We start from the raw sequence: 144,179 nt of genomic DNA, 5'->3' as shown, positions 1-144,179 counted from the left end.
TTTGATCATAACTGCATAGTAATGTGTAATTTAGAACTGCATAATTCTAACTGGCTATGCATATTAATTTTAAGTGCGTAGTTATAGTGAAACTTAGCTTTGAGCAAGGCCTGAACATGAAGATACACCTGTAAGCTTGCTACAAGTTAAGATCTTAAGATAAGATAGATGATTTTGGTAGGATGATTGGGGGCTTGTCCGGACCCGAAATATAATAGTTTGTATTTAAGACTGCTTTTGTAATCTATCACACACATAGGAACCTACATTTGGTCTAACTGTGTTTCTTCTGATTTCTGATTTATTTATTTAGAAAATATCTCACTATCACAGCACATGTGATGTCTATCAGGCAAATATTCAAATATAGCTAGGTCAGTATATAGCTATGCTTTTCAATGGGCAATAATGGAGTTATTTATTAAATAAGAAAAATAGATACCAGTATATTTTGTACATTGAATAAATAACTCTATAAAATAAGCCTGAACAATCATATCCAATAAATATTTTATCTTAGAAACAAAGCATTCAAAATCTGTTTCATTGTTTAAATAACTCTATAATGAAAATCATTTTTAGTGAGCAATTACGAATGGACCATTTTGAATGTCAATGTGAAGGTTAGATTTAATGGGCTTTTGGATTGGGGGGTCTATCCAAATAAGGGGCACTTTCCATCTAAAGATGTACCCCATTATAAATGACACGGAAAGGTTGCTGTGCTGTGCTGTTATGTGTGTTGCTGTAAATTGATGCTTTCTATTTTAAATGATCCTTTTCACCGGAGAAACTGTTAAAGTGGTTTGTTTTTAAACATCACTTAATGAATAATGAATTGATTTCTTCTTGCCAAGCTAGCATAAGCAGCAATTACCACTTGAATGTATAATTACCAGACTAAAGGTATTCTGCTAAGACACCCACGATCACATTTAAACAATTATGGTGATGGTCATTGTTTAAAAAAAGCCTGCTAAGAGCATGTAACACTTAAAGACAATAAAGTCACCCAGGCCATTCTATCTCAATGAAGTGGTCTTGGTGTAGTGGCCCTGTCCTTTTAACTATGCAATGTAAAACATTGCAGTTTTCCTAAGAGTGCAATGTTTATATTGCAGTGTTGAATCCACTAGAGGTGCTTCCAGCACTGATGGAGTAATACTCAGTCACATGATGTGGACGCCCATAGGAAAGTGGTGAATTCAATGCTTTCCTACCAGGAAGCTGTGCATGCGCATCAGGTCCCGAATGCTCCTCAGTGGTGTTGATGCAAGTGGAGGGATGAGCCAAGTCGAGAGAGCTTTGGTGTTAAAAAAGGGTAAGTAAACCTTTTATGTTTTTCAATTTTATTTAGCACGGGTGAGGGGACCTGTAAATGCCAAGGGACATGGGCACTGTAACTTTAACAATACTCACTTGTACAACTTGGTATTCCACAGTGTAGGCAAAATGTGTGGCTGTTGTGCTTGATAATGTAGAATTCTTGAGATACCCACAAAAAGTACAGAATAGATAGGAATCCTTTAGTAAGAAACTATAAAAAATGAAGAATAGTTTAAAACATAGACTTATTACCATAAACAAAGGCATAGGCATATTTTAAAGATTGGTATGACAAATCTACAAATGCATATGTAGTCTGTTGACAGGTTATGTAAATCTGTAGTGATGCATCCCCAGCACTTATAGCTTATAGCTCTTTGTTTACTACTGTAATTTTATTGCCTATAAGCTTTTATTTCTATATCTTTGGCTATAATTTTTGTATTTCACTAAACTATTTTTCCATTATTAAATCTGGAAATAATTGCAGAATCTTCTTATTTTTAATTCTAATCCCTGCCTTTTTATGTTTTTAAGGTTTTTTTTGTTTTGTTTTTCAAGCTACTCGCTATATAAAAAAAGTTGAAGAAAAAGAGAAAAGTCGGGTGTCTGATATGACTTAATATGCAGTGCTTGATTTGCTAACATCTTTGATATTTAGCTAGATGGTATTATTATTTATTTTTGGTAAACCCCCCAAAAACGAATCCCATAAAATTCTAGCTTTTTGTGGGCAGGAGGGTCTGATTCTGCATTTAGCATTTATTTATTTTACTGTGATTTGCTGTTTATTGTACTCTGTGTACTCACATAAAGGTATATTTCCTGAACTGAATGTTATGGAAAACTGACAAGAGAATTGCAAAAAAGCCAACCTGTTTTCATTCAGTTTTCCTTACCTTATGCTCTTTGTATCTTTATGACTATTCTCCACTTATTGCCACTTTATTTATCATCCTTATTTATTCCTTATTTATGGTCTGGGTCACAATATCTGGGCACCGCCATTTTGTACTTCTCTGTCCACAGGCATTGTTAGGGGGAGCGTTAAGGGCTGAAGCACAGAATGTGATGCTGTTCAGCCTCCGATCTCTACAGATGAGGCTATGCTTTCATTGAGATGATGGAGAGCATCATCAGCATGTTCATGGTTAGAGAGAGACTTAATGTAAAAACTTGGAAATATGTCACTGTAAGTGTATGGGCCATCAAATTTCCCTTTTGGATTAAGCCCCAGATGTTTCTAGAATATAGGAATGCCCCTGTCTCTGTCCATGATGTCCACAGTTTGTCCTTCTATGTTGTTCTTTTCATTGGTGGAAAGTGGGTTAATTGGCTTAGCATTTCAACTAGAACTTTGATTAAAGGGTTACTCCAACCACCATGACCACTTCTGCTTGTAGAAGTGGTCATGATGGTAGAAGTCTGGATGCGCTGTGTTTCAGCTTGAAACACTATACATCCAGAGTTATTGGCATTTGTGTGCTGGTGGCAAGTTGTAACCCCGGCACAGGTGACTTAGGCAGCCTAGAATTCAGTTCCGGGCAGCCTAATCTCAGTGCTGTGCACATTTTACATCAGTCAGCAGAACACTCAACACTGGCAACAGATGTATTCTTCTTCGCCCTTACAGGCAGAACCTGCAAGGAACGCTTGTGTCTCCACTTCTCCCCTTCTTCGTTCCATCCTTGTTTGCAGTTCTCCCCGCCCTTGCTCCTCTTTCTCTCCCTCCCTTTCCCCCACCTATTGCTGGCTCAGAGTGTGCAGATGCACTCTGAGCCAGTTAAATGGTGCAATAAAATGCTTCTCCTTGAGAAGTCTTTAATGGATGTATAGACGGTGTGCTAAGCAGCGTTGGGAGCTTCAGCTGGCACTGCATTAAGGTAAATAAAACTTTTTTTATATTCCTCTTTGAAATATTTTTGTTGATGTTGGGGTGGGCTTAAATAATAATGCCAGTAGGACATTGTTCAAGGAAAAACAAAAAAGACTTGGAGAAACCCTTTAAGCTGCTCCCATTGCAAACAAATTACCACCATAAGTAGTTATTGCTTTATATATATATATATATATATATATATATAAATAATAATCTGTGGTGAATTAAAAATAAATAGATGAAAAAAAAAAATATAGAGGAACAAAAATAATTAATTTAAAAAACAAAACCTCTATGTGACAGAACCACTTTATGCTAATTTTTTATGTTCATCTATTTGGGCATAAAATTGATAATACTGAGTTTCCATCATTTTCATGTTGGTGAATTAACTCCAGCAATTGGATAAAAAAAGAAAATAAAAAAAAAATAATGGGACTGGAGGTTGTATATTCTTTTTATTTTGTTTTATTTCTAATTGTCAAATACTTTTGTTAGTCAAAATAAGTATGGGAAAAATCTATATCTAAATCAGATGAAAAAGGGGCGTAGCTGTATTCAAAACAAACAATCATGATAGTTTTCTTATAAACAAACATACAATACCTGATTCATGAACCAGTTATATACCCAGGCATTATTAGTAACAGTTCATATCAGACAACTTTTCAACACCTCATCTTGGAATATATTTCTTCTGTTTATAGCTCAATAAAAGCTGTCTAAATCTCAGCCTCATCTTGAATTCCATACAGAATAGAGTCGTTGGCTGTTGTTCTACATGCAACAAAAATTGGACACATAAAACATAGAATGGTTCATACCAGCTGGAGTGGGCCAGGGGTTCAGATGTTGAAATGCCAGAGCTTGCCCATGTCTGAGTGAGTTAAATGTAACAATATTTTTGTTACCATTTACACAAACTCCCTTGCTTTTAGTATGTTTACTTTCTGCTCATGAGATTTAATATCTGTTTATTTCATATCGACTGGTTACATATTTGGCCCACTGGGACACTGATACATCTGCTTCATGTTATGAATGCTGCTGTGTGATATATAGTGGGTAAAAATATCTATCTATATCAAAATATGTAACTTAGTCACGATGTACTATGGGATGTATTCACTGAACTGGTAACTGGGAGCTGACAAAAGGAATTACTGCTTTTAGTTGGGACATTTTTGAGTTGGGAAATTACCTTGTCACAATTCCTGACTTCATATATTTTTGTGAACAAATACAAAAGTATATAAAAAAAAAAAAACAGGTTTGAGATGGCTGTTCTTTTAAAAATAAATACATAAATAAATAAAATAAATAAATAATATATATCTTTGTTTTATTTTAGATATCAATCAAAAAATTATAAAGATTTTCCCCTTTCAGGATTTTTGCGTTCGCTGCTGGCTTGATCGAAAATCTGATCAATCCATGATTAGGAATATGCAATACAGCATTCTGTCGCTGTTTCATTCAGTAGAACTGTGATGTCAAAGGAACAATTAATCAAAACATGCTATTATGAGTTGCTGTAGACATCACTACACATCCAAGCAGGAATGTCAAAACATTTCGTTGACTGGTCTATGCTCCCACACTGTTGCGAGAGGGCTTGTGGACTGCAGCCCCGACACTCATTTCACCTTCTATGGTACTTCAAGGGTAAATAGGTTCAGGTACCTATGTGTTTTAAATATAGTGCTTCCATCTGTGATTGGCTTCTAGGTCTGAGCCAATCAAATATCACAAACTACAGATTGAGAGGAGAAAAAGAGTGCCAGTATCGATGATGAAAGTGGCGGGATACAAGTATACGATAAAAAAAAAAGGAAAGAACAAAAAATTACTCCCACATATATATCCAATAGGTTTATAATGGGAGGAGAAATAAAGTAACGGTCCTTCCATGTGTTTAAGATTAGACACAAGGAGAAATGTGCATCACATAAGGGAAGAACCTACTGCAAGGTACATTCAATTGTAGATCAGTTGCATGGCTAAGCCCAGGTCCAAATATGTAATATACTCCAACAATAAATGCCCTTGTACAAAGGAGCAAATGTAACCAGAATAAACTCTACAATGATTACAATCATCCTACCGTTGCTAAATTGCTAGGCATATTTAATTAACCTAGGACCCAAAAATATTTATGGTATATATCCAATAAAAAAATAAGTGCTATTGCTACAGCCCTTCTTATAAATGGATCACTGAAAAAATTAGTACACTTGGCACTCACCTTCACATATAACAAAGTAATAATAATACCCTGGTGCAAAGCACGTAGTATAAACAGAAAAAGAAATGAAGGTGCACTTGAGGGAATTTCAAATAGTAGATATTTACTTAGGTGTCTTCTTTACATAACGAACAAACTGTCCTGATCGACGTTTCGACCCTCACAGGGTCTTTCTCAAGATTAAAGTGCAGTGTGAGTGATAGCAAGAAAAAGATCAAGTGACTTACCAATTACCAATATATATATATATATCACAATGATCTCTAAGTGCTTTTTTGTGATTTACAAAATTTCCTGTTTCCAATTGTATTTTTTATATTTTTCTTTTATATCTTACCTTGTAATTTACTTCATGTGATTTCATATCCTGTGATGTCATGCATATAATGACATCATTATTATTACATAATAATTATTGCATAATAATTATTGAATAATAATTATTATTATTGCAAACCCATATAGCCAGAGTAAACAGGTAGGTGTGGTTTACAATAGGATATTAGTAACCTATGATTTATCTGAACAATCAAGGATGTTTTGGATTCGAAGCATCTAAGACATTAGACCACACACAGATTAGGGTGTTCCCTATAAATCTGGATAGAAAACGGATTTAATATCGGTTTTGTTACATCTGAAAATTTCATACATCCAATATTATTTTAAAATCTATTAAACAAAGTAGAAGTCAGTTTAAAAAAAAAAAAAAAAAAAAACCCTTTAAGAGATAACAAATCATTACCCCAAGCCTCAAGTAATTGGAAGATGAGACTAACGTCCCTTGTTTTATTATATCTGGGACGGGGAGGTCTCCAGAGATGGATAACTCTCACCAATTTCCAAACTAAAGAATGTTTGTCTATTCTTAGATTATCAATAGGATCATGACCTTCTCTATGGCTGAACTGTACATATTATTAGTCCAATATGCCGTACCCAATGTGAAAGATTTTGATTGAAAATGTAGACATGAGGGATAGAAGCAGATACAGGATCTAAATCCCATTCCAACAACCAAAGAACTCAACGTTGCTATGCTGATCTGTAATTAGATTTGTTTCCGGGTGCCCAGGCATCTGACTAAAAGGTTGTTAGTGATGTTTGAAATTTTGCTATCCATCTCGGACAGCCCAAAATTAAACAGGTCACCAATTAAAGTTGCTGGAACAGAATTCGAAGATAAGGATTCACATAGGGATCCATTACAACTGTCAAATATAGGGAGAAGTCTGGTAATATCTATCAACATTCCCAGAAGTTGTGAGAACCCTGGTTAAGTTATCCATGGGATTATCAAAATAATAATGGATCTCTCTCTGAGTGTTTGGGATAAAACTCAAGGAGTCTTGTAGGAATGCATCTAAGCCAGAAACCTCTGGAATGGACGCCAACTGAAGAACCAAGGTAGACATCGACTGAGACATGAAACAAAGATATCAAATTAGAGAGGACCCCAAAGATGATTAAGACAGAGAAAAAATCTGCTAATACAGTTTTCAATCTCTGTAATTGGACAAGAATCCAGAGTTCAAGTCCACAACCACATTGTCAGGCAAGGAAGATAATACAGTTTTCAATCTCTGTAATTGGGCAAGAACCCAGAGTCCACAACCACATTGGCAGGCCATGAAGAGGGTAATTCCACGATCTTAACAAAAGTGGCAAAACATTAGCGTCCTGACGGTGACCACAATACACCCAAATATGTTTCGCTCTGGGAAGCAGACCTGCAGTAAACACTGTAAAGCGGGGAATGGCAGGACATATGGGAGGCCGCCACAAAGGCCTCTATATGTGTAACACACCAAGAACAATGCTACAAAACGCTTATGAGGTGGTACTCCACACCAGTTAAACAATTTAGAATTGGAAAGACTACCACAGACACTTGCTGGAAGGGGTGTAGGGAAAAGGGAACATACCTCCATATGTGGTGGACATGTCCAAAGGCAGAGAGGTTTTGGTCTATGACCACAAAGCTCCTGACTAAAGTAATGCAAAGCCAAATAACTAAAAAAAACCTGGACCTTAGTTTTAGAAAAACCCATAGATGGACTGACCAACTGTAAGCAAAATCTGGTTAACAAAATCAACCTAGCAGCTAGGAGAGCAATGGCACAAACATGGCTGAACGTAGACATTCTATTGATAGACAATGTTATCCAAAAAATTAAATGGACAAACTCACTGCCCAAGTGTGAGTTTTTTACCCCGACTTCACTAAAACTTCGCAACCATTGGAGGACTATGCTGACTGCTGAGAACTGGAGATGCGTTGGGCTGGAAGGATTTCACCCCCACGGCTGGAGATGAGATCCCTTCCTACACCCCTCCGTGCCTACTCTTTAAATGTATAAATGTATCCCTTCCATTTTGAAATGTTGACTTTAATAAAAATAATTTAGAAGACGTACATTTATTAATGGTCTGATTCCGGAATCTTTCTTTTAAACCAGAAAAAAATTACTGAGAAAACCTGGAACATCTAAAGGAACTCAGATTATGACTTATTTTAGAGATAACCTTCTTAAAACTGTTTTTATATGCCATACTGAAAGGAAAAAATAAGTACATTTACTGATGAAATAATGAAAATATTAAAATGTAATGAACTAACAAGTAAAACAGTGAATGGGAAGCAAAGCTGTAAAGAAAACTGTGAAAAACAATGAATAAATTACTGTGAGTAAAAACCGATGAATAAAAGTGCAGGAGAGAACTGAAACAGCTGTTGAGAGGACTTTCTGACTCCTGTCAGAAAGTCCTCTCAACAGCTGTTTCAGTTCTCTCCTGCACTTTTATTCATCGGTTTGGCGTCCATTCCAGAGGTTTCTGGCTTAGATGCATTCCTACAAGACTCCTTGAGTTTTATCCCAAACACTCAGAGAGAGATCCATGGACATTACTAACTGAGGGGGATGAACAAATCCTGACAGAGTTTTTGACAGCATTTTGGGCGGTAAAAATTCAGATTAAGTGAATACTCGTGAGACGTGAATTTGTATAAGCCAGGAAAGGAGAGAATAATGGTGCCCGAATGCTCACCCCTAAACCAAAAATCACATTTGGCAAAAATTGGGGGACCAAAATTGCAAATGAAAAAGCGCGAACTTGGGGAGTATAAAATCTGCTTCCGGCGGCAAAAAAATATATATGAAACATAGGGAGAAACTATGTCCAAAATATAATATATACAATGTAATGGGAGAAAAGGGTAATAGAAAATAAATCAAGGTTATAGGCAAAGAATCAGTATATATCTAATTGCAATATATTTAGAGAGTAAAAAAACAGTCACTGTATTGAATACTTATCTGTAGTGTGAAGCAACAAAGACAGAGGATTAACTGCTTGGGATTTATATTCCCTATACTGCATGCTGATTGGTTACCTGTATTCTATGTTTGGTTGTACCTGTAATTTTTTCTAGTGCATTTAAACTTCTTAATTTACTCTTTCATTGCTGCTGCTTGGAGTAGTAAAGCGAATAAACCATAATAGGAGCCTCCTGTCTGCAATAAAATCAGGTCAAACTAGATATTATTTAAACCTGCTCTTTAGTAATTTATTCATATCTGGCTCTGATGGTAATCAGCTGTGTAGTTTATCCTAGAACTAATATAACAAAATACATTATACCTGATTATTGGAACTTAGAGGCTAACACTGGATGACACAAGCAGACACAAATATACAAAAATAGCATGCAAATCAAGAAAATATTCCTTTTATTTTTGGCCTTTTGCCCTCGTTTAGACAATAAACAACTCATAAAAGCGACAGCTTCTCTTCCCGTGGAAGGGAAAGCGTTCTTCCTTTTAGATAGTCTAATATAAGAAGCTGATATACAGGAGTGGCCCAATAGCCTGCAACCTCTTCTCATTGTGAATACATTTTGTTGTATAAAAAATCCCACACTCTCATGTCCTTTACTATATCGCAATGGCCTTGTTACAGGCAAAGGATGTACTATAACAGTTATCTTTAACAACCCCTCCTCCCAGTACATTTTGAGGTCAAAAATAGAATTGCAGTTGTTCTCTATTACCAAGAACAAGAAACCACATAAAGCACACCCGTTAGAGCATATCACATTTGTTAATTATGAATTTAGAAAAATGCAGATAAAGACTATAATATTATATAGATAGATTATCTTATAGTGTCTTCTTTTTCTGTATGTAGGTCATGTTAGTTAGAATTTAATTAGGGGAATTGGTGATTTGTTTGCCCTGTATGCAAATGTGTAACAAGATATTTAAACCATTTCTATAACTGCTGTCTGCTTCTCCTGAACCGGTACCTATTTTCAAACCACTTTAGTCCTCAATTGTTCCCAGAACAACATATCCTTGCTACCTTCCCTGACCTATAAAATGGATTTGGTTGTACTATACTTCTTCCTCCATGTACAGTATCTGCTCTGATAATTCAAGGACTTGGGCTTCCTGAAATTGTTTTTTATGACTTAATTTTATTTTCCACTGTTATGATTTTGAATTGTATTTACTTGTGTTGAATCTGTCTTACTTCAGGCCTCTGATAGTGGTATATGCAAGGTTTTGTACCTTCCTGTGCTTAAATTTAGGAGCATCCAATGGCAATAATCCTAAGACATACACTAATCAGCCACAACATGAAAACCACCAGCCTAATATCGAGTGGGTCATCCTCATGATGCCAAAACAGCTCTGATGCATTGATGCATGGACTCCTCAAGACTGCTGAACATGTCCTATTGTATCTGGCACCAAGACATTAGCAGTAGATCTTTTAAGTCCTGCAAGTCGTGAGGTGTGGCCTTAATAAATAGGAATTGTTGTTTCAGCAAATCCCACATATGCTCAATCAAATTGAGACCTGGGGAATTTAGAGGCCAAGGCAACACCTTGAACTCTTTGTTTCTCAAACCATTCCTGAACATTTTTTGCAGTGTGGCAGAGTGCATTATCCTGCTGAAAGTGGCCACTGTCATCAGGGAACATCACTGCCATGAAGGGGTGTACATGGTCTGGAACAATGATGATAATGATGATGATGATGATGATGATGTTGATGATGATGTTGATGATGGTGATATGTGTCAAAGTAATTTCCACATCAATGCCAGGACACACATTTTCACATCAGAGCATTGCAAAGAGCATGATACTAAAGAAAAACAAGTTACCTGCACTCTCTCCTTAACTATATATTGGGGCTGATGTGTACTGTAGTGATTTGCAGCCGCCCAGTGATGGGCGTGAGTGCAGGACTTATCTTTCTACAAAGAGCATAATACTGCCTGTGCCTATTTCCCATAGTGCATCCTGCTGCCATTTCTACCCCAGGTACCGAAACACACGCATCCAGCCATCATTCCGAATAAGAAAAACGTGATTCATCAGAGCAGGCAACCATTATTCATTATTCATAGTCCAGTTCTCACACTCACGTGCCCATTGAAGGTACTTTTGGCAGTGGACAGGGGTCATCATGGGCACTCTTAGCAGTCTTCAGCTACACAGTCCCATATGCAGAAAATTGGTGTGTTCTGAAACCTTTCTATTATGGCCAGCATTATGTTTTTCAGAATTTTGAGCTATAGTAGCTCTTCTTTGTGATCAGATCAGACAGACTAGCCTGTGCTCCCCACATGCATCAATGAGCCTTGGGCATCCATAACTCCCCCATTGTGCAAGAAATAACAATCAGTGAACCAGTTTCTTTCTTGCACCACTTTTGCTTTGTACTAACCACTGCATACTGTAAACACCCCACAAGCTGTTTTGGAGATGCTCTGACCCAGTCGTCAAGCCATCACTATTTGGCCCTTGTCAATGTCAAAGATCTTTTCACTTGCCCATTTATCATGATTATAACAAGTGAAATCCAAGAAGTGACTGTTCACTTGCTGTCTAAAATATCTCACCCCTTTGCAGGTGCCGTTGTAATTATATAAGTGTTATTCACTTCACCTGTCAGTGGTTTTAATATTGTGGCTTATCAGTGCACAGTAAGTCACAAACACAAATCGATAAAATGTGCTTACAAAATCAGGGGAACTGAAGTTCTTTAAAAAGTTCCTGTGCATGACAAGGGAGTATATCATTGTTTCTTTCAAAGCAATGTAAAACTACTAAAGTTCTGCTTCCCCAATGTATGTTGCAAGGAAAACAAAATGAAGGAGATAATAATGAAAAAGTACTCTCAATGGAATTAAATGTGTAAACTTATGGATGGTCCTATGCAAATAAATAGTGATGTACCGAACTGTCCGGCGGCGAACAGTTCCTGGCGAAATTAGCGTGTTCGCGTTCGCTGCGGCGGGCGGACACATGCGCAGTTCGATCCGCCCCCTATTCGTCATCATTGGGCAAACTTTGACCCTGTGCCTCTCGGTCAGCAGACACATTACAGCCAATCAGCAGCACTCCCTCCCTTCCACACCCTCCAACCTCCCTCCCAGCATCCATTTTCGATTCATTCGGAAGATGCATGCTTAGTGAGAGGAGGGAAAGTTTAGCTGCTGCTGATTACATAGGGAAATTGATAGCTAGGCTAGGGTATTCAGTGTCCACTACAATCCTGAAGGACTCATCTGATCTCTGCTGTAAGGACAGCACCCCAAAAAGCCCTTTTTAGGGCTATAACATCAGGCTGCTTTTTTTTTTTTCCTGTGTAATGTAATTGCAGGTGCCTGCCTGCCAGCTTCTGTGTGAGGTTCACATTGGATACTGTGCCTATTTGCCCAGTGCCACCACTCATATCTGTTTTAACAATAGGTTAAGCTTTACATTTAAAATAAATATTTTTTTTCACTGTAATAGAAGAGCAGTTGCCTGCCTGCCAGCTTCTGTGTGAGGTTCACATTGGATACTGTGCCTATTTGCCCAGTGCCACCACTCATATCTGTTTTAACAATAGGTTAAGCTTTACATTTAAAATATATATATTTTTTTCACTGTAATAGAAGAGCAGTTAGTTGTCTGCAAGCGTCTGTGTTTCAGGCCTACTTCAGCGTGTGCTCTGCAGACCTGTGCCAGCGTGCTTTGACAGTTGCCAATCATATCTGGTGTCTCTATAGCGTGCTTTTACAACCAAAATTTTGTTTCCACTGTAATAGAAGAGCAGTTGCCTGCCTGCCAGCTTCTGTGTGAGGTTCACATTGGATACTGTGCCTATTTGCCCAGTGCCACCACTCATATCTGTTTTAACAATAGGTTAAGCTTTACATTTAAAATAAATATTTTTTTTTCACTGTAACAGAAGAGCAGTTAGTTGTCTGCAAGCGTCTGTGTTTCAGGCCTACTTCAGCGTGTGCTCTGCAGACCTGTGCCAGCGTGCTTTGACAGTTGCCAATCATATCTGGTGTCTCTTTAGCGTGAGTTTACAACCAAAATTTTGTTTCCACTGTAATAGAAGAGCAGTTGCCTGCCTGCCAGCTTCTGTGTGAGGTTCACATTGGATACTGTGCCTATTTGCCCAGTGCCACCACTCATATCTGTTTTAACAATTGGTTAAGCTTTCGATTTAAAAGAAATAATTTTTTTTCACTGTAATAGAAGAGCAGTTAGTTGTCTGCAAGCGTCTGTGTTTCAGGCCTACTTCAGCGTGTGCTCTGCATACCTGTGCCAGCGTGCTTTGACAGTTGCCAATCATATCTGGTGTCTCTATAGCATGCTCTTACAACCAAAATTTTGTTTCCACTGTAATAGAAGAGCAGTTGCCTGCCTGCCTGCCAGCTTCTGTGTGAGGTTCACATTGGATACTGTGCCTATTTGCCCAGTGCCACCACTCATATCTGTTTTAACAATTGGTTAAGCTTTAGATTTAAAAGAAAGAATTTTTTTTCACTGTGTCAGGATCGGGTCAGGGATCCAACACGCAGAGTACAAAGAGTAGCTGATACGTATACCGGTCCTTAGAATGGCCGGACTAACGTAGAACTACAATAGAATGGTCAGAGACAAGCCGAGGTCGAGGATAACAGAGGACAGGTAAGCGAGAGACAAGCCGGGTCAAGGATAACAGAAAGGCAGGAGAGTAAACAACAAAGCCGGGTCAGAACCAAAAGACAAGTGAATCACAAAGCACTGTGTGACTAGGCGGACTAGAACCACGACAGGGCAATGAGTGAATGAGAGAACCACCGTTAAGTATCCTGGCTAGGGAGAGGGGACACGCCTCCGGCGAGTCCTGATTCGTCTCCCGAGATTTGAGTGGCAGGATGTTTCGGGTTAGCGTCATGACGTCTACCTCCGGTCCTTCTGTTATAAAAGGAAGTGACTCCCTCGCGGCCGGCGTTAGCAAGACCGAGTGAACCGCGGGAGACCGAGGAGACATGGCGTCCGGACGGATAACCTTCTAAGTCTCTACCTCTCTCAGAGGTAGAGACTCCAGGTACCCTGACAGTACCCCCCCCCCCCTCAGATACGCCCACCGGGCGGAAGGAGCCGGGGCGAGATGGAAAGCGGGAGTGAAATGCCCTGCGAAGACGAGGAGCATGAACATCCTCTTGTGGTACCCAACTCCTCTCCTCAGGACCATATCCCTTCCAGTCAACTAAATATTGTACTCGTCCCCGGGAGACACGAGAATCAATAATGGAGTTAACCTCATATTCCTCCTGACCCTCCACCTGAACAGGGCGCGGAGGGGCGATTGTGGAGGAGAATCTGTTACAGATTAGAGGTTTCAACAATGACACGTGAAAGGAGTTCGGGATGCGTAAAGTAGCTGGAAGAGCTAGACGATATGCCACTGGGTTAATTCGAGTCAAGATCCTGTAGGGACCAATATAACGAGGAGCGAATTTCATGGAAGGAACTTTAAGACGAATATTCCTAGTGCTCAACCACACTCTATCGCCCGGAACAAAATTCGGAGCCGCCCTTCTACGTTTGTCAGCATGTTTCTTTACCAGTACAGAATTGTGTAGAAGAATCTGTCGAGTCTGATCCCACAACTTCCTCAAATTGGCCACATGGACATCAACCGACGGCACTCCTTGGGAAGGAGAAACCGGGGGAAGAATGGATGGATGAAAGCCATAGTTCATGAAGAAGGGACTTGAATGCGTGGAGTCACAAACGAGATTGTTGTGCGCAAACTCTGCCCAAGGAATCAAACCGACCCAATCGTCCTGGTGTTCGGAAACAAAACAACGTAAGTATTGCTCAATCTTCTGGTTAGTTCGTTCAGCAGCTCCGTTAGACTGAGGATGATAGGCGGACGAAAAATTCAATTTGATGCCTAATTGAGAACAGAACGACCTCCAAAAACGTGAAACAAATTGGGAGCCTCTATCAGAAGTGATCTCCGAAGGAATCCCATGCAAACGAAAAATCTCTTTAGCAAAGACCTCCGCCAATTCAGGAGAAGTCGGGAGTTTAGGCAAAGGTACGAAATGTGCCATCTTGGTAAACCTATCGACTACGGTGAGGATAACAGTGTGCTTTTTAGAAACCGGCAGATCCACAATAAAGTCCATTGCCACACAGGACCAAGGTTTGTCAGGAATCTCCAGCGGTTGTAGAAGGCCACAAGGAAGCGTATGCGGTAGTTTGGTTTTAGTACAGACCACACAAACCCCGATAAAATCCTTAATATCCTTCCGTAACGACGGCCACCAGAAATCCTTGGAGATCAAAGAATACGTCTTGCGAACACCCGGATGACCAGCCACCTTACTCTCGTGAAGACACTGTAAGAGCTCCAATTGAAGTTCAGGGGGAACGAAAAGTCTGGAAGCCGGAGTCAGTCTAGGTGCCAGATGCTGCAAGTTCCTTATCTGATCAAGTAGCGGGGAATGAACTTTGAGAGTAGTGTTAGCGATAATGTTACACTTGGGTACTATAGAGGACAAAACCGGCTCAGATACGGCAGCAGGTTCATATTGGCGAGATAAGGCGTCGGCTTTAGAATTCTTAGAACCTGGCCTATATGTGAGTACGTAGTTGAAGTGAGTGAGAAATATGGACCAACGAACCTGTCTAGATGATAGTCGTTTAGCCTCCCCAATATAGGATAAGTTTTTATGATCTGTCAAAATAGTAACAGGATGCAAAGTACCCTCCAATAAATGTCTCCACTCCTTCAAGGCCATTATAACCGCTAGTAGTTCCCTGTCACCAATGTCATATCTGCTTTCAGTACCGGACAATTTTTTGGAAAAGTATCCACAAGGATGTAATGGTTTATCTACCCCCAACCTTTGGGACAGAACAGCACCTATACCTGTCTCAGAAGCGTCAACTTCGAGTAGGAAAGGTAGAGTAGTATCAGGGTGAACTAAAATTGGTGCGGAAGCAAACAGCTCTTTGAGTGTCTCAAAAGCCCGAAGAGCTTCAGTAGACCAATTCTTAGTCTCAGCCCCTTGTTTGGTCATGTTGGTGATGGGAGCAATGATAGAGGAGTATCCCTTAATGAAACGTCTGTAGTAATTAGAGAAACTAATGAATCTCTGGATAGCCCTGAGACCCTGAGGTAAAGGCCAGTCTAATATGGATTGGAGCTTCTCCGGATCCATTTCAAACCCTTCCCCAGAAATCACATAACCAAGAAACGTAGTTTGGGATTGGTCAAAGCTGCATTTCTCTAGTTTGCAGTACAAGCCATGCTGAAGAAGTTTGTGTAAAACCCTCCTGACTTGTCTGTGGTGAGTCTCAATATCCCTGGAATGTATAAGAATATCATCAAGGTATACAATTACACAGTCATCTTGAAACTCCCTAAGAACCTCATTAATAAGGTCCTGAAATACTGCCGGAGCATTGCAGAGACCAAAAGGCATTACAGTATACTCATAGTGCCCATATCGAGTATTGAATGCAGTTTTCCACTCGTCACCGTCGTGGATTCTCACCAAGTTATAAGCACCTCTAAGGTCTAACTTAGTGAAAATTTTAGAACTTTTTAATCGGTCAAAAAGCTCGGTGATCAAGGGAATCGGATAAACATTTCTGATGGTTATCTTGTTAAGACCCCGGTAGTCAATGCAAGGTCTTAAAGAACCATCCTTCTTTTTAACAAAAAAGAATCCAGCCCCAGCAGGGGAGGAGGATCTTCTAATGAACCCCTTGTCTAGGTTTTCACGAATATACTCTTCTAGAACTAAGTTTTCATTCGTGGACAAAGGGTATACATGACCCCTGGGGGGCATGGTACCAGAAAGTAAATTAATTTTGCAATCAAAAGGCCTATGTGGTGGTAAGGTATCAGCCTTTCTTTTGTCAAAAACTGCCTTTAAATCTTGATACAAGGACGGTATCTGTACTTTGGTAGAGTCAGTAGCGTTATTAAGTGAGTTGACACTACAAAGAGGTGACACTTTCTTTAAACAACTCTCTTGACAATTCTGGCCCCATGAAACTATTTCCCCTGATTTCCAATCTATAACGGGGTTATGTTTCTTAAGCCAGGAGTATCCCAGGACTATGGGAACAGAAGGGGATGAAATGAGTAGTAGGGATATTTCCTCCTTGTGTAGAATACCAGTAGTTAAATAAAGAGGTGTGGTCTCCCGGGAAATCACAGGCTCAACTAAAGGTCTACCATCAATGGCTTCAACAGCCAAGGGTGTCTTCCTTAACTGGGATGGGATAGTGTGTTTGGTGAGAAACTTTTGGTCGATAAAACTCTCAGCAGCGCCGGAGTCTATCAATGCCATAGTTTCTAAAGTTCCCTTCTCCCAAGTTAAAGAGACCGGTAATAGGAGTCTATGTTCTTTGTAGTTATGAGTAGAGGACAAAATCGAAACACCCAAGGTCTGTCCTCTAGAGAAACTTAGGTGCGAGCGTTTCCCGGACGGCTGGGACAGCTCAAACGTACATGACCTCTGAACCCACAATACATACAAAGTCCCTCTCTTCTCCTGTACTGTCTCTCCTCCTCTGAGAGACGAGTAAGGCCCAACTGCATAGGTTCTGAAACCTGTGGATCTTTGGTTTCAGAAACTTGAAATGATGGTACTAGTCTAGAGAAAGATTTAGCGGTTCTATCTCGAGTATTCTGTCTCTCCCTTAGACGTTCGTCAATACGAGAGATAAAGGAAATTAAGTCCTCCAGATTCTCGGGAAGTTCTCTTGTCGCTACCTCATCAAGTATTACATCAGATAATCCATTTAAGAATACGTCTATATAGGCCTGTTCATTCCATTTTACCTCTGCCGCCAAAGACCTGAACTCTAGTGCATAATCCACAAGTGTTTGGTTGTCTTGTCTAAGGCGCAACAGTAATCTGGCTGCATTGGCCTTCCTGCCAGGAGGGTCAAAAGTTCTTTTAAAAGCAGCTACAAAGGAATTATAGTTATAGACTAATGGATTATCATTCTCCCACAACGGATTCGCCCATCTCAGAGCTTTCTCAATGAGTAAGGTAATAATAAATCCCACCTTTGCCCTATCAGTAGGGTATGAACGGGGCTGTAGCTCGAAATGAATACTGATCTGGTTCAAAAAGCCACGACACCTCTCAGGAGAACCAGCATAACGTACAGGTGGGGTAACTTGGGAAGAAGCACCTACAGTAGCTACCTCTAACCCCGAACCCACAGAAGAAGCAGAAGTGTTACGGCTCTCCTCAGGTGGATTAATAGGGCGAGACAGCAGCGCCTGTAGTGCTAGAGCCATCTGATCCATCCTATGATCCATGGCGTCAAACCTAGGATCAGGAGAACCAAGCTGACAATTTGTACCTGCAGAATCCATGGCCCTGTCGTAATGTCAGGATCGGGTCAGGGATCCAACACGCAGAGTACAAAGAGTAGCTGATACGTATACCGGTCCTTAGAATGGCCGGACTAACGTAGAACTACAATAGAATGGTCAGAGACAAGCCGAGGTCGAGGATAACAGAGGACAGGTAAGCGAGAGACAAGCCGGGTCAAGGATAACAGAAAGGCAGGAGAGTAAACAACAAAGCCGGGTCAGAACCAAAAGACAAGTGAATCACAAAGCACTGTGTGACTAGGCGGACTAGAACCACGACAGGGCAATGAGTGAATGAGAGAACCACCGTTAAGTATCCTGGCTAGGGAGAGGGGACACGCCTCCGGCGAGTCCTGATTCGTCTCCCGAGATTTGAGTGGCAGGATGTTTCGGGTTAGCGTCATGACGTCTACCTCCGGTCCTTCTGTTATAAAAGGAAGTGACTCCCTCGCGGCCGGCGTTAGCAAGACCGAGTGAACCGCGGGAGACCGAGGAGACATGGCGTCCGGACGGATAACCTTCTAAGTCTCTACCTCTCTCAGAGGTAGAGACTCCAGGTACCCTGACACACTGTAATAGAAGATCAGTTAGTTGTCTGCAAGCATCTTGGTGTCAGGCCTACTTCAGCGTGTGCTCTGCAGACCTGTGCCAGCGTGCTTTGACAGTTGCCACTCATATCTTGTGTCTCTATAGCGTGCTTTTACAACCAAAATTTGTTTTTCACTGTTATAGATTGAATAGCAGTTACTTGTCTTCAAGCGGGTGTCTCAGGCCTACTGTGTGTGCTCTGCAGCACTGTTCCAGTGCACATTGCCAATCATATCTGGTGTCTCTATAGCATGCTTTTAAAAACAAAATTTGTTTTTCACTGTTATAGATTGAATAGCAGTTACTTGTCTTCAAGCGGGTGTCTCAGGCCTACAGTGTGTGCTCTGCAGAACTGTTCCAGTGCACATTGCCAATCATATCTGGTCTCACAGTAGCTTGCACGCATAGTACCACAAATCCCCCAAAAAATGACAGGCAGAGGCAGGCCACCCCGCAGGGGCCATCGTGGTCGTGGTGCTGTGATTCCCTTTTGCCCTAGAATAATGCCCAGTTTTCAGAAGCCACGTACCCTGAACTTGAAAAGTTCTGAGGACTTAGTTGACTGGCTAACACAGGACACCCAATCTTGTACAGCCTCCGCTCGGAACCTTGACGCACCATCCTCCTCCAGCTTAGCTTCAGGCACCTCTCAAGATAGCACTCACCCGCCTGCCGCCACCACCAAAACTAGCACCACAGCCGCTTTACTTGGTATGTCAGAGGAGTTATTCACACACCCGTTTGAAGAAATGAGTGATGCGCAACCATTATTGCTAGAGGATGTAGATAACAGGGATATGTCTCAGGCAGGCAGCATTAAACACATGGAGGTACGGTGTGATGATGATGATGTTGTACCCGCTGCTGCTTCCTTTTCTGAGTTGTCAGATACAAGCGAAGCGGTTGATGATGACGATGCGTCCATGGATGTCACGTGGGTGCCCGCTAGAAGAGAAGAAGAACAGGGCGAAAGTTCAGATGGGGAGACAGAGAGGAGGAGGAGGAGACCAGTTGGAAGCAGGGGGGGGGTCGTCGCAAGGAGCTAGTGGCACAGTCAGACAGCATGCATCGGCACCCGGGGTCAGCCCGACAGCACGCCAATCAACGCATGCTGTGTCCACCACCAGAATGCCGTCATTGCAGAGCTCAGCAGTGTGGCATTTTTTTGTGTGTCTGCCTCTGACAACAGCGATGCCATTTGCAACCTGTGCCAAAGGAAACTGAGTCGTGGGTGGTCCAACACCCACCTAGGTACAACTGCTTTGCGTAGGCACATGATCTCACATCACAAACGCCTATGGGATCAACACATGAGTACAAGCAGCACGCCTACTCTAAGCCGCCATCCTCCTCCTGGTCCAGCATCTTCAGCCACGTCAACCACTGCTGTCCTTCTTGCCCCCTCTCAACCATCCGCCACTCCGTCTCCCGCCTTGAGCAGTTCCCGCTCATCTGCCCACAGTCATGTGTCTGTCAAGGACATGTTTGAGCGTAAGAAGCCAATGTCACCAAGTCACCCCCTTGCCCAGCGTCTGACAGCTGGCTTGTCCGAACTATTAGCCCGCCAGCTTTTACCATAAATCTGGTTGAGTCTGAGGCGTTCAAAAAATTTGTAGCTATTGGGACACCGCAGTGGAAGGTACCCGGCCGGAATTTCTTTTCACAAAAGGCAATCCCCAACTTGTACTCGATTGTGCAAAAGGAAGTCATGGCATGTCTGGCACACAGTGTTGGGGCAAGGGTCCATCTGACCACTGATACCTGGTCTGCAAAGCATGGTCACGGCAGGTATATCACCTACACTGCGCATTGGGTAAACCTGCTGACGGCTGACAAGCAAGGAATGCGTGGCATTGCAGAGGAGTTGGTGACACCGCCACGAATTGCAGGCAGTCCTGCTGCCACCTCCTCTACTCCTCCTACTCCATCCTCTTCCATAACCTCCTCGGCTGAGTCCTCTTGTGCCGCTGCTTCTTGCTCCACATCAACGGCACCACCCCAGCTCCCCAGGTACTATTCCACATCCCGGATACGGCAGTGTCACGCCGTCTTGGGTTTGACTTGCTTGAAAGCAGAGAGTCACACCGGACAAGCACTCCTGTCCGCCCTGAACGCACAGGTGGAAAAGTGGCTGACTCCGCAGCAACTGGATATCGGCAAAGTGGTGTGTGACAATGGAAAAAATTTGATAGCGGCATTGAAGTTGGGCAAGTTGACACATGTGCCGTGCATGGCACATGTGTGTAATCTGATCGTACAACGCTTTGTGCATAAGTACACAGGCTTACAGGATGTCCTGAAGCAGGCCAGGAAGGTGTGTGGCCATTTCAGGCGTTCCTACACGGCCATGGCTCACTTTGCCGATATCCAGCGCGCGAAACAACATGCCAGTGAGGCGCTTGATTTGCGACAGCCCTACACGTTGGAATTCAACACTCCTAATGTTTGACCGCCTGCTCCAACAATAAAAAGCTGTTAATGAATATTTGTATGACCGGGGTGCTAGGACAGTCTCTGGGGAGCTGGGAATTTTTTTGCCACGTTACTGGACGCTCATGCGCAATGCCTGTAGGCTCATGCGTCCTTTTGAGGAGGTGACAAACCTAGTCAGTCGCAACGAAGGCACCATCAGCGACATCTACCATTTGTTTTCTTCATGGAGCGTGCCCTGCGAAGAGTGCTGGATCAGGCTGTAGATGAGCGTGAAGAGGAAGAGTTGTGGTCACCATCACCACCAGAAACAGCCTTATCAGCATCGCTTGCTGGACCTGCGGCAACGCTGGAAGAGGATTGTGAGGAAGAGGAGTCAGAGGAGGATTGTAGCTTTGAGGAGGAGGAGGAGGAGCAAGACCAAACACAACAGGCATCCCAGGGTGCTCGTTGTCACCTATCTGGTACCCGTGGTGTTGTACGTGGCTGGGGGAAAGAACATACCTTCAATGACATCAGTGAGGAGGAGGAACGGGAAATGAGTAGCTCGGCATCCAACCTTGTGCAAATGGGGTCTTTCATGCTGTCCTGCCTGTTGAGGGACCCTTGTATAAAAAGGCTGAAGGAGAACGACCTGTACTGGGTGTCCACGCTACTAGACCCCCGGTATAAGCAGAAAGTGGTGGAAATGTTACCGAATTACAACAAGTCGGAAAGGATGCAGCATTTGCTAAATAAATTAAAAAGTATGCTTTACACAGCGTATAAGGGTGATGTCACAGCACAACGGGAATCTAACAGGGGGAGAGGTGGAAGTCATCCTCCTCCTCCCACGACCACGCCGGCAAGGACAGGACGCTTTAAAGACGTGTTGTTGATGGAGGACATGCGGACCTTTTTAAGTCCTATGCATCGCCACAGCCCTTCGGGATCCACCCTCAGAGAGCGACTCGACCGACAGGTAGCAGACTACCTCGCCTTAACTGCAGATATCGACACTCTGAGGAGCGATGAACCCCTTGACTACTGGGTGTGCAGGCTTGACCTGTGGCCTGAGCTATCCCAATTTGCGATAGAACTTCTGGCCTGCCCCGCTTCAAGTGTCCTGTCAGAAAGGACCTTCAGTGCAGCAGGAGGTATTGTCACTGAGAAGAGAAGTCGCCTAGGTCAAAAAAGTCTAGATTACCTCACCTTTATTAAGATGAATGAGGGATGGATCCCGAAGGGACTGACACTGGGCGATACATTCGCTTAAAAAAGGCCTGATGAGATGAGCTGCCTTGGGCTAAAAATGGTCCACTGCTGTATTTTAGCTCTGAATGACGTTTGACTTGCGTGACTTATCCGCCACCAACTAGGGTTCAAGCCGCCATGTTTTAGGGCACTTTCTGCCTGTGAAACAAACATCAATTTTTCTGGCCGCTGCTACAGCAGCGGCTGCAACAATACCAAATTTTTCAGGCATTTGTACATGCCTAATTTTTAGCCCCACTGGTGCAAGTGGACTGATTACAATTACAGGGCCTCTAAAGAGTCCTGTATTGTTATTTGTCGTCACTACCTTCCCGCGTCGGGAAGATTTCTTGCACAGGGCGCCCAAAGGCCTAAGGCTGGCCCTGCGCATGGGTCAGTGGCTCTGCACCAGACTTCCCTCCAATTGATCAAAGTTAAAGGATTTCAAGCGGACTGATTACAATTACAGGGCCTCTAAAGAGTCCTGTATTGTTATTTGTCGTCACTACCTTCCCGCGTCGGGAGTGGGTCATTTGCGCCCCTGCTGCCTTCCTTGCATGTGGTAGCTGTTTGTCAGGGATTTGTCAATCCATATCTGCCAAGTGACCCTATGTAGGGGGAACAGTCTCTATTCTGCTCTGTGTCAGTGTGTATCAGGGATCATTAGGATAGGTGTCAATCCATATCTGCCAAGTGACCCTATGTAGGGGGAACAGTCTCTATTCTGCTCTGTGTCAGTGTGTATCAGGGGTTTTCAGGACAGGTGTCAATCCATATCTGCCAAGTGACCCTATGTAGGGGGAACAGTCTCTATTCTGCTCTGTGTCAGTGTGTATCAGGGATCATTAGGATAGGTGTCAATCCATATCTGCCAAGTGACCCTATGTAGGGGGAACAGTCTCTATTCTGCTCTGTGTCAGTGTGTATCAGGGATCATTAGGATAGGTGTCAATCCATATCTGCCAAGTGACCCTATGTAGGAGGAACAGTCCCTATTCTGCTCTGTGTCACTGTGTATCAGGGATCATTAGGATAGGTGTCAATCCATATCTGCCAAGTGACCCTATGTAGGGGGAACAGTCTCTATTCTGCTCTGTGTCAGTGTGTATCAGGGGTTTTGAGGACAGGTGTCAATCCATATCTGCCAAGTGACCCTATGTAGGGGGAACAGTCTCTATTCTGCTCTGTGTCAGTGTGTATCAGGGGTTTTGAGGACAGGTGTCAATCCATATCTGCCAAGTGACCCTATGTAGGGGGAACAGTCTCTATTCTGCTCTGTGTCAGTGTGTATCAGGGATCATTAGGATAGGTGTCAATCCATATCTGCCAAGTGACCCTATGTAGGGGGAACAGTCTCTATTCTGCTCTGTGTCAGTGTGTATCATGGTCTCTGTGGACGGTGAACAGTCTCTATTCTGCTCTGTGTCAGTGTGTATCATGGTCTCTGTGGACAGGGAACAGTCTCTATTCTGCTCTGTGTCAGTGTGTATCAGGGGTTTTGAGGACAGGTGTCAATCCATATCTGCCAAGTGACCCTATGTAGGGGGAACAGTCTCTATTCTGCTCTGTGTCAGTGTGTATCAGGGATCATTAGGATAGGTGTCAATCCATATCTGCCAAGTGACCCTATGTAGGGGGAACAGTCCCTATTCTGCTCTGTGTCAGTGTGTATCAGGGGTTTTGAGGACAGGTGTCAATCCATATCTGCCAAGTGACCCTATGTAGGGGGAACAGTCTCTATTCTGCTCTGTGTCAGTGTGTATCAGGGGTTTTGAGGACAGGTGTCAATCCATATCTGCCAAGTGACCCTATGTAGGGGGAACAGTCTCTATTCTGCTCTGTGTCAGTGTGTATCAGGGCTGGGCTTTGAGGACAGGTGTCAATGTTAGGTGATTTCTGCCCTTTATGGATTAAAAGCAGACTCTGCATCAACTGTGCAATTTTCCATGGGAGTTTTGCCATGGATCCCCCTCTAGCATGCCACAGTCCAGGTGTTAGTCCCCTTGAAACAACTTTTCCATCACTATTGTGGCCAGAAAGAGTCCCTGTTGTTTTTAAAATTTGCCTGCCCATTGAAGTCAATGGCGGTTCGCGCGGTTCGCCGGTTCGTGAACATTTGCGGAAGTTCGCGTTCGCCGTTCGCGAACCGAAAATTCCGGGTTCGCGACAACACTACAAATAAACCATGTTCCAACGAAATTCCAAATAAATGAAAATAAGGGATAATTGCACTCTTGAGAATCTTCAAAGTAATGTACAGAGACAATCATTGCAGTTGAATATTTATTGTGGAAAAGGATGATAGAGTTACACCAGGCAGTAATCAAAATAATGTACAAGGAAAATACATCCAAATACAGCAAGAAAGTATGTGTATCACGTGTAACAGGAATTGGACATCAGAGATCTCTGTCCAGAATATCTGTCTGTCTGTCTATTCATCTACAGTGTCTTGCAAAAGTATTCACCCCCCTTGACATTTTACCTATTTTGTTACATTACAGTCTTAAGTTCAATGTTTTATTAATCTGAATTTTATGTGATGGATCAGAACACAATAGTCTAAGTTGGTGAAGTGAAAAAAAAGTGGAAAGCATTGGATTGACTGAGATTGCCCATTCTCATTACCTCAGCCAAGGAGGTGGGACAGAGGGCGAAGGCAAAATCCTCTCTGGCCAATCAGCATCGCATTGATCAATTGGCTGAGGTAATGAGAATGGGCAATCTCAGCCAATCCAATGCTTTCCACTTCTGATGATGTCAGCCAAGTAGGCAGATCAAGGGCAGAGCCAACACCAGCATACTGGAAAAAAGGTTAAGGGTCAAGGTGGAGAATGGGGGGGGGGGGGTGGTGGAGAAGGGCAGAGAGGCTAGAGAGTGTTTAACACTATATGTTCAGGAATACATGTTTGGGTTCCTGACCCTATGAGATTGCATTTTTGAAGTCTGAGATTCGTAAATTATCTGGTAAACAAACTCAGGCTGGAACTGCTGCAAAGCCACTGCCGCAGAGACATACTAGGAATGGCAGATGAAGCACTGTAGGATCTGGTAGACTTGTGGATAAAAGGCATATTGCACAGTCTATTGCTCTACATAATTCATTTTCTGCACTTTCAGAGTGTAATGGTGTTATGGAGACAGGCACTGAGGCTAGTGGTGTTGTGGAGAGAGGCATTGAGGCTAGTGGTGTTGTGGGGAGTGGCACTGAGGCTAGTGATGTTGTGGAGAGAAGCATTGAGGCTAGTGGTGTTGTGGAGAGAGGCATTGAGGCTAGTGGTGTTGTGGAGAGAGGCATTGAGGCTAGTGGTGTTGTGGAGAGAGGCACTGAGGCTAGTGATGTTTTGGAGAGAGGCACTGAGGGTAGTGGTGGTGTTGTGGAGAGAGGCATTGAGGCTACTGGTGTTGTGGAGAGAGGCTTGGAGACTATGGTGAGGCCTAATAGAAAGCAGTTGTTGGTGGGGGATTCCATCATAAGAGGTGTGGAGATGGACAATGGTGGTCTTGTGAGGTGTCTTCCCGGAGCTACTGCTCACAGAGACAGGAGATGTATCTGTAATATTGTTAATCGAGCAAAGCAGGAAGGCGAATTGGATGTACCTGTCCATCTAGGGACAAATGACTTGGCTTGCAATGAGGTTCCAGAGGTTAAGGAAGTTTTTAGTGTTTTTGCCAATGATATACGGCAGGTTGCTTCCACACTGTCATTCTCTGAAGTTCTGCCTGTGCATAACACTCAGAACGACAGGCGGATGCGTATTAGGGACTTTAACTTGTAGCTTGGTGAATGGTGTCGGGAGCAAGGATTTGGCTTTATTTCTCATGGTAGCTCTGTTTGGAATGGAAATAAACTGTACAAAAAAGATGGTTTGCATCTTTCTCAAAAGGGAACAAATGTTCTCAGTGAGCAGTAAAGAGGTTTTGCTAGGATGTATTTAAACTAGGAGAGGGGGGCAAAAGGGTGATAAAACAATCCAATTGTCCCCCAAAACAAGGACAGAAGGTGCCTGTAGCAAGTGTGTTAAAAAATGATAAGCTTAGAGTCATGTCTACAAATGCTCACAGTTTATGGAATAAGATCCATGAACTTGTGGCAATAATGGCAACTGATAGTGTAGATTTAGTCGCTGTTACTGAGACATGGTATAATGAGAAAAATGACTGGGACATAGCAATACCAGGGTACTCATTATATAGAAAAGACAGGGAAGGCAGGAAAGGGCAAGGGGTGGCCCTGTATGTGAAGGATAGCATAAAATCTAGCCTAATAAAAGTTAGTGAGGCAAACATAGAGTCCGTTTGGGTTACGTTAGAATTTGGTAATCACACAGTAACTCGTGTAGGTGTGATTTATAGGCCCCCAGGACAAATTGAAGAGTTATTTAATCTACTAATTGAGGAAATAGCTAAAATGACATTGAAGGGGGAAGTTATCATCATGGGTGACTTTAATCTTCCTGATGTGAATTGGAAAACAAAAATAGCTGCTTGTGCCACATTCTAAACTCCCTACTGGGATTGTCTCTAAAACAAGTCGTTGAGGAGCCAACTCGTAAAGAAGCCATACTAGATTTAGTGTTAACAAATGGAGATTTGGTATCCGATATTACTGTAGGTGAAAGTTTAGGATCCAATGATCATCAGTCAGTGTGGTTTAATATAAGAACAGTGACTGAGTCACACCACACAAAAACAAAAGTTTTAGACTTTAGAAAAACAGACTTTTCTAAAATTAGAATATGTGTAAGGAGTCATTATCAGGCTGGAGCAATTTAAATGGAGTCCAAGAGAAATGGGATTATTTAAAAGTTGCACTACTGAAGGCAACAGAAAATTGCATTAGGCTTGTCAGTAAAAGCAAAAAATTCAAGAAACCACTGTGGTACTCCGCATATGTGGCCAAAATAGTAAAAAACAAAAAGTTAGCATTTAGTAATTATAAAAAAACCAGAGTGAGGAAGAAGGAATGATCTATAAGATTAGGCAGAAAGAGGCTAAGCAAGTTAAAAGAGCTTCCAAATCACACACAGAAGAGAAAATAGCACAGTCGGTAAAAAAGGGGGACAGAACTTTTTTTAGATACATAAATGAGAAATGAAAAGTAAAACAAGGATTAGTTAGATTAAAAACAATCAAGAAAAAGGTAATGAGGTAAGCTCCTCGTAGATACGGGATACTCCACCTCACAACCACTACCCCCAAGATAGATATCAAGCAGTTGTAACTAAAAAATAACAAAACTTTAATGAAACATAATTATATTCTATATACACAAGACATACACTGTCACCCCAAATCGTGAGGGTTAAAAAGGAAAAAAAAAGACTATAGATTAAGCTGGCAAAGCGGCAAGGCATGATCTATATATAGAGGATTCTGCAACAGTATATCACACAGATGCACTTACTGTATGGTTCATATGAAACATCTGACCATAGTTGCAAGTGTTACAAAAAGTGATTGCAGAGAGAAAAAAATCCCCCAAACAGATCCAGCCTATCCTTTAAAGCCAAAAGGCAGCAACATGCCTTCCCCTAATAGGCAATCCAGGGAAAAACGAAATCCAAGTTGCCTATAGCAAGTACAGAAGTTCCTATGGTAATTTCAATTAACAATATTCAGTTGTGAAAAAGCTAATATTTCTAGTATGACCAAAAGGAATTAAATCGAAAGGATAGAAAGATAAGGGGTAGAAGAAACAAAGCAGTGTGGAAAAACTAAATCTAGACAGAGTTAAGGAAAGAGCTCTGTCAGCACACCAGCTCCTTTGTCATTAATCCTATACCTTCCTCCCTATAGTATGCAGCGAGATCATAAGTTCTAAGATCTCTAAATACGGGGTATCCAGCAGGCCGCCAATTCAGTCAGTTGAGAAAATAATTAAGTGACAAAACCATCAAATCATATTTGTGTGTGTAAAAAACAAATCGCCCAACGCGCGTTTCGGCGGTCTAACCGCCTTTCTCAAGGGCAGATGGTGCAAATCTATCCCTCTCTCCATGCCTTAAATACCATAAAGTATCCTTTGAACACAGGGCGGAGTTCAAAACAGACCGCCAGTCGAGTGCTCTTGATTACAGCTGGACGGCACGGCGAGTATGTAATTGGAACTCATAACTGCGCATGTCCGTATTCGATCACGGACGCATGCGCGGGAACATTACAGTCACAAATGCGCATGTCCGCATCCATTCCTAGGCGCATGCGCCAAAACTCAATAGTCGGACAGGGCAAACAGAGTGGAGAATGATCCTCTTATTTAGAATAGAGGACGCTCTGCATCTATATCGTGCAAGAAGTTAAATATACCGTCATTCAACCGATTAGGTGCAGGATTACAATTCCTAATAAGGAATTCTTCTCGAGGCAGTTCATGTCTCCTACCAAGAGTTATGGACCAGTCTCCAACACAAATAGACAAACCCTTATATATAAATATTCATATCTGTCTTCCCTAAATTGTGTTCTTGGAAGGGAGGATAGCCCTTATTCATTCGAGTATGATGGATCCAGATAGATTTATTCTTAACTATACTATCTACACCCATATCACGTAGTGGCATATATACAAAAGGGACAAGGAGAGAAAAGTTATCAAAAATTTAAAATGTTCAATCAAAAAGTTATAGATAAAGTTTTTATGTACAAAGATAACGTGGTAAGTATATGAAGAGTAGGCATGGTTCAAGAAAGGACCTCAAAGCCGGGTCCATATCAATGGGTAAGTGGATATATAGATAAATAGATGTGGCCATTGGTCAAATAAATGGGGCGAAAGAGAAACCCTCATTCAGGCCTAGGGGTTGGAGTGTCTTTAATCTATATATCCATTTAGATTCTCTCTGTCTCAGGGTCCTATCAAAGTCTCCACGTCTTTGGTTCCTCCTTACTAATTCTAAGCCGCAGAACCAGAGATTATTGGAGTTCTAGATTAAAAACAAAAGAAGGAAGGTATGTAGAAGAGGATAAAGGTCTAGCTGACTACTTGTTTACAGATGAAAATGAAGGAAAGGGACCTCAGTTAAGAAAAAGGATAAATGAGTCATTTATTACACGTGAGTTTACAGAGGAAGAGGTTCTATTTCAACTGTCAAAAGTAAAGACAAGTAAGTCAATGGGACCTGATGGAATACACCCAAAGCTATTAAAAGAGCTTAGTGGTGTACTAGCAAAACCATTAACAGATTTATTTAACCAATCATTGATAACAGGAGTAGTCCCAGAAGATTGGAAGTTAGCGAATGTTGTGCCCATTCACAAGAAAGGTAATCGGGATGAGTCGGGCAACTATAGGCCTGTAAGCCTTACTTCAGTAGTGGGGAAAGTGATGGAAACCATGTTAAAGGATAGGATTGTTGAACATCTAAAAACACATGGATTCCAAGATCAGAGACAACATGGGTTTACTTCAGGGAGATCATGCCAAACTAATCTTATTGATTTTTTTGATTGGGTAACTAAAATTATAGATCAGGGTGGTGCAGTAGACATTGCTTACCTAGATTTCAGTAAGGCTTTTGACACTGTTGCACATAGAAGGCTTATCAATAAACTGCAATCTTCAAGATTGCAATATTGTTGAATGGGTAAGGCAGTGGCTGAGTGACAGGCAACAGAGGGTTGTAGTCAATTGAGTATATTTCGAAGCTTGGGCTTATCACCAGTGGGGTACCTCAGGGATCTGTACTTGGACCCATTCTCTTTAATATATAGGGAGAGGTATTCGCAGTAGAAAGAGGAAAGTGCTCATGCCATTATACAGAACACTGGTGAGACCTCACTTGGAGTAATGTACGCAGTACTGGAGACCGTATCTTCAGAAGGATATTGATACCTTAGAGAGAGTTCAGAGAAGGGCTACTAAACTGGTTCATGGATTGCAGGATAAAACTTACCAGGAAAGGTTAAAGGATCTTAACATGTATAGCTTGGAGGAAAGATGAGACAGGCGGGATTTGATAGAAACATTTAAATACATAAAGGGAATCAACACAGTAAAGGAGGAGACTATATTTAAAAGAAGAAAAACTACCACAACAAGAGGACATAGTCTTAAATTAGAGAGACAAAGGTTTAAAAATAATATCAGGAAGTATTACTTTACTGAGAGGGTAGTGGATGAATGGAATAGCCTTCCAGCTGATGTGGTAGAGGTTAACACAGTAAAGGAGTTTAAGCATGCGTGGGATAGGCATAAGGCTATCCTAACTATAAGATAAGGACAGGGACTAATGAAAGTATTTAGAAAATTGGACAGACTAGATGGGCGAATGGTTCTTATCTGCTGTCACATTCTATGTTTCTATGTTTCTACGTATCTCTATGAGGAAAGTTCAGTGTCTCCATGCAGCAGGGTGGAGGCCCTAAATATCCGTGCTGCACATTGTGCCGCTCTGCCCCAGGAAGCACCTCTAGTCACCATCTGAGGAGTGACCACTAGAGGTATCCCTAGGCTGCAATGTAAACACTGCCTTTTCTCTGCAAAAACTGTGTTTTACTGCCAAAGGCCTACAGGGAATGATTAAACTCACCAGAACAAAAACATTAAGCTGTAGTTGTTCTGGTGACTACAGTGTCCCTTTAACCCCTTAAGGACCAAACTTCTGGAATAAAAGGGAATCATGACATGTCAGACATGTCATGTGTCCTTAAGGGGTTAAGAATGAAAGCAACCTGATACTCACTGTATCCCTTTGTCAGTACAGTCTGAGTTGAGCTCTTCTTTTCCTCACTCAAAACCTTTCTTTCCCACTCTTTGTCATGGTCAATAGTTATTTTTTTTTCCTATTACTTTTGAAGTACTACTAGCACTGTTTTTGCCATCCAGCTGACTCTATTGCAAGAGGATAGTGCTGACCACTGCAGCAAATTTTATACTTTTCTCATTAAATACAATTTTGTTTGAGGTGATTACCTAGTCAGTACCTCATTAAATAGAATGAGGTGTGCCTGTGTTGTAATCTAACAGATGCTGGAATGGAATGGCTGCCATGCATTTATTAGAGAAGCTGTTTTAAGAAAAAATTGTAATGGTCTCTTAATTTTTTCCAGAGTTTTGTTAATTTCTGTATCTCTTAGCTCTTACTGCTGACCTAAGACATTTACCGAGTTTTCAAAAATGTATTAAAAATTATTTTAAAAGGATACAGTGATAATAATTTACCCATCGCATTTTGCGCTCCTGTCCACTTCCAAGTTGGCAACAGTCTGTTTACAAATATCTAAACAATATCTAAAAGAAAGATGCAATCATGCCAAGCTTCTTATCCTACGTTTTCTGTGAACAAGATAACCAGACATTCTCAAAACAAAATATGTCTAAGTCAAATTTATTTAGCCAATGGCAAATTAAAAAATGTAAGAAATTCTGATGCATTTTTAATTGACATAACTTTTAATATGAATATCATTCCATATTAGCTAATAGTGAAGAGATTGAAGTGAAAAGTTTGATGATGTTGCTTTAGTGACTTTTTTAACTTCCAATTAAATTATATTAACCATATCTAACTATTTAATATATGATATCAGTTATGCTGGAACATAACAAAAAATAGCTTAGTTAAGATGCTCCAGGCAAAATGTAAATAAAATAGACAAAAAAATGCAGATTAATTCTAAAGTAGAGTTTGATTAAATGTTGCTACGGCGCTGAATGCTACCTTATTTCACTATATTATTTTTACTTTCTGTATTGATTTTTGTAATAACTTTTATGCTGTCTATGTTTACTATTTGTTAAAACCTAAATTGATATAAACAAATAAATATATAATATCTGATAATGTGTCCATCAGTACAAACAAATCAGTTATTATCCATATATTTTACTCACTATCAATGAAAGAATTTAAAGTATTTTCATAATATATCCATCTTGCGCCTTTTCAGCTCCCTCCATGTCATTGTTTCCCTATCAGCTTCTATATTTCATTACATTCTTTCAAAAATAATAGTAATACTAATATTGATAATAATAAAGTTAGAACCCAAGTAGCTACATAGTTTTCCGTCTTGTTCATTGTCCATAACAGCTGTCATAAATCCCATCACCCTTATCATCTTATAAATTCCATTGTCCTAAGTTATCATCCTATAAATCTCATATCCCTTGTCAATACCCATGTGTCCAAATATTTTCCATCTCATGCTTGCTTTGAGCTGTGTTGACCTTGTTATGAGTTTAAGGTGAGTTTGCTGATTTGTCGTGAAATGCACGTTGTTGTCAGTGTTCTCACAGCAAGCAGCCTATTATTTTAATTGGCCTTATTAAGTGAGCACATTTTGGTCTGAAGCACTTTTGAGATGGCATTGAAAGACCTCTTATCATTGATTTTATGAAAATGACACAATATGGAACACAGTGCAATTTCAGGTTAGATGTCATGGAGTCAGTACTTACATTTTAAAGGAGTTTTAAAGTTCAGTGGTATTGAACTCTTTAATTTGCTACTTATATAGGATTTATATAAGGCACAGTGTTATTATGGTTATAGTGAAGCTCCCTGTACCCTGGCTGGGTACCTCTGCCAATGATGGCTTCCTAGCTGGAACGAGGGAAAACTTCAGGGCTTTTGCCCCCATTGCTGTTCCCTGTGAAATCCTCCACGAGCTAGAGCAAGTTGCTGAACAGTGATTAAAGCCCTTTCCCTCCCAGTAACAGGACGACATAGTTCTGGGAATACATTAGATTTTAATGAGCCAAGCTAGGCATTTTATGCACAGACCCCAGCAGGGTGTCTCTCTTGTAGGAATCACTGGGCCTGGGAGATAATTGCGTTAAAGACCAGTAAGCTAATTATCTCCCAGGAACAGAGGGCCAAACACAAAAATATAAAAACATAAAAGTACCCCCAAACATACTAAAAACATAAAATAACCCCACAAATAATACATGCCTAAATAGCCCTGATCTGAGCATCCAAGTTCTCCAAATAGCACTCAGATCCATGCAGTGTACAGGAAACGTTAAGTTCTGACCGGCCGCACACGTGGTCTTATGCCCAAAATAGTTCCAGGACGTTTGGTGCTTCTGCTGGTCAACATTCGGGAGCTCCTGGGGTGCTCCATCTGGCTCATAGGTAGCTTTTATTCCCATTAGTCTCAGGCAACTTGATTCCAAAAAGCACTCTTCTGGCAAATTTCAAAGTGGTTCAATACCGCGAACCAAGTTGTCCTGGAACTGCACGGTTACCTCATGCTGAAAACAGTTTCATAACAATCACGGATAAGTCCTGCTGAGGTGACCGGGAACCCACGACGTCCTCATGCTAGTTCCATAGCAGTTGCAGCAAAGTACCGTTTAGGACTATTCATGGGTTTGGTTCATGCGAACGGCCACCAGAGAGCTAGCGTTCAGTTCTGTTCGCATGTAGGGAAAGTGCCAAACGAGGGGCACCTAGGGAAAGCTACTAATGGTGGCTGGGCAGGGTAGCTCCCAAACGGTGTCCCAGACTTGGACCATAGTCGGTGGGCAGGAGGCTGGTTTCCACAATCCTCCACGGCAAACGTACATACGAGCGTTTGTCACAAAGGTATTATAAAACATATATCTGACATAATTATGACATTTTTTTGGATATACTAATAATCATGATACTTTATTGCACCTTGACGTTTTATTGTCATCTAGAACTGAAGAGTTCAAAAGAAAGTTAAAATGTTTATATTTTTATAGATTTTGTTCATCGTCATGAAAATAAAACACTGTGAAATAACAGTGAATTCTTATCAATTATGATTATGCAATTAAATTACCTGTCTGTCTGTCTATCTATCACATTTAAATAAATGGATGAAATCAGCATATGTTATGTTTGCCTTTATAATTTAATACATGTATGCCATTTTACACAAGTTACAGTGGTTTAATTAAAGTGGTTTTTGAGAACTGGAGAGGAGTTTTATGTAAATGCTATTAACGTACTTCCTAATTCTTTTTAATCTTTTTGGCAATTATCTGGATGAGAGCACAAAAATCAATATCTCAGTGTTTTTAGCTGATGCAATATTATGTAAGATAATCAAATTAAGATCTTATTTCTAGGATGAGACAAGCTCCCTGGAAGTCTATAGTCAGGCTGAGGTCAGAAATCCATAACTCAGAATGTTAAATGCAAAAATGAAAGCCGTTAATAAATAAGAAACTTTGTTCAACTGCCAGAGTGAGAAGGCTTGGTCTTTAAAAAGCACCACTTTATCTCAGAATTGTTTTTTGTTTTTTATTTTGTTGATGTCCTGTGAGGTGAAGAGTACCAATTGCAGAAACATTGCTTGTGTGAGAAGGACATTTCTATCAGTGCTGAAGAGAAATAGGTGTACATTTATGAGCACAGTAAACATGTGATAATTCTTCCACTTCTACACAGTAATGGCATAATTGAATAAAAACAAGTCTTTAGGTCGTACATATTCCCTTTGGGCACATACTGCACTCAAGTACTATGACCAAAACTTAAAAAATTAAGTTGTATATTTACTGTGATGGGATTTCAGCTAGGCCCAAAATGTAGTAGGCCTAAAATCTCCATGTGGCATATACAAGTACAGGTATCTGTTAGTTACACGTAGCAAAGATACTGTCATCAATGTACTGAGCATGTGCTGGATTTGAAAAAACACATTCCATTCTCCTCAAGTGCCATACTGCCTATCCATATAAGGTAATTCTGTAAATACTGTTTGCTGATTGGTGTAAGGGTATAGTAGGGGGATGCATACTGTATAAAAAGCCTGTACTCCATGTGCTCAGGGCTCAGACATTTTGGACATGAGTTTAGCTGAGACCCGATCGGTGAGAATAAAGACCTTTGCTTCCTGTACTGACCTGTATCCGGACTCTATGTGCATGGTTTCTTCAGAGTTCCCCTATAACATCACCACGTTCAAATATTTGGTAACCACCATCCCACCCTATCTTCCCATGTTTTGTTTATTTATCTGGTTGGCAAAATGTACCCTCTAACCCCCACCCATTTATGCTGGTTTGGAACCATCCATATGGAAGGAAGGCAGTTCCTTCCATTCCATTTGCAGACATTTTTTATGCACTTATGCCAATAAAATATAAAATCATAAAACAAATGCAGGATAGGAGGTGTCTGGGCAAGCTCAAGTCTTTGGACTCCATCTCTGATGTTAAAGTCTATGGATACCCACAGTGTCCCACAGACAGATGCTGTGCTTTCATGTTTACTCCTCTCTCCTGCCAGACGTGCGTCTGATGTCCTACACAACACGTTTGATCCCCTTCTCTTGGGACCTTCAGAAACATTTTACCTTGCTGGTCCAACTAAAATGTACCCTGTGTAGGTTCTTTCATGTCTTTCCATGACTGGTTACTGGTCATTGCTTAGTTTTAAAATTATTTGTGCTTAAAGTATTGTCCATTGCTAAAGGTTCCTGCAGAATTGCATGATAATGCATAACAGTAAATTCTCTATTTGCACTGTGGGGAGTTTTATTCAACTTCGTCTCACCACAATCTCTCTGGCACTGAGCTATATGCCCTCACAGAGATTTCAACTTCTAGATCAGAAATGGCGCTGATGAGACCAAAAAGTTTAACACTGTAAAGTCCATGGCTGGTTACTGGTCACTAATTATTTTTGGATCTAAACTCATGTTATGGTTTATAAAAGGTGTGTTTAAAACACTGTCCATTGCTAAGGCTACCTGAAGGAATGCCAAATGAAGTCTGGAACACAATTCCTGTCTGTGTTCATTTGCATATCAAGTAGGGAACACTGGGATAGTTGTGAAACATGATTTCTTGAGTTTCTGTGCTGAAAGAGACCTTTCCAAAGTCCAACTTGAGATATGTGGGTGATGCATAACAGTAATGTCTCTAAAATGCAGTCATAAAAAAGTGTGGTCGCTTGTATTCATGACAAATCACAAATGAAGCTACTGAATTAATCAAAATAAACCCTCACATTTTTTTTCAATATAAAGAATGCACTTGATGTGTGTTTTTTATTTTATTTTTTATTACCAAATATGGTTACATTTAAAGGCTGAAACTGGTAGAGTATATTTTTTTCGACCTATTCACATGTATAAAACCATTACATTAAGAGCAATCTCACAGTTCTTTGAAGCCCTGGATGGTTGTCAAGACTGCTTGAAACTGTTGACGTCAAATACTCAACAAGGTGATGTTAATTATCTAAGAGCTGGAATGGTTGCATATAGAATAATGTATCTTTTGTTGATAATCTCTACAGAAGCCTCTTTAGTCCTTCATTTGTGAAACAATTAACCCCTTTGTTACTGAATTAGCTTCAGATAAAAAGTAAAAAGTCTTTCAAACATGGAATATAAAGCTGGCACATAACATTTAGAAAACGGTAAGCAATTTTACATAGAGGCCATTGTCCAGGAACATCTAAAAAAATGGACGATCATGTTTTTTTCCAATGGATTTCAACTTCGACAGGGTTATTTCCTTAAGTTTATCTAAATAATTCAAAGTTTATCCAAAGCAAATTTCAAAGTCAAGGTCAAAACTGGAAACATTCTCTAAGTCAGCTATGCTTTCAGCTTAGCTACTCTGTCCTTAAATTTGATCATCACTGTCACCCAGTGAACTGCCTTAAATTAAAGGTGAATAGTACCTCTCATGCAGCGTTCTGGGAGTTCTTGAGAATTTAATCACAAAATATTTTTTCATACCATGAATGGTAAATGTATGAGCAGTCCAGCTACTTTATGCACAATAAGCAAGCATTGAAAGTAGAAACAATGAAAGAGATATGCTGTATGATATAAAAAGAGGGGCATAGTTTTAGAAGTGGGGAAATCACTATGTAAACTAGGCAATTCATCAGGCAAAATCCACATTACATTAATCCACATTTATAACTGTTCACCCTTGTCAGATCATCATTCTTCAGTACATTTCCTCCAAACTTTTCACAGTTTGAATTGTGAAATATAATAGTATTAATAATAATATTAATAATTAGTATTAGTAGTAGTATTGTTAGCATTTAAATAGTGATAGCTAGACTTTTGCACAGCATAAAATGTAGTTTTGTTTTTTATCTAGCTGAACTGCCTTGCCCCAAAATAAATATGTAATGAATGAATGAGTGTTCTGCAAAATATATACATAATATAAATATTATGTATACATTATACATTACAATGATAGGTAAATATTTCTGCTATTTGGCTCACAGATCAAGTGAAAAAAACTAACCAATGGAATGAAAAAGAGGAGGCGCATTACAAAATATATAGTTTTATATATTTACTGTGTGTGCGTGTGTGTGTGTGACTGCCCGTCTCTGTGTATTTGACAGGCAGGCCTGTATGTGACTGTAACTGTGTGTGTGTGTGTCTGTGTGTGACTGTGTCTGCTTCTGTGTGTGTTTGACTGTCTGCCTGTATGTGACTGTAACGGTGTGTGTGTGTGTGTGACTGTCTGTCTCTGTGAGTTTGACTTCTGCCTGTGTGTGACTGTAAATGTGTGTGTGTGAGAGACTGTGAGACTGTGAGACTGTCTGCCTCTGTGTGTGTGGCTGTGTGAATATCTATGACTGTAATTGTGTGTGTGACTGTCTGCCTCTGTGTATGTGGCTTTGTGCCTATGTGTGACTGTCAATGTGTGTGTGTAACTGTCTGCCTTTGTCTGTGTGGTTGTGTGCCTATGTGTGACTGTAACTGTGTGTGTGTGACTATCTGCCTCTGTGTGGGTGGCTGTGTGCCTATGTGTGACTGTAACTGTGTGTGTGTGTGTGTGACTGTCTGCCTCTGTGTGAATGTAACTGTGTGCATCACACTCTTCCTGTGTGTGAGTGTAAGCCTGTGTGTGTGTGATTTTTCACATAGGGAGCCTAAAGGTCAAGGCCGGCCCTGGCTCTATCTATCCCAAAGTGCTCACATCGACGTCCCCAGTGCTTACTCCTGTTTTGGAGGAAGCAGCTTGTGGACCCCCAAGGCGGGCAGCTGTGAGCACATCAAAGGCAGCGAGGGAGCTGTAATCCTCCTGCTCTGCTCCCTCGCTAGCCATCTAATGATGCCGGGACTCCCTGCTTTGGTAGGTATCCCACAAGGGGACAGAGCAGGAGGATTACAGCTCCCTCAATGCCTCTGATGTGCTCACGGCTGCCCACCTCACAGCAGCCCCACTGGACCCCAGGTACAGATCTACTCCAGCTCTCCTTTAAGGTAGGCAGGCTAGGTGGACAAATTAAAATAATAATATTAGTAATTTGTGAGTGTGTGTGAGAGAATGTGTGTGTGTGTCTGCCAGTGAATGTGTGAGTGTGTGTGTATGCCTGTCAGTGAATGTGTGTGTTTCTGTCAGTGAGTGTGTATGTGCCTGTCTGTGAGTGTCTGTCACATCAGTGAGAATCTGTGTTTGTTGAGTGTTTGTGTGCCTGTCAGTGAATGTGTGTGTGTTTCAGTGAGTGTATCTGTGTCTGCCAGTGTGTATGTCAAATCAGTGAGAGTCTTTGTCTGTTAGTGACATCTGTTTGTTTGTCATTGAATGTGTGTGTGACTATCAGTGTGTATCTGCCAGTATGTGTGTGTCTGTCAGTGAGTGTGTCAGTGAATGTGTGTGTGTGTCTGTAAGTGAGTGTGTGTATGTCAGTGAGTGCATGTGTCTCTGAGAGTGTGTTCGTGTCAGTGTTTGTCTGTCAGTGAACGTGTGTGTTAGATAAACAGTGTGTGAGACAATGACTGTCAGTGAGTGTGTATCAGTGAGGGCAGGTTGTATGTTAGTCTGCCCATCCAACACTGTCATCCCCACACCCTGCCCCCCACACTGTCACTTTCTTACACCCTGCCCCCCACACTGTCACCATCCACCACACTGCCTCCCCACACTGTCACCTTCATACACACTGCACCTCATACTGTCACCTTCCTACACACTACATCCCTATTCTGTCACCTTCCTACACACTGCACCCCATACTGTCACCTTCCTACACACTGCACCCCATACTGTCACCTTCCTACACACTGCCCCCCTATACTGTGACCTTCCTACACACTGCCTCCCCACACTGTCACCTTCCTACACACTGCACCCCTATACTGTCACCTTCCTACACACTGCACCCTATACTGTCACCTTCCTACACACTGCCTCCCCACACTGTCACCTTCCTACACACTGCACCCCTATACTGTCACCTTCCTAAACATTGTCCCTCCCCTGTCAGCCCACAGGTAAGAGACAGGGAGGGGGTTAAACCCAATTTTATTTAAACGGCTCGACCCCCAGCACTTATCCAAAACTACATGCATTACACAGACACTACATGCAGATACACTACATCCACTACACATATACTGCATCCATTAGCCCCACTGCATCCACCACACAAACACTAGTTACACTACACAAACACAGACACTGCATCCACTACACACACACAATATATTCAATACACACACTGCATACAACAGAAATGACATCCACGATATGGAAGAAGGGGGGAGAAAAGAAATGAAAGGGAGGGGAACAGAGACATGGATGGTAGGGGGGGCAAAAAATACATGGATTCTTCAATCCATGGGGTAGATGCGTGCTGAACGGACAGTGTGGCTACATCTAAGGTGTGACACATTACCTACCTGGTTGAGACTGCAGTTTGCAGGGGGATAAAGGGAGCATGTGAATATACATACATACATAAATACATGTTTTATAACTGCCCTCCTACTTTTTTTTTTGAAATTGGTAGTTTTTAATTTCCATAAAGTCAATGGAAGAGGAGGTGGAAAACAGTCCGGCCAAACTGAGATGTCTTCAATGAGAGGTCTATTCAATTTATCATCTTATACCCTGGATGAGGGAGAAATCTCCCTACTAAATAAGGGATTAAAATATGCTCCAGATAGACTACCCAACATAATCGATTTTTTTAACCCCTTAACCCCTTAAGGACCAAACTTCTGGAATAAAAGGGAATCATGACATGTCACACATGTCATGTGTCCTTAAGGGGTTAAGGACCAAACTTCTGGAATAAAAGGGAATCATGACATGTCACACATGTCATGTGTCCTTAAGGGGTTAAAGACCTCAATCATTTTGTCAGGAAACTCACGGTGGTACGATCCTTTAACCTTAGGGGATCAAAAGATTTTGAAGATTGTCCTAAATTTCTAAATACTCCACAAGACAAAATCATTTTTTATAATTTGATCTCCCTTCTGGAGGAACAAGAAGTCCCAGATCCCAAGGAAGATTTGCTAAGCATTCTGGATTCGAATATTCCGTCTGGATTAAAACCACCTTCTGTGTTCTATCCTCAGGCGGATAAAGGCCCTTATATCCAAATGTTCTATGAGTTGGTCCTAAAAGAACTGAGAGTCCTCTGCAATGATCTCAAAAAGAAAAAAGAAAAAGTCTGTAACAACTTGGAGAAAATTGAGCTAACAGCAATGTCCTCCTTGAAAAACAACGATAATTTGATCATTAAAGGAGCGGATAAAGGAGGGGGTATCGTCCTGCTGGATAAAGTGGACTATCTAGAGGAAGCACACCGAATTTTGGATAATGTGGATTACTATAAGGTTCTAACCGGTGATCCTACTTCATCTTACAAAAAAGAGTTGAAAGAACTTATAGAACAGGCTCATCTGAATGGAGCTATTGACAAAAGAGAAAGGAGTTTTTTCATCTCAGCCAAAGGGGAGATTCCTATTTTTTACTACCTCCCCAAGGTGCATAAATCCCTCACTAATCCACCGGGGCGCCCCATAATATCGGGTTTGGGCTCATTGATATCACCCATATCCAAATGGGTAGATTTTCATTTGCAGAGATATGTACCACACTTGCCCTCATACTTAAAGGACACAGGACATGTGCTCACGATTGTCAAGGATATTAAATGGCGAGAACACTACTGCTGGCTGACCATTGATGTGGCAGCACTCTATTCGAACATCGACCACACCTTGGGTTTAGAAGCCATTTCATCATATCTAAGATCTGACCCTCTACTTCCAACCAACCAGTCCCACTATATTGTCAGGTTTACCGAGTTTATGTTAACCCACAATTATTTTGAATTTGATGATGAGTTTTTTGTGCAAACCAGGGGTACCGCGATGGGGGCGAGTTTCGCTCCATCCTATGCCAACTTATTTATGGGTCACTGGGAACAGTCGATGATACTCAGTGATCTGTATTGGATGGAGCGACTCGCCCTCTATCGTAGGTTTATTGACGATATTCTTATTGTCTGGAGGGGTGAGTGGAATGAGGTGGAAGAGTTCATGTCCTATATCAACAACAACCGCTGGGGTCTTTCCTTTACATATAAGAAACATAAGTCGACTATAGATTTTTTGGACTTATCCCTCACGGGGTCTGAAGGGCGGATCACCACCAAAGCATACCTGAAAAATGTAGACGTGAATGGTTATCTGCATGCCAATAGCGGCCATCATCCAACATGGATCCAAAATATTCCCATGGGGCAGTTTACCAGAATCAAGCGAAATTGCACACTAAAGTCGGATTATGAGAGAGAGTCGCTGAAGCTTTGCCAGCGGTTTATAGAAAAATCCTATCCACCAAATAAGATTTTGAAGGCTTATATGAGAGGACTTAGTTCCAATCAGATATTGGAGCCTGGGTCTCAAGGTCCGAGCCCATCTGAACATGGAAGTCATACGAATGAGCACTATATCATTCTGGATTTACTTGAACATACTCAAGTCCCTAAGTTAAAAAGAGCAAAATATAATATCAGCACCAAAGAGGTTGGAAAAAGTTCAACACCAATATTCACAACCACGTTCAATAAAGGCTTTGACGAGATCATTAATATTTTTTATACATACTGGCCCATTCTAACCAAGGACCCATGGTTATCATTCTGTATCTCAGAAACCCCAAAGGTTACTTTTAGAAAGGCCCCAAATTTAAAGAACATTCTGGCACCCTCTAAATTACATCACTCTAATGAAAAGAGCAAAGAAACAACAACCCACAAAGAGGGGATACCGAACAAAGGTTGTGGCCGCAATATATGTCTTACATGCAACTTTATCTGCGTTCAGAGCTCCACCTTTAGTCCATTCAATAACTCCGATGTTACTTTTCCAATTCTATCAGAAATAACGTGTAACACTTCATTTGTAGTGTATCTAATAACTTGCCCATGTGGGCGGCAATATGTGGGTCAAACCACAAGACCCCTCAAATGTAGATTCCGGGAGCATAGAACAGCCATCATCCGTAATGACACTAGGTCTGCAGTAGCCCGTCATTTCTCAATTTTTCATGACAAAAATCCATCGGGAATACAGCTTATGGGGATAGCCCAGATCCCCCCTTACCAGGATGAGGCAAGGAGAAGAAGAGAACTGATTAAGTCAGAGTCAGTCTGGATCTTTAAGCTTAATACCATGACACCTAATGGTTTAAATGAAGAGCTGGAACTCTTCTGATTTGTTCAGTTTTCCAATCTCTCTTTTGCCTTAAGGGGCATCTGTAGGGATATCTGGTTGGAGGGGGGTAGGATATGTTGAGTTCTGCTCGGGGCCTGTTATATCCCCATCTATTGCTTCATTATATTATATAGATAGGTTTGGGCCACTGATAGTGCCTGTTCAATATTATTTGGTCCATTATTGATTTTATTTTGTTGTAATATGAGGATCAGGCATACTACTCTGCTTGATCTACACCTATACTTAGGTCTAGAGTATTCAATCATTTCCCTATCTATAAAGCCCAAGGGTATTATCCTTAGATTATATATACCTTTTTAATAATATTTGCTTTAGTTGGAATTTATTATCCATCAATACTAGATCTGCCCCTTTAAATAGGGATATGTCTGATTATTATGTTTCTCTCGCGTTTCAAGGGGGATCTATATTGGTATCGGGTGGAGACTGGTGTGGTCTGTGGAGTTCTGTTTGGGGCCTCTTATAGTTCCATCTATTGGTTCATTATATAGATATGTTGTTTGTCACGGATAGTTATAGTTTAAAATTACTTGGTTCATTATTTACTTTATTATTATTTTTTATATTATGATGATTAGGCATAACATTTTGCCTGATCTACATTTATATCCATGTCTAGAAGATTTAATCATTCCCCTATCTATTATGCTTAAGTGTACCATTCTTAGACTATACATATGTTTTAAACAAAATTGTTTCTGTCTGAAACTACAATCTGTAAAAATTAAATCTGCCCCTTTAAATAGGGATGTGTCTCATTATTTGTGCAATGGGTATATATATATATTGTGTAGGGTTTTGCTTATTATTTTGTAGATTTATTTTTATTATTTATTTATTATTCTTTATACAGAGTTTCTAGTCTAACTGTTATTTATCTATTTATGTTTGAGTAATGTGTATGTTCATTTCCCATTCATATTTATTAATAGTATTTTGTGTTATTTATTTCAATTGATTTAGAATTAATTGTTTGAGTGTAAGGGGTGGGTGTTTTCCTCCCTCACCTGTTTAATTACTCCAGCATCTTGGAGGTATTTAAATCAAATTATCTTGCAGCTTTTTCAGTCTTGAGAAAGTCCCGTGGACGGGACGAAACGCGTAGACGTGACTGCATGTGTGGCTGGTTCCACCGGATCCTTTTTCGACTGCCTTTATTTGTTTTCTTATTATTATTTTCTATCAATTATTTTTTATATATTTTTTGTGTATAGATTTTTTAATTTTTTTGTTTTTCCTTAATCCCCTGTTTTTTGTTTAGTCATTTTCCCCTTCTACCAACTATTTTTGTCAAGGGAAGTGAGGGTTACTATACCTCCGGACACAGTGAAGCCGGGGACTGACGGCTATATATTCAAGGCTGCTCCATTTCAACTATACCGCGGTCTTTTGAGAAGACACCGACCGCGGTATATTTATATATAGTCATATTGTGAGTGACTCACCAGGTGCCTGTGTGAGTGGTCTGCTACAGCGTTCACCGCGGTCTTTTTCGAAGATCCCGACCGCGGTGCATCTCACCGTTCCTCGACGGACCCCTTTTGAAGTGGGTCGGATACCGGCGGCATAGAATCCTCTTCAATACCCTTCCTTTTTTCTGGGTTTTTTTTTCCTCTATTACCTCGGTGGGGGGCCCACACCGAGGCAGGTACTTTTTATTATTGTTTATGCATTAGAGTTTTATTTTTTATATATAGGTTTTTTATTTGTGTTTTTTTTTTTTTTTTTTGGCAGCTGCTTCTGATACCGTATGTGATACTTTTTACTCTCTACACAGAGTTAGGTGACAGATTAGCATCTGTATTACACTTTGTATTGTGTTACATATTCTATAGAGAAAGTTGATTGATACATTGTTCACTAAAGTGGATCCGTGCACACATTGTGACTTTTTATTTGATTCAATGTTTTGTTTGATTTTTTAAATAAATATATCTATTTATTGTATAAGTGCTAAATTACAGTAAATACAATAGTCCTTTTTTGACATATTCATTCCTGAGCGCACATACTTCTTTATACTTTTTTGAGCTACCACTCAATTTTAGACGCTTGTGTATGTATGTAGCTGCCAGTCCCAAATATTTGTTACTTAATACACCTGATATCTATCTTTTCCATAAAGTCAATGGGGTACAGAAAGAAGAAGGGGAGGGTAATAGGTTGTTAGGTTGTACATCATTTTTCACCAAGCACAACATGTCTCTAGAGTAAAGATACAAAAAAAAAGAAAGCAAACAATGACAAATACTTGCATTTAGTCCTGTCCACGTAACTGGGACTCCCAGTATATATTGAGAGTACCTAGTTTATAGCTTATAGTGCACTAAGGCCTTATGAATTTGCTCTCCATGTTTAACACATTGTGTCTTGAGTTTACCGAGTCTTACCAGACTCAGATTGGCCTATGCATAACCTCTCATTCTTGGTAGAGGACATTGCAGCTTGGGTTTGGGCTTTTCAACTGGGAATGAACAATGGGGGGGGGGTATAGGAAGAGAAAAGGGAGGGGAGAGGGAAGGGTGTTGGGAGTGTGTTTGTTACTTCAGTATAGCCCTAGGTCATAATACGTATTAATGCTCGGGTGTGTTCTAGGGTTGGGATACACACCACAGTAGGTTCGAATTCTAGGTGGGTTTATCAATCTGTGCGTGGAAGCGTCAGTCACATCTGATGGTGGATTGAATCTCTTCCGTGTATAGGACTCTGTGGGCGTGGTATTGATGGTATATATCGTATTAGTGCCCTTGACATTCCCTTGTCAAAACCACTTTGTTTGTGTTATGTTGCCTAGATAGCATTCCCCTTGTCCCAAAAATCCGCCCATGGTGCCCAGGCCGCCTGAAAGGCCTTTCTTTGTGGGGCCGTTTTGGCCGTCAAGCCTTCATATATGTGGTAATGATGGATTGTAGCTAACAGTTGGGCTTTAGAAGGACATTCCTGTCTTTTCCAGTGGGTTGCTATAAGATTCCGTACTGCTAATGCCGTGATTGCTAATATGCATTTAACCGACTTTGGGGTCGAGTGCGGGTATGAAAGAAATAACCCTGTATGTACATCTAGTGGTGGTGTCGTGACGCCAATGGTCCGCTGTGTGGACTGTGCTTCTTCCCATAGGGGGCGTATGTGTTGGCAAGCCCACCAAATGGGGAACATTGTGCCCTTTTTTTCCCCACATCTCCAACAGAGCGGTGATATAGAGGCATATATGGTATGGAGCCTATGGGGTGTTAAATACCACCTGTAAACCAACTTCCTGTGTGCCTCTATGTGTGAGTAGCATTGTGTGAGACCTTTGAGGGCATTGGGGGACGCCAACACCACTTCATCAGTTATCAGCCCATTGCAGTCAGTGAGCCACTGGTCCACAAAGGGTGGAGAGTAGTGTGGTGCTGTTTTCAAAACTACTTGGTAACATAGAGCAAGTGTTTTCGGTTTGTTTGGGGTTTGCCAGCATCTGTCATATAATGTGTCTATTACCTTTGTGTCTCGGCTAGTATCCGTAGTTGGTTGTGCCACATGAGTAGGTATGATACTTTTAAGTTGCATGTAGGGGAATATTGAGGAGTTGGTTAGTTTAAAGTCACGCTGTAGTTCTGGGAAGGGCCTGACAAGGTTGTGGTGCATGACTTGGTCTAAGTGGTGAATACCTAGTTTGGCCCAAGAGTTCAGGGAGAGCCATGGCGAGATTGCTCGTAAGGCCGACAGTGGTGTCCGCGGGTGAAATTTGTAGGTGGCGTTTTGCCTGTGTCTTAGTACATCCCAGTGATGCAAGGTGAGCGATGTGGTTGGGAACAGGGTTCCGTCTTTGGGGCAAAGTGTTTTGGGAGTCCATAGGGTATCCACCAGGGGTGTCGCGGCAGATTTTACTGTCTCCATATCCACCCACTGGTATACACCCTTAGGGGTATGCAGTTTTACTGCAGCTTCTAAGTTGGCTGCCTTATAGTAGGTATATATATCCAGGAGGCCTACACCGCCCTCTATTGTGCGTTGTTGCAATAAGCGGTGGGATAACCTGGGTTTACGCGAGTCCCATATGTATGATGACAGAATTTGTTGGAGCTGCTTAAAGAGAGTGGGTGGAGCATGTATGTGGAGGAGGCAGAATGCATACAGCAACTTTGGCAGAAGAACCATTTTAATGGTATTAAACTGCCCGCCTACTTTTGTCCCTGGCCCACCATGTGACCCCTAAAAATGAATCCTATAGACACCACTGTCTACCAGATTAAATATGGGAAGTTTTCTGTAGTTTAGGATCACTGATTTTTTTTTTTTGAGGTGGGGGCCCCATTCATTTTTATTATTTTTGCTTTTATCTGGGAACACAGTTAAAATCTCCTCCCACAATTAAGTTTCCACACTTAACCTTACCAATTCTGGAGATACAATCCTCTAGGAAACTCATTAAAAAATAGTTTGGGGCATATATATTCAACAGAGTGAAGATCTTATAGTTTATCCTGGCAATTAGAATAAGAAATCTACTATTAGGATCACTGTCAGAGTGCATAAATTCCAATTTTTCGATTATTTAGACAAAACAATGGCTACTCCCCTTTTTTTTACGTTTTCCTTCAAGGTTGGAGTAGTAGACTTAAGGGGAAGTTATTAAAATGCCATAATTTAGTAGGAGAAGTTATCCAATCAGTTTTCTGGATAAAAGCTATAACCAGCTTACTCTCTTTTAAACATTTGCATAATGCCCCCTTTTTTGGGGGTGAATTAAGCCCTTGGATATTCCACGAAACACAGAGAGGTTCCCTTAGCATCACCTACAGGATGGCTCTACCACAAAACAATTTCAGCATCGGGAAAACTGACCCTCATCGCGGATCTTTAACAACCACTTTGCCACCGGTGCTCTCGACTAATATTAGGAAGTGAGAAAACCTGTCGATCTCCCAATGAGTTCTCCTAGCTCAATCCCAGGTTGATTGTTCAGTAGATTAACGGAGATCAGCTCGGCTATGTTCAACTCAAAGTGTGCTCATAATCAGCATTCAGCGTTCAGCATACGGCATTCGGCTTTCTCCAACATGCTCACCGGCAAAACCCACGCCTCGTCCTAGCTTCCCAACACCTCACATCCGGTGGAGACGTGCGTGCTACGTCATACCTCCACTCGGTGTGACCTCCACATCCACTAAGGTGTGACACATTACCCACCTGGCTGAGAATGCAGTTTGCAGAGGGATTAAGGGAGCGTGTGTATATATACACACACACACACATACATGCATGTTTTATAACTGCCCCCTACTTTCGTCGCTGGCCCACCATGTGCCCCCCCCTAAAAATGAATCCTAGAGATGCCACCGTCTAATAGATTTAATATGAGAAATTTTCTGTAGTTTAGGATTACTATGATTTTTTTTCCTTGTGTTTAAGCTAAAAATGTGTGAAAAAAGCAGAACAGCCATAAAATAAATAAATAGTAATAATGAAAAAAGAAATGTTGTCTCTTTAATTATGCAATAGTTTTTAGTACTGTAGGGCCCCTCCCTCTAATTGGTGACTGTCTGGAGAAGTTTTCTAGGCATGTAAAAATATTTGAAATCTGTCCTATTTCAGGAACTTTTGCACATGCCTAGTCTCCTTTATGGAAGAATTCCACTGATCTTACATTAAGTTGCCATTCAGGCAGTAAAGTTAGCTGCCCATGAGTGGAGGCATGAGTTCAGGCCTCTCGATTCTGGGGTCATTATTAGCTCATAGTTCCAGGGAGAGGGGTTACCATGCCCACAGGAGATAGAAGCAAGAAACCATCATGGAAATAGCAGAGAGAAAGCACAGCGTCAGCCCCTCACCCATGTCAAATGCATAATAAATTAATACATATAATATTTTTCTCTCCCCCAATGGCCTCGGAGCCCAAGCAAGGACATTTACAAAAATATATATTGTTTATAGATATAAAACCAGGGAAGCCCAGGAAGGACAATGGAAGGGAGGGGAAATTGCAGAAATTTCTGACAGTATTGTGCAGCCTGTCACTAATAGTTTTAATACATCCTACTGCAGATGCATACTGTAGGCTCAGCTGCCCAATGACCACCATCTTCTTTAAAGTGCTCATTCACTCTGAGCTGAGACCTGAGACACTTATGCTGTGACTAATTGAAACGTTGTGGAGCTCCTCACTGGAGGACATGGGCTGATTCTGATTAGTTTTAAACTGTAATGATTGTTGCTTCTTTTAACAAAGCCAGCTACTTATTGACTCCATATTACCACTGCATATTGGTCATATCGACAGCTGCAAATGTATTAAGGAGTCTATCAGTATCCTGCTGCTTTAACGCTCTGAACAATGTGTGCTGAGCTCTAATAGTGAAATAGAATCCCCCTGGAACAATAAGGAAGGGGGAACATGACTGCTGCCCAAGATGGTGGGCAGGGTCAAGGAGGATACAATGTTGGGGGGGTTCTTAAAGAAAGGGAGAGGGAGGGGACTTACCAGTTGGCAGGATCAGTTGAGGGCTCCTGACTGTTTTCCACCCTCCCTCCCTGTTCCTGGTGTTGTGGCTTGTGTCTTGTGTTGTTGTTGTTTTGTGTTGTCACAGCTTGGCGGTTTCCCTGGACAGCGCAGAGGAAGAAAGGAACATTGGGGAGACGACAGCCGGCACGGAGCTGATGGCGAGGAGCTAGCTGTCGAGGCTCATGGTACCAAATGTGAGTGAGAACTGCCTGTTTGGCAAACACCCAACAGCTGGCAGATTTGGAATGAGTTAAATTGTTAATTTAAATAAAGCTGTGGTCGTTGCCCTTATCCACAAGAATGAGGTGTCCCGTGTATCATTGTGGGGCAACGGGTTGTTGGTGGAGACTGGTTGGGTCAGCAGTTAAGGAATAGCTGACATGTTTCATAGCAGCAGACTCAATATTTACTAGAAAATTGAAGTTGTCATAGCAGGAGCTTTAGGAAGCAGTTTGATTAGCACAGCAAAGCCAGATGGTGTGAAACCATTATATTTTTATTTTATGGTACATATTTTAAGTTTGAAAGCATTCTACTCTCTGTGTGTGATAAACCACTTAAAGGGACATTCCAGGCACCAGACCACTGCTGCCCATTGGAGAGGTCTGGGTGCCAACTACCATCACCCTTACCCTTGCAAGTGTAATTATTGCAGTTTTTTTAAACTGCAATAATTACCTTGCAGGGTTTAGTCCTCCTCTAGTGTTTTACATGACGCTGGACATCCTCACACTATGCATGAGGACCTCCAGTGTCACCGGAATCCCAATAGGAAAGCATTTAATAATATACAAGAAAAAGAGAGCGCTAGTACTAAATTGGTGACTGGCTAACGTAATAACCAATGAATAATATCGATAAAATATATAAAAATAATATGATGACAATATCTTAAGTAGATAAGCTGCTAAAACAAAAGAAAATCCCAATTTCTATTTAAAAATACATATATGAATTTCAGCGCTTAATAGATAATCCCCTTATTAATAATAAGGGTCTAAAAATAAGAAACAGTAAAAAAACAGTAAAAAACATATAAAACAATAAACCATATATGGAACAAAATATAAAAAGAAAAGAAAAGAAAAAATAATAAAATCCAGAAAATAATCGTCCAGAATCAATTGTGGGAAAATACCACTATAGAAAATCCAAAGTACACTAAATAGGAGTGTGAGTCCTGCACAAAAAATTCCAATGTGTAATGGAAGGTAGGGGTCCAAATATACGAGAATACCTTGGATAAAAGGGAAACAGAAACGGTATATAGTGTAAATCCGTTACAAAATGTATTCCAGATATAAAAATCCCCCCCTACATAAATACTCTTACACGAAAAAAGAGATACTCATCATAAAGCAGAACACTTCCATGCCCAGTCGTTTGTGTGTTCGGATGAAGCTGCAATTTCTCCAAGAAGACAGGAGCTGCCCGGTGCACTCGGGAAAACTGTCTGTGATGCTGGCAGGAAAAAACTAACTTGCGGCAAATGCGGCTTTAGTTGGAAGCCGGTAAAGCAGGATATGCTGCAGACAAGATCTCGGTGGACACCTGATCAACGCGTTTCGCCCTTTCTCCGAGGGCTTTCTCAAGATAGGTGTCTCATGCCTGGCTTGGCAGTTAAATACTTTGCCGGGCAAAAATCATTTAAATTCTTAAAGGTATAGACCTTTCTATGACTTCAAACGAATAAAACTTTTTCAACCAACATAAATATCAACATTTCAATTCAATTAAAAGGCTGTGACATAAAATGTACAAATAATTGTGACAATAATTAAAATTGTGATGTCTATGCATCTTAACATATAAGATCTGAAATACATAATAGTAACAATAAATAAAGTTACAAATGCTACATCTGTGTATCTTTCTCTGATGTAGCAACATCTTAGTGAATTTTCCATATAGTTGCTACATATTTCTACTATATTAAATAAAACAATTAAATTTGTATATACAAAATACCAAAATTAGCCAATCTTATTTCAGAAGTTATCTTATTAATAGAAATGCAAGTATAGATTAACCAGAAATCCCCCTTTTTCCCCTTACTTAAAGAACAACAATTTGTTCATACTCTTAAGGGGTGACTGTTGAATGTTGTGCCCTGGTCGCACCAACACTATAAGATGTCTTATCAAAAATATATAAAAAATATATAAAAACTATATAAAATGTCTTGTCCTGTATCAGAGCTGGGACCTGTGTCACTATATTTTGGACATAGCAGTAGCAGATGTTGTATAAATCACAACATCTATTGGGCCATATTTTTCCACCTAACCCAAATGGATCATATATTTAATAATCCCAACGGTAATAGGGGTATATCTGCTAACCCTTTTATGACCCAAATAAATTATAAAACTGTGTGTAATCAAAAAAAAATAAAAATATGTGTAATGAGAAAGTGGAGCCCACAAATCGATAACTATAGTATATTCACTAGTTCTAGTTCTGCATTCAGGCCCGAGGGGACAAGGGTTTTCAGATTGTAGATCCAGAACATTTCTCGATATGTTAAAATTTTGCTTAGTTCTCCTCCCCTCCATGGTACTTCTATTTTTTCAATACCACAATATGATAGGAGTGTGGGATCGCGGTTGTGATGTACATTAAAGTGATTTGAGAGTGTATGCTTTTCAAATCCTCTTTTTATATTGTATACATGTTCCCTGAGCCTAGTTTTAAGTGTTCTTTTAGTTTGACCTATATATTGGAGGCCACACGGGCACTCCAACTTATATATGACCTGTTTTGTGTTACACGTGATACAGTCCTTGATCTGGAATGTTTGTTTAGTTATTGAGGACTGGAAGGTGGTACAGTTTTTTTCCTATAGTGCTTAATTTGCATTTATGGCAATTGCCACATGTGTAGTACCCCTTTTGGCCACTCAAAAAGTGATTTGATCTAGTTGGCTTATTATAACTATGTACTAGTCTGTTGCGTAGCGTGGGAGCCCCCCTAAAGATAACTCTAGGTTTAACTGGTAAAAGCGTAGCTAAAGCCGCATCTTGGCGGAGTAGGTGCCAATGTTTCTGTATGCTGTTTTTTATATTATATGCTTGGGTGCTATAGTTAAACACTAAAGGGCATAAATCATCAGTATTCATGTTTGACTCGGCTCTTTTTTGCTTCTTGTGTAGGATATTTACACGTTCTATACTTGTCACTTTTTCGAGAGCTGTATCTAATGCTTTCTCGTCATATCTTTTTTCTATAAACTGCTGTTTTACTTTCTGAAGTTGTTGGTTACATATTTCGGGGTCAGAGCAGTTTTTCTTGACCCTTAGAAATTGCCCAAAAGGGACACCTGAGAGCCAAGAAGGGTAATGGCAGCTGGAGGTTAAAATGTAACTGTTAACGTCTACACTCTTAAAGAAGGTTTTGGACTTAAGAGTGCTATGTTGATCTGTGTATAGGACCAAGTCCAAGAAATCTATGCTAGTAGAACTATACTTATATGTAAAGGATAGATTGTATTCATTCCTGTTGATGTATGCTAGAAACTCTAAAAGTTCTGTTTCCCCCCCTCTCCAAACAAAAAAATAGTCGTCAATGTACCGTCTATAGAAGACCAGGTTCGCCCCCCACTGGTGTCCTTGCCAAACTATGCATGAGGACCTCCAGTGTCACCGGAATCCCCATAGGAAAGCATTTAATAATGCTTTCCTATGGGGAGGTCTAATGCGCGTGCACGGTCATTGCCGCACATGTGCATTAGGTCTCCACGCTTGCTGACGTCGGCGGGAGAGGAGCATGTGCGGAGCCTGACCCTGCACTGAAGAACATCGGCGCTGGATTCAAGTAAGTCACTGAAGGGGTTTTAATCCCTTCAGTAACATGGGATAGGGGGTGGAAAGGAGGGGGGCACTGCAGGAACCTGCAGTGCCAAGAAAACGGATATGTTTTCCTGGCACTGGAGAGTCCCTTTAAGCCTTTAAATGGGATACAGCGTGCTGTAAATGTGTTGTTTTTTTTATGAAAATGTTTGAGTTATTTTAATTTTGTTGCATTGTATATTTTTCCAGAAATTGTTGAATCAGTTTAGAAAATAGTAATGTGTGTTACAGCGCTCCAGTAGAGAACTGTGCTTTGCTGCAGCACTAAAAGTGTTAAGTAAGTGCTCATTAGACAGGTAGAGAATGCTCAATTAGATTTTACAACCTCTAAAATGTGTCTAACTGGATATTTAATTGGAGCATGTTAGTGTCAAGCCTCAACACCCCAACATGAACAATGGACTACAGGTATCCTATACTATAAGATATATGTATTACTGGTCTTTAGAGTGTCCGGGCTTAACTTACAAAAGTATAGAATACAGTCGGCAAGCAGATAAGAATAAACAGACATGCCAAAGTGAAGGATTGGAGAAAAGCAACAGAATAAATAATCAAAGTCAAGGATTCCAGAGATTCCAAGTCAAAATAAACTCTTGAGTAACATAGACCATGACAGAGCATAGGCAAGTGGTCAGCATGACCTTACATAGCCCCAGGTTATATTTAATTGGCCTACGTCAATAATGGCATCAAAATGTGCATTATATGCTTTGTTTGATCAACGCAGTTGGCTCAACATAAAAATATGATGCAGGTCTCGGGGCATATAAATAGACAGTGGAAGGGAGAGTCCTTATCAGTGTCATTGCCAGAATAATGCTTTCCCTGTCCAGAAAACAGTATAACTATACTGATATGGGATAGATTTTATTTTTTCTATTATTTTTATTAGATTTACCATGCTATTGACCTAAAGACATTAATTACATTTGCTGTTCACACGTGTTGGCTTACAATCATATAACGCTCCCCCTCTCCCCCCATTTTTTTAATGACCTGGATGGAATTAGTATATAGACTAAATCTTTAGCTCAGGTGTTAGTCTCCACTATGGCAGTTATTTTACTGCCTATAGTACTCAGAATTCAAGAAGAGCTCAGGGTCTGCAGAAAATAGCACACGTGTACTTCAGTAAATCTCCTTCTAAGAATTTCAATAAAATATTATAGTCACTTTATAAATCTTTCACATGAAATGATTGCATTTCTCAAATATGAAAAATGAGATATTTGCCAGTTTTTTCAATGTGGTATTGGTTTTCCTTTCCATGGCTTTGCAAATGTGACTTGTTTATCTCTTGTACATCTGAATGCACTTAGTACAGTTAATTGGATAATTGTGTTTAATTTTAGATTTATCTAAAATATCTATATGATATATTGTGCTTTGTGTGTTACTATTCTCAACTTATTCTTCTGTGTGGCAATACATTTATATAAAAAATATGTAATAGACTAAGTAATGTGATCACGTAACATTCCTGGTTTTGGCAGGATAGTCTTTATTTTAGGTAATGATAAAGAAAAATAGACCAGGTACATAGAGATGATGTTGGAAAAGGTCCCTCCTGGACTCGAGACACTACAGAGAGGAAATTTAGCAACTGCCACACTATTGTGTATACATTAAATAGGAGTACCTGCTGTCTCCACATTATGATTTTGTTCCCAGGTGTCCCACCTTTCCTGTCAGGTCAACTAATTATAGGTATCATCCAGTGTCTTCCCACCTTGTTCCACTCAGCATAGCCCTCAATGTTGGGAGGTAAGGTTAGATCATTGACAGGGTTTGTCACTAAAGTTTGAATTGTAAGAATTCCAAAGAGAATTGAAAGCATTTTTTTTTTTTTTGCCAACATGGCAAAACTGGTAAAAATGGAAGACACTTAGAATTCCTGACACACTTTAATGAATTAGCAGTCTGAGTTTTTCAATCACCCTGACTGGGTTGCTGTTATTTTAGGAAGTTAGCACTTATATTATGAAGTTTTAAATTTAGAGATATAGTGTCCCACTAGGGGAGACTAAAAACAGGGATCCACTAGCGTAAGAAAGAGGGGGAGATAGGAAAGGGAACCCCACCTTTAATAAATCTAAGGATATGTAAAAAATGCCTTAGACAAAAAATGGGTAACAAAATGGAGATAGACTAAACGGTGCTCTAAGGCACAGGGTCCCCAGTTCCCCTAGCATCAGACCAAATGGATAAGTAGATATATGTCAGGTAAGAGGGGAAGAAAAATAAGAGGTACGAAAGAGAAGACCCGAGGATCTAATCAAAAGTCTAATGAAAACCTCAAAAGACTCTTCCTTAAGGTTACCTCAACACCGTGGACAAGCCACTAATGTCTACCTGAATCATCTCTCCCTACTACAGTTAGAAAATAAATACATAATGAAAAAAACACCTTAAGAGAAAATAATCATAGTGGTATGAAAGAACGTGCTACCATGTGAGGTTTAAAAAATAAAAATAAACTAAAACGTTCAACACGTGTTTCGGCATGTCATTGCTTTAAGTTAGCAGCAGTGATAGGCTCCTTTTAAGTCTTTAAACTGCATAGAGCTGTACAGCAGAACTGATATATTGTAACCTTTGAACTCAAGAAAGTGCATTTTCAAATACCTGACAAAATGAATGACTGTCCTTTTAATGTACTTAAAGTTAAGGTCCTGTAAATGATTCTGACATTATGTTCAAAGAAAAGCGAACTCTGAGGTTTTTTTTTCTACTCAGTAATGATTTTTATTGTACTTTTTTAGTACTTTGCTGCCAATAAATGGAATACATCCAACCTTCCAGGGAATAAGAAAAATAATTGCATCCTTGGCAACTTCACGATAAAATCGATGACTTGATTGTAAAAAAAAAAAAAGACTGCAAATGATCAGCTATTGTGGAACATGATCAAAAGACTAGATACACTGTTAACGTTTTTTATGCAATCTGTGAATAAGTTCCCGCCTGCTGCGCAGCTGTAAACCGTCCTCACAATGCTGCTTAATTGGATTGAGCAATTGAAATCAATTGTTACTGTTCCACAGGACTACAGAAATGTACGATACTTATTCCGCTTTACACAGAGAACATTTAACTTCCCATCAAATGCATTTTGGTGTTTGAATGTGGCATTCCTGCAACCAGACTCATAAGTGGACACGAGGTGAATGATTAACTAAAACATTGCTCTTAACAATCTTGAAGAAAAAGAATATAGAAAAGAAAAAAGCATCAAATAAAGCAACTAAAAAAAACTACTGTGTTGATAAATGCATTGATAGTTGTGTAGTTTGATTTATTTCAATTTTGTATCATTGTGGTTTTACTATCCCTTGACACCGCCAAGCATTGGGGAGCTTTATCCAAGTGTCATGTTCTGGAACATGGTGCAAAGTACTAAGGATGAGGCAATCTCCATTGGAGCCAGCAGGTACATTGCATTTGTGATTCCTCCCTTTTACACCTTTACATCATTTTTCTGAACCTGATACTTTGATAAATCTCCCCTAATTTTTCCTGTGATGCAAAGTATTGTGGGAAACATAGATGGAGTGGAAAAGATTACTGCTACTGTAATACATTCACAACCTAGCCTGAGTTGACAAAGTGAAATAGTAATGATGTGTGTGGCATTATTCTAAAACTAGAAATGTAGTTTTCACATTTTTAGTTTTGTTTCAGCATCAGTTTAATGCTCAGTGTAACACTGTGCCCCCTTGGCCCCCACCCATGAGCGGCGGGTGGGGGCCCTAAAGGACAATGGGGGGACCTATTTTCCCCTTGACCCCCACCCATGAGCAATGGGTGGGGGCCCTAAATGAAAATGGGGGGGACCTATTGTTCTCTCCCCTGGCCCTGCCTTGAGCACTCCTGCCTCCAGGCGAGCCACGTGTGACTCGAAAGCTCCTTGCTCCTGGCAGGCCACGCACACCGAACAGTCTGATCAGGCACATGGCCCATACAGTATTGGTAATGCAGCTCGCATTGCGAGCACGTTCTTAAAGGGGAAATGGGAACCTAACTTTGCGTTCGACTTCCATTGGCCCACATCATTCCAGCCCCCCCATTCACGCACATTTTGGGGCGCAGGCATGACGTGGACCAATCAAATTAAAAATAAAGTTATTTAAACTTACCTGGCCCTAGATTCTGTGCTCTGTTGCGGTTTCTGTTCCCAGTACCCTTTAGAGCGTTTCTTGTGATTAGTATTGTATTCTGGTATTGACATTGTCTTTGTTTCCTGACCCTGAGTTTCTCTTTTACCGTTGCCTGTCTTGTTTGCCTTTCTGATTATTACCGTGTACCTGACTCTGGCTAGCTCTCGTTTTCACTGTCTCTCCGTTACCCTGACCTCGGCTCATGTTTCGACTATGCTTTTCTCTAACGTTAAGTCTGGAAACTCTAAGGCCCAGTAAGACGTTTATATTTATTTTGTCTGTTCCTTGCTATCCTAAACTCTGCATGTTAGGGTTAACATTCCATGACACCTTATAGTTCTTACTGTTAAAAAACTTTTGTTTGCCTTAGAATAAATCTCCTTTCTTACAGCCTAGATGCATGACCTTGTGTCCTACGTATAGCCCTGTTTATAAATAGATTTCCAGACATTGGTTTGTGCTGGCCCGGAATATATTTGTATAATGTTATCATATCCCCTCTGAGTCGCCATTTTTTTAAACTAAAGAGATTTACATTTTTTAACCTTTCTTCACTAAAATGCTTCCTTCCTTTTATCAATTTTGTAGCTTGTCTCTGCACTTTTTCTACTGCTGTGATATCATTCTTTAGAACAGGTGCCCAAAATTGCACTGCATATTCAAGGTGTGGTCTTACCAGCGATTTATAAAGAGGCAAAATTATATTTTCATCCCGAGAATTTACGCCCCTATTTTTACATGACAAAACCTTACTGGCCTTAGCAACAGCAGATTGACATTGCATATTGCTGCCTAATTTGCTGTCTATAACAATTCCCAAATCCTTCTCATGTGTTGTTTTCCCTAATTCACTACCATTTAAGGTGTAAGTTGCTTGTGCATTCTTGACCCCGAAGTGCATAACTTTGCATTTCTCTACATCTAATTTCATCTGGCATTTTAGTGCCCGGTCCCCCAATCTATCCAAATCCCTCTGCAGCAAAGCAATTGCCTGCTCACATTTTATTACTTTACAAAGTTTTGTGTCATCTACAAACACTAAAACATGGCTTTCAATGCCTATTTCAAGATCATTTATAAATATGTTAAATAGAAGCAGTCCCAAATTTTAGTGTTGTGAATATGATGTTTTGGAGTTGATCTAATGATGTCAGATGACAGGGCTATTTAAATACACTCCACTAGGAGAACTTAGCCCTGTCATGGTCTCTATTAGCTTGGCAGTGTTTTCCTTCTGCGTTTGATTATTCTGGATTTTTACCTTGGCTTGTTTATTGACTGTTATGACTTCTGTGCTTCATGACTTTTGACTTGTCTTCACATCTTGTTGTATCCCTCGACCTTTGCTTGTTGTCTGATAAGTCTCACCTTTGTGATAACGCTAAGCCCGGCCACCTCTAAGGACTGGTAATAGGTCCTGTCTTTCTCACTTTCCTAGATTAGCATCCCATTCTGACAGTAGTCTTAAAAAATGTAGGTTCTGGATTGCCAAACAGTCTTGCTCTATATTAGCTGCAACAAAGATAAAATGGTGTGTGAGTGTAATGGTCTACAGTAAGAAACCAATGACTTGCTGGAACATGGTTGGAACCCCAAAGTTACAACCTCATAATAATATAGATAATCATAATGGTAAATATAAAAAATCTGATAGATTAAACATCTTACAAAAAGAAACTGCTTGATTGTTTTTGCAAGTCAAGCCTAGGACTGTACAGAAAATGTATTATAAAAATCTACTAATACGATATGTTATGAAAGAGGGAGACCTACCAGACCCAGGACAAATATTTTAGCAAATGGGCAATATCAGTCAGTTTGATCATTGAAGTAATTGTCTTAAAAGAGTGAAATAGTTTATAAACTTTAACACCTCATGCAACATAAAAGCTGGTCATATCAATTCTATATAAATATATTATTTTTTATAAACGGGATTTGAAATGTTTCTAATGTACCATTAAACACATATTTTCTTTTTTAATTTTTGCATAAATAATTTCACATTTCTTACGTTAACACATTAAATTACCATATATCCTGTTGTTCAGTTTCCAAGAAAAGTTGCATTTCCCCTAGGCTGTGATTAAACATCCACCATTTATTACAATCTCGGATTACATTGCCAGTGGCAAGATTATCACACTCATATAGAACACTCATGGGTTTCATTTAGTAACTTATTATATTTATTTATTTATTTATTTAGAGTTCTGATCATGCAAAATCACGGTTGAGAATTCCACAAGATTGTCACTAATATCACAAGGTCATCGGAATGATGTGAAAATCTCATAGAATGTTGACACATGTTATCAACAACTTATTGAAGATCCTACATTGATGAGTACAAATGTATGCAATGGTTCGGATTCAATACATTGGCACAACTAAGAAGTCCTATGGTGAATGGTCAGTCTCTTATACAGGCTTTAATGATTGCTGGCCCATTCCTTCTTCTAGAACGGCTCACTTTTAAGGGCATTCGAAAATTTCATATTCAGTAATTTTTTTTAACTGTACCAATGCCATTCCAAAAATTAGAATTATTATGTTTGAAATTTGTTTTTAAATATTTAGATTTAATCATACTAATTCAGTAAATCGGGAATTGCTGGGAAATTTAAAGTGATCTTAAGTTTTAAGTCTGAACTAAAAGCATGGCTAATTTGGCAGATTTTTCTAATATGGCTATTGGCCTAAAATTTGAATTAATTTTGAAATCCTGATAGTTTACAATTTAGTTAATAACTGAGTTTGTCTTTTTCTCCATGCAACTTTATGATAAATTATTTTACCCTTTCCTCCAGAGTGACATAATGTACTTAGTCCAACTACAACAAATAAATCTCAAAAGGCCATATGTATTGATAGGTGGAATAATATTGTTAAGTTCCAGCTCATCATTTGTCCTCTTGATAGATATTTGTCAATGTGACCAAAGCATATTTAAAAAAAAATAGTTTTCTGGATCAAAACTATTGCATATTTGTGCATAGACTTTAATTAATGAAGGCTATGGCATTTCTACACTTGGTGTTTGGTGTTTTCAAAATATTTTTTTACCATTGGAGGTTCAGTAAATTATATACAAATCATTTATAGCAGATTGTTTCAATTTTAAACATTTGTACATCTTAGCCATGCTGTGAAGATGCCTAATATTAAAGGTTACTTCATCAACCGCAGCCAATTCCTTTCAGTGTAATTCTTCCACTGCAAACCACGAGCCAGATTTTTTGGTCCTTTAAAGGACAAATGCAGAAAACGTAGTAGTAGTAGTCATTGTATGAGACAACCATTGTTCGTCACTTCCAGCTAGTGGTAAGTAAACCAAAAGTATCTGCAATCTTTGTTGTAATACACACACTAAACATGGTACAGACACAAATTTTAAGTAATTGTGTTATCATTTTATTTTATTATAATTATTTCCATTTTAAATATATAAACAGATAATATTTACGTTATAGTTAATATCATACCTGAACCATAATTTTTTTTTAAAAAAAACTATAAAATATTGATCAATGTTTTATGGATTCTTCATTGTACATAGGAATTCCCTGTAAATTCCCTGAAAACTAGCCTGACTCGCAGCCTGAATGAAATGTCATGTTGCTTAGTCAGACATTAAATCGTCTACATACACTGGGAAAACTATTTTTAGGAAAATTGCACTGATTGCGGTGGCCGTCAGAGCACTTTGCAAACCTTTCAAAACTTAATTACATTAATATCACAAGAAAAATTGATAAGATAAATATTACAGGAAATTGGTAAAGCTTAGGTAAGACAAATAATAAATTAGCTTTATCAATTCTGAAAAAAAAAACCCTGATGTCAGTCCTGAAGAATTCAGAGATGAGTTCACAGCTAAAATAAATGTACAGACTCCATGAACACTGATCCATGACATGCACACATGAACCAAACATGTGAAATGCATTATATTCTCTAGTGATCTCATTCGCCACAATAACCTTTCACCGCCTTTTGAGGACAATCATTTTTAGTAATAGCACATGAGATAAATCCAAAATGACTCCATCACTAGATCTAAAAATATAGCTAGCGATATATCTTATTTTTATATATATATATATATATATATATATATATATTTTACATTATCTATCCATTATTTTGTGTCGTTACTCTTTCACAGATTTGCTTTCTTATTTTTAATTTCCACAATGTTTTGATTAATAAATATGTACTTTTGTATTTTTTAAGGAAAAAAAAACAGATTATTTCTAAAAGTGAATTCTCAAGATATTTTATACTTGATTCACAAGATGTAAGGTGTTTTATTCATTTTTTTCAAATATATCAGATATATTTTTACTGATATCTATAGATGGACACAATAGATTAGCTTGGATTTGTCATTGAGTATAAAAAAAAAAAAAAAGCCTCTTATCTGTTGAGAGAAGATCCGTCAATAAGAATTCCCATCTGGATTACATTTGCTTTCTGAAAACAGATGATTAACTTAATGGAAACATTTCTATTCCCAAAAGCGTTTGTAAATCAGCCACTGGGCATTAGAGTCAGGCCTTGCAATGCACACCGTGAGAAGTCATGTAAATATAGAACTATGTAAATGTCATATAAATGTGCAAGACATAAAAAAATATGCCACTATATTACACTAATTGTGTGGAGTTTGACACATATGCTTCACACATCAAATGTATGTTATTCATGAACATTTAGACTATAAATACAATACTCATATATGTCAAATATCTGTAGAAGACCCTTATCAGAACTCTATGAAATAAACTGTAATTAAAACAATCAGTGGTATAACTGGTGCTATATAAGGCACAATACTTTCTTCTAATCTTACTGGTCTTGATACTTTTTATTTTATACTATAGACTATTAAAAATGAATATACCCTTTCTAACCATATATATGATTGTGTTCTTTCATGATTCTACTCTTATATATTGACAGAGAGAGATGTGCCTTTTGAGCTGATACCAGCAAGTTGATTTGTATGTGTTATAGCCCTATTTAGGGTTAATAAGTATGTAGGGGTTTATAAAACACTTCTTCATGTCTCATTAGAGACGTTTACCTTTGTCTGATACCAGCAAAGTTTATTGTATGTGTAGAAGCCCTATAAAGGGTTAAATGTGAAATGGTTTATAAAATACCCCTTCCTGTCTTATTGGAGATTCTTGGCTGATATCAGCAAATCTAATGGCTAGTGTAGGACTCACCTTTTGAGGCTTGCCTTGACGTGGCAGGTGAGCTTATAGTCAAATGGGCATTGGAATGAAACTAAAGAGCCTCCATTTTGTTTAAATGCACATAGGGATTTGGGCCAGAGCGCAGGTAACTTTCTCTTTGCTTTTACTATGTATTTTGAGTTGTTAGATACTAAGCCGCTGCTGCTGGAAGCGCTGTGCTTTATTTTGTGTTTATTTTAAAGTTCCACTAAGGATTCTGGAATTTTGTCTCTAGTGAGTTTGGCTCCCAGTCATCTTAATGGCAGTAGTGGGAATTGTTAAATTCTTCTAGTAGTTTTTCTGTTTTAGTATTCTACCTAATTGCTTCCATCATGGTTAAAGACCAATATTCTTTAAGGCATCATATTTTATCCTATTTTTGAAGATCTATGTCACCTTGATTTCATAGCGTATCCTGATGTTGACTCTTACTGTAACTTGGTTTAGGGACCAGGAAATTATAAAATGTTAGCGTGTAAACATCCCACCTGGAAAACCACATGGCCATTTAATCAGATCCCTTGCTGAGAACTTTCTCTATTTCCAACAGTTTAAAAACAGTGGTGAAGATTGAAAAAAAGAAAGGCTGACAGAGAGGGATTACAGAACAGGTCCTCCCAATCGTCAGTCTCAATACCCCTGAATAGAATAGTCCATAGTATTGGCTAGGAGTTGCCAGTATGGGACATATATACAAAATATGAAAAATAATAAATATTTATTAGTCCCTTGTAGGGAAAAAAACACACAATAAAATATAAAGTAAAGGAAAATAGATTAAATTAAATTAAAAGTGTATATACAGTGTAAAAAGTGTATATACAGTTTAGCGGAATAGGGATCCTCTATCGAGAGGTAACCTCACAGCAGACCTTGTTATCAAGATATAATTGTATAGATTGCAACACTGTTTCAAACGCTATAAGTAGCTATAAATCTGTATCTAGGGAAAGACAGTGGTGTCACCCTAATAAAGATTGCAAAATAGCAGAGTCGCTAGAGAGGAATAACAACATAAAAACATAAACCCCCCTTGCAAGGTGTGCAGAGCAATAGGGTATAGTACTTAGAGAGATTATGTGATTTAGACCAGTGTCCTGAAAACTGGCCCCTAAATAATAGAGCTGATTAACATGCGTCCCTCCTAAGTAGAAAAGCGGACCGTGGACCCCTAACATGGGTAGCCCACTAGCTGTAAATAGAGGGTAGAGCTTAGCATCCCATGTAGTGATGCTGTAGTGATGAGAGCCTGTAAAGAAAAATCATTGGCTCCTAGTATCCTTTCCCCAGAGGTACGTTACTTTGGAACGCACAGGACAGAGACAAAAATCCAGAGTCTAAGTCTAAAGGACCGGATAGTGGATAAACAACCCCACAGGGAACCAAGCAAAACCTTAAGAGGATTGGTATATTGACCAGTTAAGCTAATAGAGGAGCTTCCTGCCTACAATAAATATGGTAAGGGCTACAGTAGATCGTCTATGTGCTATGATAGCAAATACTGGCTGAGCCCTAAAGTCTATATTTAAGCGGCATACATTCCCTTATAGCTGCTGCACACGTAGTTCAAATAGAAGCTCGGACCCCAAAGGTCCCTAGACTAACTAATGCTAGCTAAACAGCGATTCCTATCATTATTTTAGAAAGTTTCTAAGTACTTAATGTTAAATAGATAGATCCCTAATAGAATCTCGGACCAAGTGGTCCCGGTATTTGCTCAACGCGCGTTTCGGCGCTTAATCATGCGCCTTTGTCAAGAGCTTACCGGTATGAGTAAGCCCGCCGTATTTTTAAAGGGCATGAGCCCGCCCATCAGACTGCCGACGTCATCATTGTATTCGAGCGGCATTGGTCGGTGGGCGGGGAGTGAAATGTTTGAGTGGCATGTGCAGCCGTCCGGCAGGGGGGTACCAAAAAGGTTAACCCTGTGTTTGCCAGGGTGCTGGATAAATGCCAGAGGAAGTCCCAGTAGGGGCTATAGTGAAAATGTTCATTTTGCAGAAGAAAGTTAGAGCCTATTGCTGCAGGCAAACATATAAATAAGCGTTGTTGAGAGTTTGAGATGCAGAGTCTCTCAATGTTAAATAGAATAAACAATTGAACAGAAAATAAATAAAAATAAAATGTATTTGAAAATAAATAAAGTACAAGAAAGACATAAATATATAGAAAACATATATATATATATGTACATATGTACATGCAAGCAGAGAAGAAATTACTGGATTGTCTGAATAAATACAAAATATTGTGATAGGGGGTAGTAAAGGGTGTAATGCACCACCCCATCATGGGTACAGGGCATATTATGGATTTACCAGTATTAGTCATGCGGAGGAGTGACTTAATATTATTCTGATCTCCCTCTTTATTCACCCCTTTTTTTTATATTTATTATTATGATATTTTTAGCCACTCTATTGTGAGGGACCCTCATACGCTGTCGTGATATATTTATATAAATGGTGCGAAGGAGAAGCCTTCATTTAGACCCCTAGGTTGTAAAGTCTTGAGCCTGTATATCCAGAAACTTTCACGCTGTCTAAGGAATCTATCGTAGTCACCCTTCCTCTTGTCTCGTTTCACCAATTCAAGGCCACAGAAACGTAGACCATGTGATTTGCCTGAATGTTGTTCCCTTAGGTGACGAGCAATTGGCGTTTCAATAGTTAATTTGGGTGATCTAACGTGTTCCTTTATCCTTTCTTTAAATGGGCGAAAAGTTTTACCTACATATTTACAATTGCATTCGCAAGTGAGTAGGTAAACTAGGCCTGAAGTGTTGCAATTAAAGAAGGATGCAACGTTAAAGGTCTGTTTATTGTCACTGTCAGTCACTTTCTTAGAATCACGTTTAATATATTTGCAGGCGACACATCGCCCGCATTGGAAAGTGCCAGTGATGGGTCTATGGAGCCATGTTTTGATCCCCGAGCGTACTGGTTGAAAGTGGCTGGGGACCAGGAGATCTCTTAAATTTTTGCCCCTACGTGCCGTGATGTCTACTTTTGGACCCAAGATCTTTTTGAGATGCACATCCCCAGTTAGAAGTGGCCAGAATTTTTGTATTCCGGATTTCACTTTGTCCCAACCAGCATCGTAGGTTGCAATCAAGCGAGGGCTGGAGATAGTGGGTGGTGTAGGTGGGCTAGCGCTCAAGAGAGTCTCTCTCTCAGACTCCAAAGCTCGTCTATAGGCTCTCTTTAAACACCGATTGGGGTAGCCTTTTTCCTTGAACTGTAATCTCAGGACATCAGCCTGAGTCTTAAAGTCCTGCAAGGTACTGCAATTTCTGCGTGCCCTCAGGTACTGTCCTATAGGGATACCTTGTTTAAGGGGTTTTGGGTGAAAGCTGTCCCAATATAGAAGACTGTTTGAGGCAGTCGGTTTTTTAAAAAGTGTAGTTTGGAGAGATTGATTTTCAATCGAGACAGTCAGATCTGACTGTCTCGATTGAAAATCAATCTCTCCAAACTACACTTTTTAAAAAACCGACTGCCTCAAACAGTCTTCTATATTGGGACAGCTTTCACCCAAAACCCCTTAAACAAGGTATCCCTATAGGACAGTACCTGAGGGCACGCAGAAATTGCAGTACCTTGCAGGACTTTAAGACTCAGGCTGATGTCCTGAGATTACAGTTCAAGGAAAAAGGCTACCCCAATCGGTGTTTAAAGAGAGCCTATAGACGAGCTTTGGAGTCTGAGAGAGAGACTCTCTTGAGCGCTAGCCCACCTACACCACCCACTATCTCCAGCCCTCGCTTGATTGCAACCTACGATGCTGGTTGGGACAAAGTGAAATCCGGAATACAAAAATTCTGGCCACTTCTAACTGGGGATGTGCATCTCAAAAAGATCTTGGGTCCAAAAGTAGACATCACGGCACGTAGGGGCAAAAATTTAAGAGATCTCCTGGTCCCCAGCCACTTTCAACCAGTACGCTCGGGGATCAAAACATGGCTCCATAGACCCATCACTGGCACTTTCCAATGCGGGCGATGTGTCGCCTGCAAATATATTAAACGTGATTCTAAGAAAGTGACTGACAGTGACAATAAACAGACCTTTAACGTTGCATCCTTCTTTAATTGCAACACTTCAGGCCTAGTTTACCTACTCACTTGCGAATGCAATTGTAAATATGTAGGTAAAACTTTTCGCCCATTTAAAGAAAGGATAAAGGAACACGTTAGATCACCCAAATTAACTATTGAAACGCCAATTGCTCGTCACCTAAGGGAACAACATTCAGGCAAATCACATGGTCTACGTTGCTGTGGCCTTGAATTGGTGAAACGAGACAAGAGGAAGGGTGACTACGATAGATTCCTTAGACAGCGTGAAAGTTTCTGGATATACAGGCTCAAGACTTTACAACCTAGGGGTCTAAATGAAGGCTTCTCCTTCGCACCATTTATATAAATATATCACGACAGCGTATGAGGGTCCCTCACAATAGAGTGGCTAAAAATATCATAATAATAAATATAAAAAAAAGGGGTGAATAAAGAGGGAGATCAGAATAATATTAAGTCACTCCTCCGCATGACTAATACTGGTAAATCCATAATATGCCCTGTACCCATGATGGGGTGGTGCATTACACCCTTTACTACCCCCTATCACAATATTTTGTATTTATTCAGACAATCCAGTAATTTCTTCTCTGCTTGCATGTACATATGTACATATATATATATATATGTTTTCTATATATTTATGTCTTTCTTGTACTTTATTTATTTTCAAATACATTTTATTTTTATTTATTTTCTGTTCAATTGTTTATTCTATTTAACATTGAGAGACTCTGCATCTCAAACTCTCAACAACGCTTATTTATATGTTTGCCTGCAGCAATAGGCTCTAACTTTCTTCTGCAAAATGAACATTTTCACTATAGCCCCTACTGGGACTTCCTCTGGCATTTATCCAGCACCCTGGCAAACACAGGGTTAACCTTTTTGGTACCCCCCTGCCGGACGGCTGCACATGCCACTCAAACATTTCACTCCCCGCCCACCGACCAATGCCGCTCGAATACAATGATGACGTCGGCAGTCTGATGGGCGGGCTCATGCCCTTTAAAAATACGGCGGGCTTACTCATACCGGTAAGCTCTTGACAAAGGCGCATGATTAAGCGCCGAAACGCGCGTTGAGCAAATACCGGGACCACTTGGTCCGAGATTCTATTAGGGATCTATCTATTTAACATTAAGTACTTAGAAACTTTCTAAAATAATGATAGGAATCGCTGTTTAGCTAGCATTAGTTAGTCTAGGGACCTTTGGGGTCCGAGCTTCTATTTGAACTACGTGTGCAGCAGCTATAAGGGAATGTATGCCGCTTAAATATAGACTTTAGGGCTCAGCCAGTATTTGCTATCATAGCACATAGACGATCTACTGTAGCCCTTACCATATTTATTGTAGGCAGGAAGCTCCTCTATTAGCTTAACTGGTCAATATACCAATCCTCTTAAGGTTTTGCTTGGTTCCCTGTGGGGTTGTTTATCCACTATCCGGTCCTTTAGACTTAGACTCTGGATTTTTGTCTCTGTCCTGTGCGTTCCAAAGTAACGTACCTCTGGGGAAAGGATACTAGGAGCCAATGATTTTTCTTTACAGGCTCTCATCACTACAGCATCACTACATGGGATGCTAAGCTCTACCCTCTATTTACAGCTAGTGGGCTACCCATGTTAGGGGTCCACGGTCCGCTTTTCTACTTAGGAGGGACGCATGTTAATCAGCTCTATTATTTAGGGGCCAGTTTTCAGGACACTGGTCTAAATCACATAATCTCTCTAAGTACTATACCCTATTGCTCTGCACACCTTGCAAGGGGGGTTTATGTTTTTATGTTGTTATTCCTCTCTAGCGACTCTGCTATTTTGCAATCTTTATTAGGGTGACACCACTGTCTTTCCCTAGATACAGATTTATAGCTACTTATAGCGTTTGAAACAGTGTTGCAATCTATACAATTATATCTTGATAACAAGGTCTGCTGTGAGGTTACCTCTCGATAGAGGATCCCTATTCCGCTAAACTGTATATACACTTTTTACACTGTATATACACTTTTAATTTAATTTAATCTATTTTCCTTTACTTTATATTTTATTGTGTGTTTTTTTCCCTACAAGGGACTAATAAATATTTATTATTTTTCATATTTTGTATATATGTCCCATACTGGCAACTCCTAGCCAATACTATGGACTATTCTATTCAGGGGTATTGAGACTGACGATTGGGAGGACCTGTTCTGTAATCCCTCTCTGTCAGCCTTTCTTTTTTCCATATTCAAATTCCACGGGTTATGCCCTTATACCCTGCAACCCCTACCAACCCCAATGTAGGATTGTATCTATTTATTTATTTATTCTCTTCCATTGGTGGCTGTGTCTTTTCTCAGTGGTGAAGATTGCATCATGTGCTCTGCATACTTGAGAAAATCAAAATGTCAGACAATTTGTGTACACGCATATATGATGACTACTCCTGAACATTTTTAAAATAAAACAAATTACAATGACCTAATTAACCTACTTTGTTACATATTTTGTTTTCAAAGATTGTATTGCTTTTTAAACAAATGAAAGAGAACACAGTGGGTGCAGGGATTCCATAACCAAACACCCAAAGAAAGATTGCAAAGGTTAAAGTCACTTTAAAAAACACAAAAAAACTATTACATTAATTAAACATATATTTAATGTCCTATTTAAAACTATAAAGTACCCCCTCTCCAGATATCATTTTTTATATTTTTTTTAAAGTTGCTTGACCAAAGTGTTTCAAATGTATCCAATCCCTCTGCCATGAAGTAGTCTTAAAGTACACTAATTGATGAGTTGAAATATCTGGTGATTTTATTATGCATAAACAGCCACTATAGGTGGAGTTAACGCTGCAAGGTAATTATTATAAAAAAACTGTGTTCAGTTCAGCTACTCTGGCTTTAACCCCTTAAGGACACATGACGTGTGTGACACGTCATAATTCCCTTTTATTCCAGAAGTTTGGTCCTTAAGGGGTTAAATTAGAAATGTACTTTGAATTCTGACTTCATTGAATAACCCTGATAAGCTAAATTCGTTTTGCATAATGTCAGAGTTAACATCTCGGTAGAAATCCCACATGGATACAATATGAAGAATGGTTTTCTTTTGCAACTGCCAATGCCATGCAAATGAACATAGAGTGTTTTAGGGCACATCCAAGAAAAATGCCAAAGCTGAACAGCTCTGAGGACGGTGGCACTATGAAATGTAAGGTATCCTTAGGGTAAGTTAACATTATTTGCTATTCTTCCAGGAAAACGGTTTCTAAATTAACATTTAACAATACCCGATTCCTTCGATCTACTAGGTGATAAGATGATGATCCCACCAGGTTCTCATTGACACTGATTACATCATAATAGAACACCAAAACGCTCTCTTGTGACCCATATATTAAAGAATACGATAAGGTGTAGTCTTTTTCAAGCTCCAAAATACAGGGAAATAGGCGATAAGTAATACAAGTGCCATGGGAAATAAAGGGCACCATTCATTTGTTTATGACAAATTTTCAATACGTTTACCATTTGTTGTCAGCTGGAGACAAGGCATTAAATTGATAAATTTAGATCTATCATTTCAAAGTCCACTGCCTGAGATATGTCCCACATGTTACACAATGTAATTAGACATCATTGATCTTAACCAAGGTTAATTAAACGTATACAGATCTATGAAAGCGATGGAGGTACTCAGGCTGGGTTTGGTGGGGAAATGGTAATAACTTATCTTGGTCAGAAGAACAGATTAAAGATTACATTTATTTTCTTTTGCAAACAATGGATCTTAATGACCCCCTGCCCACCATGAAAGGTTTAATATTAATATGTCCTTTAGAAAGATCCTGACAGTGACAAGTTCCAACAGTGTAACCTCATATCTTTAAAGGGACACTATAGTCACCAGAACAACTACAGCTTATTGAATTTGTTCTGGTGAGTAGAATCATTACCTTCAGGCTTTTTGCTGTAAATGCTGTCTGTTCAAGAAAATGCAGTGTTTACATTACATCCTAGTGATAACTTCACTGGCCACTCCTCAGATAGCTGTTAGAGATCAGCCATGGGTCATGGCTGCCTAAAATGCATCCAAACATTCAGTATCCCCTCCCTCTGAATGCAGACACTGAACGTTCCTCATAGAGATTCATAGAGATTCATTGATTCAATTAATCTCTATGAGGAGATGCTGATTGGCCAGGGCTGTGTTTGAATCATGCTGACTCTGCCGCTGATCTGCCTCTTTGTCAGTCTCAGTCAATCCTATGGGGAAGCATTGTGATTGGATCAGGCCACCACTTCTGATTATGTCAGCAGACAGCTTGTTTTTCTGAGGCAAACAGCATGCAGAGTTACAGCTTCAGGCTTGAATACAGTAAGATTTTACTATTTTTAGGGAGGCATGAGGAGCCCAGGGAGGTTAGATGGTGGTTTTTGTTTTTTTGAACACATGTTTGTGTTCCTGACCCTATAGTGATCCTTTAAGTATGAGACTGTCATTTCAAAAGTCAAATAACTAAATAGTGAATAGATCAACTGTGCCTTTTTAGTATTCAAATAATAACTGTTGTAATCATTAGTTCGTTTCTTTTTCACAACATGCTTCAAGCCATACCAGTGTCGGGTAACAAGGAGATTTGATCAAATAATGAAATGCTAAATGTTTGCAAGACTTCCTAGAGAGCTGACTTTGATAACTGTCTTCATTGTCTTCTAACGGACATATTATTATGATCTTATTATTATACACACATTCTCTAGAATCCTCGTATTGCATTTCCCTTTGTAGATGTTGCATTGCAGCATATATCAACAAAATAAGAGGCAAGACTAAAAATAATTATTTGATATAGACACAAAAAAAAAGAGATGGAAAAATAGTTATTTACTAAAGTGAGAATTGTTGGGAATTCAAAGTGAATTTCAGCTAATTCAGCTAATTCAGCTAAATTAACTCAGCTATACTTCCAGTTCAACTAATTCCCAATAATTCTCACTTTAGTAAATGACTCTGAAATATATAAAAACACAATGCTCAAGGCTCAAATACGTGAATCATTTAGTGTAAGGATGGATGGATATATAGACGGACAAATGTACAACTCTGTCTGCAGGTATATGTATGAACCAACATGTGGTATAGAAATAGTGATTATAAGCTCTATTTCAAAGAATACTCAAATAATACTCAAATAATACTCCTGCCTTTGTTGGTTGAAAATGGAAATTTTTGCATATGAAATGATCATACAGAGAGGCGTCAGAGTTGAAGATATTGCTATAAGCTATATCTATAAAGTAATCCCCAATACATTATTGTTACTCACGAAGTACCAAATTTGTAGTGCAGTCAATACTCACATAATGCACTGCAGATTTTTATGTCTCCACATAAAGGGTTCAATCTCACTCCCCCTTCCCTCTTTCCTTCTTTTTTCCCTTTTTCTTTCCCTTTAGACTTATTTCATCCTGTTTTTTTTTCTTTATCCCTTTATAGAGTGTTTATTTTAATATATATGTACAATAATGATATAATGACGTAATTATATTGTTATCCAATTAATTTGTACAAATTCGAATATTTTTTTATTCTTATGTTCATTATTGTACTTAACAGTATAATACGTATAGTTTTTTTATTGTATTATTATATGAAAAATACTTTTAGTAAAAAAATGTTTGAAAAGTAATTCACATGCGAATAGTGACTGGATAGATAATGCATGTTTACTAAACTTTTTCTCTGTTATATTTAATGGTGAAATTAAAATTACTATGGAAAAAGAGAAAGTGCGCTTATTCTGTGTATTTGATACTGAACACTGAACTTATGCGGCATAGGTATCTGAACACTATTATAAGGCAGAATAGATTTAACGTATCTATAGATTAATCAAATACAGAACTCCAATGATCCAATTCATTAAAATATGTCACATTACCCTGAAGGACTATTTTTAATAAAGGTCTTGAGTAGAAACTGTAGGAGTTGAGCAGTGTATATTCAGACTGCCAGACGAGCCTAGAGATGAGAAGAAATAATGACTGTCAAAATCAGTTTATCGTATTCTCCCAAGATTCGCTAGGAAGGAAAAATGATTTAATACGGGTGCATTAAATTGTAGATGGTCTACATATTGTATAATAAGCCATCGGACTATAAAACATTTGCAAGAGGTCAATGTTGCTTGGCTAAGGGATTTCTGTCTGTAAGATTAAATTATTTGCTGCTCTGAAAATTCACTTTGCACAAATTAAACGGTACAATGTGTATTTAACTGCTAAAATTGCAGTTAGACAAATGTTTATTACAGTCCTATTGTGGGTATTTAAAGAACCATGAAAATAGCACAGAAATGTTCAGTTAATGTATCTAGAAACATCTAATAAATAAAGTATATTAAGTATAAACTGTGGGTGCTATAGCATTCTCTTCAGATAAAATATAAATTATAGACATCTCTTAAAGGACAATTGTCACCTCAAAACTATATTTTAATGTAATATTCTTTTAATCTATTTTTTAAAGTAAATTGTTTGTTTTTAGTTTTTAAATGAAGCAAAAAAATAAGAAAACCTCATCCCTACTTTTAGTGTATGTCAGGATCCTTCAGCCATATACATGTATTTTTCAAACACTGTCTGACCCAAGAAGGAAGGATTCTGTCATATACTAAACTAAGTGATGAGCACTTGTCATTGTTGTGTTTACATGTACCATATCTCACTGCATAATAGTCACCACTGCATAATAGTCGCACCCTGGTTTTTCAGTCCAAAAATTGGTTCAAATTCTATTCATCACGTAATAGTCGCATAATTGACCATGGCTGTTTTTGTTGTTCTTCTTGAAAACTGATGGCGAATATCCTTCTGATCTTATACCAAAGAGAGGGTTTCTTACCTATCAGTTTATTGTATTTTAGTGCATTTTATCTATGTAATTAAGAAATTACAGGATTACAGGTATCAGGATTAGAGTTTACATAATGCATTAGAAAATATGTTATATTATGTTATTAGCAACTATAAATTTATCAGCAACTGAAGGAATTAGGCATATAAATCGAAAACCATTATGCGGTGAAATACTGTACTTTAAAAAAAATAATTTCTTATCAAATTTGATGAAAATCTTAATATAATAAAAAATGGTTTTGAGGTATGCAATTTTAAAATACTATATCTCAGTTACCAAAATAGGTCAGATAAACATTTTCGACTATGATTTTTATTAGTAACTGAGTACAAGGATATCTGTGCTGAAATTCCAAACAAAAAATATTAATCTGTTTGCATTAGAATTAATTCATTAAAATGGTTAATTAAAATGGAAATATCTCTTCAGCTGACAGTACTACTATAATCTTCAGGGCCAGAAAACCTTATGTACTGACTCTCTCAGGGTGAGATGCAATCCATGAAATAAGTAATTTTTCCCAAAAAGAAACGTACTACACCTATTGAATATTGTTTAGAATTGAAGGTTATGCAGTTTGCTGAGAAGGATTAAAACCCCTTGGGGAACTTAAGATCGTACTGGTTTGTGTGTCCCCCTTCTTCAATCTTCACATAGGAAAGGAGAATGGGGACAAGCAAATTAATAGTTCCGTGGTCCATGTCTAACCCAATGGACATAGGCAGATACCTAAGGTCGCCTTATAGATAATCCTGCTCTAACTAACAAACAAATAGCAATAGGTGCTCTTTAAAACCAGGTTTTATTCAAGTTAAATTATAAAAAAATTAAAACACTCCAAATGATTTACTGTAATTTATAATGATCCAAATGTGAACTTTATGTTAGAGGTCAAATAGCTGACCAGAAGAACATTGTAAATAAATCATTATCAAGAAATCTTTGTTTTAATGTACAAGAAAACACATGATTTCATGCAGCACACCAATATACATATAATGCACCTATTCGGTCAATGTTAATATTCATAGTCATATCAAATGACGTAATGACATGATATTTTTAAGAAAATCAAAATGACTGGCAAATGAACAGAGTAATTCTTAGTTCTCAACTTCCTTGGCAGTTCGACCTATGTGTCTTCACTCAATATGAAGTATTGCAGAAACCCTTATGGTCAGGTCACCTTTACTGTTCAGAAAGCTCTGGACTATGTAAGCTAACTCAATAACTCTGAACAAAAACACTACGGCAGAAGTTGAAAGGTTATTTAGAATATGAAATTTTTCCCATAGCATAGACAGACTACGAAAGAGTCATATGACTGACGAATGATGGGTTAGAAGCAAAAAGCCTTATTGTTTATTGTAACATTAAATATTTTAAGAATTTTTTAGAAATCATAGAAGATTTACTGAACATCCCGTTTTCAAAAAGAATCATGGTTACAGGTCGTTAAATTAAGACAAGTTAAAATGATGAGGTCCGAGAATATCTTGCATGCGAACAATGAGGAAAGAAATTACAGTAGTGTGCAGATCATCTTAATTTAAAGTTCAATGTTTTGGAAACGGAACAACAGCTTGATTATCAACATGTGATATCTGCATGTTAACCATGTCATTATGCTTTTATTTAGCTACCAGATGTTATACTGTCAAGGAAATAACAATCTCATCTCTGATATTTTCAGATACATTAAAGACTGCCGGCGAGCCATTAATGAAGAAAACCTCACCATTCCCTTCCTAAATCAAAAATACTTTTGCCAATATCATGATCAATGAAGAAGAGTACCTATACCTTAAGTTACATGTTTAGCAATCGCAATCTGGTAGTTGCTGTGTAATTGTCTCATCCAACGGACACAGTTGAGACAACAGCTGCTCCTGATACCACTGACACAAATAGCTTACTCATTGTCAATGATATGTTCACAGTGTACAGTCTAGTGCTGTAACAGTTACAACTGCTACTAATGCATATGCATGTTATTGTATCTATGTGATAGTGTATGGCACAGTCATGATCCATAGATTTGCATTCTGCAAAATGTACCACTGTGTTACAGTGTTTTGGGCTGTAATACGCTGCGTGGTATATTGCTTTGTGCGTTTCCACATAAAAGAGCCTTGGGCTGTGTTGACTTTACTAATGGTCTCAATAGAGGTCAAATGAACACCAATTATGGCACAAAATGGGCAGCTACCTTTCATTCAGCTGTAAATAAGAGTATAATAGATGCACAGAAGATACCAAATTATTTTAATAATTATATATTTGTTTGCAAAGGGTGTGTGTGCTGTGTGGATGGCATGGAAACAGGGTTGCCAGGTGGCCCACACAGCTTGCAACAACCAAGCACTAAACTTTTTCTACGAGGAGATGCTGATTGACCAGGGCTGTGTTTGACTTGTGCTGCCTCTGCCCCTGATCTGCCTCCTTGACAAGCTCAGTCAATTAAATGCTTTCCTATGGGTAAACATTGTGATTGGCTCATATTACCACTTCTTATGATGTCAGCCAAGCAGACAGATCAGGGGCAGAGCGGCAGCAGCTTCATTTAGGAGGGTGGGGCCAGGGGGGCTAGATGGTGTTTTTAACACTATAAGGCAGGAATATGTTTGTGTTCTTGACCCTATAGTAATTGAAAAAAAAACATGAAATTATTCTCACAAAACATCCCTACCTTACCTCAAACTGTGTTCCTTACATACAAAAGCCCACCTATACACACACACTGCCGCTTATATACACAATACAGCCCCTATTCACGGCACAACAACATGCACACAGCATAGCCCTCCACATAAACACACACACACTACAGTCCCTACACACACTTCAGTCCCAGAATCACACTACAGCCCCTACACACACAAACTACAGTACATACACACACACACACTACAAACGCTAGTCCATACACACACACAAACTCACACTACAGCCCCTAAACAAATTGCAGCCCCACAAATACACTACAGCCCCTACACACACACACACACACTCACACTAGAGCCCCTACACACACTACAGCCCCACAATTACACTCAACCCCTACACGCACACTACAGACCCTACACACGCACTGCAGCCCCTAGCCACAAATATTACACCACAAACACAACACAAACAAACCTAATTACACACACACTACACCAATAATACAACATAAGCAGACCTATTTAAATATATACTACACCACAAATAGCCTCCTCTACACACACTCAACCCCACAAGCAGCCACCAGATGCATGCACAATGTGCTATCCTGACCTAATCCCACTTTTGTCCTCCAGTATCCCACTTATACAGACACCAGGGACAATACACCATCAAACACAGCGCATGATGTCATTATATGCACTTGGGCTGAGCAACACACGGCCTCTTTCACATGCACAGTTGTGGAGTTCTGTTATAGTAAAGGGGCACTCTAGTCACAACAGTTTATTGTATTTATTTGATCCTTGATTAATATACATGTGTATATGCAAAATATACCAATAAATTATATTAATACAATACATAACATCTACATAATGAAGGCTTAGCACTGTTTACAGGATGAGAAGTATTAAATGAGGGTGTGACCTGGGAGGGGCGCTGTGAAGATTTTTCGAACAGGGCTCCTAAATGCCAATGTCGGCCCTGTTTGCGTGATCTTTAATCACTAGCATTTGCATAAGGTCATACATTTTTCCACTCCTTCACATTAAATTAATGTTTATATTTCACTGACTGCTACATAAAATTATTTTTATTATTATTATTGAGCACATTTGCTATTACAGAAAATCAATGATATCATCACTTTAAAACCTTAAAATGGATGTTAAAATAAGTGGTATTCTAATAACACGGAGGTCTCACTCACAACGTCTGTCTGCATCCATACAAGGATGTATTACTATAATCTCTCTGTAGTGAAATAGGCAGGCCAAAGGTAAAGTAGTTAGATTTGACCGCAAAATACGATATTTTAATAATCTGCTCTGATTTCTTTCCAAGCTAAACAATAGAATGACCCCCTTGTGGATATAATGTAAGGGAATGTAGCCAGGGACTTATCTCATTGGGATAAAATGTTTAACTACAGTATGAAGGAAAAGATCCACCGAATTCTCCACAGGAAGAAAAACATTCTTATCTCTTCATTTACTTTATGAAAAGATAAACTAATTTTTTTTTGTTTTGTTTTAGTGAACACAGCTGACTAGGTAAACTTATGATGGAAAAAACAATTAATTACAGACAATTTGAAGGTTGTTTTTATGGGAGATGGCTATTAATTATGCTAGTGTTGCAAGGCTTTTATCATTTGTATTTGCATTGTCGAACATAAACATATAAAATAAAATACTTGTGATGATATTGTTTGTTGCTATGGAGACTATGCTATAAATGAGTACTGTATATATTTAAATGAACGTACATCAAAGCCAGCCTTTAGGAAACCCAATCAGTTCATTAATTTATCCTGCACTCAGAACACGGAGGACCTACCACAAAGACAGAAGAAGTTATAGTTCTACCTGGCCTTATATGAGAGAGAGATGATAGAACTTCAGAGACTATTTGTCTATGTCAAGCAGCTGGTAAGCTGTCACAGCAATTTTTAGGTTGTCTTCAGTCAGTTCCATAATTGGCTTTCTTGCATCCACATGGGTGGATTTATTTTAAGGAACAGTGCAAGCACCATCAAAACTATAGTGTTATGTAGTTCATTGCAGTTAGTCACACCATGCTTTGATTTCTTACCTGGGGCCTTCTCAGTTCCGTACCCAATGCAGGAGATTCCTCATCTGAGGTAAACTCTGCAATGCAGGGGTAGGTCCGGCTGTTCACTCTCAGCCAATGAGAGCCTTAGCTCATACACAGAGCTTTCATCTCTCTGAAGGTTGTAGTGGAGGCAGGGAACGGTGCTCAGCAGACCCCAGGTAAGAAATTAAACCATTCTAAAACATTTTGACCACTTTCATTGGGAAAGTAGTCTTGCCTACTACAGCACACTATAATGTTATTATGCTTTGAGTGTTTAAAATGAATAATACAAGAGCACGATACATAGTGTGTGCACAATTACATTGTGCTAGCTGGTCTTACATGAATGGAATATTCTGTGTTTTATTTTGCATAGTATATTCCACTTTTGTGAATTATACATGGGGCAAATACTTGCATCGTATTCATATTGTCATACATGGTAATTAACTATAATCATGGTTAGTCGCAAATGTGATAATTTAATAAAATTTTACCGAAATAGCCAAATATACCTTTTATTTTCCGGTGCACCTTTTTTGAAAGGCATCTTTTTGGAGCATTTCTTTAAATAAAATGCTTCAAGTGTGAATATTTTTTTTAATTGGTTCTCAATTAAACATTTAATTACAAAATCAATTAATAAAAAAAATCCAAATACAGCCTATTTAAATCCTAGGTTTTATCACTAAACCATGGACACCTAAACAGGAAGTACATATGTTTGCAAGGTGCCATGCAACAAGACACACTGGAAAAATTGAGCCATTTTACTTTTTACCACTTTAGTAAAAGACTTTCATTTTATTATAATTTCTTTAGAAGAGACCCAGCAGCAGAACAATTGAGTTTAAATCTGTGATAGCAGATGTTACTATTATGTATTATGCTCACTCAAATTATTGTGTCCATATGTCAGGGAATTGTCTCTGTCATCTCCACGAACACGACCCTTAGTATGACTACACTTTTAGCCTTTGCATATGCTGCTAGACAGCATTGTGCTCTGCATTAAGGAAGACAAAACATTTGTTGATAGATTATTTCATTTAATTCCATTACATTTTGCTCAATACAAATTTCAGAACAGAAACAGAATTTCTAAACACTGACTCATAAGCAGTGTGTTCTTCAAGGCGCGTTTAGTAATCGTGAAAACTGGAGATCCAACAAACATCCATCAACAAACATGCAAAATGATTACAAACTATCCAACTAACTGACATTTTTTTATATTAAAATGACCACCTTCAAAGTATCAAAAATACAAAAAATTAAAATGCAGCATGTACTGCAAAATGCCAATTAACCACATGATATAGCCAGCTTTTTGTTCCTCGGTAAATGGGTTGTAATAAAATGCATATGGAGGCTTATACAGAATTATTTCTTATACCACAATGGTAAGTTTGAGAATGAAACACTCCCTAAACCTTACAATAAATTTAGCTTACCAGTCATCTGAATACTTCTTCTAAGGACACAGTATGTTGTGGCAAAATATAAAAAAAAAAAAAAAAAAAAAGACTTGTGCACTAATGCGTTTCAAGTGGCACGAACAAATCAAATTCTTTTTAATCTATGCCTGAACAAATCGTTCCACTTGGGATTTACCTGTGGAGTCTAACTCAATGAATAACATTCTGCAGGTAAATAGTGGATGGATCGATTCATTCGGGTGTAGATAAAAAGGAATTTGATTGGTCCGTACCACCTGAAAGGCATTTCTGCACAAGTCTATTCTTAATGTTTTGTGCATTTTGTATATAATATATATTATATTATTTTATACATAAATATAGCGGCTTATATTTTCTGGAAGCTTAAAAAAAGTCACTGGAGCAAGAGACAATGTTATTTAAAACCTCTGAAATGCTGGATAATTCATCACTGTTTAATCCATTTCCACGTGCGTTAAAGAACATTATTTGTTTCAATCCTTTCTTTTTTTTTTCTTAAAGACAAACACTTAGTCATATTCATGTATTGAAAAACGTAAAAAAAAAAAAAGGCAAAAGGTGAATATTTTAAGGGCATCTGTCATATCTCTAAAGTTTACACCAATGAGTAGGACATTTAAAAAAAAAAAAACATCAGTTATAACTTGTGACAAGGCACAGGCAGGGCAAATATTGTTTCATTTTTACTATACTCTATATGTTTTCTCTATGCTGACTGCCAGGTGCAAAAGACAGTGCTTATAACAATGATGGAGGTGCCCAGTTGCAAAATAAAGATTTCTATTTTTAATTACATTTTTTACACCACACAAGTAGATGTTTTTTTAAATCCCATTGTACAGTGCTATGGAATTTGCTGGCGCTATATAAATAATAAAATAAATAATATAGAGATAACTATACTCTCCTAAATGCCACAGTTGTTGTCAGTTACCAGTGACAGTTCTCCTTTAGTGGACTACGACTTCCTTTGCAAAAAATCATTTTCATGTTTGACGCACAATACGACCAATGGCAACTCTGTGAGCATGTACAAAAATGTTTGTGGAGGATCCTATACACTCAATGAATTTTCCGTCAATCCCAATGTGGTCTTGCATGCACACAAATACAACATGGCTTAATATGGCACGATTTTAACTGAAGATAACTCCCCCTCCCTACACCTACCATTGCTGCATTAATAATTTAAAGATTCTTCCAAACAATAAGTGATTTCCACTACACAGGGGAAAGTTTTTCTGCTACAAAAAATAATTTACAAAGGCGGTTGTATGTGGCTCAATGGAGATCAACTGAAAGCTGGAGAGGCAGCAATGTTTGAGTTCTATGTTTAAGAATGACACAGTTTAAGAATGACTGCAACACAGACTACAATAATAGCAATTGGAAGATTGCATATACTAAGCTCTACACAATCATTTGTCACTGCTGTCCTACTAAACAATAATATGTCCTAAAGATGAGATAGGAATTAAAGGATTATAAATAGTACTAATGACCCTCTAAGTGCTAGTTAAGCCCTGTGGTGATCTAAAGAATTCATCATCTTCTCTGCAAAAAAAAAAAAAGAATTAGCACGGAAAATGAGCTTATAAATGAACTTTGTATTGAAATTTTAAACGGTTAAAACTTAGCGTTAGAGTGGATTCTAACATCTGAAATATTGGCACTTTCCCAATAAACTGAAACTCAATAATGGACCATGAAATGTTATAGGAGAAGGAAATGAATGATCATTTTTTTTTGGATCCCTGTAATCCCATCACTGGTTGGCCAAGAGTTTGATTGATATCTATCCTGTCAGAAGGGCCCCATTAAATTATCGATTTCATGATCAATTCTCTTTCCTCTATATTACAACATAATGGAAATAAAGAATCATGTAATAACAATAATAAATACAATGGCTTCTTGCTCAAAATATTGACTATTTCTTTTTAGCCAAATAAATAAAAGAAGCCAAAAATTAAATAATTCTCAGTTCTTTAGTTGGTGTGCCCCTGTTGACTAAATGATCTTAATCTTTACACTGATGTATTTACTATGGCAGCAAACCAATCAGAGGCCATCTATTAAACACTCCCTAAAGGGTAGGCAATTATCATCTACCAAAATATGTAAAGTGGCTAGCACAAAGAACAAGTCAAGGTCAAGGATCACAGAAACAAGGTTAGGATTACATAGAACAAAGGTAGTCAGGCAAATTTAAAAGTTAAAAAAGGCATGTAAGTATAGAATATCTCACACTATTGGGTGTCTAGAAACCAGGACAGTGCAAGGAAACAGAAAAAACTAGGAAGTCAAACACCCAGTTTCAGGAAAATATTAGTCAGATTAAAGGATCACTATAGTGTCAGGAAAACAAATCAGTTTTCCTGACACTATAGTACCCTGAGGGTGCCCCCACCTTCAGGGTCCCTCTCCGGTGGATTAAAACCCCTTCAGTTACTCACCTTCTTCCACCGCCGGGCTCCCTTACTTCTCCTCCCCCGCCGACGCCAGCTCCCCCGTCTGACGTCAGCGGAGCGGAATGCGCATGCTCGGCAGTGCCGCACGCGCATTCAAAGTGTCCATAGGAAAGCATTTCTCAATGCTTTTCAATTGACGCTCTGCGTGATGGAGGCATTAAATACCTCCAGCATCGAAGATGCGCCTCTAGTGGCTGTCCAGAAGACAGCCACTAGAGGCTGGCTTAACCCCAAATGTAAACATAGCAGTTTACAGCAGACAGGGTTAACTCTAGAGGTACCTGGCACCCAGACCACTTCATTGAGCTGAAGTGGTCTGGGGAACGATAGTGTCCCTTTAACTAAGGTAGATATCATTTTTTTGTTGTTGCAGTACACAAGTACACTAGTACACTAATAGGTGCATTTTCACACTATAGCTCCATTTTATTGTTTAGCAAATATATAAAACATACATATAGAAGTATATTGTTTACACTTTCTCCTTCTTATCCTTTTGTTGGTCACTTCTCAGTAGATCTGTGAATAAATTCAACATTTAGTGGCTGTCACCTAACCTAACCATCAATCGTTTTTTTTCCACCTGTCTTTTTTTATTTTTTTTTGGCACCACGGACAGAACTCAGAATTATCAAATAAACAAAATGACATGTCCATTGTCCATTGTTCATTTCTTTTGTGATACATCCATACAGCATTTCAGAGTTGTGGAATTCTGAAGAATTGCTGATCGCCCTAATGTGAGATGAATTGTTTGAAACTGAATGCACAAGTCTATTGATCACTCTGAGAGCAAATCACAATATTGACATGCCTTAACTGACAGTTAAGGCAGGCCATTTCTGTGATTGGCTCAAAGGGTGATTGATCTGCCTTATGGGGTTATGGTACTTCAATGCAGTTATTTCTGTGATGACTCGGAAGTGACTGCAGCGATAATTGAGTCCTTCAAAGTCAGTCCATATGTGGTATGGAGCCCATCAGTAAGTACATAATGTTGTCTTAGGGGGTACTTAGGCTTATTCGATATTTGATTAGGACAATGTTTCCTAATGAAAGAGAAGTGAGTTTAAGAGTTATTATCCACAACCGTTTGAGACTCTACAAGGGTTACAGAGTATACTGTAGACTTGTGAAGGCCGAAAAAAGCCAAAAAAAAATTGGGGTCGGCAGAATTTCGTTCATGCCACTGTTTGGCTTAGCCAGATTTTGGTACCAGAAGAATTGAGGAAGCTAAAACTGCTGGTAAAATGGTGACTATTTAGACAAATGGAGGTCATTTAGTTGCTCCAATGGCCATTGGAGGGATGCCCGCCTGCCAACGTCAAGGCAGACCCCCCCTAAGCGGGTCCTAACACTGACCCTTCAGCCTGCTTCCTTGAGCCTCTGGCAAAGATATCTCTAATGAGACAGAAAGGGGTATTTTTTTATATACACCCCTTTACTTATTAACCCTTAATAGGAAACACATGGGATGGGTAGCAGCATTGTAACCAGGCTGTGTGATACAAAGTAAATACAAATACAAAAAGAGAAGTCCTGCGCTAAAGCAGCAAGGACTACAACACACATCAGCCCCAATATATAGTAAAAACCAAAGAAAAGAAAATGTTACTTGCGCTTTTTCCTTAATCCCTATGTATATTTAGACAAATAGAGGTCATTTAGTTGCTCCAATGGCCATTGGAGGGATGCCCGCCTGCCAACGTCAAGGCAGACCCCCCCTAAGCGGGTCCTAACACTGACCCTTCAGCCTGCTTCCTTGAGCCTCTGGCAAAGATATCTCTAATGAGACAGAAAGGGGTATTTTTTATATACACCCCTTTACTTATTAACCCTTAATAGGGAACACATGGGATGGGTAGCAGCATTGTAACCAGGCTGTGTGATACAAAGTAAATACAAATACAAAAAGAGAAGTCCTGCGCTAAAGCAGCAAGGACTACAACACACATCAGCCCCAATATATAGTAAAAACCAAAGAAAAGAAAATGTTACTTGCGCTTTTTCCTTAATCCCTATGTATATTTAGACAAATGGAGGTCATTTAGTTGCTCCAATGGCCATTGGAGGGATGCCCGCCTGCCAACGTCAAGGCAGACCCCCCCTAAGCGGGTCCTAACACTGACCCTTCAGCCTGCTTCCTTGAGCCTCTGGCAAAGATATCTCTAATGAGACAGAAAGGGGTATTTTTTATATACACCCCTTTACTTATTAACCCTTAATAGGGAACACATGGGATGGGTAGCAGCATTGTAACCAGGCTGTGTGATACAAAGTAAATACAAATACAAAAAGAGAAGTCCTGCGCTAAAGCAGCAAGGACTACAACACACATCAGCCCCAATATATAGTAAAAACCAAAGAAAAGAAAATGTTACTTGCGCTTTTTCCTTAATCCCTATGTATATTTAGACAAATGGAGGTCATTTAGTTGCTCCAATGGCCATTGGAGGGATGCCCGCCTGCCAACGTCAAGGCAGACCCCCCCTAAGCGGGTCCTAACACTGACCCTTCAGCCTGCTTCCTTGAGCCTCTGGCAAAGATATCTCTAATGAGACAGAAAGGGGTATTTTTTATATACACCCCTTTACTTATTAACCCTTAATAGGGAACACATGGGATGGGTAGCAGCATTGTAACCAGGCTGTGTGATACAAAGTAAATACAAATACAAAAAGAGAAGTCCTGCGCTAAAGCAGCAAGGACTACAACACACATCAGCCCCAATATATAGTAAAAACCAAAGAAAAGAAAATGTTACTTGCGCTTTTTCCTTAATCCCTATGTATATTTAGACAAATGGAGGTCATTTAGTTGCTCCAATGGCCATTGGAGGGATGCCCGCCTGCCAACGTCAAGGCAGACCCCCCCTAAGCGGGTCCTAACACTGACCCTTCAGCCTGCTTCCTTGAGCCTCTGGCAAAGATATCTCTAATGAGACAGAAAGGGGTATTTTTTATATACACCCCTTTACTTATTAACCCTTAATAGGGAACACATGGGATGGGTAGCAGCATTGTAACCAGGCTGTGTGATACAAAGTAAATACAAATACAAAAAGAGAAGTCCTGCGCTAAAGCAGCAAGGACTACAACACACATCAGCCCCAATATATAGTAAAAACCAAAGAAAAGAAAATGTTACTTGCGCTTTTTCCTTAATCCCTATGTATATTTAGACAAATGGAGGTCATTTAGTTGCTCCAATGGCCATTGGAGGGATGCCCGCCTGCCAACGTCAAGGCAGACCCCCCCTAAGCGGGTCCTAACACTGACCCTTCAGCCTGCTTCCTTGAGCCTCTGGCAAAGATATCTCTAATGAGACAGAAAGGGGTATTTTTTATATACACCCCTTTACTTATTAACCCTTAATAGGGAACACATGGGATGGGTAGCAGCATTGTAACCAGGCTGTGTGATACAAAGTAAATACAAATACAAAAAGAGAAGTCCTGCGCTAAAGCAGCAAGGACTACAACACACATCAGCCCCAATATATAGTAAAAACCAAAGAAAAGAAAATGTTACTTGCGCTTTTTCCTTAATCCCTATGTATATTTAGACAAATGGAGGTCATTTAGTTGCTCCAATGGCCATTGGAGGGATGCCCGCCTGCCAACGTCAAGGCAGACCCCCCCCTAAGCGGGTCCTAACACTGACCCTTCAGCCTGCTTCCTTGAACCTCTGGCAAAGATATCTCTAATGAGACAGAAAGGGGTATTTTTTATATACACCCCTTTACTTATTAACCCTTAATAGGGAACACATGGGATGGGTAGCAGCATTGTAACCAGGCTGTGTGATACAAAGTAAATACAAATACAAAAAGAGAAGTCCTGCGCTAAAGCAGCAAGGACTACAACACACATCAGCCCCAATATATAGTAAAAACCAAAGAAAAGAAAATGTTACTTGCGCTTTTTCCTTAATCCCTATGTATATTTAGACAAATGGAGGTCATTTAGTTGCTCCAATGGCCATTGGAGGGATGCCCGCCTGCCAACGTCAAGGCAGACCCCCCCTAAGCGGGTCCTAACACTGACCCTTCAGCCTGCTTCCTTGAGCCTCTGGCAAAGATATCTCTAATGAGACAGAAAGGGGTATTTTTTATATACACCCCTTTACTTATTAACCCTTAATAGGGAACACATGGGATGGGTAGCAGCATTGTAACCAGGCTGTGTGATACAAAGTAAATACAAATACAAAAAGAGAAGTCCTGCGCTAAAGCAGCAAGGACTACAACACACATCAGCCCCAATATATAGTAAAAACCAAAGAAAAGAAAATGTTACTTGCGCTTTTTCCTTAATCCCTATGTATATTTAGACAAATGGAGGTCATTTAGTTGCTCCAATGGCCATTGGAGGGATGCCCGCCTGCCAACGTCAAGGCAGACCCCCCCTAAGCGGGTCCTAACACTGACCCTTCAGCCTGCTTCCTTGAGCCTCTGGCAAAGATATCTCTAATGAGACAGAAAGGGGTATTTTTTATATACACCCCTTTACTTATTAACCCTTAATAGGGAACACATGGGATGGGTAGCAGCATTGTAACCAGGCTGTGTGATACAAAGTAAATACAAATACAAAAAGAGAAGTCCTGCGCTAAAGCAGCAAGGACTACAACACACATCAGCCCCAATATATAGTAAAAACCAAAGAAAAGAAAATGTTACTTGCGCTTTTTCCTTAATCCCTATGTATATTTAGACAAATGGAGGTCATTTAGTTGCTCCAATGGCCATTGGAGGGATGCCCGCCTGCCAACGTCAAGGCAGACCCCCCCCTAAGCGGGTCCTAACACTGACCCTTCAGCCTGCTTCCTTGAGCCTCTGGCAAAGATATCTCTAATGAGACAGAAAGGGGTATTTTTTATATACACCCCTTTACTTATTAACCCTTAATAGGGAACACATGGGATGGGTAGCAGCATTGTAACCAGGCTGTGTGATACAAAGTAAATACAAATACAAAAAGAGAAGTCCTGCGCTAAAGCAGCAAGGACTACAACACACATCAGCCCCAATATATAGTAAAAACCAAAGAAAAGAAAATGTTACTTGCGCTTTTTCCTTAATCCCTATGTATATTTAGACAAATGGAGGTCATTTAGTTGCTCCAATGGCCATTGGAGGGATGCCCGCCTGCCAACGTCAAGGCAGACCCCCCCTAAGCGGGTCCTAACACTGACCCTTCAGCCTGCTTCCTTAATAAGGGTTAATAAATAAAGGGGTGTATATAAAAAATACCCCTTTCTGTCTCATTAGAGATATCTTTGCCAGAGGCTCAAGGAAGCAGGCTGAAGGGTCAGTGTTAGGACCCGCTTAGGGGGGGTCTGCCTTGACGTTGGCAGGCGGGCATCCCTCCAATGGCCATTGGAGCAACTAAATGACCTCCATTTGTCTAAATATACATAGGGATTAAGGAAAAAGCGCAAGTAACATTTTCTTTTCTTTGGTTTTTACTATATATTGGGGCTGATGTGTGTTGTAGTCCTTGCTGCTTTAGCGCAGGACTTCTCTTTTTGTATTTGTAAAATGGTGACTATGACTGTGCTAATTTGCAAAAATTGCTACTATTGCCTGGCCTAATGGCTACTCAATATCAACCATTTTTGCAATGGCAAAATTAGTTTATTATATATCTATATTAAAAAAGTGAAAGTAATTACTTTGATAACAATTGATTGTAATTTATTTGCTATATTGTATTAATAAAACAAATTTGGAGGAGTAGTCATTTCAAATTCAAAACTGGGGATTTATCCAAATATGAAAGGAAAAAGTCAGTGAGCAATTGACCAATTTGCTTCAAATCAAAGACCATGTTAATAAGTCTGCACATCCAATATGTCATAAAAAATACATCAGCAAGGTTGCGCCTGATAACAAAAACTCCTTGAACAAATATATTCCACAATATGAGAAATATCTACAAGGAAATCAAAAGCGAAAGTTCAAATCTTCACCAGATAGGCTTGATTCTTATATTGCTTGTCTGTGGAGACAGAAAAGAAAAGTCAATAAGATCCACAATTTGATTCAGAAATGACCATTCGCACATTAAAGACTTTCAAATAAGCTCTAGTAGTACCAGCATACATCAGTATAATCCCCGTGTGTGGATATAGATCTGCTATGAGTCTTTCCTGTGGTTCCAGAAGGAAATATGCAATATAATAAGGGAAACTCCAATAGTACAATAATATAAATATGGATGAATAATGTGGGAAAAAAAGAACACTCACAAGGAGGGAGGTTATAGTTAAAGCTTATAGTATCAGGCATAGGGCAATGCAGTCCCCCCATACAGATATGTAGCTGTGACCAATACATATCCATAGGTGGGGGCTTTTTTTACATGCCTAAAATGGGTTGGTGCTTGGTGGATTTACTACTGTAATGTTATTGTTAAGAAACACTGCATAGTGCTTGTACACTTGCACAGCACACATTGGACTGAACACATTTCTTAAGAACTGTATATTGGTAACTTAGTCTCACAATAGGATCAACGACAAAATGGCACTCAGGTTTGTTTCAATCTAGGTAACTATCTAGGTAGATAGCATACAGCTAAATATAGTATCGCACTAGAATCAGCAATCCAGGCTAGGTAAGAGGAACCTTTTTTTTATTACTGAACACCACTATCCCCCAAAAAAGGTGTTTGTTTCTCCAAACAGTTAACAAAAAATTAAAGACTCACACTAGAACCCATGATAAAATGGCAATCTCCAATCGGACACTCAAAGTTGATTCAAGTGCCTGTTAGTTGCTAGCAAGCTAGATACTGCAGCAAGCAAAACCTGCAGGGTTATTCACTAAAGAGAATTTCAAATTTATCGGACTGAAAAAACAATCTTAGTCAGCTATGCTTTTAGTCTGGCTACTCTGGCATTAAATGTAAAATTCACTTTGAATTATAACTTCCCTTATAGTCTCACACTAGAATCAATGACTCTGGCTCTCCCGCTCCCCATGACTCAGACTCTCCCACTCCCAATGACTTAGGATTTCCTTCTACCACCATTCCACAGCCTCTTCTCATATCTATCCCATTTTTTTTGTTGTTGCTTAGAACGGTACTGCGAATAATGAAATGAAACAAGCATGTGCAGGCTTGCGCAAGACAGTTTCCCCAAATGTCTGGCATGTGGGGGCTCAGAAGCTGGAATTTCTGCTGCTCAACTGATCGAGCCGAATTTTGCCAAAGTGCAATTCAGCCTGAAATTAATCTCAAAGTCTAGAATACTGCTCTATCATTTGTGTGATGATGTACCACTAAAATGCCACTATATAAACTAGGACATATAACTTGTAACATTTTATAATCAGAATAAAATGTGATCTATTTGCTTATTCTCTAAAAATCTGTAGTCTCTTTATCTTACATCCTTTGTCTCTTCTTTAAAGAGAAACTGCCAGTTCTCTGGAATTTTCACAGATTAATAAAATGTTTAAAATGACCAATTTTCATGTGTTATCCTTTTCTTCATGTGATTTTCCATTGTCTTTAAAATTTATATTAAAGGTTTAGCAAATGGCATCATAATCTAGATCAGTGGTCAGCAATCTAGGGCATTTGTGCCATGCACGGCATGGTGCTTGAGGTAACTTTGCACTCAAGGCTTCCAGAGCCAATCAGGAGTCTCAGTAGGACTTCAGATATTTGATAGTACAAACCAAGCAGTGATCGCCTTTTTTTTGAAGTATTACATTTGGAATTTGGTGCTGAACCCGGATCTGGTTGCACCCTGGTTCTAAGGTTGGAGGACTGAGTGCAGTTCCTGTGTTACATTGAGAACATTTGATTTAGTGGCATGTCACAAATAATAGTGTCTTCGATAGACACAAATGAAGGAAAGCTCTCGTGTTAAAATTTTTGTTATAAAGAAGGTGGTCCCGGCAGATGGGGTGACAAAACTGGTTAATAAATAAGTAGTAGGCACTCAATATTTTTCAAGTAGTGGACTTTAATAAGAACATCCATGCAACTGTGACAAAGTTTGATAAAGGTCACATTGTGTGGTCAAAACATTGTCACGGTTGCATGACTAAAAGTATCTTGAGTGTCTGAAACTTAATTTTTTACCAGTGATATTATTGGTTTTGCCACCCTACCAGCATGGAGTTCCTGCTTTATAACCGAAATTATAAAGAAACATTTTCTGTCTCTACAAATGTTTTACCACTAATATAGGGGCATCACTATGAGGCTTTTTTTGAAACAGTAAGGCCAGCAGTAATATAAAATATTGTTCTATATTTAGATTGTTCAATTCTTTAGTTTAATTGGTAGAAAGAAATTATTGATTCAGTACCTTTTCCCAAATTCTGAACTCATTGGCGTAAGGATAAATAGCTGGCATCAGTTATAAACATATGCAAAATAAGTTTATTAAACTAGACCAACAAAACATAAAAAGTCGGTATTTATTTGCTGTTCACATACATGACATCAGGTTCTTCCATGTTTCTAACACCAAATAAAGGTTTACCAATACCAACCTGCAACTCCGACAGGACCGTCTTTTCCTTTATATGGAACACTTGGCGTCACTCAGCAACATTTGTTGTAAAGTCAAGAACATGAGCCAATTTGGAAAGACCAGCAGATTTCATGCTTTTTATGTGCTCTTGTTAAAAGTCCAGTAAAAGGTAGATTTGTTGGTCTTTAGCGAACGTTTGAGTTAGCGGAATGTCACTAATAATACACATCCATTAACTTTATTTTATGACCGTTTATATTTAACGTCTGACTTCAAATAGCTCCAGTTTATTTTATAAGCTAGAATACAGTCTTTTATGCTGTAGCTGCCCAATAATGGGAATACTTGTCAACGTAGCTGAAAGTCAATCAAATCACAACGGATCAGTTTAAAGAAACATTGGTATTGCACTGTGCAGATGAAAATACCTTCTCAAAAATGTTTTATATCTGACTAATTTAAGAATAATTAGAATAAAATATCTACCAAAAGGAAATGGTTAGCTATTACTAAGTAAACTTTGCTATATGTGTGTATACACACCTGTAGATTCTTCTTCTTATTATTATTATTAATATTATGTATATAGCGACAACAGATTCTACAGCACCAGGGCCGGATTAACATAGGGGCTGATGGAGCTGCCGCTCCAGGCCCAGGCCCATGGAATAGGCCCATTAAAAAAAAAAAAAAAATCTATATATATAATTTTTTTTTTTTTACACACTACTCTTAGGTTTGCCACCTGACTGGTATTTTACTGGCACAGCCAATATTTGAGGCTGAGTAATACTGAGTAATACTGGCAATACAAAGGCAGGTATTTTTCTCAGTATAAACGGAGATTACTCTGCAATACCACCACCAGCCAGTAGGGGTCACTGTGTGTGGAGAGAGGCAGGGATAGGAAGTTACAGCATATCTCTGCCTCTCTCTACTACTCACTGATCCGTGGGGGAGCAGCTACACAGCACAGAGAGTCCAGACAGCAGCTCTACAGCTCAGGTAAGTGAGGGATGGAGGGAAAGGCAGCAGGAAGACATGGGGACACAGACATTAGGGGACACATGGGGACACTGACACTAGGGGACACTGGGAAACCTGGGGACAAAGATACTTGGGGACACTGGAAAACATAGCGACACTGAGACACTGTGAGACATGAGGATGCTGAGACACATGGGGACGCTGTGAGACATAGGGACATTGGGACACTGAAACACTAGGGACACTGCCCCATGTCTCCCAGTGTCCCCATGTCTCCCAGCCAGTGCCCCCAAGCCTCCCAGTGTCTGTGTCCCCATGTCTCCCAGTGTTTCCAAATGTGTGTCCCCATGTCTTCCAGTATCCCCATGTCTATGTCCACAAGTGCCCCATGTCTCCCAGTGCCCCCTAGTCTCCCAGTGTCTGTGTTTCCATGTCTTTTAGGGTCCCTAGTGTCGTAGTGTCCCCATGTCTCCCAGTGTCTGTGTCCCCATGTATCTGTGTCCTTAGTGTCTAAATGTCCCCATTTCTCCCAGTGTCCCCAAATGTCTGTGTCTCCATGTCTCCCAATGTCCCAGTATCTGTATTCACAAGTGCTCCCATGTCTCCCAGTGTTCGCGGGTCTTTGTGTCCCCATGTCTCACTGTGTCCCCTAGAATCCTAGTGACATGGGGACACTTAGGGGAAATGGGGACATTGGGAGACTAGGGAACTGGGTGACATGGGGACAATGACACCATGATACATTGGTACACACTGAGAAATGGGGAGACTTGCGAGACTGAGACACTGGGAGACAGGGAGACACTGGGAGCAATTTATCTATACAGCAGAATCAAACTGTGAGTAGGAACACTATAGGGTCAGGAACACAATCATGTATTTCTGACCCTATTATGTGAAAACCACCTTCTAGCCCCCCTGGCCCTCTCTTGCCTCCTTAAATATAGTAAAATCTTACTTGTATTAAAGTCTTTAGCTGCTGGCTCTGCCTCTGAACTGCCTCTGTCTGCTGACATAATCAGAAGTGGTGGTCTGAGCAAATTACAATGCTTCCCCATAGGATTGGCTGAGACTGTCAACTAGGCAGATAAGATAGACAATAAAAATAGTTTAGTTAATGCTGACTTTGGTTTCTCTAACACTGTGGCATGTCCCCTTTCTTCTACACTCACTACATACACTACACTCACTACATACACCTTTACTCTGTCCCAGACTATATACCAGGAACTTCTGCCTGCTAGCAAGAAGGTAAGGAGACAAGTGGACATGTGAGTACTCGGGGACAGTCCTTAGAAAGCGTGGAGTAGGAGCATCGTTTGATGCATTTATGTCAAGTTCAGGGTGCTGCCTGCATAGTATGCCCTTAGTTGGACAGCCTGTATGATTGGCAGGCAGCCTGACATGCATTCATGCCAGGCTGGCCTTCCAATTCTTTGGACAAACATGCCCCCTTTTTGGGCATGTTCATCCCTTTTGGCAGGTCTGGTCACGTGATTCGCGTCAGTGGCACACCCTTTTAACCTGCCCATTGACTTCCTGCTTCACTGGACACTGCTGTTAGGGGATATGGATTTACTTGAAAGATGAAAGCATAAATTAGAGAGAGTATCTGTTTTTCGTTTAGCTGCATCCTTTCATAGAGTATTAGCATAGAGTATTAGCATAGAGTATGTGTTTTCGTAAAACTGCATCCTTTCCCTCCAACACCATCTCCATCAGATACATGACGCTTGGGAGGTATGGTTGTTTCAGTGTTTTTGGTCGATAAGATTCTGTAATTAGGCCCATCATAATTGTCAGCTCCAGGCCCACTGGGCTCTTAATCTGGCCCTGTACAGCACTGTACAATGGGTGGACTAACAGCCAAGTATTTGTAACCAGACGATTCGGACGCAACGAAACAGAGGCGTTAAGGGCCCTGCTCAATAAGCTTACATGCTAGAGGGAGTGGGGTATAGTGACACAAAAGTTAAGGGAAGGAGTAGAGAAGTATATTGGTAGAATAGTATTCACTGAAGGCTTTGTTTTTTAATGACAGTCGCAGGAAACAGTTTAATTGATACACTTTCGTGAAGAAGTGAGTTTTCAATGATTTTTTTTAAAGAGTAAAGACCAGGTGAGAGTTTAACAGAGAAGGGAAGGGAATTGTGCAGCTATAGAGAAGTCTTGAAGGTGAGCATCAGAGGTGGGAGTAAGAATAGAGGATAGATGTAGGTCTTCGGCAGAGGGTAGGAGCCTAGGAAGGACATACTTGTGTATTAGGGAGGATAGGGATTTTGAGATTTGTAAGAAAGAATCAGAATTTTGTATTGAGCCCTATATCTTACGGGAAGCCAATGCAGGTACTGACAGAGGAATGAGGAGTGGGACCCAAAAATAGACACTAACATTTCACAAAACAGTCCAAGGTATAAAATACTCCACAGACAGTGTAAGAAGTTACAGAAGCTCCTCTCACTACACCACTACTATGATACCTGGAGAATATCCCACACCTCGGAGCGGGAGTATACCCACTTCTCCCACGTACATAACATACTCGAGGATAGACGGGTTTCTCATACATGGACAGGAACTTAATCAAATCACCGACTGTGACATAGGACAGATTACCTGGTCAGACCACGCACCGATCACGTTGTCGGTAAGGGATCAATATATTACTATAAGCACTGCAGCCCGTGGAGGCTGAATGCTTCCTTGCTGAATGACCCGACATTTAAGAAAGAGGTAGAGGAGGCATTGAATAATTACTTCACAGAGAACGCAACCCCAGGAATATCTCAGGGCACATTATGGGCAGCACACAAATCCATAGTCAGAGGTATCTTTATTAGAAGGGCATCATACCTACACAGAAAATCCTCAGCCCAGACCACGCAATGGAAGAGAGAACTGTATCAAGAGAGAACACACAAAACCAAATCTCCCCATCTATTGAGCTAAAATTGCAAATTTCCAACATTACGAACAAACTACACCAAAAGGCGATAGAACAGACAGGTTACATGCTCCAGAGCTTAAAAATAAATCACTACACGCAGGGGAACAAAGCTAGCAAACTACTGGCTAGGAGACTGCAAGAACGTAGGGCAAACCAAAAAATAGCTTTTCTTGTATCCCGTACGGGAGAGAAGAAAATGATACCTACAGACATATTCAATGAATTTGCCAACTACTACGCCGACTTGTACAACATAAACAAACATGACACCACGTTTCAGCCCACGACGGAACACATAAATGCATATCTAGATACCGTTGACCTCCCGAAAATCACGACCCAACAGGTGACAGATCTCATTAGACCCATCACAGAGGAAGAAATCCATACCATAATAAGAAAACTACTAAAGGGCAAAGCCCCAGGCCCAGATGGACTAGATAACACCTATTATAAACAATTCCACCATATACTGACACCCCACCTAGTGCACACATTCACAGAGGCAACCACCACGCAGAAACTACCACAAGACACACTACTGGCCCACATCATAACGTTACAGAAACCAGGGAAGCCGCCCACCAACCCTCAGAATTTTAGACCCATCTCCCTGATCAATACGGACGCGAAAATATTCGCCAAGCTATTCGCGATGAGACTGAGCGCTCTTCTCCCCCAGATAATCCATAAAGACCAAGTAGGGTTTGTGTTAGGGAGACAGGGGGCGGATAATACGCGCAAGGTATTGAATATACTGCACAGTTTACCCAGACTACACAAAGGAGGAGGTGTTGACATCTCCCTAGACGCCGAAAAGGCATTTGACCGCCTGCACTGGCATTCCTGGAGGCAGTCATGAAAAAATTTGGAGTGCCAGGAGAATTTAGAGCAGCGGTCAAAGAGTTATATAGTGCCCCGACAGCCCAGGTGCTTAACGCGGGCTTTCTATCAAACCCATTTAGTATCTCAAATGGCATAAGGCAGGGTTGTCCTCTGTCCCCTTTGCTGTACGTTCTGGCTTTAGAGCCACTGGCATCAAAGATTAGACGACATGACTCCATACATGGAGTACGCATTGGGGAAAAGGAATACAAAGCCAATCTTTTTGCGGACGACGTGCTCCTGACCCTAACGCAACTGCTGATTTCATTGCTGCACCTACTGACGGTAATAAAGGAATATGGGGACAGCTCATATTACAAACTGAACGTGACACAAAACCCAGGCCATGGGGATTGGGATACCTAACGACATATTACAGGTGTTGCGGTAGAAGTTTGTAATGGACTGGAGGACAGAAAGTGTTTCTTTCCTGGGAATTAAGTTAACAAAGACGATAGGGGGACTATTCAAGGCCAATTACGAAGCCCTGCAAAAAGAGGTAGAGACCAGTTTGGCCTCATGGGGAGATAAATACCTCTCCTGGCTGGGAAGGATGGCAGCATTTAAAATGTCTATCCTCCCCAAACTACAATACTTATTTAGAACACTGCAAATCGACCTGCCAGCCTCCTACTTAAACAAAACACAGCCGTTGCTTACTAAATTCATATGGGCACAGTGAGAATAGCTGCCAAACACCTGTATAAACCCACTCACCAAGGGGGCCTAGCCCTACCTAACATCAAACTCTATTACCAGGCCACACTACTAGCCCCAGTGTTAGGGATACAATCTCCATCCCCCACCCTGCAATGGCTAGAAATAGAAGACCATTGGCTTCAGGGGACAGACCTCCGCAGATTGTTATGGGTACCTAAAACAATGCGCCCCAACCAACCTAATATCCTACCCACCACAAAAACATTGCTGACGACTTGGGACAGAACACATAAGACAATGATCTCTATGTCACCATGGTCACCGGCAACACCATTACCATGCCTACATGTAGCGAATAACACATTTGACTATAGAGAATGGACAAAGAGAGGATGCACGCATGTAAGAGACCTCCTGGAAGCACAAAAACTACTACCGTTCCCCACCATCCAGGAAAAATTCAATATGCCCCCCAAATTGATGTTCCCATACCTTCAGCTGAAATCCATGCTAGGGGCCCAAACAACCATAGTGGAGGGGGAGAACACACTCACGGAGCTTGAGAGAACTTGTTTGAACCCAAAGCAGAAGAGGGGGGTGATCTCCATGTGCTACTCTCTCCTAAATGTAGGCAATCCAGTACACCTAGACAGATTCAGTGAAGCTTGGCAGGCAGACCTAGGGAAGCATTTTGATGCAACCCAATGGATAAATGCAACCACGGCACACAGAGGAAGGACAACATGCACATCACACCTAGAGCTAATGCGCAAGATATACTACAGTTGGTACATAGTGCCGGTGAGACTGGCAAAAATCTATCCAGGAACATCGGCCAAGTGCTGGAGGTGTGGGGAGTCAGAGGGTACGATGTACCACATATGGTGGTCTTGTGGGGTACTTCGACCTTATTGGGAGATGGTAGAAAGTATGCTTAATGAGGCAATAGATGTTAACATTACACTCACCCCAGAAACGAGCCTACTGTTCATGGGCATGAACAGATTCCAGGGAAGCGAAGCAATTCTAGTCTTCCACACCCTAATTGCGGCACTGACGCTCATAGCCAGAGAATGGAAGACAGACACAGCACCGACAAAACTAGCCCTGACAAGGCAAATTACCACCAACCTACACTATGAACTCACAGCCAGGAAAAAATCAGGGCAACACGCGCAGGTTTCAGGAAGCGAACATTAGGTGGGAAGGCTTAAATATGTCCAGGGAGATCAGGAACAGAGACTAACCCAAGTGACACAGACCCAGCCCACCACGAAAAATCTTTAAGGCCAAAGCAAAAGAGACCCCCACAAGATTAAGGGGAGTCCAGGGAATTGGACCCCTTGGGGACGAACGTGAATAAGCAGGAGTCCCCAGACAAACAAGAGGATTGCAGGAAAGTAACACAAACATGGAATGAATAGCACAATACCGGTAGGGTGAGCGGGCATACCACAATCTCTCTCCCCCTCCCCCCCCCTCCAGTTGGTATCCTCCTTCACCCCCCCCCCCCCTCCTATAAGAACGTTCATCTGGCACAAGAGTAAACATACATCTAGTACAGGGATGACACTAAAGGGAGACCGAAGGGCATCTGAGCAGGTCCCAGAACTGGGGCAAGAGAGCGAGGCGAATGCAGACAATGTGGAAAACTATGCCCTTGTGAAATTGTGTACAATGTATTATGTAAAGCTGGATGACATGTAAATCAAGTTTATGTGATGTTTACTCCCCCCTTCCCTTTCTTCCTTCTGTATCCCAAGTTTGGGAAGAAAAAGAGAAAATAAAAATTGTCAAATTGAAAAAATAAAAAATTCGTTTTTTGCATTTTTCACACACAAATAAATATTAACGCTAACTTTAGCCACTGTTTGTGGCTACTATAAAAGGCTGGACATACCCCATCTGTAATACATTGGGTTGTCTACTTTTGCAGATGGTATGTCATCATGGGGGTAATTCTCATTCCTGGGCTACCATACGATTTCAAAGGCAACATAACCAGTGTGACAGAAATACCTCTGCCAAGTGTTCTTGGAGGGGCCTGCTTGCCAGGCTTCTGCCAAAAGACCACAGGCCAGGTCAGCGACTGTAAAGACCCATATTTCTATTTTCCCTGGTTCGTCTGCTTCTGCACTTTCCATTCGAGCGCATAGAACTGAACGCTAGCTCCCTGGCGGCTGTTCGCATGGACCAAAAATGTGAATATTCTTCAGGGGGACTTAGCCGCAAACGCCCTTGAACTATTTTCGGCATGAAGACTTTTTGCTCTCAGTTTTTTTTTATTTTAACAGTTGCGACGGGTATTATGAATTTGTATTTGCCATTTTTGGGGGGCTGAAGAAAGAAAAGAAAAGAAGAAAGAAAAGAAAAGAAGAAAGAAGATATCTAATTATGACATTTTATTTTACAGGGTTAGTTTATTGGCACCCCCCTCACTATTATTAGGGTGAGGGGGTAATTAGGGTATTTTTATTGGGGGTGACTAGGGGCTTGGGGACCCCTAGTTACTTTATTATTTGTGGTCCCCACCCATTTAACATCCCTTTTATCAATATGGGGGTCATAGTGAACCCCATACTGATTTATAATTAGTTTTAAATGTCAGCAAGCAGCCACTGGCTACTCGCTTTTTAGGCAACATGCCCCTACTCCTCCCTTTCATTAATATGCTCCTACTCCTCCCTTTTATTAATATGGTGGTCGTAGTGACCCCTATAGTTTTTAATGGGGGGGAGAGGGGGTGACGGCTTCCACTCTATTTAACCCTGTAACTTTTTATGACACTCTAAAACCTGTATGTGTGGGGTACTGTTTTACTCTGGAGAGTCTGCTGGACACAAATATTAGTGTTTCAAAGCAGTAAAACATATAACAGCAATGATATTGTCAGTGAAAGTGACTTTTTTTGCATTTTTCACACACAAACTGAACTTTCACTGATGATCTAATTGTTGTGATACATTTTACTGTTTTGAAACACTAATATAACAGTATCCCCCATGTACAGGTTTTAGAGTGTTTTGAAAGTTACAGGGTCAAATATAAGGGTCACATTTTTTTACATTGAAAATTGGCAGGTTGGTTATGTTGCCTTTTTTGAGAGCGTATGGTAGCCCAGGAATGAGAATTACCCCCATGATGGCACATCATTTGCAAAAGAAGACAACCCAAGGTATTGCAAATGGGGTATGTTCAGTCTTTTTAGTAGCCACTTAGTCACAAACACTGGCCAAAATATAGCGTTCATAATAGTTTTTTTTTTTTTTTAAACACACAAACAAATATAAATGCTAACTTTGGACACTGTTTGTGACTAAGTGGCTACTAAAAAGACTGGACACACCTAATATTGAATACCCTGGGTTGTCTACTTTAAAAAATATGTATATGTGAGGTGTGATTCAGAGAGTTATGACAGATAGTGTTACAATGTCACTGTTGATACATTTTAAAAAATATCTATTTTGAAGCAGCAATGTCCTCCTTGTACTTATAGCCCTATAACTTGCAAAAAAAAAAGCATGTACACACTGGGTGTTCTTAAACTCAGGACAAAATTTTTTATCTATTAAAAGCAGTTGTTTTTCATTAGCTTTTGTAGATAAGTAAAAGATTTTTCAAGTAAAAGTCAAAAAACATGTATTTTTTTTTCAATTTTTCACCATATTTTATTATTTTTTTAAAGTAAATTATACAACATAATACAAATAATGGTATGTAAAGAAAGCCATTCTTGTCCTGAAAAAAAACAATATATAATTTGTATGGGAACAGTAAATGAGAGAGTAGAAGATTACAGCTAAACACAAAGACAACAAAAATGTTAAAACAGCTCTGGTCCTTAAAGGACCATTCTAGTGCCAGGAAAACATACTCGTTTTCCTGGCACTAGAGTGCCCTGAGGGTGCCCCCACCCTCAGGGACCCACTCCCGCCGGGCTCTGGGGGGAGGAAGGGGTTAAACTTACCTCTTTCTCCAGCGCCGGGCGGGGAGCTTTCCTCCTCCTCTCCTTCTTCCTTGCGACGTCATCAGCTGAATGCGCATGCGCGGCAGGAGCCGCGCTCACAATCAGCCGGTCGCATAGGAAAGCATTTACAATGCTTTCCTATGGACGCTTGCATGCTCTCACTGTGATTTTCACAGTAAGAATCACGCAAGCGCCTCTAGCGGCTGTCAGTCAGACAGCCACTAGAGGTTTTGGAGGCTGGATTAACCCTCAGTATAAACATAGCAGTTTCTCTGAAACTGCTATGTTTATAAAAAAAAAAGGGTTAATCCTAGAGGGACCTGGCACCCAGACCACCTCATTAAGCTGAAGTGGTCTGGGTGCCTAGAATGGTCCTTTAACGTACAACATGGCCAAAACAGTCGGGTCCTGAAGGGGTTAAATCATATGGGTTAACATCCTCTAGTCCTTCAACTGTTTTCAGAACAACTTTGGATCTGACAGTCTTGTCTGTTTTTTTTGTTTGTTTATTTGTTTTTTCAGGTCCAATCTTTAGATCTCACTCTGGCTAATTAACTTGTTAAGTTTGAAGTCTGAAGTGTGAATCACCAGGAGCGCAAGATCAATTGTGAAGTGTGACTCGTCAGGAGTTCAAAATCAATTCAACATGAATTTACCATTTTCGGTCAAAATGGACTGGAATGAAACCGTAACTGAATTGAACAATTTAAATTCACCTATTTAAACTTATTAAATAGCCCAGGGTCAGGCAACCTTTGTCACTCCAGATGTTGTGGACTACATCTTCCATAATGCTCTTACAGCCATAATGCATACAAGGCATCAGGGGAGATGTAGTCCAGAAGATTTGGAGTGCCGAAGGTTGCATACCCCTGAGATGGTCTATATGTGTTTTCTGAATTTTCTCTGTAGCACTGTATGACACTTGTACTTGGGGTTGAAATTCAAACTTCTGTTAATGTTTTTATATATTTACATATCTATCATCGGAGGATAAAGAGGCACCTATCAAAATGGCTCAAGAAGATAAATTAACCTCTTTAAGGAAATGGTCATCTGGTCTAGCTCCAGTGTGATAAACATTATCATACTTGTGTTTTCACTTTGGAACCCAACACATTATTTTTTATAAAAAAACAAAGAAAATTCTTCCTTGCGCACTATCCCAAATCCACATGCATATTTAAATAGCTGGAGGTTTTTTAGTATCACTCCATTGGCCATTAAAGTGTAAGCTCACCTGCCACATCAAGGTAAAACCTCTTAGGTGTATCCTACGCTAACAATTTACCTGCTGCCCAGGAGTACTGAGAGTCTGAGGGCGGGGCTTAATTTTGTATATTATTTTTGATAATTTACTTTGCTATTATAAATCTTAGTGAATTCAATTTTCTTTCTTTTTTTTTCTTTTGAAAACACTTGATTTTAAGGCAATCTTAAGATCAAAGCTATATGTTCAATTATTGAAACCAGTAAGTAAAATACATGATTTGTATCCTGATCTAATTTCTAATTAAATATAAATAGAGAGTAAAGGATATGCAGGGTATGATCACAAATGATGATGACTGCGTGACATTCACCTTGTCATTTTAAACCACATTTGCATGACTTCAAGTGCTCTATAATGGGAAACATCTTCATATCGTAGACTAGGATCATATAATCCTAGAACGCAGTTACCAACGTCCTCAGATTTGAAATAGTTTTTGTCTCCAACATCTTTGCAAATCATAAGTTTATTCTGATGTTATCCATACTGAACATAGCTTTGGGCATTTTATTTCTGTGATCACCCAACCCTCTTCATGTCATGTTGCAGGTATGAGTGAATCTAATCCAGTTTCACCGTTGAAGCAAACAGTTATTGAAGTGCAGGCCTGTGAAATGTGTATTAGCTCTGGCAATAGAATTAGGCTATAAACGATATCAGTACACTGGATCAGTAGGCTTTCTTTTGTTTAGATTCAAGAACAAAACAAGATGTTTCCTCTGGAATTTGGAGGTCCTTTCTTATAACTTTGCCAGGTTCCTAATATAGTCGTAAGATCGCCTGCATCTGAGTAGTGAGAGAACCACTTTGTGTAAATATTTGGACAAGTCTGGTCAAATTATAAGCAAATTTAATGTCAAAGCCTGCTCAGGGAATATGTTAGAGATACAATTGCTTCAGAAGCCAGCATTGCTATTTTTATTGCAATTAATTTGTTCATCTAGTTTATTGTTTTGTCTTCCTCACAGCGAATTTCTTTATGGAAAAAAATAATCTGTCACTGACATTCTGTAACAGGATAGATAAATCTATAGATAGATAGATAGATAGATAGATAGATAGATAGATAGATAGAGAATATAATTAACCCATTCATGACAGGGGTTTAACAAATATATTGGCCAAGTATTGGGGAAACCAGGGTGCAAGATTTCTTTTGTGCCGTGTGGTTATAGCCCTTTGTCTTGTGCATGCTTCTTAACCACCCTCTTGCTCATTGTGTGCCTTTTAACCCATTCTAACATGCTAAAGAGCAGACAGGAATTACCATCCTCATTTGTATAAGTTTGGATTGTCTGTGAGATGTAATGTTTGTGCTGTGCTGGTGGACTCAAAGCTGCAGCAAAGTCTAAGGCTCCGCGGAGTTCCTGAAGACATCGCAGAAGCGGAGGTTCCTCACTATCTTAGAAGGCTAGTAAGCGCTATGCTCTCACCTTCCAAGGCTAAAGCCATACAGTTTGACCACTACCACAGGGTCCCTAAGTAACCCAAAGCTCCAGCCAAGTTTCCAGTTGCTTCAAAGCAAACAGCGTATACAAGCTTGCAGTCGTGACTCACCTACCTACCATTTTGAAGGCTCAGACCTATCCTTCTTTAACAAACTTTCCAGGCCTACAATACTCTGGAGAAACTCCTTGCAAACGGTCACTAAGATGCTGAGAGATAAAGGGGTCAGATACCGCTGGAGCCCGGGACGAAAGTTGACGGTGAGAAGCGAATTTGCCTCACACAGATTTTGGAAGCAGAGCGATTTTTCACGGCATTGAACTTACCCGTACCCAATAACATACAGAGACTCGAAGCAACCACTTCTCCCGAATCTCCAACTCCATCATGGAACGTGGATCACATTCGGCCATTGTAGCAGTGACACGGCCATCCACAGACACCTGAGACATGTTGTCAGCGGTGATGTGCACCCACCTACTGCTCCAAATGTTGTTTATCTGTTAGAGCTAGTGATAGCCCCCACTAACTATGATAGTTTTGAGCTAATTTCATTAAGGTATTTTCTGTTTTATGTTGCCCACAGACAGAGGCTCTCACACCTATACCTGTGTGTATAACCCAAACATGCTACAACAAAAATATAAAAGGAAAAAAAAAGAATGTGATTACTAAAGTCTGAAGAAGATTAGAATGGCGTCACCAAGAAGAGGCAGCTTCAGATAGATGCTCTTCCTTTCTACCTCCTTCCTGTTCTATTTCCTTGTTGCTTGCAGTTTGTTGAAGTGCATGGCTTTTATATTTCTAAATATTGTACAACATTTATGGAATTATAAACAGTAATGGGTCTTATGTAGCTATTGTAGACATTTCTTGAACTCCACAAGAAAAAAATAAGTCATAACATGATACTTATGGCAGAAGACTTTATGTTATGGTAATGTTCATTTTTGAGTATCCAAATTTGTATCACAAAAAAAACTGTACATCACGGTCTTCCATGGTGGCTTCAAAGATCATGTAAAATATTTAAGGATGACCCACAAATTACAATTTCTCATTTAGAATATCTGTACCAAAATATCTACTTGCTTGAGATATATTTGCTGTTTCTGGAAACACATTGGGAGGCTACATCAAATATGGCAGACAGCGTAGTTTTACAATATTTTACTGATAACAGTTTTTAAAACCATACCTATTTAATTAGAGACCTTCATGTTAAAATACAGATTTACCCGAGCATTAAATAATTAAAACAAATCCAATTTGTTTTAAAATATTGAAATAACTCATGTGACACCTTTTTAGATCTAGCTTATTTAGCTATTTAAAATGTATGAAAGAAAATATTCCGTGTTGTACAAACTGCAATCTCTTTACTTTTCTGGGGGACTTTTTTGTTTATTTTGCCAGTTACAAATCCCCAAATTCCCATGACTTCAATTGGTTGGCTGTAGAACACAAACTGAAATGATGTGACATGGGTCATGCTTTACTTCATCTGCCAAGAATTTCTGGTATTTTGTCTGCATAGCACATTCTACGATTCCCAATTGAATTATATGTTGCTATAGCTCTTTGTATATTTGAGTGTCAAAACGCAATCAAAAAAGTTGACTTGTGAGTTAATAAATAATCAACGCATAGGCACTTTAAATAAAAAATTGGAAGCTTTAAGTTAAAAGTAGATCACTGTAAAAAACAAAAACGAATTGTCAGCAAAGTACAAAAGCAGACATTATCTGGTTTTGTTCTATGTTCAGACAACTTTGACAATTTGTTATTAACCCGTAACCAAAAAAAATATTTTGATTGGATTGAAAGTTATTCATAATAAATTATATCAGGACAATAAAAATCACAACTCTATGAACAGGCTGCTGCATAGGTATAACAAAAATAAGAAATAAAATGTGCACCTTAATATTTTTTATTTATTTGTTCAATCTTTGCAGAATATTTTCGGTAAATATTTTTGAGAGGGGATTGTAAAGTATGCAAGATTATATGGCAACTCTTCTTATCCTCCTGAGTTGGTCCCCAATTTCATAAGCTTTTCAAATGATTCAATACTGTTAGAAAACTTTGCAAATGATTTGTCTATAGAAGCTATCTATTAAAGTCTATGGAAATTTTGTAGATAAATCATTAGGAAAGTTTTCTAAGTGTATTGAATAATTTGTAAAGCTTATTACAAGGTAATATTTTTGGATTAGCTTTGCAAATTATTTCCGATTTTTGTATACACTTTTAAAATTAGTTAATATTGTGAAAACTATTAAAATGTTATAATAATATGATATTTTTTTATACATTAATATTTTTTTATATCTGATATATTTTTTGATATTTTATTATGTTGAAAAAATCATTTAAAAAGTTTATTAAATTATTAAATCAAGCCCTTGGTATGTAAAGAATAGTGTGGAAAGGAAGGGCATTATCATATATATAGAAATTGTCAAATACCATGCTCATGAGTTTTTGCAAGAAATGCCCCTACTTCTTCCTGTTAGACTTCTCCTAGCCTTCAGCCCTTAACCATATCTCTTGAGGAAAAGTTATCAGCTATCAACTTTGTGTGTAACATATCTTATGACAACTATAGTACTTTCCCTTCACACATAACCTGTGCTTCCACAAGCTACTTCCTAGGTTCCTCATTCATTCATTGAAGTGTTTACTAGAATAAGAAGTTCAGCAGAGGTAAGTATAGGACTCACCATAATTTCACACTCCGAGTATGGCTCATCCCTCTTTCCTTGAATGTTTGGCCTTTTTATAGACACACAAGGTGACACACAAAGGTTAAAATGGCAATTAAAGGTTAATTTTCGACACATGTGGCTTTTTAAATTGTAATTAGTTTAGTGTCTGTGTATAAATAGTCAATGAGTTTGTTAGCTCTCACGTGGATGCACTGAGCAGACTAGATACTGAGCCATGGGGAGCAGAAAATAACTGTTAAAAGACCCGCGTAACAAGGTAAAGGAACTTTATAAAGATGGAAAATGATATAAAAAGCTAACCAAAGCCTTGAAAATGCCAGCTAGTGCTGTTCAATCACTTATTAGGAAATGGAAAATGTGTAGATCTCTTGATACCAAGTCAAGGTGAGGTAGACCAAGAAAGATTTCAGCTACAACAGCCAAAATAATTGTTTGGGATACAAAGAAAAACCCACAAGTAACTTTAGGAGAAATAAAGGCTGCTCTGGAAAAAGACGGTGTGGTTGTTTCAAGGAGCACAATACAACAACACATGAACAAAAATGAGCTGCATGATCAGGTTGCCAGAAAGAAGCCTTTACTGCGCCAATGCCACAAAAAAGCCTGGTTACAATATCCCTGACAACACATTGATGCGCCTCACAGCTTCTGGCACACTGTAATTTGGAGTGACTAGACCAAAATAGAGCTTTATGGTCACAACCATAAGAGTTATGTTTGGAGAGGGATCAACAAGGCCTTTAGTGAAAAGAATACCATCCCCACTATGAAACATGTTGGTGGCTCACGCATGTTTTCTTGTGACCCTAAGCACAAGGTCAAGTTGACCCTCCAGTGGTTACAGCAGAAAAAGGTAAAGGTTCTGGAGTAGGTCTCTGACCTGCAAGAATTAGGGGTCTCATAGACAACTATTACAAAAGACTGTAACCTGTCATTGATGCTAATGGGGGCAATGCACAGTATTAAGAACTATGCAGACTTTTGAACAGGGATCATTTAATTTTTTTTCTTTGTTGCCATGTTTTGTTTTGTTTTTGTTTGTTTTTGTGTAAATCTTTTTATTGAGTTTTTTTCATGTTGTAAAAAGCATTTAATTGGTAAACTCGTGTACGAACCCTGCCAGTTGTCTGTATCTGAATCGCGTCATAAATGAGTGATTGGGGGTTCCCGTCATGGCCTCCAGCGTCTTAGTGTGGCCGTTGTCCGTGGTGTGACATAGCCTCGGTATTTCGTGGCCCAGTAGTAGAGCCAGCATCCTCGGTTCTCTTTCTGGTGGGAAGGCTTGGTTATGGACTAGTGGCAGCATTGGAGATGGTGTGGTGGTGAGCGAGAGTGGCGTTGCCACCATGTGCCAAACCTGCATGGTAGCTTTAATTAGGGGGTGTGGGGCTGCTAACTGTCTACCTTGTTGGGGGTCTAGCCAGGGGAGGACTGCCATCGGCCTCCCCACTAGCGTTGCTTCCACATCCTTCCACATTTTCTGCACCCCTTGTTTGGTCCACTCCATTATCCTTTGGATATGCGTGGCCCTGTGATATCTCTTGAAATCTGGCAGGGCCAGGCCTCCTTTGGCTTTCGGTAGTGTGAGCACATCATGTTTAATTCTCACCTTTTGTTTCTGCCATGTGAACCTAAGGGCGAGCGATCTGAGGGAGGTGAAGAAGGCCTCCGGGATGGCCGCAGGGATGGCCTGGAACAGGTACAGAACCCTTGGCAGGACATTCATTTGCTATACCCTGTATATCCGCCCTCATCAGTTGTATGTCTGCTCTGATGGAGGTCTGCAGGGCTGAGGTGGCCTGGGTGAGGTCTGCACGTGTGGGTAATGCCCTCAGTAGGGCTAGCCAGTCTGGTGGTGGGGTTTCCCTGGCTTCATCACGGCCTGGGGAGAGGGAGTGTGGCGTGGAGGCCTCTGATGGTGGGTAGGCCTCGGACGGCGCCTGGGATGGCGGGTCCGGTGTTGCGGCTAAGAACTGCCGCATGGAAGCGGTCTGGCTCACCTGGCGGGTCCCCGTTGGTCTGGGGGTGTTCCCCGCCTTGGTGTGCTTCCCCATTCCCGTGTCCGTGGCTGATAAATCATGCGTGGTAGAGTGGGGCCGGAGGAGCTCAGTCTCTATGCGGCCATTTCGTTCCGCCGCCAGGCCACGCCCCCAGAGCAGTAATATTTGTTCACTGTGCTGTATATGCTTTATCAGCTTCAAACCACTTTAAATCAAGTACCATGTTACAGGATACATTTAGATTTAACTGTGTGTTTTACCACACTCCTCCCAATCTATTATATAAATAATTATTAAATAATTACATTTATACCATTGCAGTTTTTTTTTCTAATAATGACCTAATATAATTTATGTTGTTGTTTTATTTGTCAATTTAATTGCTATTACTGTTGAAAGGTATTGACATCAGTTTGCTGCAATTAATGTAATTAGTTTACTGTGTAAACTGTATTTCTAACACTATAGTATGGCCCTGTCCCTAATTTTAGGTCCATCCATCCCCCACAAGCATGAAAAGATTAAAAAACATTTTAACATTGACCTTAAAGGACCACTCTAGGCACCCAGACCACTTCAGCTTAATGAAGTGGTCTGGGTGCCAGGTCCTTCTAGGGTTAACCCATTTTTTCATAAACATAGCAGTTTCAGAGAAACTGCTATGTTTGTGAATGGGTTAAGCCTTCCCCTATTTCCTCTAGTGGCTGTCTCATTGACAGCCGCTAGAGGCGCTTGCGTGATTCTCACTGTGAAAATCACAGTGAGAGCACGCAAGCGTCCATAGGAAAGCATTGTGAATGCTTTCCTATGTGACCGGCTGAATGCGCGCGCAGCTCTTGCCACGCGTGCGCATTCAGCCGAATGGGAGGAGAGGAGGAGGATCGGAGGAAGAGAGCTCCCCGCCCACCGCTGGAAAAAGGTAAGTTTTAAACACTTTCCCCTTTCCAGAGCCCGGCGGGAGGGGGTCCCTGAGAGTGGGGGCACCCTCAGGGCACTCTAGTGCCAGGAAAATGAGTATGTTTTCCTGGCACTAGAGTGGTCCTTTAATTTCAGCACCAAGGTACTTCAGCGCTAGTTCTGTCTCCTCCTCCTGCAACGTCATGCCAATGGAGGCCCTAATGGGCATGTGCAGCAAGCGCCATAGGAGACCATTAAATGAATGCTTTCCTTTGGAAATTTGGAAGATGCTAGACGTTCTCATGCAAAGCATGAGGATGTCAAACATCGTTTCATGCAGTTAAATTCCTAGAAAATCCAGGAAGCCCCTCTAGTGGCTGTCAGTAAGATTGCCACTAGAGGTTGTCTTAAACCTGCAATATAAACATTGCAGTTTTTCCTGAAACCTCTCTGTTTTTACTTGCAGGGTTAGGAAGATGGGGCACTACACCCAGACCACTTAAATGAGATGAAGTGGCCTGGGTACCTATAGTGTCCTTTTAACTACGCTCCCTATGCTTATAATTTAGTGACTAGCATGAAAAAGCTACAAATCTTCCTCTGATGGTGGGTAGGCCTCGGATGGCGCCTGGGATGGCGGGTCCGGTGTTGCGGCTAAGAACTGCCGCATGGAAGCGGTCTGGCTCACCTGGCGGGTCCCCGTTGGTCTGGGGGTGTTCCCCGCCTTGGTGTGCTTCCCCATTCCCGTGTCCGTGGCTGATAAATCATGCGTGGTAGAGTGGGGCTGGAGGAGCTCAGTCTCTATGCGGCCATTTCGTTCCGCCGCCAGGCCACGCCCCCAGAGCAGTAATATTTGTTCACTGTGCTATATATGCTTTATCAGCTTCAAACCACTTTAAATCAAGTACCATGTTACAGAATACATTTAGATTTAACTGTGTGTTTTACCACACTCCTCCCAATCTATTATATAAATAATTATTAAATAATTACATTTATACCATTGCAGTTTTTTTTTCTAATAATGAAACAACTTATATAATTTATGTTGTTGTTTTATTTGTCAATTTAATTGCTATTACTGTTGAAAGGTATTGACATCAGTTTGCAGCAATTAATGTAATTAGTTTACTGTGTAAACTGTATTTCTAACACTATAGTATGGCCCTGTCCCTAATTTTAGGTCCATCCATCCCCCACAAGCATGAAAAGATTAAAAAACATTTTAACATTGACCTTAATTTCAGCACCAAGGTACCTCAGCGCTAGTTCTGTCTCCTCCTCCTGCAACGTCATGCCAATGGAGGCCCTAATGGACATGTGCAGCAAGCGCCATAGGAGACCATTGAATGAATGCTTTCCTTTGGAAATTTGGAAGATGCTAGACGTTCTCATGCAAAGCATGAGGATGTCAAACATCGTTTCATGCAGTTAAATTCCTAGAAAATCCAGGAAGCCCCTCTAGTGGCTGTCAGTAAGATTGCCACTAGAGGTTGTCTTAAACCTGCAATATAAACATTGCAGTTTTTCCTGAAACCTCTGTTTTTACTTGCAGGGTTAGGAAGATGGGGCACTGCACCCAGACCACTTAAATGAGATGAAGTGGCCTGGGTACCTATAGTGTCCTTTTAACTACGCTCCCTATGCTTATAATTTAGTGACTAGCATGAAAAAGCTACAAATCTTTCTGCACCCTATTTTTATTTTCTGGGTGAAATGGACTGTTCCCTCCCCCCACCTCCCCTCCCTCCACACAAACACACATATGCTTCCCCTTCATAAATTCCTTGTCTCCGATTGACGTGACTGCCATCAGAATTATCCCTTGTTTCAACATATTGCACTTTAAACCAGCCTGTAGGTAATGCTGATCATTTAAAGACTGTTTATGTTTCCTCACTTTAATTTGGATTCATTCCTCATTCAGTGTCATCAAGCAATTCAAACAATCCTTCTCTCTACATTGCACAAAACCAGAGATTAACATTGACCGCTTACATTGTAGGCTGTATTTTCTTTTTTAATTAACAACTACTTAAAATTGCTTCTCCAAGCCCCTCTTTCACACAATGATTATACTGGCCACATGTCAATGTTTTCTCTCCTTGATATTTTGTCTCACAACTGTCTCATTGTGTCTAGAAGGCTTAGTAGGGTAGATGGGAATGTTCAAATTCCATATTAAGTGGACCTCACATTTTTCTCACATTTTTTTTTCACTTAGACTGATGTGCTTATCATCTCATCTACAAAAAGACTTTGCTGTCAAGGTGGTTTGCCTTGTTACACTGGAGCCTCCCCTGTGTGTCTGTATTGGAAGACCTCTCTGAAGCATATGATGACTTGGAAAGCTAAGATGGTACTTAAATCTATTATTGGACGAATTCCTACACACGGTCAAAGCCATCCCTCTTGGCAAGAGTCCAGGCCCAGACGGATACACTGGGAAATACTATAAAGTAACGTCCCAAACGCTTGCACAGCACTTTATAAATGCTTTTAACTAGTGATGTACCGAACTGTCCGCCGGCGAACAGTTCCCGGCGAAATTAGCGTGTTCGCGTTCGCCGCGGCGGGCGGACACATGCGCAGTTCAATCCGCCCCCTATTCGTCATCATTGGGCAAACTTTGACCCTGTGCCTCTCGGTCAGCAGACACATTACAGCCAATCAGCAGCACTCCCTCCCTTCCACACCCTCCAACCTCCCTCCCAGCATCCATTTTCGATTCATTCGGAAGATGCATGCTTAGTGAGAGGAGGGAAAGTTTAGCTGCTGCTGATTAGATAGGGAAATTGATAGCTAGGCTAGGGTATTCAGTGTCCACTACAATCCTGAAGGACTCATCTGATCTCTGCTGTAAGGACAGCACCCCAAAAAGCCCTTTTTAGGGCTATAACATCAGGCTGCTTTTTTTTTTTTTCCTGTGTAATGTAATTGCAGGTGCCTGCCTGCCAGCTTCTGTGTGAGGTTCACATTGGATACTGTGCCTATTTGCCCAGTGCCACCACTCATATCTGTTTTAACAATTGGTTAAGCTTTAGATTTAAAAGAAATAATATTTTTTCACTGTAATAGAAGAGCAGTTAGTTGTCTGCAAGCGTCTGTGTTTCAGGCCTACTTCAGCGTGTGCTCTTCAGACCTGTGCCAGCGTGCTTTGACAGTTGCCAATCATATCTGGTGTCTCTTTAGCGTGCTTTTACAACCAAAATTTTGTTTCCACTGTAATAGAAGAGCAGTTGCCTGCCTGCCAGCTTCTGTGTGAGGTTCACATTGGATACTGTGCCTATTTGCCCAGTGCCACCACTCATATCTGTTTTAACAATTGGTTAAGCTTTAGATTTAAAAGAAATAATATTTTTTCACTGTAATAGAAGAGCAGTTAGTTGTCTGCAAGCGTCTGTGTTTCAGGCCTACTTCAGCGTGTGCTCTGCAGACCTGTGCCAGCATGCTTTGACAGTTGCCAATCATATCTGGTGTCTCTTTAGCGTGCTTTTACAACCAAAATTTTGTTTCCACTGTAATAGAAGAGCAGTTGCCTGCCTGCCAGCTTCTGTGTGAGGTTCACATTGGATACTGTGCCTATTTGCCCAGTGCCACCACTCATATCTGTTTTAACAATTGGTTAAGCTTTAGATTTAAAAGAAATAATATTTTTTCACTGTAATAGAAGAGCAGTTAGTTGTCTGCAAGCGTCTGTGTTTCAGGCCTACTTCAGCGTGTGCTCTGCAGACCTGTGCCAGCGTGCTTTGACAGTTGCCAATCATATCTGGTGTCTCTATAGCGTGCTTTTACAACCAAAATTTTGTTTCCACTGTAATAGAAGAGCAGTTGCCTGCCTGCCAGCTTCTGTGTGAGGTTCACATTGGATACTGTGCCTATTTGCCCAGTGCCACCACTCATATCTGTTTTAACAATTGGTTAAGCTTTAGATTTAAAAGAAATAATATTTTTTCACTGTAATAGAAGAGCAGTTAGTTGTCTGCAAGCGTCTGTGTTTCAGGCCTACTTCAGCGTGTGCTCTGCAGACCTGTGCCAGCGTGCTTTGACAGTTGCCACTCATATCTTGTGTCTCTATAGCGTGCTTTTACAACCAAAATTTTGTTTCCACTGTAATAGAAGAGCAGTTGCCTGCCTGCCAGCTTCTGTGTGAGGTTCACATTGGATACTGTGCCTATTTGCCCAGTGCCACCACTCATATCTGTTTTAACAATTGGTTAAGCTTTAGATTTAAAAGAAATATTTTTTTTTCACTGTAATAGAAGAGCAGTTAGTTGTCTGCAAGCGTCTGTGTTTCAGGCCTACTTCAGCGTGTGCTCTGCAGACCTGTGCCAGCGTGCTTTGACAGTTGCCAATCATATCTGGTGTCTCTATAGCGTGCTTTTACAACCAAAATTTTGTTTCCACTGTAATAGAAGAGCAGTTGCCTGCCTGCCAGCTTCTGTGTGAGGTTCACATTGGATACTGTGCCTATTTGCCCAGTGCCACCACTCATATCTGTTTTAACAATAGGTTAAGCTTTAGATTTTAAAGAAATCATTTTTTTTCACTGTAATAGAAGATCAGTTAGTTGTCTGCAAGCGTCTGGGTGTCAGGCCTACTTCAGCGTGTGCTCTGTAGACCTGTTCCAGCGTGCTTTGACAGTTGCCAATCATATTTGGTGTCTCTATAGCGTGCTTTTAAACCCAAAATTTGTTTTTCACTGTTATAGATTGAATAGCAGTTACTTGTCTTCAAGCGGGTGTCTCAGGCCTACAGTGTGTGCTCTGTAGACCTGTTCCAGCGTGCTTTGACAGTTGCCAATCATATTTGGTGTCTCTATAGTGTGCTTTTAAAACCAAAATTTGTTTTTCACTGTTATAGATTGAATAGCAGTTACTTGTCTTCAAGCGGGTGTCTCAGGCCTACAGTGTGTGCTCTGTATACCTGTTCCAGCGTGCTTTGACAGTTGCCAATCATATTTGGTGTCTCTATAGCGTGCTTTTAAAACCAAAATTTGTTTTTCACTGTTATAGATTGAATAGCAGTTACTTGTCTTCAAGCGGGTGTCTCAGGCCTACAGTGTGTGCTCTGTAGACCTGTTCCAGCGTGCTTTGACAGTTGCCAATCATATTTGGTGTCTCTATAGCGTGCTTTTAAAACCAAAATTTGTTTTTCACTGTTATAGATTGAATAGCAGTTACTTGTCTTCAAGCGGGTGTCTCAGGCCTACAGTGTGTGCTCTGTATACCTGTTCCAGCGTGCTTTGACAGTTGCCAATCATATTTGGTGTCTCTATAGCGTGCTTTTAAAACCAAAATTTGTTTTTCACTGTTATAGATTGAATAGCAGTTACTTGTCTTCAAGCGGGTGTCTCAGGCCTACAGCGTGTGCTCTGCAGACCTGTGCCAGCGTGCTTTGACAGTTGCCACTCATATCTTGTGTCTCTATAGCGTGCTTTTACAACCAAAATTTTGTTTCCACTGTAATAGAAGAGCAGTTGCCTGCCTGCCAGCTTCTGTGTGAGGTTCACATTGGATACTGTGCCTATTTGCCCAGTGCCACCACTCATATCTGTTTTAACAATTGGTTAAGCTTTAGATTTAAAAGAAATATTTTTTTTTCACTGTAATAGAAGAGCAGTTAGTTGTCTGCAAGCGTCTGTGTTTCAGGCCTACTTCAGCGTGTGCTCTGCAGACCTGTGCCAGCGTGCTTTGACAGTTGCCAATCATATCTGGTGTCTCTATAGCGTGCTTTTACAACCAAAATTTTGTTTCCACTGTAATAGAAGAGCAGTTGCCTGCCTGCCAGCTTCTGTGTGAGGTTCACATTGGATACTGTGCCTATTTGCCCAGTGCCACCACTCATATCTGTTTTAACAATAGGTTAAGCTTTAGATTTTAAAGAAATCATTTTTTTTCACTGTAATAGAAGATCAGTTAGTTGTCTGCAAGCGTCTGGGTGTCAGGCCTACTTCAGCGTGTGCTCTGTAGACCTGTTCCAGCGTGCTTTGACAGTTGCCAATCATATTTGGTGTCTCTATAGCGTGCTTTTAAACCCAAAATTTGTTTTTCACTGTTATAGATTGAATAGCAGTTACTTGTCTTCAAGCGGGTGTCTCAGGCCTACAGTGTGTGCTCTGTAGACCTGTTCCAGCGTGCTTTGACAGTTGCCAATCATATTTGGTGTCTCTATAGTGTGCTTTTAAAACCAAAATTTGTTTTTCACTGTTATAGATTGAATAGCAGTTACTTGTCTTCAAGCGGGTGTCTCAGGCCTACAGTGTGTGCTCTGTATACCTGTTCCAGCGTGCTTTGACAGTTGCCAATCATATTTGGTGTCTCTATAGCGTGCTTTTAAAACCAAAATTTGTTTTTCACTGTTATAGATTGAATAGCAGTTACTTGTCTTCAAGCGGGTGTCTCAGGCCTACAGTGTGTGCTCTGTAGACCTGTTCCAGCGTGCTTTGACAGTTGCCAATCATATTTGGTGTCTCTATAGCGTGCTTTTAAAACCAAAATTTGTTTTTCACTGTTATAGATTGAATAGCAGTTACTTGTCTTCAAGCGGGTGTCTCAGGCCTACAGTGTGTGCTCTGTAGACCTGTTCCAGCGTGCTTTGACAGTTGCCAATCATATTTGGTGACTCTATAGCCTGCTTTTAAAACCAAAATTTGTTTTTCACTGTTATAGATTGAATAGCAGTTACTTGTCTTCAAGCGGGTGTCTCAGGCCTACAGTGTGTGCTCTGTAGACCTGTTCCAGCGTGCTTTGACAGTTGCCAATCATATTTCGTGTCTCTATAGCGTGCTTTTAAAACCAAAATTTGTTTTTCACTGTTATAGATTGAATAGCAGTTACTTGTCTTCAAGCGGGTGTCTCAGGCCTACAGTGTGTGCTCTGTAGACCTGTTCCAGCGTGCTTTGACAGTTGCCAATCATATTTGGTGTCTCTATAGCGTGCTTTTAAAACCAAAATTTGTTTTTCACTGTTATAGATTGAATAGCAGTTACTTGTCTTCAAGCGGGTGTCTCAGGCCTACAGTGTGTGCTCTGTAGACCTGTTCCAGCGTGCTTTGACAGTTGCCAATCATATTTGGTGTCTCTATAGCGTGCTTTTAAAACCAAAATTTGTTTTTCACTGTTATAGATTGAATAGCAGTTACTTGTCTTCAAGCGGGTGTCTCAGGCCTACAGTGTGTGCTCTGTAGACCTGTTCCAGCGTGCTTTGACAGTTGCCAATCATATTTGGTGACTCTATAGCGTGCTTTTAAAACCAAAATTAGTTTTTCACTGTTATAGATTGAATAGCAGTTACTTGTCTTCAAGCGGGTGTCTCAGGCCTACAGTGTGTGCTCTGTAGACCTGTTCCAGCGTGCTTTGACAGTTGCCAATCATATTTGGTGTCTCTATAGCGTGCTTTTAAAACCAAAATTTGTTTTTCACTGTTATAGATTGAATAGCAGTTACTTGTCTTCAAGCGGGTGTCTCAGGCCTACAGTGTGTGCTCTGTAGACCTGTTCCAGCGTGCTTTGACAGTTGCCAATCATATTTGGTGTCTCTATAGCGTGCTTTTAAAACCAAAATTTGTTTTTCACTGTTATAGATTGAATAGCAGTTACTTGTCTTCAAGCGGCTCTGTCAGTCCTTCCTTCAGCGTGTGCTCTGCAGAACTGTTCCAGTGCACGTTGCCAATCATATCTGGTCTCACAGTAGCTTGCACGCATAGTACCACTAATCCCCAAAAAAATGACAGGCAGAGGCAGGCCACCCCGCAGGGGCCGTCGTGGTCGTGGTGCTGTGATTCCCTTTTGCCCTAGAATAATGCCCAGTTTTCAGAAGCCACGTACCCTGAACTTGAAAAGTTCTGAGGACTTAGTTGACTGGCTACCACAGGACACCCAATCTTGTACAGCCTCCGCTCGGAACCTTGACGCACCATCCTCCTCCAGCTTAGCTTCAGGCACCTCTCAAGATAGCACTCATCCGCCTGCCGCCACCACCAAAACTAGCACCACAGCCGCTTTACTTGGTATGTCAGAGGAGTTATTCACACACCCGTTTGAAGAAATGAGTGATGCGCAACCATTATTGCTAGAGGATGTAGATAACAGGGATATGTCTCAGGCAGGCAGCATTAAACACATGGAGGTACGGTGTGATGATGATGATGTTGTACCCGCTGCTGCTTCCTTTTCTGAGTTGTCAGATACAAGCGAAGCGGTTGATGATGACGATGCGTCCATGGATGTCACGTGGGTGCCCGCTAGAAGAGAAGAAGAACAGGGCCAAAGTTCAGATGGGGAGACAGAGAGGAGGAGGAGGAGACCAGTTGGAAGCAGGGGGGGTCGTCGCAAGGAGCTAGTGGCACAGTCAGACAGCATGCATCGGCACCCGGGGTCAGCCCGACAGCACGCCAATCAACGCATGCTGTGTCCACCACCAGAATGCCGTCATTGCAGAGCTCAGCAGTGTGGCATTTTTTTTTGTGTGTCTGCCTCTGACAACAGCGATGCCATTTGCAACCTGTGCCAAAGGAAACTGAGTCGTGGGAGGTCCAACACCCACCTAGGTACAACTGCTTTGCGTAGGCACATGATCTCACATCACAAACGCCTATGGGATCAACACATGAGTACAAGCAGCACGCCTACTCTAAGCCGCCATTCTCCTCCTGGTCCAGCATCTTCAGCCACGTCAACCACTGCTGTCCTTCTTGCCCCCTCTCAACCATCCGCCACTCCGTCTCCCGCCTTGAGCAGTTCCCGCTCATCTGCCCACAGTCATGTGTTTCTGTCAAGGACATGTTTGAGCGTAAGAAGCCAATGTCACCAAGTCACCCCCTTGCCCAGCGTCTGACAGCTGGCTTGTCCGAACTATTAGCCCGCCAGCTTTTACCATACAATCTGGTTGAGTCTGAGCATCGGTTTAATGTGAAGTGTTTATTGTGAGATCCATTTTTATCCCAAAGTTTCCATAGGGCCATCAGGAGAAAAGATCAAATAATAGAATACACTTGCAAAAGACACAGCACAGAAATCCCTGCAAGGTTAAATTCACCTATCCACTACTGCCCGCAACCGACAACATTTATAACAGTATCCAAGAACATATGGCTTGGCAATCATATATGTTAAGGAATGAAATGGAGAATCCTCTATGTAGGGAAAAGTCTGTGTCATAGAGTAACTCTTCTGACATTTGAGTGGAGAATCACTGGAGGCCTTGTGTACTGCTTCGTCTTCAAAAATAATGAAATAGTGTGATATATTGGATGATGGTTAATACCTGATTTAGTTCTTATGGAATAGCGGATACCATTGATTTGAAATTTAACAGCTGGGTGCAGAGGTATTCCATAAAACAATACTCCATGCCAATAACAGATTTTTGTATTTTTTTTACATTTAAAATTGTTATTGTTTTTGTTTGTTTGTTTGTTAGACAAAAGTTATGCATACAATGGTTTGATTGAATAACGTAATGGTACAGATACAAGTAACTTTCGAAAAGGTACAGTAGATACATTGATACCTTAAGATACATGTGTATAGCATGTTACAGTGTCCAACATATTTCTTAATGATAATAAGTTAACCTTGCTGACATAAAATGACATAAAAACAATGGTAGAAGAAGATTAAACACTGATATACTATGTGGTAAACGTAGAGTTATCATATTGGATTATAATTAGTGAAAACGAGCGGTTACCCCTCGTGATCGTCAATAATGAAGGTTTGGTCTAACTCGACTTTGGGTCAGGAAGATAAAATTTCGCAGATCTTTACAGGTACGTGTATCTTTGGCAGTTGGTTTTCCTAAGCGAGGGTCTGGCTCCATATTGAGGGTGCCAACTTGTCGAGCGTATTCAAGTCATGGATGGTATTTATCTGTCTGGATAGGCGAGGTGGAGTGTTGGCCCATATGAATTTTTTGAGTAGGGATCTAATTGCGGTGAAAAATTTACCCGGAATCACAACCGGTAGAGTCTGAAGGGGTTATAATACTCGGGGGAGGAGGTTAATTTTTATTATGTTGATTCTACAAAGCCACCCAAATTGTGATTTGTGCCAATTTTGTAGGTCTTTGGTAAGAGATGATAATAAAGGGGGGAAGTTGAGTTGGTATACATATTCCAGTTTGTTTGGGATATGCACCCTTAGATATTTTATAGATTTTGGGGCCCAGGTGAAGTTAAAATCTTCTTGTAGTAACGTGTCAAGAGATTTTGAGGTGTACATTGGTAGCAATCTGCATTTGGTGAGGTTGGCCTGGAAGTTTGAAATCTTGCTATATGTTGCCATTTCTGCTACAATTGCTGTCAGTGTCTCGGCGGGATTGGAGATGGTGAATAGAAGATCATCCGCGAACGCTGTGATTTTATATTCTTGTCGGTTAATTTTAAACCCTTGTATGTGTTCATTGTCTCGGATTCCCTGGAGGAATGGTTCGAGGACGAGGATGAAAAGGATTGGTGAGAGAGGGCAACCTTGTCTCGTACCATTCGTTATTGTTATGGGGGTGGATAATTGGCCATTGATTCGTAACCGGGCTGTGGGGAGGGAATATATTGCACTCAGCCAATCTTGCCAGGTTGACCGAAACCCAGCTGTTGTATAGAGTGACTATTCTCTATTATGGTGCTTTCTAATCCTGTATCAGTTTATATTTCCCCTCCATTACCCAGATCCAGCTAATATTTGACTACATTTTGAGCCATTTGCATTTCACCTTTTCGGAGGGTTTCCAAATTGATGTAATTGCAGCCACCTAATGTGTAGTACCCATATTTCTGCTACTTTGTATGGTGTGTTGTTTCTTGATTTCCCTGACCTACATATGCATGCTAGGTTGGACCTTATTCTAACAATTCACCCACTGTCAAAATATAACAATCTTTACACTACAATAAAGGCAAGTTTTATAAAACTATCTTATAAATACAGAAATGTAGAGTTCTATTATAATTAGTTATTTTGTGAACAATGTTGAGATAATGTTTTAGAACCATTCAAAAATGTCTATCTTCCTACATGAACTGAAGTTCACCCAAGTCCTAATAATAAAATAATATAGAAAGAAAATCTGATTAAGCAATTAGCACAGACAAAACATGTTTGCCTTTAAAGAACCTCTAACATTCATAGTGTTTCTTACAAAAACGTATGTGAATCATTTGAATAATTAGTTGTTTTTTTTGAAGGAGTAGTTTAAGTCATATGTTTTAATAACTGAAAAACAATCAGATGCATGTTTAAGGATCTCTTTATTAAAACAAAAGTCCAAAGTTTGGTTGCCACCATTGAGTCTTCTGTTCTCAATACAGGTTTACAAAATTAATATTACACCAATATAAAAATGTTTCCTGGTTGGCATTTCCACCAAAGATGAAAAAAAGACAATTTAAAAGGTAGGTTGGTAAATTAAAAGATCGAGATGGGGGGGAGTGGCTAACCACGGAGCAAGATGACCACATAAAAATTTGCTCCGGCGCCGGGGCACTCAATCTAATTTCATCCCAGCGATCAAAGTTGCATCCAGCATTATAAATTAAAAATGTCACAACAAGCAAGAAGAGCTCAATTTTTCCGGGCAGAAACAACTCCCTGCGACCCTGGCCGCACAGTCCTCATACAAAGATGGTGGAGAGGAGTCTGAAGACAGCATGCAATTACCTGACTTTGACACACAACCCACGCTCACTCAGATCACCAAATTTCAACCCGAATGAAGCCTTGGAGACTCTCTCCAACAAACTTATAACAACCTGGAAACACACAGCGGACTCTCTGCGAAAAGACATCCAGGAACTTGGGAAAAGGACATCCCACATGAAAGACAAATGCAACAAATGTGCAATGGCACACAACGTCTTGGCTACAAACGTGGAACAAATGGCGGCCAAAATAGACATCATGGAATCCAAGATGGCTGATATGAAAGATTGGCCACTTAGACTGAGAGGGAGTCCTGGAGGAGGTTACAACAACATACCTGCCTGCATATGTTCAGGGCCTTCTCCACACCTACACCCCAGAGATACCAGCAGACATGCTACTTGTCGACCGGGTGCATCGCATCCCAAAACCACGCCATCTTCTTGCCACCATGCAAAGAGATGTGCTGCTTCGAGTGCACTATTTCCAAATCAAAGAACACGTACTTCAAACTAGCAGAATGAAGGCCAAACCACACGAACACTACCCCACGGTAAAAATATTTGTTGACCTGTCGGCGGCAACACTCCTCAGAAGAAAGGACTTCCACCCAGTGACTGAGATCCTGCGAGCACATGTCAGGCGAAACAGGTGGGGGTTCCCCACAAAGCTACTTGTCACTAAAGATGGGGGCCTAACTGTGCTACATACACTGGAAGACGGCATTAAACAAAACCTGGGACATGCTGGCTCCCTTCCGCTGAACAAGCCACAGCACCGGCGGGGAGGCTTAAAGCGGATTGGAAGACGGTCCCAGAGCCACGCTAAGCAACCACTGGACAGCTACACCTTAAGCAAGTATCAGGCTGCGACTTTACATTTAAGTTTAAACCTTGCTTCAAAACCACCCAAAAAGGTAATATCGCTCTTGTACAACACAGAACTAAAACACAACGCCCTCGAGAAAATGGGATTCATGACAGCATGGGAAAGGGACTTCAACCACAGCATAGCAATCTTATTGGCGCACAAACAGCTCACTCTATGTACCTCACACATCGAAACTAGCAAAAAAGTTCTCTACCACTGGTACATGGTCCCAACTAGACTACAGCACCTCGATCGCAAAAAATTAGGGACGTGCTGTAGGTGCTTAAATGCACCAGTAACCATGCTCCACATATGGTGGTCCTGTCAAAAACTTACACATTTTAGAAGGGAATCTCAACTCTCATAGAAGGCTCCACGGGCATTAAACTACCACACATACCAGAAACCTACCTACTGCTTGGGATGCCTGGAAGGTTGCACAAGGCTAGGAGGTACTTAGCATACCGCATAATTACAGCGGCACTAACAATAATCAGTAGATCACGGTTACACGCAGCTACACCTAGCATGTCCCAGTTCATCAACGCAATAGAGACCACAAAGACGTACGAGACTTTGGCGAGACGACTGTTCCCCTAAGACAGTTCTGGACTGTAGCTTGGAAGGATTGGGAAATATGGCGGCAGGGCAACCCACTCAAGAGAACGGTCCCACACACCCATTAGAATACATAACCTACCCAGAAGCAACACACACATACCACCGCCCACCAGGCCAAACACGATATTTCAGCTGTACATGCTAATCATGTAATCAAGTAAGGTACTAACACCACTCAAATAAATTGGGGCCACATCACTACGTAATTTCAGAATGCCTATACCGAGAGGGGTTTCAGACTGGAGGGGGGGGGGGGCCGGACCACCCACGCTAACTGAAGCACTCTACACCACTCTCAGCTATTTAGAAATTAGGGAGGAACGAACCTACCACCAACCTCCTCCTCCATTCCCAATGCATTTCTGTCTTAAGTGACCTCTATTGGATCTAGTACTACCAGCCTCCCCCATGTCTCCCACCCGCTTTCCCTTTACCCCTTCTCCCTCCCCCTTTTACCCTGGTTTAGTTGCGCCAACTGGTTAAATACGATGGGACACTGTGAAACAAGCGGAGCCAAGTTAAAATAGATAATTGCAATACTAAAGTTGACGGATAGTGATGTCGCGAACATAAAATTTTCGGTTCGCGAACGGCGAACGCGAACTTCCGCAAATGTTCGCGAACCGGGCGAACCGCCATAGACTTCAATAGGCAGGCGAATTTTAAAACCCACAGGGACTCTTTCTGGCCACAATAGTGATGGAAAAGTTGTTTCAAGGGGACTAACACCTGGACTGTGGCATGCTGGAGGGGGATCCATGACAAAACTCCCATGGAAAATTACATAGTTGATGCAGAGTCTGGTTTTATTCCATAAAGGGCATAAATCACCTAACATTCCTAAATTGTTTGGAATAACCTGCTTTAAAACATCAGGTATGATGTTGTATCGATCAGGTAGTGTAAGGGTTACGCCCGCTTCACAGTGACAGACCAAACTCCCCGTTTAACGCACCGCAAACAACCGCAAACAGTCCATTTGCACAAACGCAAACTCCCCATTTGCACAAGGTTGGATACCAAGCTAGCCATGTCCCGTTCCTTGTCCTCACTGATGTCATTGAAGGTCTCTTCCTCCACCCAGCCATGTACAACACCAAGGGTCCCCGAAAGGTTACAACAAGCCCCCTGGGACGCCTGCTGTGTTTGGTCTTCCACCTCCTCAAAGCCACCTTCCTCCTCTGACTCCTCTTCTCTCTGCGTTGCCTCTCTCTGCGTTATTATAAGGTGTGTTAAGTAGTACTATTCCTATCAGTTTAATCCCTGTTACGTCCCCTATCAGGGGACCTCTATATATGGCATCGATTTTAGGAACCTGGAGATGGAAAAAGATGCTTGGTCGGTCCTTCTACTTCAAATTTGGGGCACTGCGCGTGCAATCTAATGTGCCACCAGATAGGAGTACTGCGCGTGCAATCTAATGTGCCACCAGATAGGAGTGGTGTGTTAAGTAGTACTATTCGTATCAGTTTAATCCCTGTTACGTCCACTATCGTGTATATGGCATCGATTTTAGGAACCGGGAGATGGAAAAAGATGCTTGGTCGGTCCTCCTTCTTCAAATTTGGGGCACTGCGCGTGCAATCTAATGTGCCACCAGATAGGAGTGGTGTGTTAAGAAGTACTATTCTTATCAGTTTAATCCCAATGTCACGACTACTAGTGTGGTCCAGCACGCAGAAACTATGTAAACATATACATAGGCAAGAAAAGGAAAATAAAAGGACAGAGCGTAAACCGGACCTTAGAATGGCCGGACTAATACGCTAGAGACAGAGAATGGTCAAAGGGAAAGCCGAGGTCAAGGAAGCCAGAAAATACACAATACCGTTTACACAAGCCAAGTCAGGGAAACCAGAATTCAGAATAACCAGGGAAAAGCCAAGATCAGGATACCAGGAAATCAGATTCACAATGATAAAGCACTCTCAGGAAACCAGGAACAGGAAACCACGACAGGGCAAGGTACTGGGGTGAGCTAGGGATTTAAATATCACGCGGCGGGCCGGCAGCCACAACACCCGGTTACGTCCCCCTCATCAGGCCTGTTTTAGTCAAATGTATCGCCCACTGTCAGTCCCTTCGGGATCCATCCCTCATTCATCTTAATAAAGGTGAGGTAATCTAGACTTTTTTTACCTAGTCGACTTCTCTTCTCAGTGACAATACCTCCTGCTGCACTTAATGTCCTTTCTGACAGGACACTTGAAGTGGGACCGGCCAGAAGTTCTATCGCAAATTGGGATAGCTCAGGCCACAGGTAAAGCCTGCACACCCAGTAGTCAAGGGGTTAATTGCTCCTCAGAGTGTCGATATCTGCAGTTAAGGTGAGGTAGTCTGCTACCTGTCGGTCGAGTCGTTCGATGAGGGTAGACCCTGAAGGGCTGTGGCGATGCGTAGGACTTAAAAAGCTCTGCATGTCCTCCATCAACAACACGTCTGTAAAGCGTCCTGTCCTTGCCGACATGGTCGTGGCAGGAGGAGGATTACTTTCACCTCTTCCCCTGTTAGATTCCCATTGTGCTGTGACATCACCCTTATATGCTGTGTAAAGCATACTTTTTAATTGATTTTGGAACTGCTGCATCCTTTCCGACTTGTCGTAATTCGGTAACATTTCAGGCACTTTCTGCTTAAACCAGGGGTCTAGTAGCGTGGACACCCAGTACAGGTCATTCCCCTTCAGCCTTTTTATACGAGGGTCCCTCAACAGGCACGACAGCATGAAAGACCCCATTTGCACAAGGTTGGATGCCGCGCTACTCATGTCCTGTTCCTCGTCCTCAGTGATCTCGCTGAAGGTATGTTCTTCCCCCCAGCCACGTACAACACCACGGGTACCAGATAGGTGACAACAAGCACCCTGGGATGCCTGTTGTGGTTGGTCTTCCTCCTCCTCCTCAAAGCCACTTTCCTCCTCTGACTCCTCTTCCTCAAAATCCTCTTCCAGCGTTGCCGCAGGTCCAACAAGCGATGCTGATAAGGCTGTTTCTGGTGGTGATGGTGACCACAACTCTTCCTCTTCACGCTCATCTACGGCCTGATCTAGCACTCTTCGCAGGGCACGCCCCATGAAAGAAATAAATGGTATGATGTCGCTGATGTTGCCTTCGGTGCAACTGACTAGGTTTGTCACCTCCTCAAAAGGACGCATGAGCCATAAGGCATTGCGCATGAGCGTCCAGTAACGTGGCAAAAAAATTTCCAGCTCCGCAGAGGCTGTCCTAGCACCCCGGTCATACAAATAGTCGTTAACAGCTTTTTCTTGTTGGAGCAGGCGGTCAAACATTAGGAGTGTTGAATTCCAACGTATCGGGCTGTCGCAAATGAAGCGCCTCACTGGCATGTTTTTTCACAGCTGGATATCTGAAAAGTGCGCCATGGCCGTGTAGGAACGCCTGAAATGGCCACACACCTTCCTGGCCTGCTTAAGAACGTCCTGTAAGCCTGGGTACTAATGCACAAAGCGTTGTACGATCAGATTACACACATGTGCCATGCACGGCACATGTGTCAACTTGGCCGACACATGTGTCAATTTGCCCAAATGCAATGCCGCCAACAAATTTATTCCGTTGTCACAAACCACTTTGATGATCTCCAGTTGGTGCGGAGTCAGCCACTGATCCACCTGTGCATTCAGGGCGGACAGGAGTGCTTGTCCGGTGTGACTCTCTGCTTTCAGGTAAGTAGACCCCAAGACGGTGTGAAACTGCCGTATCCGGGATGTGAAATAGTACCTGGGGAGCTGGGGGGGTGCCGTTGATGTGGAGCAAGATGCAGCAGCAGAAGAGGACTCAGCCCCTCGGCTGAGTTATGGAAGAGGATGGAGTAGGAGGAGTAGAGGAGGTGGCAGCAGGCCTGCCTGCAAGTCGTGGCGGTGTCATCAACTCCTCTGCAGAGCCACGCATTCCGTGCTTGGCAGCCGTCAGCAGGTTTACCCAATGCGCAGTGTAGGTGATATACCTGCCCTGACCATGCTTTTCATACCAGGTATCAGTGGTCAGATGAACCCTTGCACAATCGAGTACAGGTTGGGGATTGCCTTTTGTGCAAAGAAATTTTGGCCGGGTACCTTCCACTGCGGTGTCCCAATAGCTACAAAATTTTTGAACGCCTCAGACTCCACCAGCTTGTATGGTAAAAGCTGGCGGGCTAAGAGTTCAGTCAAGCCAGCTGTCAGATGCCGGGCAAGGGGGTGACTTTGTGACATTGGCTTCTTATGCTCAAACATGTCCTTGACAGACACCTGACTGTGGGCAGATGAGCAGGAACTGCTCAAGGCGAGAGACGGAGGGGTGGATGGTTGAGAGGGGGCAAGGAGGACAGCAGTGGTTAACATGGCTGAAGATGCTGGACCAGGAGGAGGATGGCGGCTTTGAGTTTGTGTGCTGCTTGTACAAACGCCTATGTGTTGATCCCATAGGCGTTTGTGATGTGCGATCATGTGCCTTCGCAAAGCAGTTGTACCTAGGCCGGTGTTGGATTCCCATGACTCAGTTTCTTTTGGCACAGGTTGCAAATGGCATCGCTGTTGTCAGAGGCAGACACACAAAAAAAATGCCACACTGCTGAGCTCTGCATTCTGGTGGTGGCAACAGCATGCGTTGATTGGCGTGCTGTCTGGCTGACCCCGGGTGCCGATGCATGCTGTCTGACTGTGCCACTAGCTCCTTGCGACGACATCCCACGTGACATCCACGGACGCATTGTCATCATCAACTGCTTCACTTGTATCTGACAACTCAGCAAAGGAAGCAGCAGCGGGTACAACATCATCATCATCATCACACCGTACGTCTATGTGTGTAATGCTGCCTGACTGAGACATATCCGTGTTATGTACATCCTCTGGCAATAATGCTTGCGCATCACTCATTTCTTCCAACTGATGTGTAAATAACTCCTCTGACATACCAAGTGAAGCTGCTGTGGTGCTAGTGTTGATGGTGGCGGCAGGCGGGCGAGTGGTAACTTGAGAGGTGCCCGAAGCTAAGCTGGAGGAGGATGGTGCGTCACGGTTCCGAGCGGAAGCTGTAGAAGATTGGGTGTCCTGTGTTAGCCAGTCAACTATGTCCTCAGAACTTTTCGAGATCAGGGTACGTGGCCTCTGAACACTGGGCATTATTCTAGGGCCAAAGGGAATCTCAGCACCACGACCACGACGACCCCTGCGGGGTGGCCTGCCTCTGCCTGTCATTTTTTTTTTGATAAGTGGTACTATGCGTGCAAGCTACTGTGACAACAGATATGAGTGGCACTGTGCAGTGGCAGAAGTTGGCAGAGTAGACGCTGTAGGCCTGACACACACGCTTGCAGACAAGCAACTGCTATTCAATCTATTACAGTCAATTTTTTTTTTTAAAATGTACACTACTGTTACACCAGATATGAGTTGCACTGGTGTGACACTGTGCCCGGGCAGGCCCTGAAATGCACACGCATGAAGGAAACTGACTGCTATTATATTACAGTCAAAAAAGTTTTTTGTTTTTTTTTAATGCAAGCTATTGGGACACCAGTGAGTGAGTGGTGGCACTGGGCAAGTGGGCACAGTATACGCTGTGAGCCTGACACACACGCTGGCAGACAACTAACTGATATTCAATCTATTACAGTAAAAAAAATTTTTTTTTTTTAAATGTACACTACTGTTACACCAGATATGAGTTGCACTGGTGTGACATTGTGCCCTGGCAGGCCCTGAAATGCACACGCGTGAAGGAAACTGACTGCTATTATATTACAGTCAAAAAAGGTTGTTTTTTTTTTAAATGCAAGCTATTGGGACACCAGTGAGTGAGTGGTGGCACTGGGCAGGCCCTGAAATGCACACTCGTGAAGGAACTGACTGCTATTATATTACAGTCCAAAAATATTTTTTTTTGTTAACTGCAAGCTATTGTGACACCAGATATGAGTGGTGGCACTGGGCAAATGGGCACAGTATACACTGTGAGCCTGACACACGCTGGCAGACAACTAACTGCTATTCAATCTATTACAGTCAAAAAAATTTTTTTTTTAAATGTACACTACTGTTACACCAGATATGAGTTGCACTGGTGTGACACTGTGCCCGGGCAGGCCCTGAAATGCACACGCATGAAGGAAACTGACTGCTATTATATTACAGTCCAAAAAGTTTTTTGTTTTTTTTTAATGCAAGCTATTGGGACACCAGTGAGTGAGTGGTGGCACTGGGCAAGTGGGCACAGTATACGCTGTGAGCCTGACACACACGCTGGCAGACAACTAACTGATATTCAATCTATTACAGTAAAAAAAATATTTTTTTTTTAAATGTACACTACTGTTACACCAGATATGAGTTGCACTGGTGTGACATTGTGCCCTGGCAGGCCCTGAAATGCACACGCGTGAAGGAAACTGACTGCTATTATATTACAGTCAAAAAAGGTTGTTTTTTTTTTTTTAAATGCAAGCTATTGGGACACCAGTGAGTGAGTGGTGGCACTGGGCAGGCCCTGAAATGCACACTCGTGAAGGAACTGACTGCTATTATATTACAGTCCAAAAATATTTTTTTTTGTTAACTGCAAGCTATTGTGACACCAGATATGAGTGGTGGCACTGGGCAAATGGGCACAGTATACACTGTGAGCCTGACACACGCTGGCAGACAACTAACTGCTATTCAATCTATTACAGTCAAAAAAAAAATTTTTTTAAATGTACACTACTGTTACACCAGATATGAGTTGCACTGGTGTGACACTGTGTCCTGGCAGGCCCTGAAACGCACACGCGTGAAGGAAACTGACTGCTATTATATTACAGTCAAACAAGTTTTTTTTTTTTTTTTAAATGCAAGCTATTGGGACACCAGTGAGTGAGTGGTGGCACTGGGCAGGCCCTGAAACGCACACTAGTGAAGGAAACTGACTGCTATTATATTACAGTAAAAAATGTTTTTTTTTAAATGCAAGCTATTGTGACACCAGTGAAAGAGTGGTGGCACTGGGCAAGTGGGCACAGTATATGCTGTGAGCCTGACACACAGGCTGGCAGGCAGGCAACTGCAATTACCTTACACAGGAAAAAAAAAACAGACTGATGTTCTAGCCCAAAAAAGGGCTTTTTGGGGTACTGTCCTTACAGCAGAGATCAGATGAGTCCTTCAGGACTGTAGTGGACACTGAATACACTAGCCTAGCTATCAATTTCCCTATCAAATCAGCAGCAGCTACACTGTCCCTCCTCTCACTAAGAATGCAGCTTCACAATGAATGTAAAATGGATGCTGTCCAGGAGGTGAGAGGGTCTGGGAGGGAGGGTCTGCTGCTGATTGACTGGAATGTGTCTGCTGACTGTGAGGTACAGGGTCAAAGTTTACTCAATGATGATGAATAGGGGGCGGACCAAACAGCGCATATGTTCGCCGTCCGTGGCGAGCGCGAACAAGCCATGTTTGCCAGGAACTATTCGCCAGCGAACCGTTCGGGATATCACTATTGACGGAATGTATAACATGCAAACCTAACTCGTGATGTACCAACCTATGCACATCAACTGATTTTATGGCATATTATGTACATGTACAAAAAACATTAATAACATTTTTCACAAAAAAAAAGATCAAGATGGTTGCGAGAAGAGTTAAAGGTTCACTAAAAATGTATCATTGATTAAGGCCAGAATTGGTTCAAAACATAAAGCTGGAAATATGTTGTAGAGCAATGTGGTCAGCGAAGGTGAGGTGAAGGTGAAGTGTAAAATTGCCACACTCGGGTATTCATCCATGAGTACTGAAGGAACTAATTATGGAAATAAGTAAATTTCTGTTTTTTATCTTTCAAGATTCTTTATTTCAGGAAGTGTTCCGAAGGATTGGAGGAAGGAAGATGTGGTTCCTATATTCCAAAAGGGTTTAATATCCTTGCCTGGAAATTATAGACCTGTGAGATTAACTTCTGTGACTGGGAAAATATTTGAAAGGTTCTTAAGGGATAATATTCAAAAATTCCATGAGAAGAATGTGGTTATCAGTAAAAATCAGCATGGTTTTATGAAGCACAGGTCATGTCAAACTAACTTGATTGCATTCTACGAAGAAGTAAGTAGAAGTATAGATCAGGATGTTGCTGTGGATGTGATCTATTTGGATTTTGGCATTTGATACACTTCCACACAATAGATTAGTTTTCAAACTCAAAGAAATCGGTATAGATGAAAATTCTTGTTCTTGGGTAGAACATTGGCTAACAAATTGAGTACAGGGAGTTGTCATTAATGGTAAATTTTCAAGCTGGACAGAAGTGGCAAGTGGTTTCCCTCAGGGTTCGGTTCTGGGACCTCTTTTATTTAGCATGTTTATAAATGATATTGAAAAAAGCATTGAAAGTCATGTTTCAATGTTTGCAGATGACACAAAATTCTGTAAAGTAATACAATGGGAGCCAGATATTACTTTGCTGCAGAGGGATTTAGATAGACTAGGGGACTGGGCACTCAAATGGCAGACAACATTTAATGTAGAAAAATGCCAAGTTATACACTTAGGTGTAAAGAATGCACAAGCAACTTATACCCTTAATGGAAGCGAATTAGGGATAACATACGAGAAGGACTTGGTAATTGTTATAGACAACAAACTATGCAACAATGTGTAAAGTCAATCAGCAGTGGCTAAGGCCAGTAAGGTATTGTCATGCATGAAAAAAAGGCATTCATTCTCGGGATAAGAATATCATTTTGCATCTTTATAAATCACTGGTAAGACCACATCTTGAATATGCTGTGCAATTTTGGGCAGCTGTTCTAAAAAGGGATATTATGACACTAGAAAGAGTGCTAAAGCGGGCTACAAAATTAATAAAAGGAATGGAATATTTTAGCTATGAAGAAAGGTTAACAAATGTAAACCTCTTTAGTTTAGAAAAACGTTGCCTCAGAGGGGATATGATAACATTATACAAATATATCAGGGGCCAGTACAAACCATTGTGTGGAAATCTATTCACAAACAGGACTTTACATAGGACACGAGGCCATGCTTTTAGACTGGAAGAAAGAAGATTTAGTCTAAGGCAAAGGAAAGTTTTTTGGGGGTTTTTTCCCCGTAAGAACAATAAGGATATGGAAGTGGTTTTATCAGAATCTGTAGAGATATTTAAACAGCATTTATATGCATACTGGCAAAAACAGAATATTCAATTATATAATTTTTCAACTGGGGTAGCTTCTTCATCCAAGGATATATCTGACTGCCATTCTGGTGTCAATAGGGAATTGTTTTCCTAGTTTGTTGCAAAATTGTAAGTGCTTCAAAAAAAATTGTTGTTTTTTTTTTGCCCTCTTTTGGATCAACAGCAAAAAACAAATGTGAGGAAGGCTGAGTTTGGTGGACACATGTCTCTTTTCAGCCTATGTAACTATGTAACTATGAGTGTGGAAAAAAGAAGACAATTTCTAAAGAAAAGGGATACCGTTACTAGGGAAATGATGCCAATGTAGGAAACTTTTTTTTTTCAGGTGGAGAGCATGTACTTCAAAGAGCAAGAAAGAGTGTGAAGAGGTGGGAAGAAATGAAACAAGGAAGCACATCGAGCACACTTCTTAAACATGAAACATGTATCATGTAACAGCTATAGTGCTTTAAGGGTCTGGGATGTCCCTTTAAGCTAACAAGCAGTGATTTGTCTACTCCCCATATTTTAGATTAAAGCCCCTCTGGATTCCCAAGGGTGGGACACAGTGGGTGTACAGCAGTAACTGGCAAGTCACTAGTATTTTTTTATTACAGTGAACAGACACCAGATACAAGATGTTTTGCAGACATGCCCCCCGAGTTGAAGTGCTTCAGAGGTCTAGAGTGTCAATTTAATTAGTCATTGGTCTGTTTTAACAATCTCATTAACGCCATGTCCTTCGTGTCCTTCGTGCAGACGCCCTTCGTGTGTGAAGCTAGTATTTATTATTATTATTATTATTATTATTATTATTATTATAGCAATTGTCTGTTCCCAGGATGTTTAATACTATGTGTACAATAACCTATATTTAACAATTATGCATGTGTGAGGTGGGTCTGAAAATTATAATTAGCAGGGTTATTTGCTGAAGTGAGAATTGCTGGGAATTTCAATCTGAAAACTAAAATAGCTAGTCTGAAACAAAAATAGATTTTAGGATTATTTTGTTGTTTTTTTTTAGTTTGGTTATTTTGGCCTACATTTTGAAATTCAATTTAAGTTCACTTTCAATTCCCAGTAATTCTCCTTTTTTTAAATAACTATGTGGAAATTAGCTCTGCCCTGGAACTCAGTGTCCCTTCCTCATTCCATAAAAAGTCTGTGACTTTTCTTTATACTGATATTCAGTTAATACACCACTATTGTATGTTCTGGCTGTATGCAGTGAGCATTCTCACAGCCTTATGGTCATTCACCCAAATATTTTTCCTTTAAACTTTTTTTTTTTTTTTATGCATGAAGTTCAAACATTTCTTTAAACAAATTATTTTTTTTAGAACACACTAAAAATGATTAATTCTCTCTAATAATTTTTACTTTACCTGGATGGCAGCCAAATGTGTTATATGTTTATTCTTTAGTTATCACTTCTATAAAACTTGAGACTTTTCAAGCATATTTTGTTTTTGCTATGACTATACACTTCATACAGAGGCTAGTCAGAGTTTTGTCAATGCTAGGACCCTCTAGGTGGATGAAATGTTGAGTTAGAACTTTTTTTGCATCACTGTATATTTGGATTTATCCATTAACGCTAAAGCTCTGTTAATCAGAGGATATCTTATTATTGTAGACTACACATTTTTCCCCTTTTGGGCTTCATTAAATAAACAACAAGTAATAGTGAATAAAATCTGAATTAATTTAGCTATAAACAATAAACAAAGGTTTCATTAAGTCTTTTTGGCACAGTGTCCATTTTTTAAAGTGTTTTCATTGTAAAAAGCAGCAACATTCATCTTTTTCAAGCCCAACTCAGCTATAGTCACAACTTGGCTATTTCTGTCAAAATTAGCATTTTTGGTTTTCAATTTGCTACAATTTGCAGGGCTATTTACTAAATTCACTTTGAATTGTTGGGAATTCAAAGTGAATTTCAAATTTAGGACCAACTGGTGCTCTAAATTCTCCAGGGAACTATACCTCTAGTTCAGCTAATTTGGCATTATATTTTAAATTTGCTTAGAATCCCTGACACATACGTGGGTGCCCCACCTACAAGTGAAAGAGAAATGGAACAGATATTAGACAGAATGTCAGACTGATTCTTGTGTTTATATATATATAACTATTAATAGAATTAAATAGGTATGACAGTCTCAGAAAAAAAACCATAATCACCAATAATTTAAAGTAAAGGGCATAACTGTTTCAAAAATAGTCTCAGAATAGTGAATCAAATTAAACTGTAAACAATGTTATCAGCCAGCAGTAGCACACATAAAATAGTACATAAAAAGTAACATATGGAAAAAGTACACTAAGTATAAGAAAATATGCATTGCAAATGGATATGGCACAGTGAAACATAAAGCAAACAGCTTGTGGTATCCACTCCTTGTAGATAACAAAGCAAAGAGTACAGTAAAATCCACAAAGAATCCAATTTCACACGAATCACCACACAAAATAGAAATTATCAAAGGATTGCAATTATAAGGCCTCCTTATTCACCATGCAATATAAGTTGAAGAACTATGAACTGAAGAACTAGCCTACTGCCCTCTGGTGAAAATAACTACATGGAATGTCCCATGACTGCAACCATTGCAATGTGCCAAATACACAAGGCCACAGAACACTTACCATCAGGTCCCTGGTAGCTGTACTTATGATATTCCAGATATGTCTTCCAACTGACTTGGAAAAACAATATGTATTGCTTGCACAATTTGGCTGATTGAAGTGGCATGCATACCTCCCAACATTTCAGATTGGCAAAGTGGTACACTTTAATTTCAGGGGTGTAAGTGGGTATATGGCCAGGGATGGGCTGTCCTGAGAAATTTTAGGTGACTTGGGATTAACAATTTATGGAACTAAAATGTAATTTACAACAAGAACATTGTATTTTATTGACATTTTTTTCAGATAATTTTTATTGAAAGATTTAAAATGTTACAATAAAATGAACATTCAATATGAGATAAGTAAAATATTGATACAACAAACAAACCGGGGTATAATGTAATAAATCATTATCTGAAATGAGTAAATTATTAATAAATCAAACTTAGAAAAATATGGTACAAAATATCACAATGTATATATAACATTTTGGTCAGGTGGGTTCAAAAATTTAAGTTGTACTTTTGTCTGATGTCTTTTTCTTTGATATCCCATTCATATCTAAGAAGGTTAAGTGTATGGGAAGGTAACTTAAGCACAATTTCACATCTTATATGTTCAAACAATTGGTTAATAGCTTCCTTAATATGATATAGACATAGACTAGATTCTAGACATATTTATTGTAGTATAAAGACTCACTACTGGGAGTATTATTGCTGTGGAGCTCTATTATACGCTTAGACACACCAACAACATGGAGCTCCTAGAAAAAAAGGAACATTAAAATAGAAAAGTGCGACAGAAGGATTAAGGCCCAAAATAGGAATTGTTCATCATAAAAAGGGACACTTGGGAGGTATGGGTATGGATGAGAAAATATTTCACTGTTTCTACAAGTGTCTTCTTCTTGCTTCATATCCATTCTTCCTCAATGTAAATTTAAATATCTGTCACCAGCTATGAATATTCAAGCCAAGCCCATTTTTTCAGGATCCAAGAGTATCTAAGTTAACCCCTTCTATCAGTCTTGTAGTGGTGCTCCCTGTACCCTTGCTGGGAACCTCCGCCAAGGCCCGCTTCTTAGCTAGAAGAAAATCTCAGCGCTTCTGCCCTAGTCGCCGTGGCTTGATTGGGGTCCTCCTGGAGCCTCTCCGTCCTGAAGCAGGATAGGGGACTAGCTCTATTCCCTCCCAGGGACTCGACAACAAACAGTCCTGGGAGCTGTAGTCCTTACAAGGTCTTTATCTGCCGAATCCTCCATGAGCTGGAACAAGGTGCTGAGTAGTGATTAGCACTTTCCCCTCCCAGTAACTAGATGACACATAGTTCTGGGAGTACAACTGATTTTAATGAGCCAAACTCTGCCTTTTATGCACAGACCCCAACAGGGGATCTCCATTATATTCAACACAAGCCACTCCCATGAATCTCTGGGCCTGGGAGATAACTGCGTTAAAGACCAGTAAGCTAATTATCTCCCAGGAACTGAGAGCCAAACACAAAAATATAAAAACATAAAAGTACCCCAAAACATAATAAAAACATTAAATAACCACACAAATGAAATGCCACCGTGTGAAAGTTCTGACCGGCTGCACATGTGGTCCTATGCCAAAAAAGTTTGAAGGCGTTGGATGCTTTTGCCGGTCAACCTTTAGGAGCTCCTGCGGCCTCAATATTCGGTGCTCCGCCTGCCTCTTAGGTAGCATTGTTCCCCTCAGTATCAGGCACCTTCCCTCCAAAAAGCCCTCTCCTGGCGGATTTTTAAAGTGGTTCAAAACCGCTAACAAAGTTGTCCGGGAACCGCACGGTCAACTTATGCCTAAAACAGTTCCATAACATTCGCAGCTAAGTCCCGCTGAGGTAACCGGGAACCCTCAAAGTCCTCATGCCAAAATTAGTTCCACAGCGGTCGCGGCTAAGTACCGCTGAGGACTATTTATAGGTTTGGTTCATGCGAACGGCCGCCAGAGAGTTAGCGTTCGGTTCCATTCGCATGAAGGGAAAGTGCCGGATCAGGGGCACCCACGGAAATCTACTGATGGTGGCTGGGCAGGGTAACTCCCAAACGGTGTCCTAGACCTGAACCATAGTTGGTGGGGAGGAGGCCGGCTTCCACACTCCTCCAGGAGTCCATGGCAAACGTACATGGCGTGACGTTTGACACAAGTCTCAACATAAAAACATCACGCTAATTGCTTATTCAAAATTAAAACTTTAAATACTTATTTCACACTTATGCATATACTTGTACATAATGTTTCTCTGCTATTCAAAGAGGTACTCTGCATTTTAATTATAGCATCAGTTAATTCCAATTACAAGCAGTCTTGTAAAATATGGTTTAGAATACACTTTCTATGTGAAAAATGTAAATGTAAAAATATCTTTAAAAACAGCAAAATATTTTTTTAGGAAAAGAAATGATAGGAAAACAAAGATGAATATAAAAGGGAATAATTTTGGATATTAACTTGAATAAAATAAAAGGAATGGTTTGAATGAAGCACTTAAAGTAAAAGCATAAAACTAAATTGTGCATATTGTTTTACACAATAAGAAAGTTCCAAAGATTAAAAACAAAGATTAAAAACAAACACAAAAAAGAGAGTGATAATGAAGACTTTTTCATATGAAGGGGAAGACAGTTAATGACCAAAAAAGTAAGATGCAAACAATGCAAACAATGACACATGCCAAAACTTTTATAGCTGTATGTGTCCAAGCATTTACAAGGACATTAGTCTCTTCTTGGAATAATGTCTTTGAGTGAGTTTATCCCTGAGTGAGAGAGAATATCAATACGGTTTTTGAACTCATAGAATGAATGAATTTATCCATTTTAAAAAATCAGCCAATGCCTAAGAATACATAATTTTATCTTCATCCATTTTGAAAAATATTTCACAAATAATCTCGAAAAGGTGTCTCTAACTGATTTGTCAGAATTTTTATAGAAAGTCTTTCTTGCACTCCTAATGAGCAAATCTAATCTTTCAGAGTGTTTTGCTATCTTTATCTTGAAAGTATTTCTATTAAAATATTTTTTATTGAACATTTATATTGTAAAAAAATAAATAAACATTTTGAAAATAAAATTAAACTAAAGAAGAAAAGAAAGGGATAAAAATAAAAACATTTAATAAACCTTCCACAAAAGGAAAAATTATTTGTTAAGGTTTTGCTTTGATCTTCTATCTTTAAATGTTTGAAATTCTAGAAATTCATAAATTCTCCAAGTTGGAAAAATGATAATGAATTTCTGATTGTGCAACGGTTTTCAGAGCTGATGAAACACTCTTACATTGAGGCCAAGGAGAGGACAATACTTCATGTATGTATGGTTACTCAGTTCCTTACTTGCCAATGCTCATATGGAAGTCAGAGATCACGAAGACCAGTGGCCATTTTGAATAAATAAAAAAAAAAGAAAGTACAATTCATAAAACGTCAGTTTATTAGAGGTTTGTTTTGTTGGTGTGCAGATATAAAAGTTCCAAAAGTCTTCTTCTCTGAAATTGTTTGATGTGAAAGTTTGTGGAGCTATGTTATAACCAATACAGGCATTTCCCGTTTTACAAACTCCCGCTTTACGTTTTCCCGCCTTTACAAATGTTTTTTGGATGCCCGTGCAATTTTATTTCCGACGCCAGTTTGTTTCGGCGATCCATGGATGCGGACCGCTGAGCGTGTTTAGAGGCACTGGAAAAGGAATTTGAGGCCAAGAAAGTGAACAGGAGTGAAAGGTAAGTTTAAAATCTGTATAATTAACTTTGTCTTTATATCTAATTTGAGTATTTTGAGCAGGATGTAACAGAAACTAAATGGATGGCCCAGTGTACATTGATAGTATGTGATGTACTGCACCTGCATCTGGAATAATGCTGCTTTGAAAACTAACATTTATGGTTTTGGTTTTTGTTTGTACATAATATATCTACTTTATTTCACTGTAGACTTGTATTTCCCCCAAAAAGTCAGACACACTTCACTAAAAAAAAGTTTTTTCTGAAATTCAGAGATATAGAATGAGGAAGTGGGTGTAAACTGTCAGCCAAGTCAAAACATGTTTAATAATCCTGAAATGAGTTCCATTTCTAATTTTTGCATGTTATGTCTATGTATGTAATTTGTCTTAGATATTAATATGACATTTATTGTATATTCCCTATTTTTTTTAATAAATAAAACAACTTTTTCCAGAATAAAAAAATATATATATATGATTAGGGTTTCCATATTTGATGTGTGAAGATATAACAGTGCATCTAATTGTTCGTCCAAATAACTTTTCTTTTTCATTTTAATGTACCTGTATGCTTTTTCTAATTGTATGGTTTTTGTGTGTGTGTGCCTGGGATTGATGTGAGTGTGCTTAGGAGAGTGAACAGGAGTGAAAGGTAAGGTAAAAAAACGTGTTTGTGTGCGTGCCTGAGATTGATGTGAGTGTGCTTAGCAGAGTGAACAGGAGTGAAAGGTAAGGTAAAAAAACGTGTTTGTGTGTGTGTGTGCCTGAGATTGATGTGAGTGTACTTGGGACTTCTTGCATTTTCCCTAATTCCCTCCCCCTCCCCCCTTCGTGTAGACAGACAAATACAAGTTGTGAAATGTAAGTCAGGTGTCTGTAATTTTAGCTGTTTATCCATATGAAGTGTGTGTGTGTGTGACATTTTGTCATATTTTGGCAGGTAACATAGCAAGGAGCAGGAGGAGGGCTGAAGAGCCTGAAGAAAGGGGAGAAGGAGTAGAGCTTGAAGGCTCTAAAAATACTGTAAAAAAAATAAAAATAAATAAAAGGAGTAGAGATTGAAAGCTCTAAAAATAAAAGGAGGAAAAAAGGGATAAAGGTGCAAGCCTGAAAGTAAGAGAGGAGGTGTGAAATTAAAGAAGGAAAAGTACAGTGATAAAGTAGAGAGGGACGTTGAGAAAGAAGAAGGAGAAGAAGAAGAAGGCTTAAGAGAGGTGTGAAATTAAAGAAGGAAAAGTAAAGTGATAAAGGAGAGAGGGAAGTTGAGAAAGAAGAAGGAGGAAGGCTTAAGAGAGGAGTGAAATTAAAGAAGCAAAAGAAAAGTGAAAAAGGAGAGCGGGACGTAAGTACAATTTTGAAAGACAGGGAAAATATTTAAAGCAAGTAAAAAATGTGCAATCCCTGCATTCTACTTGGATAAGAACCAAGGAAAATTAAAGCCTTATTCCACATATGGAAACACTTTTAACAGTATGGATAAGTGATCAAACTGGACGGCTCCATATGCCTATTACCTATGCTACCATTTGTGCTAAAGCTTTATCACTTTTTGAGATGCTGAAACAAAGAAAAGAAGGCAACGTTGAAGAAACGTTTTCTGCAAGCAGTGGGTGGATTGATCGGTACAAAAAAAGAGCTGGTTGGCATAATATAAAAATCCTTGGAGAATCAGCAAGTGCCGATACAGAAGCGGATAAATTATTTCCTGCTAAGTTGGCAGAAATATTGGAAGAGGGAAATTACTCGCCATCACAGGTTTTCAATGCGCATTAAACCGGTCTTTTTTGGAAGCGCATGCCATCAAGAAGCTACATTGCAAAAGAAGAATCATCAATGCCCGGTATTAAACCAGCGAAAGATCGACTAACTTTATTGCTTGGTGGGAATGCAGCTGGAGACTTTAAGTTAAAACCCATGATGGTGCATCGTGAGGAAAATCCTAGGGCACTTAAAGGAATTGTGAAAGGCACACTGCCAGTCATATGGAAAGCCAATAAAAAAGGTTGGGTTACTGCTTCGCTGTTTGAAGATTGGTTCTCACTTTGTTTTGTACCTGAAGTGAAAAAATATTGTGAAGATAAATCACTACCTTTTCAAGTAATTCTGCTTGTAGATAATGCACCCGGTCATCCACCCTCTCTTCAACATCACCACCCTAATGTCAAAATCATATTCTTACCACCAAATACAACTTCCATTTCGCAACCAATAGATCAAGGAGTTATCGCCACAATTAAAGCACTGTACCTTCGGCAGACATTTTAAATGTTGATTAAAGTAACAGATAACGAGACAGGTCCAAGTCTTAAAGATTTTTGGAGAAAATCATTTAATATTTTAGATGCAATAAAAATTACAGCATATGCCTGGAACAAAATTTCAGAGACAACCATGAAAGGTGTTTGGAAAAAGCTCTGCCCTCAGTTGTTTGGTACTAATGTTGAAGGGTTTGAAGAACCAGCAGAAATTGTACAGCATAACACAGAAGCAATAGTTACTCTTGCCAACAGATTGGACCTGGACGTCTCTGCAACTGACATAAATTACTTTCTTGAAGAGCAAAAGGAAGATTTTACAAATGAAGACCTCTTAGATATGGAAGAACAAGAGGAAGTTGAAGAGGTAGGAGATGTTACAGCACCTGAAGCTCCTGTTCATTCTTTCACTTTGAAAGGCCTCGAGGAAGCATTTAAACAAATGGAAAAGGCAATTAATATTTTTGAGTCACACGATTCTAACTTTGAGAGAAGTACCAAAGTTGCTAGAGATCTAAGAAATGCCTATGCCTGCTATAAGGAAATTTACAACGAAAAAAAAAGAATGTGTTGGAAGCAAACCACTATCACAGCTTGTCTGCAGAAAGCTGCTGTGACTAGCTCTGTCTCAAACGAACCAGAAACAAGTGAGGTGCAGCCTTCAACAAGTACCAAACAAGTGAGGGAGGACTGTGCGGTGCCCCATTCATCAAGTGCAACATGTCTCTTCATTGACAGCGATGATGATTGAGGATGATTTGATGACAAATTCAATATGGTATGTATTTCTTTAATGTTCCTACAACATATATGTATTTGTTATGCCTATATTTTGTATTTGTACTTAATAATTTAGGTTTTCTATAGTAAAATGTATTGGTCAGGAACGGAACCTTTGGAAAATTAGTTCTCACTTTATGAACTCTCACTTTATGAACTAGGCTTCGGAACCAATTAAAAACAATAAAAAAGGCTGCGCCACAGTCAGTAATAAAAAGTCTGATAAAAAGGAAAAGATCCAAATATTATATCCTTACAAATAGTCTTTGGTGGTGAGGTCTTCTACTGTTGTGGTGGATCCACTTGGTATAAAAGATAAAAAGAGAGAGAAGGACAACCAATAGTGCAGTATGTAAAATTCAAAAATGAATATAAAGGAGTAAAATATAAAACTCACATTTACCAGAGCTAATATCCAGCTCTGGAGTGAAGCGCATACAGCGGTTTAAATCCCCGCTTATGGGATATAAATGGGTTCCTCTCCATCGCTGGTGTCCAGTTCTTGGGATAAAAGAGACAACCGATAGTGCTCACTGTATAGTGATATTGATAAAATGAGAAGAATGTACTTACAAGGCAAGAGCAGGCCAACTGCTCTGTGATGACAGCTTGGGTGGATTGATCCCCACCTAAGGATTTCTTTTAGTACAGGAAACTTCCAGGAATATTTTCCAAAGGTTTTAGTAAAACCAGTAAAAAAGTAAGTAAAATAATACTAAAAAGCCAGGGTAAAAAGAAAGGTTATGTGTCTTAAAAAAGTTGATTGGCACGAATAAATGACCAAAAATACTTTAATATATATATAAAAGAACACAAATGTAAATATCCATAACGCGTTTCGTCAAAAAATACTTTTTCAAATGGAATAACATATGGTACCTGGATAATAGGTGTTATATAAGAACAAAACTAATTAGAATTTGGCGCCAAAAATGGTACAGCCAATTAGAAATAAAAACATAATTAAAACATTAAATTGCATAAATGACTCTGTGAATACATAGATAATAATACTATGACATGATGTTGATATGTTTAAATCAAAAACGAAGGTAAGAAAGTGTATTTTAAAACATTATTAAAAAGTCATGTGACAAAACGGCACTTCCACGTTTCAGAAGTAAAACGCAATGCCACATGGGAAATGTAGTCAAAATGGCCGCGAATAGCGGCCGCATAAAACATAAAAAACAAACATATGTCCAAACAATTTAAGCCTATACAAAGTAATTGATAAGGTTGTAATTGTAAAACGAGGGGGGGGAATACATTTTATAACGGGTTGAAATTAGTCACATGATATTCGGCACTTCCGCAAATCGGAAGATATAGCCGAAATGCATATTGGGAAGTGTAGTGTGGTTTGACCAACGATAATGGGAGCATAAATATAGGAATAAGGTACAACAGTTACATAAATAAAATAGCAATTAGTAATATAATGCATAAGTTAAAAATAAATACATGGCAAACCACAATATGGACAAAAAAGGGGAGACTTAAAAAGGGGAACTTATTAGCATAAAAAGGTATAAAAATCCGGGGGCGTGGCTTGGACTCCGAGAGTGATGGCAGCCTGACTCCGGAGCTCCGCACCGAAGGCTCAGCAAACAGCCCTGTAATCAGCGATTACCGACAGCTCAGTCCCCCAAAAGTGAAGCCAGCACGAGCGGAACACCGGTGCTACCCTCACATCCTCCAACAATGTCACAGAGGAAAGCAGCGAAGAAACAGAGAGGGGATAATCCCTCCGTCGCGGACATGCTGTCCGCCATTAGACCTGCGCCACGTGGTACTCACGGAGCTGAAAGCCCGGCGGGCGCTTCCTCCCCGAGCCCCCCAGCAACTCCGGCATCGCTTTATGGGCATGCCGAGGACCCTCAAAGTGCGATCCTGCACTCACTGGAGGAGGTAAAGGGGTACTTGGCAGGAGAGATAGAGAGGACGGCCAGGGAAGTGAAGGCCGAAATACAGGCAATCGGCATCAGAACGGAGGCCCTGGAAAGCAGGTTAGAAACTGTGGTTACAGCACACAACGATAACACCACTGCCACCAATGCGATCCTGACCAGGGTAGCAGAGCTCGAAATGGAACTAGAAGACAGTTCCAATAGAACAAGGCGCAACAACATGAGAGTACGCGGCCTGCCAGAAGAGGTACAAGATGGCGACTTGGAGCGGGTAATGGCGGAGTGCTTTCGCGCCAGCCTGCCACAGATCACGGACAACTTATGGCACATCGACAGGATTCACAGAGCATTGCGTGCCAAGGGCCCACAAAATAGCCCACCCAGAGATATTATTATCAGATGGCACTTCTACTCCACGAAAGAAGCAATACTTAAGCAGAGCAGAAATCACCAATACAAGTACAAAGGAGTGGTGCTCCAGATCTATCAAGACATCGCCCCAGCAACTCTGGCAAGGAGAAGGGAATGGAAACCCATAGCAGACCTCGTCAGAGCAAAAGGCCTACGATTCGCCTGGGGATTCCCCTTTAAGATGCTAATATTCAATGGCCCGAGACCTACAGTCCTAACACCATCTATGGACCCCAGGGGAGCCCTTCGTGAACTGGGCATCCAAGTACCAGAAGACCTCATCCTGCCAACAAGAGGCCCCAGGGCACTAGACCTCCTCCCCAGGGACTGGTCGGAGCACAGGGCGCACCACGCTTGAGCAGCCGTGGCGGCGGTCCGCACTGGAGGGACTTAAACAGCGGACATTGGGACACGCAAGTTGATTCATAGTTTAATGTTGACTTTATTTGTTTTACATATTTGAGACACTAAGGCTGGCAATACAGCACTAAGGACATGGGGAACAGAAGTGGCATGGGGATCGCGACACGGGGGGGGGGGGGGGGAGGGAACAAAATACCGTAATGAGGGGGATAAAAAAAACAAAACTAAAAAAAAAAAAAAAAAAAAAACCAAAAAAAAAAAAAAAAAAAAAAAACACACACACTGGAAAGGGATATAGAAATATTTAGGTTGTGGTCCCACTCAGGGACAGACGTGAGTTGTCCTCCCTCGGCCGTGCATGGGTCTCGCCGGTAGTGGACGAGAAGGAGGCCCCCGTGGACCTGGGCTGGGGAGGAGCCGGCTCTATGCCACAATTTGGGGTGGGGCGGGGTGGGGGGGGCTCGTGGGACGGGGCGGGGGTGGGCACGCACAAGGGACCTCCCTGGGTAGAATGCGCCCTTTCCCCCCCCTCTCCTCCCTCCCCTCCTCCCCCCCCCTCCCTCCCCTCCTCCCCCCCCCTCCCCTCCCCGGAGACTGGGGGTCATGGGTCATTAGGCCGAGACAGTACCACAAGAACAGCACTCAAATGTCAGGATAAACGTCAGGAAAACATCCCCCCCCCCCCCTCCCCCCGAGAGGGATAACAATCTAATAGAGAGCCGGACTCTGGGGGCCAGAGGCCGGGACTACCCCACGCCATGTTCATACAAGATTAGGTAGAAAGATGTTAAGAGCCTTGCCACGGTGCTCGATGGCTGTACACTCGCCCCGCCTGAGACTACCTCTCGACGCGGCGAGTGGCCACCCCCGATCGCCTGGCGGACAATAAGACCGGGATATTGGATTCGATGGGAAGGAGGTTGAGGAGGAAACGACCCAGGACAGGCCTGGGTCAAGGTTGTAAATGTTATGTTTCCTTGTTACAATGCAAGTTTTCTTACCCCATTTTGTGTCTTTCCCTACCCCCACCCTCACCCGCACGAAGACAAGGTTCACCCGACAACCACTCGGGGGGGACCGCCAGGACGCACGCCGCACAACGGAGAACGCACAGTACTACGAGCCGTCAGCAAGCACAAGGTACAAAAGCACACTATCCATAACACAACATGGAGCTTAAACTGACCTCAATAAATGTCAACGGTCTCAATGTCCCGAACAAACGTAGACTGCTACTACG

This window comes from Pelobates fuscus, chromosome 3 (assembly GCF_036172605.1).
Source record: "Pelobates fuscus isolate aPelFus1 chromosome 3, aPelFus1.pri, whole genome shotgun sequence".
NCBI lineage: Eukaryota > Metazoa > Chordata > Amphibia > Anura > Pelobatidae > Pelobates > Pelobates fuscus.
The sequence above is the reverse complement of the archived record's forward strand: the minus strand, read 5'-3'. Positions refer to the sequence as shown.